Raw genomic sequence first — 144,179 nt, 5'->3', positions numbered from 1 at the left:
TTTAAGGTAGTCTGAATATGTGTATAGAAGGGAACGACATGGTAAATACATACTAGTGTACAGAAATCGCAGATATCTGACACTAAGGACGTTTTACTATTTCTGTCAAACCTCTGGCTAAATGTTTTAGTTGAAGTATTTTTGGAGAATATATATTTTAAGTTTATTTGGTTATGTCCTTGTAAGAATCATTTCGTAATGATAGTAACATTTTCTTGTACACAAAAATCTCAGATATCTGGTACTGAAGTGTTTTGTTGTTTCAGTAAGACCTCTCGGGCCAACGGTCGATGAGAAATAATATTTTGATTGAATTTAAAGATAATATTTACTAGTACAGAGAAATCTCAGATATCTGGTACTAAGGATGCTATATTTATAAGACAAATGATTAATGAGGAACTACTTGTTATCAATGTTTCAAGTATTGTATCTTTAGAAATGAGTGAAGGATAAGAGATGGTTGAAAGGATGAAGGATAGGTAACAAGCTTAAGAATGATATTAGGTTGAGAATAGTTTTTTTTGATAAATAAATTATTTCTTGGAATATATATTTTTGATAGATTTTAGAAATAGATTAAAATTGTTATTTTGAAATGAATGGTGTTTTATTGAGTTATTTTCCGATCATAAGGATAAGTATCCCGAGAAAAATTACATGTATTTGCATTTAAGGATAATTAGATTTTATTTTGTAGCAACTAGAAAAATAATCAACAGCTTGGTACACGCTACAAAACATTGTCTGGTTGACCTGTATCAAGATTGTTTGAATTAAAGTCATTGGGTCAAATTTTGACTTTTGTTCCTACACTACTACTTTGGGATGTATCAATGCGGTGGCATAGCATTGTTCACAAATGCAGTCTTGTTCACAGAATAATTATTTTGGAAAAACACTTTGAGTCAAAATCTATAATTTTGCAAACAGGTTATTGGTATAGACCTACATCAGATGCTACTAAAATCTCAACAAATTATTTCCAAACCCATCATGTCAACAAAGATGTTCTAAATATAGCACATGACTACACTAATTGGTTCATGTGAATTACATCGTAGGAGGTCTCAAGTGTAAAATTTTCTAAATATCATGGCCCACTCAAGTGTAATTGGTGTTTCGCAATTAAATAGGCAATTTTATTGACAGCATTAATATTTGAATACTTTAAATGGTACTGAATAATATTAAAATAACTGTTTTGTTACACAAATATTACTTGTTCTTGAACTTATTTTAGACTTTGTATATTTTGTAGTTCATGATTAACTGAGACTGATTACATAATACAGATATGCCAATTAAACAGCAAAAATCAGTGTGCACAGACAATCTTGCAAAATGGTCTATAAGAAAATTAGTATAAAGTCAAAATATAAATGATAAGGTGTTAAGATATCAGAAAGCAATACTATAATATTTGAAGGACTTACTTATATCTTTAGGATAAACACTAAATTAAAAACTTTCGTCTTGAAATTATCAAACCTCCGTGTTCCTATGACATATTGTCAATCTTTATCTGCTGAATTCCCTTAAATCTTTAATGGACTTGTCCCAGCTTCCACTTTTAGCATATTCAATTATCACTTTCAGGTATATCAAGAATTAGTCTGCCAAAATTATATAGTCTAGCCAGATTGTATGCATGCCAAGACTGTTCAAATAATTTTGAAATATCAAAAGAAAAACAAAACAAAAAACAACACAAAGCAAGGCCTATTGGCATCAGGTGGAGAAGGCTTTGCAAATCTTCTTGTGAACTCTAGTGAGCATTATATTTATAGAGGGCCATCATTGCTGACTTGTTTTTGAGATCTTGTCTGTTAATTGTACAAAGTTATGCTATTGAGAAGTACTGTAAAAGTATTGGTTGATTTTGAATTAGAGTCCCTTTAAAATGTGCATTAAAAATTGTGTTAAACTTTTGCTTGAAATCTGAGAGAATTTGAAATTGTGATTTATTTTTCATTTCAGATCATCAAGAATTTTGAGATCAATAACATGATGATTAAGACAGTATGCATTTATCTTCCAACATAAAACAGTCAAGGTATGTAACTATATAAATCTATTTGATTGTAGGAAGTCTTCACATTGTTGTTGTTAAATACAGTCGACTCCACTTATAACGAACTTGCTTATAACAAATTATCGTTAATAGCGAACTAAATCTGACATCCCCGGCCGATTCCTTCTTTATTTTATATTAAATCACATCGCTTAATACGTACTCGCTTTTAGCGAATTTTCGGCTAAAACGTACTATTTTTCAAGGCCCCAAATGACGGAAAACATTTAAATTGCCTCGGTTATAACAAACTGTTATAATTGAAATATCGGGATGCGCTCATTAAGGATCAGTACACAAATAACACTATCCGATAATTAAACAATCGAATGATTGCACAGGTTAGTTATGGCTTCAGTGAATAAAGATTTTGAAAAATGTTCTCACGACATCATTTCCTACTTGTTACGGAAAATTTGTATTTCACACCCTCAGTTGATTGATGTAAATGCCCGATAATTGCCAAGTAACTGACTGTTTGTGTTTGCAATATTAACCCAAAGATAATAAACATATAGCAGAAGAAAACAAATGGTAAGAACTTCATAGACAAAACATGAATAAATTTATGTACCATGTACATAATATATTGCTCAATAAAATGCCCTGCATTAAATAACCATTAAATAACTGCTGCAGTAAAATACCGGTTACATGGGTAACCAGTGAAGAGTATGGCTTTTTCACGGCAAATTTCCCCATCCAAACAAGTCATACAGTTGTTGCTATTTCGCTTTTAGCGAACTTCGGATATAACGAACGATATTTTAATGTCCAATTGAGTTCGTTATAACCGGAGTCGACTGTAACATGTTTTTATAGGCCTTACTGTGCTTAATTCAAAAGTGCATGGCTATTTCCACCAGGATAGAGCCAGGCTAACCTGCAAATCCGTGTAGTCTAAGTCCATACTGGTGGCTGACTGGCTTTAATGCTACATGCATCCAAATTAATCAAAACATTTCAAGAAAATCAACTAAGAGTAAAATGTACTAAAAATTTAAGCAAAATAAGAATATTCACAACTCAAGTAATTACATGAATGACTGATTTTGCAGTATTTATCACTATATTTCTAATGCGTGACTAATGCAGTAAGGGCTATTTTTTTGCATATTTTGACATTTTTTTGGTAACTTACATGGAATGAAATTGCTGTTTACAATGACAACATTTTACATTTGAATACATTTTGAAAATTTCCTTGAAAATAAGCATTAATCTGGGAGTATGCTGCTTTAAATTTTCACCTCTATATCCCTAAAATTGATAATAAACTGTTCCAAGAATTGTAACTGGACATGTCCATTTTATAAATTTAGCAGATTTAGGGGTAAGAAACACTCAGTATTATAAAATCAAGTTCACCACTCTAATGTTTAATTAATTTTTATCACGTCTGGTTATAAACTACAGTGTTTAATTATTCATTAGTTCATTGCTGTCTACACTATTACACTATTAAATTTTTGCTGTTTTGTTTTACTCCCCACTATTTTTTTGGCTGTTTTAGGTATTTCCACTTTTAAATTTGCCTGCTGTCCATACCATAATAAGCAGATAAATGTAATATATAATCATACATGTATACATTTGTAGTCTAGGAAATTTTGACAATACTGTATGATTATGAACATTATAAAACCCCCACAAACAAAGTTTAGGGAGTACATAGGAGTCAGCTTGTCAGACAGTCCGTCAGTCAGTCCATGTCATTGTTTCAGGAGGAGAACTAGAGATTGGAATGAGGTATTGTAATCAAGCTTGGAATATACCAACCTTATGTGGAAACCCTGGTTGATATTGCATTTGGATCCCTGGAGTCAAGGTCACCATAACTAAAAATAGAAAAATGAGACCCCGGTTGGTAATGCATTGGGATATCCTGGGGTCAAGGTCACCATTACTAAAAATAGACAAATGGTTTCCGGACAATAGAAAGTATAGTTAGGAATGAGATATTGTAATCAAACTTGGTGTATAGCAAGCTTATATGAAGACCCCGGTTGGTATTGCAATTAATTGAAATAATTCTTTGTACACAGTTGATACTTCATTTATTATAGGTTGAGTTCAAATTTTTCTTCAGACCACTTATTTTTTAAAAAGTCAAAGTTGCTGGTGGGGGTATTGATCACCTTCAGTGATAGCTGCAGTTATTTGTTTTATATTATTTCTTGTCTATGTCTGCCATTAGAAGAGATGTCTCAAATTTCTATAAAGAATTTAGAAAGGTGGTCTGAAAAGTGACATTTCTAAAAGAGAAACATTATCAAATAAAAAAATATTTTTTCTTCAAGTGGATTATATCTGAACAATACCCTTTGTGATTTATTCAGTGTTGTCATACTGGTGTTATTATGCCCCCATTTCGAAGAAAAGGGGGTATATTGCTTTGCACTTGTCGGTCCGTCGGTCCGTAGACCAAATGGTTTCCGAGTGATAACTAAAGAACCCTTAGGCCTAGGAACTTCAAACTTGGTATGGTGATTGGTCATGACCAGCAGATGACCCCTATTGATTTTGGGGTCAAGGGGTCAAAGGTCAAGGTCACATTGACCTTGTAAGCAAAAACGGTTTCCGATCAATAACTAAAGAACCTTAAGGCCTAGGAACTTCAAACTTGATATGGTGATTGGTCATGATCAGTAGATGATCCCTATTGATTTTGGGGTCGAGGGGTCAAAGGTCAAGGTCACATTGACCTTGTAAGCAAAAACGGTTTCCGATCAATAACTAAAGAACCTTAAGGCCTAGGAACTTCAAACTTGATATGGTGATTGGTCATGATCAGTAGATGATCCCTATTGATTTTGGGGTCGAGGGGTCAAAGGTCAAGGTCACATTGACCTTGTAAGCAAAAACGGTTTGCGATCAATAACTAAAGAACCTTAAGGCCTAGGAACTTCAAACTTGATAGGGTGATTGGTCATGATCAGAAGATGATCCCTATTGATTTTGGGGTCAAGGGGTCAAAGGTCAAGGTCACATTGACCTTGTCAGCAAAAACGGTTTCCAATCAATAACTAAAGAACTTTAAGGCCTAGGAACTTCAAACTTGGTATGGTGATTGGTCATGATCAGTAGATGACCCCTATTGATTTTGGGGTCAAGGGTCAAAGGTCAAGGTCACATTGACCTTGTAAGCAATAACGGTTTGCGATCAATAACTAAAGAACTTTAAGGCCTAGGAACTTCAAACTTGGTATGGTGATTGGTCATGATCAGAAGATGACCCCTATTGATTTTAGGGTCAAGGGGTCAAAGGTCAAGGTCACATTGACCTCTTGGGTAAAAACGGTTTCTGATCAATAACAAAAGAACCCTTAGGCCTAGGAACTTCAAACTTGGTATGGTGATTGGTCATGACCAGCAGATGACCCCTATTGATTTTGGGGTTAAGGGGTCAAAGGTCAAGGTCACATTGACCTCTTAGGTAAAAACGGTTTCCGATCAATAACTAAAGAACCCTTAGGCCTAGGAACTTCAAACTTGATATGGTGATTAATCATGATCAGTAGATGATCCCTATTGATTTTGGGGTCGAGGGGTCAAAGGTCAAGGTCACATTGACCTTGTAAGCAAAAACGGTTTCCGATCAATAACTAAAGAACCTTAAGGCCTAGGATCTTCAAACTTGATATGGTGATTGGTCATGATCAGAAGATGATCCCTATTGATTTTGGGGTCAAGGGGTCAAAGGTCAAGGTCACATTGACCTTGTAAGCAAAAACGGTTTCCGATCAATAACTAAAGAACTTTAAGGCCTAGGAACTTCAAACTTGGTATGGTGATTGGTCATGATCAGTAGATGACCCCTATTGATTTTGGGGTCAAGGGGTCAAAGGTCAAGGTCACATTGACCTTGTAAGCAATAACGGTTTCCGATCAATAACTAAAGAACTTTAAGGCCTAGGAACTTCAAACTTGGTATGGTGATTGGTCATGATCAGTAGATGACCCCTATTGATTTTAGGGTCAAGGGGTCAAAGGTCAAGGTCACATTGACCTCTTGGGTAAAAACGGTTTCTGATCAATAACAAAAGAACCCTTAGGCCTAGGAACTTCAAACTTGGTATAATGATTGGTCATGACCAGCAGATGACCCCTATTGATTTTGGGGTTAAGGGGTCAAAGGTCAAAGTCACATTGACCTCTTAGGTAAAAACGGTTTCCGATCAATAACTAAAGAACCCTTAGGCCTAGGAACTTCAAACTTGGTATGATTATTGGTCATGACCAGTAGATGACCCCTATTGATATTGGGGTTAAGGGGTCAAAGGTCAAGGTCACATTGGCCTTGTAGGTAAAAATGCTTTCAAATCAATAACTTAAGAACCCTTTGGCCTAGGAACTTCAAACATGGTATGGTGATTGGTCATGACCAGCAGATGACCTATTGATTTTGGGGTCAAGGGGTCAAAGGTCAAGGTCACATTGACCTCTTAGGTAAAAACGGTTTCCGATCAATAACTAAAGAACCCTTAGGCCTAGGAACTTCAAACTTTGTATGATGATTGGTCGTGACCAGCAGATGACCCCTATTGAGTTTTGGGTCAAGGGGTCAAAGGTTAAGGTCATGACCAGTAGATACTTGATAACCCTTATTAATTGTTTGATCACTGGGTCAGAAGTCATAATAACCTTATCACATGACTAATTGTCTGCTGATAGGGGGCATACATGTTTTACAAACATATCTTGTTTGAAATGAAGACCCACTTTAATCATACCAAGGAGGTATATAAGGAAGTGGAACTATATTTAGGATATATCTGGTTTTTATTATTATTATTATATATATATATATATATATATATATATATATATATATATATATATATATATATATATATATATATATATATATATATATATATGAGCCATGCCACAACAAAACCAACATAATGGGTTCGCAACCAGCATGGATCCAGACCAGCCTGCGCATCCGCACAGTCTGATCAGGATCCATGCTGTTCGATTACAAACCGTATTACAAGTAGAGAAACTGATAGCGAACAGCATGGATCCTAATCAGACTGCGCGGATGCGCAGGCTGGTATGGATCCATGCTGGTCGCAAACCCATTATGTTGGTTTTGTCATGACATGGCTCAATTATATTTGTTATAGTTTTGAGAAAAGGAATGTAATAAACAGTTTACTCATACCTGAAGTATCACCTTGAAGTCCCTGAAGTGAAGCAAAATTGATATCAGCATGACATAATATTGATTCCTGGAGAGAAAAAATTTGTTTTTAACAAAACTAGAACGATTGAGGAAGTGGAAAGACAAAAACACGATGTTTTGTTTATTCATAAAATGTGCTTGCACTCAGTTACTACAGGGAAATTAATATTTACTGTATTTGTTTATTGTTATTTTTATACAGCTCACTGAACAATTTCTGCACTTAGTCACCGTGGCTCAGAGTATCGATGTGATAGTGTGATATTACTATTTAGTTGGATTTTAACTTTGTGATTGTTCACTTATGTGTTCTGCTGAACAGTTTTAGTAATAATACATTTTATTATGATATGAAACATTTTTTTGGTGCTTTTTTTGTCAATTTTCGTTACTTGCAGAATATAAAGCAGCGTTTTTTTCTCTACTTTGGGAATGGTGCCGGTACCAGACTGATTGGGAAAAATGCATTTTTTTGACTAAAATTGGGAATTTTTTTAATGCATTTTTTCAGCTACAAATGAGATTAGACATCATGAATAAAGATAGCTAACAGCTTCTACTGTCCAGATAGAACTATTGAGTGGTGATTTATATGAATATGTTGGATTTAAATGATTTTAGAAAAATCACTTGGCCTTGTGGGCATTTTAAACAGCCATTTTGGGAATTTAACATTTGAAATTGGGAATTTTAATGTCTATTTTCTATTGGGGCTGGTACCGTTTTAGGGTAGTAGTTGTATAAAGAAAAAAAAAACACTGTACAGAATATGAAAATTAAATAAGGGAACTCTAGACATTGGTGGATAATTTCATCACCTTTATGTTGAAATTTCTCCTTGTCATCATTTTTTATAATGATTTTATTTTCAATGCTACAAAGTTTGATGAAAATTTATATCAGGATTAAATTAGGATGAGGTAGCTGTTTTTTCTACTTCTATATGGATAAGATTGTTTAAACTTTACTATTGGAAATTCTCAGAGAGTGTTATGGCATTGCATTGACTATTTTTTCTTACCAACCTTTATCAAAGTGGTCAATTTAATTAGGATACATTAAGAAGAATTTAATAACACAGCAAGGACCTTTTAGCAAGGTTGATTCCTTTGCCGTGCTAAATTTATTTCAAATACCTTCATTGCAGGTACTTAGATAATTCCTGCTTCAAACAATGACCCAGCTTCTTTCAGACATTATGAAACCACATTATAGAATAGTTATTCTTAATTTTGAATTTGATATACATGTACTTTAATATTGACTTGTGTTTTCTTTTCTCATTTCAGATATTGTAACTATGGGCTGCTACCTAGCAAAGAACCTGCCTCGTGATCAAAATGGTAGGATTTTCAGAGTGTACAATGTAAACGATCTTGGTGCGGAGATAAGTCCAGGAAAAATAGAGGTCACAGAAAATGATCTGATATTTTATCAGAAAGGTAAAGAGCCAATCAGATGGCCTTTAAGATGTTTAAGAAGATATGGGTTTGACGAGGAGCTGTTTTCATTTGAGAGCGGGCGTCGTTGTCCTACTGGGTCGGGTATATATGCTTTTAAATGTCACAGAGCAGAAGAATTATTTAATCTAGTCCAGGAGGCAATACAGAATGTTGGTCAGAACGCACATCAAAATTCTCATCTCAGGGCTAGTCAGACAATGGTTAATGGTACATCAGTCATCAATCCTCGTCCTGCTAGCCGTCCTACGTCACTAGTCGATCCTCATGAACCTGGCGGTATTAGACTATCAGGAGCAGGGCGTGTTAATGTTGTTCCATATGATCAACATTTATACATGAATCAAAATGGCAGTGCAATACAGCAAGAAGATTCTTCGCCAAATTACATTAACACAGGCCCAAATCAGAATGGATCAAGAATTGAGCCAATTGATGAGGTTAGTGCTTTGATAGACTTTTTACATGATCCACCGATGGCTCCTGCTCCTCCTAAACCAGACACTGTTAATTATGCTGACCTTGACCTTCCAAGGTCAACAGAGAATATATTTGATGCGTGTGATGGAGCATGTGCTATGGAGCCGTTAAGTAATGGTAGTGTTGTAAATGCAGATAACAGAGACAGCTACACTGGTTCAGACAGTCAGAATGGTATAGATATGGATGATGTGCAATTGAATTATGCGGACCTTGATGTATTTACAGAAACAGCAGAGGAGAGCGCCCATCCGAACTATATTAACCTTGATGCTGAAGGTAGAATCAAGGATAAAGTGCTTGCAAATGGGAGACCGGAATCTATTTCTGTGAATGGTGCTATGCAAAATGAGACAATAAGGAAAAGTTTGTTGGTTCGTAAGCTCAGTATTGAACAGAATTACGCAAACGTGGGTGCTGCAAGTTTTACAAATATCCCTGACCCAAGCCCTGTAAGTATGAATCCAGCCGGTGGATTTGGTTCAAATAATGGCAATAATTCCAGTCAGCGGTTGTCAAACCCTGGAGAACTGAACTATATTGAGATTGATGTGAACAAAACAGACGGGGATGTTGTGACAGGAGCAACATCTTCAGCTATGTCTGTTTCATTTACTGTACCTGACTCGCCAAGTAAGCGTACAGAAAGTTATGCCATGATTGACTTTAATCGTACTGTGGCTTTGTCTAATTCAGCAAAGCCTGTCGGTGAAAATGAGGAGGGGTTGAGGAAGACACGTCACAACAGTACGATCAACTGAGGTTGTGTAACAGATATAGGCGTCTTTCTAGAAATGAAGTATTATATTTTACTGTATATTTGTTCACTTGTTTTTAGTTCTTGTATATACTCTTGCTTCTTAATAAGGGGTAATTTCTTTTTATTATTAAGGTGGTCAGTCATGCATGAAATATGATACTGAAAAATGGTAGATTTAAGTGACCGATATTTCCTGTTTTATTGTTTAAAGCTTGAGATAAGTACCTCCCATCTTTATTGATTTTACATGTCCTGACTTCTAGGCCTAAAATAATAAAATATTCACTTCCCCTTCTGCTACCTCTCTACAAAAATCACTGCTGCCTGGAATATTTTCTTGCCAAACAAAAGAAATGTTTTCACTTAACATGGGATTGAAGTCTGTCAATGAGAATTATATCTTTTTATATTTGTTTGATTCCCATATTTTGATTAACTTTATTTGTCAGTTATATCATATATATGTGCTAAAGCTGAATACACTGATGCAGTAATAATATAAATACCGTATAAGTGTTTTTTTTCTGCGGGCTCCAAATTCTGCGCTTTTTCCAAATTTTGGCATGTTGTTATTTCTGCGGACCTTATTTCTGCGGCACAGTCTTTAGACAAAATGTGATTTAAATTCTGCGGCTTTTCTTATAAAAGTCTAAGTCACATTACTCTACCTATTTTATTTCCATATACACATTTGTATGAAAATTTTGTTTATGGTCGTCACCACTAAACTATATAGTAAATACAAACATTTATATTGTTTGCTTGCAAACAAATAGAATGTGCAACAATAGACAGCATGCATCTTTTGATTGGCGTGAAATGACGTGTGAAAAATATACCCCGGTAGTATCTTTAATTTAATAAAATTGATAGAAGTTTTATCGTAAATCAGACAACAATAAATGTATACGATGATAATTTGGCAGTATAGGGGTTAAAATAGTTTTAATGATTAACAAACCTTTTTAGCGTACAGGCAAACACTATAATGTTTAGATATCTTTATTCAAAAACTGACATTAGTCATTATTAACAACAAGCACATATTACATACTTAGCCGAAAGCAATTTAATATAACTCGATGACCTGCTAACCGTTATAATAAAAAATAGAGATGATAAAATTTATGCTGACTTACATCAAGCTAAGAAGTAAATTTAATGATGTATGTTTATTTGGCATGACAATGATCTTGCACCTTGTGATGTGTAAGCCTTCTTTTCTTATTTTGTGTATATATTGCATTATTATGCACCTTGACCACCCTATTTGAATATTTTTAATAGGGGAAGTAATGTTAAGTGTTTTTAAGAATTTACATAAAATACTCGCAGCAATAAGGCAAGACACGGGAGACCTACCTCCATATACTCTAAGCAATATATATACATATACTCAGTGAGCTATGACTGTTGTAGCAAATTATCAGTGTCCATTGTATAAAAAAAAGATACATTATGCCAAAAATAATATCTTGTTTTTGTTTGTCTGCTTTCAATTTTGTCAACTTTTATTTTGTAACATTATATATAAGACAAAAAAATTAGCAGCTTGCAATAGAGTTAGATGTGTAGGGTGGTCTCCCTTCATATTGTATAGACTAGCTGATATCTCAAACTGTTCATGTGCTTAAATAATGAAAAGTTCTGGTAAATAAATCAGCACATTTTATTTTGTTACATTATCAAATAGATTTATTTAAAGCTGTTCAATCAACATAAAAATTTTGTTGTGCTCATATTATTGAAAAGTAATACATGTATATAAATAATGTGTAATAAATTTACTGAACGGAATTAAATTTTACATTCATTTAAATGATATATATTTTCTTTGACTACAATACAAAAAGCATTTTGTTCAAGTAATGTTTATATTAAAATTTTCAGGGGAAATGTGTTCTAGATTGTTATGGCAGAATATTTTACCTTTTTACAATATTTTGTTGGCAAAAAATTTAATGGCATATGCAGTCTGTAAATTTACATGCTAGCCCATGGCTAGTTGAATTTTAGTAAGGCTTGTAAACATTACCAAGTCACTAGCTAGACTGTTTTGAGAAAAAATAGCAGGCAATCAACTTATTTTCTAATAATGACATACAATAATTTAAAATGGAACAACTTACTTATCATTGATCAAGGTAATAAAATTACAGAATAACTGTGTTAAAGGGAATCAACTTAGATTTTTTGACATGATTGGATTGTAAACATTTTTACAAGATTAATGTTCTGCTTGATGTAGGTTTCAAGCAATAATTATTGTGTGCAAAATTTCAAATCATTCACTTGCTTTGTTAATCCATGATAATATTTTAATTGTGAAAAATGATTCAAAATTGAAAAATGTTGCAACACTTGTCACTCAAATTGGGCTATGAATTGCACAAAAATAAGATTTTCAATTTATTTCTGAATATTTTACTTAATTATCTTTCGCTTATTTTTCTGTTTTTAGTGACCTAGTTGATCTATGTTAGAATTCAAATTTTTTGTTTAGGCTTTAAATCTCAGTGGAGTTCCTTGAATAATATATTCTTGCCTTAACATTCCATTTCAATAAACAGTTTTCGGATCATATGAACTTTTTTGGGGTTAGTAGATATTGCCATTCAACACTATCGGGAATAGCTTGTGGTTTTCTGGTCCTACCAGTTAATTCTTGGACTGCTTTGTCTGTATTTAAGGGAAAGTTTTGCATGTTATTTAACCATCATATATGGTTATAGAAAAATCAAGGTTATTGATATTGATATGTGAGTATTGAAATAGAATTTTTAAGGAAATTACGACAATTTGTTTCTTTACATTTATTATTTGTGTAGTTGAATAATGACTGATTATCTATGTTTTGTGTATTTTAGTGGGATAGCAATAGTGTTGGATAATGTCCTAATTGTAATTTTAAATTTTCATTGTAAATTTGATTCTTGGATTTTCATAGGCTTAAAAGAAAAGGAGTGTCTAAGAGTTAATTGTTATTTTTGTGCTATTTAGTTATAATTTAGTACATTTTGGATGATGTATTTTTATCTGGTGTAAATATATGAATCAAGGTAATGATGGCAAGTGAAAATGGCATTTAATTTTTGATATTACAAGATCTCATGTCCATGGAAACAAAAATATCTTGGTGTTAAAAAAACATAAAGGAAAATGCTCACAATTTTTGTGAATTACTGCTGTGAAACAGTTATAATTATATGGTACTGATAGAATATTAGATATGTATTAATTGTCTGCCTTTAAGTGTATAGATTAATAACAAATTTGTGTATTATTGTGATTAAATATTAATGAACAACTTCATTGGAAACACAAATATTTATCATTTATAATATTGTAGACCTGCATTTTATTGCTCAAGTGAATTTTGGGATAGATTTTTACATGACCATCAAACAACATTAAAATATACATGTACCTGCAATTTGCCTTTATCTTATTAGACTAAGATCTATCTCAAATTTTTGGAAGATTTTCAGACAAGAAATAAAGTATTTGTAGTACTGGAATGTTGCTTGTAGATTGAGCTATATGAAAGTGTACTCATGCTTGACAATTGTAGGAAAATGCAGTGACTTTTCTACAAAATTTCCGCATTTTTAAGAAAAAATCTTTCATGGATTCCAATGAAATGATTGATTTTTATTGAAAAATCATGCATTATACACAACAAATGATAAACAAGCAAGTATATATAACCTGCTTACATTTACCTATTTGTTAATCAATAGTTATGATTTAGCTGTTTTTGATTTTTGGAAGAGCACCTAGTGGAGTAACTTCCCAAATGTAATTTACTGTAAGATAATGGCCCCTATTAGAATAATTTGGAGGAAAAGTTCAACTTCCATAAATTTTTAATATAATGTAAATATAGGTACAAATAAAATTGTATTTTATGCTAGATTTAATTTACTCACATCTTTAATTATGTTTACTAATTTTGTCTGTATTCATACTGTGCAATAAATGATGTTTTACAGTGCTGGGCAGTTTTTTAAATCGTGTACAAATACTGTGTTCATATTTCTATTTTACTTACAGACAATATACTTGATTGACTAGTTGTGGTTATATTTCTGTAACTTTAATATTTTGTTGCAAGTTATGTTTAGCTTAATGAATGTACATTACTGGTTTATGTCAAAAGTGATGTTTGAAAATTGTTACCTTTATGGTCATTCATTTATAGTGTGTATCTTGGAAAAGTGTGAACTCTGAAATAGTTTGAAAACTGGACTTTTGAATGAGAAAAGCATGCTTAAACATGAAATGTTGAGAAAAAAGCATGGGATAGTGAGTATCCAACTGTATATCAGTGTGTATGGTGAGTATCTCAGTGTGAACAGTTAGTTTCTCATTATGGGCAGTAAGTACTTGTATCTCAATGTAGGCAATGAGTATCTCAGTGTGAATAGTGAGTATTTTGGTGTGTTTTCTGAGATTTTGCAGTGTGTTTACTGATTGTCTCAATGTGAACAGTGAGTATCTCAGTGTGAATAGTGAGTATCTCAGTGTGAACAGTGAGCATCTCAGTGTGAACAGTGAGTATCTCAGTGTGAACAGTGAGTATCTCAGTATGAACAGTGAGTATCTCAGTGTGAACAGTGAGTATCTCAGTGTGAACAGTGAGTATCTCAGTGTGAATAGTGAGTATCTCAGTGTGAACAGTGAGTATCTCAGTGTGAATAGTGAGCATCTCAGTGTGAACAGTGAGCAACTCATTGTGAACAGTGAGCATCTCAGTGTGAACAATGAGTATCTCATTGTGAACTGTGAGTATGTCAGTGTGAACGGTGAGTATCTCATTGTAAACAGTGAGTTTATCAGTGTGAAAAGTAGATATCTCAGTGTGAACAGTGAGTATTTCAGTGTGAAAAGTAAATATCTCAGTGTGAACAGTGAGTATCTCATTGTGAACAGTGAGTATATCAGTGTGAACAGTGAGTATTTCAGTGTGAACAGTGAGTATCTCAGTATAAGCAGTGATTATCTATGTGTGAACAGTGAGAATCTGATTGTGAACAGTGAGTATATCAGTATAAGCAGTGAGTATCTCTGTGTGAACAGTGAGAATCTTATTGTGAACAGTGAGTATATCAGTATATGCAGTGAGTATTTCAGTGTGAACAGTGAGAATCTCATTGTGAACAGTGAGTATCTCAGTGGGAAGTATGTAGCTCAGTGGACTGACTGTATCACACAAGCATGTGACCTAAGGTTTAAATGAAATTAATTTTTATGTGAACAGTCATTACATAAAGGGTTTGAATGATGTGTTTATTGTTCTATATTAAGAAAGAGAGATAAATATAATTATAGTGTGATTATTTTTGTGTAAGTTTTCTTATGTATATAATCATGAATAAAGTCTACAAATTTTATTGAAATAGTTTATAACTTGTGGAAACAGATGAATTATGTCATGAATATTTACTATATTTGTTTTTGTTTCTTTAGCCAGTAGTGTTATATAAGTTGTGTAAATTTTGTATGTATAAAGTGCAGCTCTTTAAAAACAGAAAAATATTCATATTTTATGTACATTGTTTTTAATTTATGTTCACCCAGTTCATTGGCATTCATCTTGGAAACCTTTAAAGCTGGAAAGCTGTAATTGAATAGATTTTCCATTTGTTTTCTAATGTATTCTTTTAGCAACTTCTGGACTGTCATGCAATTTATTATGAATGTATTCATTGTTTGTCAATGTTGAATTATTGCCACCAGTATGATTATTAAGTCAGTATTATATATCATTACATTATAATCGCATACTGGAACTAATGTATAGATACTGATCATATTTCTGACACATATGAACCAGTAACTGTTCACTTGTTACATTATACTGCCTTGAATAAGTTCGGTGTATAGAGAGAATTATTTAAGTATGATAAGAAACTTCAAATGTTGTAACAATTTGACATTTGTTTCATGTGAATGATTGAAGCATGTGAATTATTGAAGTGCTTGAATAAATTATCCTTGGTGCCCTGTTATCATTACCACCCTTGATATATTGCAATATTTGTTTGATTCTTTAAGTCTCGTGAGAATTTTTTTGTATGCACTAACAGTAACATTCCAGCAATGTCCCTAAAGTTACATGGTTATATACAACAATGTTAGGTTATAAACAACAATGTTGAGACTGAAATTGCCAAAAATCGAAGTAACTGATTTAAGACAGGAACCTTTTATTATGCCTTAAGTACCTTTAGACTTACATAAGAAATTCTATATGGGTGATTGGAAAGGAAAATAATAAGTAATGACCATTAGTTTTATTAACAATTTTTTTTTTTCAACTTCAAAGGCTTATGGTTATGATACATGATGCTTCAAAAATAACCTCAACTATATTTCAAACTTTATTTTAAAACCCGATTCTCTTACTCACCCTTCCTACCAGCTTATGGGAAGTCAGGGGTTCTACTTTGGTGCCTGGTTATGCCCGAAATGAGGCATGAATGGAGCATCTAAGGGATTCCTACAATATAAGTGCTGGAATTCACTACAATATAAATGCTGGAATTCACTACACTATTAGTGCTGGAATTCACTACACTATTAGTGCTGGAATTCACTACACTATTAGTGCTGTAATTCACTACACTATTAGTGCTGTAATTCACTACACTATTAGTGCTGCAATTCACTACACTACATGTCTCTTTACTTAAAACCCAACCCCACAAAAATTATAATCTTGTTTGCTTAGATTGATATTTTGAGGTATGAAAATAATTAATTTATAATATATTATATGTATATTTGACAAACTGTTTTTTTCTTTAGAGTGTTTCTTATCGAAGGTGGTCTACATTTTTAGTGTTCTTAAGTGACCAAATACAGATTCAGAGTTGTGTCCATTTTAAGTAAGTTTAAAGTGCATACATTTAAATTTAGAGACAAGTTTTGTTGAATGTTTAGTAATGGATTGAAATAATAGACTGACATAAAGTAATGACTTAGGGGTGTTTTTTAGTCCCCTACTGGTTGTCCCCTACCGGTTTACCGGAGGGGACTTTAGGTTTACCCTCCGTCCGTCTGTCCGTCCGTCCATCAGTCCGTCCGTCCACAAAACTGGATCCCGCGATAACGCAAAAAGTACTGAAAATATTTTAATGAAACTTGATATATGGATAGATGGCAGTATGGAGATTATGCACGTCTTTTTCTTTTCTTCCTATGTTGAAAATTCTGGTTGCTATGGCAACAAATAGACTGAAAATATGGCAAATTTTACACATAACCTGGATCCCGCGATAACGCAAAAAGTACTGAAAATATTTTTATGAAACTTGATATATGGATAGATGGCAGTATGGAGATTATGCACGTCTTTTTCTTTTCTTCCTATGTTGAAAATTCTGGTTGCTATGGCAACAAATAGACTGAAAATATGGCAAATTTTACACATAATCTGGATCCAGTGATAACACAAAAAGTACTGAAAAATATTTTTATGAAACTTGACATATGGGTAGATGGCAGTATGGAAATTATGCACATCCTTTTTTATCTTCCTATGTTGAAAATTCTGGTTGCTATGGCAACAAATAGACTGAATTTCAAGATTTCTGATTCTAGTTTTTAAGTTTTTTCACTATAAGTTCTTTATTTCTTAAGGTATTTTCTTCAAACTTTAAATATAAGTTGCTTGTCATCAACCACATCATATGTGACAAGGTTTACAACTCTAGCACAAAATTTATCAGAATTACCTCCCTTGAACTTAAAATTTTCATGAAAAAAACATTGTTTTTTTTAATAACTTCTTTTTCTGAATGTATCTACTTCATATAAATGTTTCTTATTGTCACTCAACATTTGTGAGTGTTCAATACTCTAGCAAAACTATTTCCAGAATTATGCCCCTTTTGAACTTAGACTTTTTTTTGAGAAATTGGTAATTTTTACTCCAACTTCTTCAATCATGATAGGATTTTAAAAATGTTATATTTTGATAACAGGGATGTTTAAAAAATAACTTCAGAGTGTCCTTCAGTATGTCTGTCTGTACATAAAAACTGTTTCCTGTGATCACTTTTAAAGAACTTTTTCAACAAATTTACTTAAAATAGGAACCTAAGTGAATGGCCAATGGCCCTTCATAATGTTGCTTGGGCTCTTACCGGTAGGGGACTTATGGATTGCTTGCAATACTATGATAATTGCTTGTTTTTCCATTAGAATGGGTGTTGGAGACCTGATGATAATCTTGAAAGAATAAGTTGTTATTTAAGGTTGTGTTAATGAAAGGGCAATTCTTTTATTAGATATAGGAGTCTTTGTTATTTATGTTACCTAAATTTCAGGTTAACTTTCTTAAAAAATTGATTTTTGTTTTTATTTGAATCTAAAAATGTTGTGAAAAGATTGGTTGTGTACAATAAATTTTGTTACATATTCATTTTATTTTATTGATTTTAGACTTTGTTATATTTTAGTATAAGATATGATAAGCTGCTTGTCATTTTATTGAGAAAATGTTTAATATATAATTTGGTTATATAATTTCATTGTATAATACATAATTGCTTTCCTCTGATTGTCATGTATTATAGGTTTGATGCAAGATGAATGTATTTTACCTATGTGAAATACTAAAGTTACAGTCATGTTGCATGAAACCCTTTGGTATTGTTTAGTTAAGTATTAATTTCTAATGTGATTGTACATGTATATAATTATATAGGACTGTATAAAATGTGCTAACAAAAGGGATCTCCATTTTTACATATAAATGAGAAACAAAACATAACATGTAGAAAAATTGTATATATCCAGGGCTGGAATCTAACAGTTGCAGAAGGCAAGATAAAAAGGAAAAATTCCAGTAGTTTCTCCTATGTAAAGAAGAAATATCAATATACATAAATTGATGTTTATATCATAAATAGTAAAAAAGACAATGGTGATGCATATTAGATTTCAAAAACAAATATATAAACTTTGTATACAAGTTCATTAACCATATATTTATGATTTGTTGTGGAAAAAAGTGCCAGTTTATTTTGTCTTTTGCGAGTCAAAATCTGAACTTCATTGCTGTAACACGGGTATTTTTTTGTAATGCACATCTAGTTTATTTTCCAACAAATAATGCACAAGGAGCACTAGAGGGTTCATGTATCAGTAAAGCTAGAAAATCACCATATGACCATTATACAGTATTGGTGTAACATAAAACCCATCTGAAATAAAATAAGTAAAAATAAACAGTGTATAAAACTTATCAACTGATGAAACAATTTTTTGTTTTAAATTGTATATGCACGTAAAGTTAAATTCTAGCCCTGGTTCCCAATAATATAGAAATAGGTTTATTACATATTAATTCTTGAACTTGATATTAACTGTAAAAGCTAAATTTGTTTATTTCATGCTTTCCAGTGTTTTATTGTAATATATCAGATGATTATATTCTGATAAACCACTAGTGAAATTTATAAAATATAATTTTCACTGTAGCCGGACTATATCTGAATGCGGATGAAAAGAAAATCAAAACTGAATGGAATAACAGGCAAAAATAAATGCCGTCATGCGTAAATTTTGCTTCTTTCGGAAAAGAAAGTCGATGTCACCATACATTATGCTAAAAATGTAACAAAATTAGAGAAATTTAACAGAACTATATTTCAAATTTGTTGATGTGACGTCATGATGTGATGACGTCACGAAGGAGAATGCGCGACGTTACGCGGCAAAATCAGTACAAAATACTTAAAATCACTTAAAAAGTATGAAATAAAAAGAAAATTTATTTGTTTTACATATAAGATAGAAATATATTTCATTCATGAACACCAGCTATGCTATGCCACTCGTGAAAATATTGCATCTGGTGTTCACTCAGTGAAATTATATTTCAATCTTACATGCAAAACAAACAAATATCCTCTATTTAGTATATATTTTTTGTTTATTATACATTTATAATTTATGTCAGTGGTTTGGTCAGATGTATTCCTACACACTACATGTTCTAAAATTTTATAAGTGACATATATTGCATTTTGTTCATAATTTTAGACATCAAGTGTAAAAAAATCAGATATTTTGTTCAGAATTTTGTGATAGATTTGAAGGACATTTTTGACATCACTAAATGTATATACAGAGATTCTTGTCAAAGTTTGAAATAATGAATTATACATGTATTTACTTTTCTTGAGGCAATATTAAGCATGTAATAATTCCCAATACTCTACCTAGTAAAGCAATCTTATTTGCTTTTCACTGGATTCGTAATAAAAATGTTCTGATTTTAAATTAATTGTCTAAAAGTTCCTGCTTGTGTGACAAAATAATGAATATGAATGTCCAACTGAACAATCTAATAGTTAATATAATCTTGTATATGTTCTGAATTGGTGTACATTTTGTAAAAATAATAAATATTGTACAAACATAGGCATATTAACTTCTATTTATAGATGATTGGTTACTTATACACAACTTTACTAAAGGCCACAAGCCTGAAACTGTATGAAATACTGTTGGAATTGTGTGCCTTTTTTAATGTCAAACAAGGCAGATTCTTTTAATATTAATCTTTAGTCATCTGTTACAACAAAAACTTTATTCCTTGTAAGTAACTTGGGTTACAATAGTTTTTATTTTGTAAGTTTATGCTGTTACCACACATTTTAGACTTATGTTGGTTTTACACAAATAGCTTTTAGCTTTTTAGGCAGTGTATATTTTATTTCCATGATTTCAGGCATTTTATTTTTGTTCAATATTTTTGAATAACTTTTGAATAACGTGCAATATGACCCTGGTCATCTATAACTGGTGAACAAAATGTATAAAACATGTATAATGTCGGCTCTACAAATCACCTGTATCTCTCGTGAAGGATATCAGTGTAATAAATGTAAAATGTGTGCAGTGTTCTTGTTTATTTATTGTACCTTGATTGTTAATAAAGCTGGTAACATTTTTGAACGACTCTCCAGACAGCTCACTGGAACTTTCTTGAACTAATCAGTACTGCTGTCATATGAAACATGGTCATGACCCCACTAGGGCTCAAACCAATTATCCGTGTATTAAGAGGAAGAAACCTTAACCTTTCAGCCACTGCTGCCTTGGTGTTCTTTAAAGTTTCCATGGTTATAGGTTGCTGATAAGCTTCATTATACTCTATGTTGATGCAGTGTTGCATGTAGTACTTGGTACCTCTACGTATTACTCTGTATACATTATAGTCCACTAATATTGATGCATTGCTAAGTGCAGGACCAGGTACCTCTACATTTTACTTAAGTACCTGGTACCTCTACATTCTACTTAATACCTGGTACCTCTACATTTAACTCAAGGAACTGGTACCTCTACTCAAGTACCAGGTACCTATATATTTTACTCAGTATACATAATAGTAAATTAATGTTGACGCATTACTAAGTGCAGTACCTGGTACCTCTGCATTTTACTTCAGTCCCTGGTACCTCTACATTTCACTTCAGTACCTGGTACCTGTGCATTTTACTTCAGTACCTGGTACCTCTGCATTTTACTTCAGTCCCTGGTACCTCTACATTTCACTTCAGTACCTGGTACCTGTGCATTTTACTTCAGTACCTGGTACCTCTACATTTTACTCAAGTACCTGGTACCTCTACCTTTTACTCCGGAGAAGGGTGGAGACTATCATCCCGGCATGTGGCGGTTACAAACGTTATTACAAGGTTTTCTTAATGTCAATTTAGGTTACGTAATCGTCAAAATTTAACAAAAAATATCCACCAGTAAACGTTCCAACATCATACTTATAAACACTTACATTTTGGTAAAAAAAACACATTTGCTTATGGTTAAGAATAAACTTAACTCATAAATTTACTGGTTTATGAATGCTAAATTGGTTATTTACAAGTTACTATTACAATTGCTATTTCTTAGCTCAATTAAGACGTCATCTCATGACAGTGCTTTCAATCACAACCAATTTTAAATTTTCCGGGGTGTGCTTAACTTATTTCCAGGGGAAAGATTAGAACCGAAAAAACATCTTGTTTCCGCTATTAAAAATATGAAAAAATATTTAAACCCTAAGCATTTGGGTATTAGTGACATATAATATTCATGAACCCTTGGAGGTTCCTATTTTATTAACTTTTCTACGACATACTTACAGATTAAGATATATTCACTGATATTTCTGCTTAACAATGGTCAGGGCACTGGCAGGTAGATCTGAAATGAAGGGTGGGGGAGGAGTTGTATTGTTTGTCAATTGTACAGAAAAACAATGTGTTATGTTATTCCGCCTCATGTTCTTATGTTATCAATGGCCGAGTAATAAAAGTGGTGGCTTCGCGACGAGCACGTGCCGAGTGGCCATACGATCTGTATAGTCTATGTAAAATGAGGGTACATCCGCCTATTAAGAGGGTACATCCAACTTTTAAGTCACAAAAATGGCTTTTATTAAAGAGCACAATCGTGCCAGTCATGCTCTTTCAGGTTTAATTTTGAAGCACAAAGTGGTGATACATGTAATTTAATTCCGTGCACATTGCCAAATGAATAAATTTTGAGCCGAAAAGGTTCATTGTACAGCGGTCAGTGCGAACCAAACTGTACAGTAACCTGGGACAATAATGATAAGGTGCGGTAGCCCTGATAAGAGCTATTGTTGCCAGGCACAGAGCCTGCCTTTCAAGCCGTGCTTGACTTCTCTGTATGGCTGCTACCAGGCAGAAGTTTTCGTCGTCCAAAATTCTTCAAATTTTCTTCCGCTGTTGTGTACGATGTGCGTGTACAGAGGAGAAGAGAGGGGGCAGACAGGGCTGCATGCCGTGTTTAATGTACCACTCCTGATGAACATTGATCCGATTATATATTATTGTGCATATAGGTTATAAAAATGGAGTGATACAACAACTTCTCTCTTCCCCTCGGTATCATTGTATCATCAAAAAATCGACTTGCATACATATTTAGTATTATTCAGTGAATTACTTAATTCAAAATTTATAGGTCACCTTTTGGTTGATAGTAAAATTTAAGGACATGAATGGTGGCATGTGCCTGAAAGGGCGGATGGACTCCTCATTAAGTCTGCATGCATGCATTCTTGCCTGCCTGCCTACCTACCTACCTACCTACGAGTACATACATCCCCTCAGTACGTGCACGTCGCTGAAAAGGCACAGGGCACCGGCAGAAGCTTTGAAGATTTTGCGATGGCGGACCCGCTGCGGTTGTCCTAACTAAAGCCGAGAGAAGTGGCCCTGGACGACGAAGAAATTGTGCTAGTGTATGCGTTGCTTGGCACCGAAAGCCCTTTTCAACGTCTCTATCATATTGTCTCAAGTTGCTGTACATTTCTCATTGGCATACTTTTGGCTCAAAATTTCTCTATTTGGTTGATACTCTATATGGAAATTGCACAGAGGTAAATTATTAACACTTTGTGCTTCAAATTTAGCCCTTTAAGGACAGGACTGGTGACATGTACGGGGTCCGTACTCGGCAGCGATGTACACGTGATTTAACAACTGGTCAACATTGAGACCTACAACTGGCACATTTTACATAAGTACTAGTATTTAAGATGTTGATAAAAACAACAGAAATGTATCATTCGGATGTTCTTCTGAAATATTATTTTAAAAAAAATGTTTACAAGGTATCTGTGATTTGAAATGAACATTTATAATTATGTATCATATTTTGTTCTAGAACAATTTTTTATCTACTATATAAATATATATGTCATATCGGATCAGGAATCTCAACTCGGTCCTCTTGGTCCACTCGTCACTCTTTTTTTGGTCAACTCGTCCCTTGGACAACTCGTCCCCTGGTCAACTCGTCCCCAACTCGTCCCTATATTTTATTATTATTTGTTTTTCATTACATTTCATACATTATTATAGACTGTTAAAATAATATATTATAAAATTACTGAATTGGACATATTTTGACGCTTTTTGTATGCGAATATTTGGAGTTTTTTTTATCTAATAATAAGTATATATATGCATAATTCTGATTAAATTACATACAGAAAAAAAAAACCGACACGAAGACAATCAATAGCAATAAGATATAATGTATAATGTATTATATTTATCAGGGCAACTTTTATATTGACAATTTCACAAGAAACAATTATCATATTTTTAATTGACACGATCCTTCTTTAATGAGATAATGAGATATACGCACCAACATAATGTTTTTAGTACTTCTAAATTCTGTTAATCTGTCGTCAGTCTTTAATCCATTCAGGGAGGCGGTAAAAATCAAAGAGTTGGATTAATTATCATTAAAACTCCAATTAATTTAACACTAATTGAATGTTTGCAAACTTACCTGTCTTTGTAGTTTTCATCAAAGCTATGCATGTGCGCTTAGATAAAGATCATTAAAATTTAACGTAAAAAAAAACGCTATTTTATTAATATTTCGATATCAATCAAATTTTACATGAAAGAATTATTTAAAGACATTGATTTACAACATAATAGTGACGAATAGATAGAAAGTAGGAAACGAGTTGACCATAATAGGGACGAGTTGACTCTTTCAGGACGAGTTGACCAAAAGTAGGGGACGAGTTGACCAAAAAGGTGACGAGTTGACCAGGGGACGAGTTGACCAGGGGACGAGTTGACCGGATTGCATAAATATATATGTCATATCGGATCAGGAATCTCACACTTTCCAACAACATCCTGTGGTTTATCATTGAAGGTTCCGTGATAATCGCCGTATGAACACATCTGGGGGATATGTTTCTAACTTTAAAATTACACAATTTTCCCGTTTAAATTATAAAGCTACGGGCACTTCCCAGCACTTTCCATAAACAGACTCACTCTAATATGCAATATTTTCAATTCTGTCGTGTTTTCTCTTTCTATATCTCTATTGTATTGCTATGTCTGCAGACAAATAAATAATTATGAAAAATGACAAAAGAATTATGACTATGGTCATTTGAAGAGTACCGTTTCGGGACACCAAAATTAAAAACTATCTTTGTAAAATGTTAAATACTTAAAAATACATTAAAGAACCAAGTTACATGCGGTATTTAATTTTAAATACCAACACGTGGACGCAGTATGAAACGCACAAATTTCAATTATGCAGGTGTTAATAAAACTATAAATTCCACACGTGACACCTTGATAATCCCATAATAAACCTGGTGACATGTTGAAATAATTAACACGAACAAAGTGACACTTATATTCTATAGCTAGGAATTTTGTCCATCAATTTACACCTACATTTAAAAATCTTCTTGTTTATTTAACAAAACTTACACTCTCAGTTGATGAAATCCGTTTATTTTTGTATTCTTTAAAAAAGCAATAATTGAAATAATGATAACTTTTAAGTTAATCATTGCCCATCAACCATAAAACTGTTTTATTGTAAAATGCTTGGACTCACGGATTTATATTACAATATAAATCCGTGTTGGACTTAAGTAGTAATGAAGTTTTTTCTTCTTTCTTTTCTTGAAAGCTGGCAAAATCATTTGAATTTTATGCGCACCTAATATTAAAACGATAAAAGTTCATTAATTTTTAATATTGTACATGCAAATTCACCAACAGATACATGCATACTCTTTAACATACATAGAACAAACTTAAGTTGATTTAAAATTTAAAAGCATCTAGGCGTTCCTAAAAATATTTCCAATTTTGAAATGGAAACAATGACAATTTGAATATAACAAAATACATTCTGAATTATTTGTGTGGCTGTTAAGTTTGACGGAAATGTCTGAAAAGTTGCGACTGATATAATATGGTATCATCATATAAGTACAAAACTGGAGTGTCATGATTGTACTTTTTTCTAATGAACATAAAACCCAGACAATTAGTATTGGCCTCTTGAACTTCTTGTCTTCCGGACAATATTTGATTTTTTTTTTCAGTTTTATTTCTCTTATCATTTTCATCACCACATATATCCCTTTCATCTTTTAGCTTGTAAATCAAGTGTCATTTAGTTAGGTTGTCCCGAACAAACTTGTAAAATACTTCTTAATTATTTATGACGATTTTTTTTTTGTTAAAAACCTTTGTTATTGAAGACAAGTATGATTTTCTCTAGATAAAGTTTAATTATTCTATATTTTGTGAGATTGTATGTCATAATGTGTTATATAATTTATTGCACTTTGTGAATGCATGGAATATGGACAGTCATTTACCTATATCTTAATAGCACGTATATAAATTGTTACAACATCAAAGCATATTATGATTTTTAATGTTTATTTAATAATTGTACATGTTTGTTGTCAACTGTTTTATGATAGATATTTCATATCTTATACAAAGTTCCGCCGATTATCACACCGCCAGATTCCCGGCATTTTTCTTCACACGTGGAATAAAGGACAGTGACGGGGTGTTAGGTGCGTCATGCGGCTCCCTTTAATATCTATCACATGTTTTTCCACGACAAATAATCTTGTCCATATACTATCTGATTCCCAAGGTGTTGTAACTGTGCTTTGTCATAACAATTAAACATTATACAAAAGTGGCTTCACAATTGCTTAAGGACAAGGATTTGTGTAGGGAATAAATCCTTATATCAAATACGTGCGTTCAAATACAAATATTACATAGTTTGTACAACTCAACATCACTTATCTCTTATTACTATTTCATTGTGTGTAAATATTTGAAATGTTAAGTAATGTTTGTCAAAATCAACAGAGTTAAATGACGAAGTAGATGCACCGTTTTAAGTTCTGAAGATAAATAAAAAAAAGTCAACATTAACAGATGATGAAAAATTGTTACATGCTTTCATTCTAGGGTAACAGTCAGACATTTAATTTCAGTTGTTCTGCTTGAATGTTCTTGGAAATATTTGGCTATGACAGAAAAATATCTCTTAAACACGCAATAAGAACACATTCATTTATTTTCATTTCAACTAAATACATAAATTTAGTCACAAAAATATTGAACTATACAAACTACAGACTGTGTCCGGGTATATTAAGAATAGAGAAATAGACATTATTCATAATTTCTATATTATTTTCTTCCTTTATAGCAATAATGGTTACGTCAATTCAAAAATGATAATGTAAAAAAACAAAAAGCAAAAAACAACAACAAAAACAACAACAAACGGCATAATTATTTAAAGATATATTGACCAGCACATTTAGAGAATATAGCCACACATTTCTATATATATGTCTCTTATTCTCTGCTGAAGAGCTGTTGGCTCACACAGAAGAATTGCTGCGAGATTGAATTTTAAAATTCGGCATTTTATATATCAATCTTACATGACTATTGCGCAGACAAATAATTCAGAGAAGGCCTACAGATTTACTATTGAATTATAATGATGTGATCAAATCAAATGATCTGTTAATATATCTCATTGATTCTTAAAAAAACGTTCTAAGGAAGAAAATAAAGTTGGGACCAAAAAAATATATTTTTGGTCCCAGAATATGCAAGATTACACTGTCTGCCAGGTTGTGAAAATCGATAGATTAAAATTCTTTAAAGTTAAAATATGGAATGGAAAAGTCTTGGTTGAATATTGATAACAATAAAATCATTTATTTTTTAAAAAATATGTGTGAACGACAATTGACTTTTAAAAGGTAAGAAGTGACAATAGCCGATGGCCAATAACAGTTTAGTGTTAAACATTAACTGATAAATGTTTTCTATCATTTATCATTTTATCACCCATTTGTTGACACAGTTGTAGTGACCCTGCTTTAAAGGTTGCCCCCAGCAATGATACAGGATGGTCATCGCATGTGATCAACTAATGATAAAATCTTGTACATTAAATGTTAGACAACAGATCTGCAACACAACGGACCATTGTCCCAGGTTGATTTTGAACATTACAAGCCCCGAAGCCATTTTGATATCGTATTCAACACGAGTCGACTTTATCTTGTCTTTTTAACAATAAGAGTACGTGTATTATTAGAACGAATTGGAATGGATATGTTTTAAAAACACAATTCTTTTTCAACTAGAATCGAAGTTGTGGTTTTCTGCTATATATATTAAATTAGAAAATGTTTTATAGAACAAGTTACATAGTATTCAAAATATATTACAAATTTATTACAAGTTTGTAATGTAAATATATTGAACTGATTAGCATTTTGCATCATTTTGTATGATAATGTACTCTGTCAAAATAAATTTATGTTCTGTTCTTTTGATTCATTATATTTTGGGTCTACCCAAATTACTTAATTAAGTTGATGTGATTCTCTATGTCTCGACATCATATTTAGTATGGAGCTTTATTGTCTCAGGTCTAATTAGATTACCGAGTTTTAAGCTGTAACAATATCTGAAAGTATTGAAAAGATAATCATCTGATTTTTTTTTTTTAAAATATATTGGTCCCTAAAACATACTGTACGCCGTTTCACGTACAATACAGATTGGCCAATTAAACTTTGAAAATCTAGGCCTAACTAATGTACTCAATATTTTGGCAGCCAAGTACTTAATTTATATAGATATATTCTCAATTTAAATAACAGACATGTTGTGTACTGATAAACTTTTTTCTCCGCTTTTTGAATATACCGCTTGATATCGTAAATTTTGACTATTCAAAATATCTTGAAAACCGGCCTAACAAATCTATTTTTAGACATTTCTGATTGCGTTAACCAAACTTTAATCTTTGCAACAAAACTGCATTATAATGGAGAAGAATATGTACACTAAATGCAATTTAAAGATAAAATCTTCATTATCAAACACTCTTATGACAACCAGACCGATCCGGTTTCAACCAGAACTTATTTTACACGCATCATTGCCGAAATTATCGCCTGTGGCGACGCAATTTTGAAACAGACTTTAACCAAATGAAGCGTGAGAAATATTACTCAGTACAAACGAATTTGATTGGTTAAACCGACCACGTGAATAACGGACCCGCCAAATCTGAAAGGCGTGATGGGATTTATTTACGTTTGATCACAGGTGAAATTGTTGGTTATTTTCAAATATTGTGAAGGATTTTAATTACTTTTATGTTGGATTCATTAAGTGTGTGTTGCCAAAATGGCTCTTTGTAAACCTAAGAGTGGATTAAAGCGTAAACCTTTTATGAAAAGGAGAGAGGAGAACTTGATTCGGACTTTAAATTTTCAAGATTCTGATGACGGAAGTGGCCATGATGAAGATTCCGTGTTAGGATCTAGCCCTATGTGTTCACCAGTGCGGAAACATTTGTCAAATAATTATGACGATCAGTCACCAGAATTTCTTGAACTTGATATTCCAGAATGTGCTATGATTTCAAGCCCAAAGGCGTCTAGAAGATTCACAAGGCGGAGGCGATTTTCGCCGACCCCTTTTGGTTTGGACGAAGTTGAGGAGGAAGCACAACAAGTTCCTGGATCGGAGGTTTTGAGTCCAGATGGCGGAGATATGTCGCCACCACACAGAAAATTACGTGCTCTAAGACTATTTGACACACCGCATACACCTAAGTCATTGCTGGAGAAAGCAAGAAAACGAAGACCTACTGGTGATAAACCAAGAATTGCTGTAGATAGACCTCAAGCTAATGTAAACCCTTTTACCCCTAGTCCACAGGGTAACCAGAATGATTCTGGTTACTGTGGGAGTGGGAAGAGAAGTCGTACAGAGTTAGAAAGGTATATTTCACTTAGCATAACATGAAATCAAATCTGGGTCAGGTTGTTAATTGAAAAAGAAATTCATAAAAGGTCCTTCATAAAAAGTGCATAATAAATTTGGCCAATTGTAGTAAGTCATGTAACCCTTTAAATATTTTAAGCATACATATTATCAAACCAGATAGAAAATATGGTTAATTTAAATGTCATAGAGGAGGAATGGTTAGCGCGAAGTTATTATATTATCTAGTTGTCTCGAGGCAATAGAATGTGAGGATTCTAGTACTTTTGCCCCTATTTTTGCGTAGACGGGCATTTGCCCCCTTGTAGCAAGGGTTAAATATTATCAAAATGTTATTACACTGGTGTAGCTGGTATGGTAACACAGTTGAATAGAGGTGTAACGGTTCCTTCTGATACATTGGAAGCTGGTTTTGTGAGCAACTATTTTATTCTGTTGTCAAATACAACAACTTTATTCCGGTCGGTCTATTTACCCCAAGACACCCATGGGGTAGTCTTGGGGTGTCTTTGGGTTGTCTTGGGTGTCTAAGGGTGTCTTGGGGTAGTCTTAGGGTGTCTTGGGGTAAATAGAGCGACCCACTTTATTCACGCCAAAAAATAAACATAAAGAAATGTGAGTTTTAGTCCATCTTTGAAAAGTCTATTGCTTCATTATGTTACACGCGATTAGTTTATTTAACTCGATCATCCAATCAGTGAGTGCACAGTGTTTTTCACTTAAGCAAATCAGAAAGTCAAAAAACTAAAAGGGCCACTCATTTTTAAGAGCAAATAAACAGAATTGTCAAAGACAAACAAATCATATCGAAAAATAATCAAATTGGGGTGCCGGATCAAATCAAACATTCGGTGAATAATTGCAGCCCTATAGTTAAATTGTGCTAACCCATTGCAAAGATAAAATGAAATCTTTACCACAAGTCATTTGAGACCTTGTAAAGAGGGATGAGTCATGTTCCTTAAAACAGGAATTAAATGACTCATTATTCACATCTATGACAAATACGCTTGATATCAAACACTCATGATAACAATTGTTGCTTTAGACAGGACTAGCATTTTGTTGTTTAGTTAAATTTTTAAGTTATTAATTATCATAGAAAAGAAATTTGTTTTATTGTTATATTAACTAATATATCCAATTATCCATTACATTTATTAAAATCATTTATAACTATACTTTTACTATACCACTTAACAGATTAACATTTTGAGGAGCTTTTTATGGACTTTATACGATATGTTTCATTGGTCATATTTGTTTTACAGGAGTATCCTTGATGAATCTATGGAAGATGAGGTGGATGGTGATATGCCAGCAGCTAAAGTAAGACATGTGTTCAGTGTTTCACATATTATTTCACATATTATTTCAGTGACATTACAGATCTTGTCAGGACAAACTTAAAGCAATTTTTTTTTATAATATAGAGTTTATATTTGTATTTTTCTTCTCGGATAGGCTCTGAAAAAATAGATCTGTTCTCAAGAGGCAGTAATAAACCCCTGTATTACAATAAAATGATATTTAACTGAAAAGAGGAATACTGTAAAAATTGTGCTGTCTTTCATTTTTCACACTATATAATATGATTCTGTTTTTAGTTTGGCACTATTAAATGGTCAAAATTTTAAAATGATATTGAAATATCTGGTTTTTTATTATATTATTAACATCATTTTCAGAAACTTGCATTACACGAGATCAACACATCTCGATACAATGAAGAATTCCATGAAGTATGTAAACTAGGTGATGGAGCTTTTGGAAGTGTGTATAAATGTGTTCATAGATTAGATGGATGTACTTATGCTATTAAGAAGTCAAAAACTCCAGTAGCTGGAAGTGTATATGAGTAAGTTTTTTAATACCCTAGTTAGCTAGCTTTAATAGTATTACAAGCATTACACATTTATAATAGGACAACTATCATCTGAGTATCAGATTCACTTTTAACATTCTACCTGGAATTCAAGTTTTGCAAACTAAGATATATTTACCTGGAATTCTAGTTTTGCAGACTAAGAAATATGTCTTAATTTAAATTTAATTTTGTATATTTTCTAATAGTTTTAAGGAGTCTGTAAACTAATGTTGATGCTACGAACCTGTGAGAACACTGTGATTCAATTTGCACCTTGTATTTTCCCCATCTCTTTATTTATGAACACATGATTAAATATTTATGTTTTTGTTATAGACGTAATGCCCTGAATGAAGTATATGCCCACGCTGTGCTAGGGAAACACCCCCATGTGGTACGATACTATTCTGCCTGGGCCGAGGAAGATCACATGTTTATACAGAATGAATATTGTAATGGTATGTAGATATTATTAAGTCTATAATTGTTACAGTTGAAGTTTAGATATTTACAAATCAGGACATTTTTCACATTGGTCCTTAATCCTTAACTGGCTTTTAAACTATTCCATAAGTAAGATGAAGACATTCCATAAAAACATACAAAATTTTACATTAATCTTTAATGAAGGTCTATAATAGGAACACTTTCTTGATAATAATGGTATTAGTATGTTTGATTTTTATGAATATAAGGAAAAAAATGTTCAAATTTGACTTTCAGGTGGTAGTTTAGCCGAGTATGTAGAGGAACACAGACGGACAGGTGGACATTTCTCGGAACCGGAACTTGTACAAATTTTATATCAAGTGGCACAAGGTCTTCGTTATATACATTCACAGAATCTTGTACACTTGGATATAAAACCTGGTAAGTTATAATTACACATTGTTTGAAAAATAACAAAGAAAAAATCAATTTACCCCTTTAATTAAATAAACCAATAATATGTAGCATCATCATGCAGTCGCAAAGAAACATTTCAGATACATTCTATTTAATGCGCTCACCTGCCGCTGGTTTTAATGATAGATTTTAGTTAATACTTTAAGCAAATATAAGGGCGGAAAATATTAAGTTTTTTTCAATGAATGAAAAGATAACTGTTGAAATTTTAATTTCCAGGTAACATATTCATACATCGGAATCCGAAACTGTTACAATCTCCAGAAAGTGGCCTCGAGTCATGCGAGGAAGAGGATGAATTTGAGGAAGCTGTTATATATAAAATAGGTGAGTTCTTGTGCTTAATGTAAGTGAATTGAATTGATAAAAGATTTGTTGAAGATAAAGTATTAGGTATGACACATCTCTTTGGGAATTTTTAAACAAGGTATTTCATATTATGTAACATAGCTTTGTCAGAGCTGTGTAAGCTTCTTTTCCAAAAAGATCATAACATTTTACTGTAATACTTAATATTGACAAGATGAATCTGGGTTGAGAAGAAGGTTGAAATAAAATAAATGTTCTGTTTATCTATTTCTAAGAAAAACTTTATTCTCTTATCCCACACTTGGTGATATTTTGCCAAGATTTTTTATACCATTGTTAACACTTGCCACACGTAATATTTTAAATGAACTGGTCTATCTTTTTTATTCTGGACAAGACCATTTTTTATTTATTTTTTTTTTGGAAAATTACAAAAAAATCTACTCAGTGCTGACTAAAAAGCAAAAAGTGCAGACCATGTTCAGATGGCATAGACTAGTCTACTGATCGTGGTCTGCCTTGGTTGCATGGGTACATTTTAAAGCAACCAGCAGGTCTTGAGACTTAAGATATCACATAGATATGACTTAAATGGACTAGAAAAAAGGCTTATATTAATTCAAGTATAATTTATTTCCATGTTTGATTTTCCCTAATATAACAAGAAATATAAAATAATTTTTATTTTATAGGTGATCTTGGTTTAGTAACATCAGTAACAAACCCGTGTGTAGAAGATGGTGACTGTAGATATCTGGCCAGTGAAATCCTCGCAGAAAACTACGATCATTTAACGAAAGCCGACATTTTCTCACTTGGACTTACTATGTTTGAACTGGTGAGTAGAGTGTTTTAATAATTATTTTATATATGAATGTATGTTCAGCAAACTAATGCATGTATTTTAAAATAACCATGATATTTGAATGCTTTAATTAGTTTTGCTTTAAGATAAACAAGCAAGCAATATTTTTCTTATATGTTAAAGTTAATTGATTAAATTAGATTTTCATTTTAAAATGTTGTTATTAAATGCAGAAGTTGATTGCGTTATTTAGTTATTTGTTATTTTTTGAAATATGATGTTTTGCACAATGCTGCTTGACAAGAAGTTAACATTTGGTAATGTATTGTTTCAGGGTGGAGGTGGTGAGTTACCTAAGAACGGAGATGAGTGGCATGCCATAAGAAGAGGGGAGCTACCAGACCTACCCCACTACTCTCAACAACTTAATGAATTACTGAAGGTATAATATTTCTAACTTTTTGTGTTAAATGTAGAGCTGTCATTGATAAAGTGCAAAGCATATCAACGATATATTGATATCGGATGACAAATATCAACAATACACCGATATATTGTTTACTACCTATAATTACTTGTCTCTCATTCACTTTCATACAATTTACATGTTTAAATGATTTCATTTGAAAATATTGTTTCTATCGATGACAGCTCTAGTCAAATGAATAAAGAGTATATAGCAGTCGATATAGTATGTGTACATGTAAGCTGGACAAATATAGTATGATTTCGGTTTGAGCTTATGAATAAGTTGCTATGGACATCTGTACGAGTATTGAATATTGATGTACCAAGTTCTTGATTGTTATTTTATGAAACTTTTTATAATTATTTCAGAGTATGGTACATGCTGACCCAAAACAACGTCCGACTTCCCATGCTGTATCGCAACATCCTGCACTTTCCCTCCAGGGGAAAAAATCGAGAGCTCAGTTGAAAAAAGAATTGAATGAAGAGAGATTCAAGAACCAACTTCTATCACAGTAAGTCAGTTTACTTGTTACCATGATTATGTAATGAACTTACCCAGCTCTATTTGGTCTGCTTGGATTTTGGCAGTCCATAATTAGTTCAAGGGATTTTAAATATCTTAGATGGTTATCTTGAGAAAACATAGAAAAAGTGTCAAGTTGGACAATATTTATGTACAGGATAGCCTGTCTAGACCAAGCCTGGCCTAGACTGTTGTTATAGGTGTGTAACTATTGCTGATCAAATTGATAAAAATCAGTAAACATTAAGGGATTAATATACATGTATTATGTAGAAACTATTAGTATTACAAAAAATAGTTTTGTTTACATTGGGTCTTTGGCATTGTGATGAACTGTTAGGGAAAAGTTTTTTCATCAACTATTTTGCAAAAAAGTCCATTTCTGAGTCTCTTATTTTCAATTTTTCTTTTCTATTTTATAACATTGTTTTGTTTTATTTTCTTTCAGAAAACTTGTAGAAGCAACCAAATGTTTGACCCAGAATGTGCCAAGTTCTAAATTTACATTACCACGACTAACAGTAGGTAACCCACGGTTGCTAGGCAACAAGATGAAGAGGAGTATGAGTCTGTCAGCTTTCTGAGAACATCCACAAATAAAATATTTGAATGAATTATAAAGACAACAGTATTTTATACAGCTAGTTAATTTAAATCTTGACAAAAGTGATAGTTGAATCAAATATAGGGCATCAAATGACTTTGCAATCAAGTATAATAAATTGATTATCTGTTTCTTTAAAATCTTTATATGAAATATATTTCTTTGGGAATTGAACAAACTTTAAAGTGATTATAAAAATAATGAGTATAAAAAAAAATAGAAAAACAATTCTATTGTGTTGCATCATTATTTTTGAATAAATCTAAATCTGGCGGTTGGATTTGTTTTTAAATATATTTGAGTGTGTACTATGGAATTGACAAAAAATATGAAACAAAAAAGGGGCAAAAAGTTGACAGAAAGTGAGAAGTTGTGATAAAGAAGGGAGATGAGAAGTTGGGTGATAACTGTGATTTTGTGCTGCATTAAAAATTCTTACATTGTATATAGACAATTATTTTGTATATATAGATGTCCTGTAATATCTCGTGTTTTAAGTTGGTACTTAAGTGAATTAAAGAATAAATTGATTGATCCCCACTTTAAAAACTTTGAACTTGGAAAGAGGTTATTCCTTTCGTTTTTAACATAGGATTTTACAAACTTCAGATGTTTTTATTTTAGATGTATTTTCATGCTTTAAAGTTTTACGAATTTGCAAAATATAGGTGATTTTGATAAAAACTCAAATATATAAATAAGGTAATGTAGCTTAACAACAAAATAGTCAAAAACAACTTGGAAATATAGCTTTAAATAGTTGATAGATAGGTTAGGAGGGTAATCGAGGGTAAAGTTTCAAATAACTACATATCCCGTAGAATAATCTGTTTTCTTAATGACATAATTCAATGCATTGATTGCTGTAACTTGTCATTCCGTCCTAGATCACTCTGAATATATTTTCTACTAAAAATAATGTGATTTGTTAAATGTAAGTAAGGAATAATAATATATAGGCTAACAACATAATTCCTTAAGTACTGACTTGAAATGTTGAGATAGATTTGGACAATGGTGCTTATCAAAATGTGTTCACTAAACTGTGTGCTACAATGATAGACTAAATATATTTGTCTCTAGATGAAATGCAATACATCTGTTAAAAATTTGTTTTCAATTCAGATAATTTCATCAATTTCTGTGTTTATGTTACGAAGATTTTTCAAGCTGTTATGTCGGCACCAGTCGTCATGATGGCAGTATTTGTGAAATTCTTGTAAATTCCATTTCTTAATACAGAAAATGATGAAAGTTTACTGAATTAGAACAAATTATTAATGGAGTAATTCCTAAAAATGTGTGGTGTGATGAATAGCTTACACAAGAATAACACAGTGGTGTAGGGCTTCACTGCATTTTTGAATTTGATTATTTTCACATTGCCTTGATGCTATTGGACCTGATTGTACTTTGCTTGTTATGGAATTTTAAATGCTATTTTTGATCTGAAGTTATTTTACTATTAATAAGGAACACAATTATTTTCAAAATTTTTGAAGTTTTTTCTTTTTTCATATTTTCTTTTATATTTTAGATTTGAATGATGTATGTGTAAGGTATATTAGAGTATTGATGAAACAATGTGTTTGAAGCTGGACTTGTGTTTATTCTTTTTTCTATAGTCACCTTTTTTCAAATTAAGTGGGGTTTTGTGTTGTTAATTTTTTAAAACAAAATATTGATGAACTTTATGATGAAATAGAAAAGTAACCAAGAAATAAAAATCTGATCAAATTTAACTATATGATTGATTCGAATATAGATATTACTAATAAATGATTATTTAATACCATGCATTTTTTTTTTGTTCTGAATAAATTTTTAGGATGATAAAAAGAATTATAAAAATTATTGTCAAAAAGAGGTATATTTTCAATAAAACTGTTGATAGTGTGCAAATAATTTAATATTTCATTTTCAATGTCTTTTTTTGCACAAGAATGGGGAATAAAGTCAATACAGAGGCAGATAATAGTTATCTTTGAAGACAGCTTGTATAATACTATTTGCGAGAGAGAATGAATTACATAAGACTATAGACTGTAGGCAGTATTTATTGATGAATGTCTGTGTAATGAAAGGAGCGGCGAGAGTGATTTATTTCATGTATGTTGTATTGTGATCTTATTATGAAAGTTACACTTATTTTAGTCCTTATGATAATCTTTTATTCTATTAAAGTGAAAGGAAAAGAAATTCCAACATTTTAAAACAATTTTATTTTTCATTTTAATCTCATTTACTCCATTATTAGATCATGTTTACATAGAATGTAGAAATGTTTGAAAATAAGGCAGAATTTCATAAGTTTTTACAAAACAAAATTTTTATTTCATTCAACATTTTTTTCATGTTGCTTGAAATAATTTTTGTAAATATTTTATGATTTGTTTTTTTTACTGCACATTTTCAAGCATTGTTGTTTGTTATACACCATTCCAAGTAACGATTTAGTTTCAATATTTGCACAATTTTTACTGAGAAAATCATGTGTATTAGTTTATATTTGTGTCTAAATTAGAAGATAATCATGGTGGAATGTTGCTATAAAGTTCAATTTTCTTTACAGGATGATTTCTTGTCTAATAATTTCTTTCATGTAAATGTCATTTACCATTAAACAATATTCAGGAATCAAATTCAAATTGATCAAAACATTTAGGATCAATGTCGGATAATTGGTTAGTTAATTTTTTACATTTTTTTTTTTTGCTGTATAAGAGATACAAAAGTAAGCTTTTACTCATGAATTCTCACTGTATTGATGCATTTGTTTGTATGATTTATCTGATGTTTTATGTTTTCTATATGTCATGTCTTCTACGTGTTTATGCAGTTTTAATATTTGATATTTTTATCTCCTGTTATCAGTGCTTTTAAATGATTTTATATGCTTGTACAAATGGAGAAATTACATTGTGTAAAGTGATAATTTCCAGTGTGCATGGAATTTATGCCAAATCTTAGATAGAAAATATTGTAAATAAAGGTATTCTAATAAATAAGCATGTGTTTGTAAAAATATTACTCCAGGGTATAGTGTGATTCTAGAATGGTAATTCCGTAACCCTTGTGGACAGCAATAGATTCTACCCACATTTCCAAATTGAACCAATGCAAACCTATATGAATCTTACACCGGTTGCAGGTACAGACAGGAATATCTAGACAAGGGTGACTGTTTACGGCGGTAATGAGGCTTTGCAGAGTTTCCGCTAAACAGTAACCCCGAGAGCTACATATTCCTGTCTGCACCGACAGACGGTGTTTGATTCTTTTTCTTGCATATTACGTATCTATTATTGTTTGTACCATCCAACACTGCACGAAGTGTAGCACAACTTGGGATAACTCTCTCAATATGACCTATTATCATGACCTATACACCAGTCTCGTCTTGTGTGTAACATTCACATCAGAGCTACTATCAGGAGTGTTGCACAGCAATTTTAAAACCTATCGGAGGGGGGTGGGGGGTAGGATTTATAATATCCAGAAAACAAAGTATCTCCCCCGGAATATTTGACTGTTAGTCATCAGTTAGTCACTAAGTTTTACAGAGTTAAATCACTAAAAGTCCATACCAGAGTTAAGGCTCTTGGTCAGTGGTCTATAATGACGCTGTAGAAATGTTGAGATTTATATGAATATTATTCATGGTTCAGAAATTCAAACTGGCATACTAAACTTCAATTTCCAATACTAAAGGGAATAATATAATTAAAAGACGATATAAAGGTTATTTTTCTTGTCACAGACCTACCTACAGCACAACTCAATCAATTAAAGCGAAAGATTTGTGATCTTGACAAAATTACTAATCGGTCTTACGGATGATACTTTAAATTGAGGTCCTGTGTTTGAGTACTTAAACCTTTGGCATGTTGAAGAACAAGAAGATTCTAGAATTAGGGCATCTTTCTGTATCTTGCACTATCCTCCAAAATCTAAAATGACTAATACTCTCTCTGGAGGACTCGACCATATGGGCAACCAGTGGCGAGTATAAATAAACTCGAATACAAAATGGCCTTATACACACTCACTCGGTCACAAGTTGTATTTGACAAAAAGATAAGAAAGAACTTTGATAAAATGAACAGTTTATTAACAACAATGGACTTATAACACTATATACAAATTATGGTAACAACAGGTATCAGTGTAATAATATATTATATCACATACATCTTGGATTTCCATAAAATTGAAAAAAAAAATAAACAAGGAGGAACAAAGATGATGAAATAAATAACTTACAGGTAGGTAAATATTGTCTCATGGAATATGATATACAATGTTATATTGCCTTGTATAAACTGTCCAAACAAAACTTGCATCAGTACGGTTGTTAAAATCCAATATTCATCATTAAAGAATTGGGATTATTTTGAAATAATGACGAATTTCCCTTTCGTCCTTTTTCTAGGAAGTTTTTGGGAAGATATCATTTCATGAGAAAGATTTAGTTCTTTTAAGAGACATTTCAAAATTATAACAACATTTTAGTCCCAAATACTCTTATACAGGGCAAACCATACAGCTAATAAGATATAATCATTAAGTTCTTATAAATTCTGGAAAATGATACATGTTTTATGTTCAAAAAGTTTATATTGCACAAAATTTAACCAACTTATTTTTATAGATAGGTTATGAGACATGTTTGTATAGGAGGATGAATGCATAGTTAAATTGCTATAGTAACATTAAAGCCTTCTAGCTGTAAATGAAACATCTGAGTAGAATTCAAGCTTTCTATATAGAAATGTTTAGATATTCTGAGTAGAAGCTGTATATATCATCGAGTGCCCGTAATATGTCCTTGTCAAAGAGTTAAAACTGTTTATGTTACAAAGTCTTTTGTCATCTAACTGTTTACAGAACATGTTAACATTCTGTGTAGAACACCTGCTTATAGAATACATGTAATTATTATTCTAGTTAACAAATTTATGTATAAATTTCAAAATAAAAGTCATTTTAGCACTATCTCATATCAAAGTATACAGCACTATCACAATAATAAGATTCAATTTGTAGAAACTGGATGTAGGGATAAACAATTTGTACAATGTGCAGTTGTGTTGTACTGTTAACCAACAGATTATAATTTGATTATCATACTAGTCAACAAAAGACCAAAATCCCTCAATAAAAAGCAATCAATGAAAAAAATGCAAACTGCAAATCGGTAGGATTTTAAAAATATTTTGATTGTTTGATTGAGAAAAGTAGATTTAAGAATAGAACATTGTCAAACATGAAGCCATTCTATATTACAATAATTGATATGTTTTTTTTTACTGAATATTGTGTAAACAAAACCCTTTTTACTGAATATTGTGTGAACAAAACCCTTTTTACTGAATATTGTGAGAACAAAACCCTTTTTACTGAATATTGTGAGAACAAAACCCTTTTTACTGAATATTGTGAGAACAAAACCCTTTTTACTGAATATTATGTAAACAAAACCCTTTTTACTGAATATTGTGTGAACAAAACCCTTACTGAATATTGTGTGAACAAAACCCTTTTTACTGAATTTACGTTATTGCTTTCATGACATTGCATTTTTTTAGTAAGATATTTATCCCCTGTAACAAGGCTTTTGGTTCGTGGTTTATATACTTTTTAAGTAACCTTTTATAATTTTAACAAAAGTTAACAGAGGCAGGTTTACCAATATTAAGTTTTGTTCTATAACCATATCAAACATTATGTGTAAAACATGAGTTCTTGAATAACATACAATGTTATAGCACCATTCTTTTAACATCAACAGTCCTATATTTATCATTCTGCATCACAACATTTCACAATCTGTTCTTACATTCGAAAAATACATGTACTTATCTTAACATTAAACAAAAAGGTTTCGAAAAAAAAACAAAAACAAAAAACATGAAAAGAAAAGCATTTTATTTTGTATAAGAAAGTGTTGCAATGTAATTTACATTCTTGGATCTTTATCTTTACTTAGAAAAGCATAAGGCAAAATTATGACTTATTTTTTTTTCCTTTAAATTTTGCCAAGTATGTGCCAATAATCAACAAATAAAGTTTAAAAATTTAACAACAGCTTTTATAAGTTAAAACATTAGTACAATTATTTTACCTATAGACAATCTAAAAGATCTGATTTGAAATAACATTCATGTAAAAATAATATATTCAATATTACATGTCACAAATGATACAAGTTTAGTATACTAAACAAGTTGAAATAACTTATTTTTTACTTCTAGATATTTTGTAAATACAACTTGAATGTTATGTAGTTAAACAGAAAGTTTGTAAGAACAATAGAAACTTATGTCCAGGATAAAATTCTGGATGACTAAAGATTACACCGCATACAACTCACTTCTACAATTATACTAATTTATTGTTAATCAATATTGCAAATGTTTATAATTGGATTGCTAAATTGTTTGCCATCACTGAATGCCTGGCAAATAACCTCAGTATTAACACTGAATTCTCCTTCGACCATGTTTCCTTTTTATATATGTCACATCATTGTTTAAAACATTTTCAACAGCTGAAAAACATCTAACTTAAGATGTTTCGAAAACAAAATTTCAAAAATTAAAAATCTTGTCTGAAAGACAATCGAAAAAAATAAAGCTTGTCCCGAAATTTGTAAAATGTAATAAAACTAAACAATGTGTAACATTAAAGTGGTGGTCTGCCATAATGTCTATAGTCTATGAGAGATGCCGAGCTGGCGGGGAAAAGGGAGATAATCACTGATAGTACTGCCATCACTATGAAGAAACAGCCCATTGTCATTCTTATTCTCCAACCAGATATTTTAATCTTTGGTACCGCTTCATGAAAACGCTCTGTCAGCAATTCTTTTAGACTTCTGAAAAAGTAAAACAAAATGCCTCTGCAGTAAAGCAAGGAACAGCGGAAACAGTATCTGTAATCAAATACTGAGTTAAATATAATTATGGGTGGCAACATATTCAGGCACATCTGTGCCAGCTGATCATGGTCTGCACTGTTTGTTGTTCAGTCAGTCCATATTTTGAAATTTTCTTAAAAAATAATGAATGGTTTTTATCCAGACTGTAGGACACACAGGTCAATTCAAGATATTTAGCTTGGTAAGAATTAATTTGATGTCTTTAATTCAAGTTTTAAAAGAAGTGCAAAAATAAAAGATTATTACAGTTTGTTGAAATGTGTAATACAGAAATCAATAAGAAATGCAGGACAAATGTATTTACACATACAGAGAAACTTACTTTGGTTCTTCGATCTGGTTATCAATAGAGTCCATAATTTCTCCCAAACTTTCATTGATGTTATTCTGTTGTTCTCGTAGACTGGACAAATCTTGACCGAGACTTGCACGCATACCTTGCTCATATCTGGTGTAAATATAATAAATATATGCACATAAAATCTTACAATATTGGCGGTACTTGTGACATTTGAAGTATATTGTATGCAACTTGAGTAGGGCTTGAACCCACAATACCAGACAATTCAAATAATATTAACAGTGCATTATAATATAAATCAAATAAGCTTGTTCATTCTAAAGTGGTCTTACTGTATAAATATTATATAACCTGTTGTAAATACATTTTTATGTCTTAACAAGATTTATGCTTGCATCAGCACAAATCGTACCACTTATTATCAATCATCTCACAAACACTGAATATAAAAATAACTGTTTTCAAGTAAGTAATAGTGATATAATAAGAAACTATTATAGCATATATATTACCCCTTTTTAAAAGCTTCTTCTTCTAAATTCTTTTGTTTTTCTTTATCTTGAACATCAATGTGTTTGTTTGGGCTGAAAAAGAAAACAAATAGGTTATATTTTTTTACAGATATCCTCCAGTGAGATGTTATAATTTGCCACCCTTTGTTGTTCAAGTGGCAATTTGCTGTACAAGCTATACACATTCTTGAAGAACATTAAAATATACATCAACCATACATAACAATCAACTTGAAGTGTACATTACATCTAAATCCATATAATACAAGCATATGCCACTGTGATCAAGGGCAGTAACTACACTGTAAATTATCCTTGTAAATATCACTAATTGTTAAGTCTTCTAACAATGTTTTGTAAATAAAAACACAATAATATTTTCATAGTACAACTAATCATGAATATTTGAAAAATGCTCACTTGAGTGTTTCAAAATGATACTATTTTCAAGGCAGGTTTAATGCAATATATGCACATGAAAAATATCATGTAACTCACAGCTGCATCATGTGAGAATTTTGATATTTCAACAAAATTTTAATAGTAAACATCCTTATAATGAAAGAATTTTAAATTACTATGGAAACATTTTACCTTTCCATAGAATAGTATTTACAACTTTTATATAAAAGATATATTATATAAGTATGTAAGAATAATACACAGAGCAAGATGAAAGGAGTTGCGTCACAACAAAACCATCATAGTGCGTCAGCGACCAGCATGGATCCAGACCAGCCTGTGCATCCGCGCAGTCTGATCAGGGTACATGCTGTTTGCTTACAAACCCTATTACAATTAGAGAAACTGATAGCGAACAGCATGGATCCTGATCAGACTGCGCGGATGCGCAGGCTGGTCTGGATCCATGCTGGTCGCAAACACACTATATTGGTTTTGCCATGGCTAGGCTCACAGTATTTACCTATCTGATGAATTATCGCGGGAAACTTGGGGTGTGTTTGCCGGAGTTACATGCTGCACATGGTTCTGTTTCTCTAGTGATGCTCGCCGTAATGTGTTAGCTACTGCAGTTTTTACTGTCGTAGATGCAATCACTGCCTGGAATCTGCTACGTGCATCCTGCAAAAACAACATCTACAGGCTTAAATACATAAACTTTAAAATCAAAATTGAAATATTTAATGAATTAATGAAAAGATTCTGTCCATTCGTCATGCATTGGGAAAAAGTAATGTGATTGAATTTTGGTTATAAAACTTAAAGGAAGAGACTAGTCTAAACTCTAGGCTGTGATTGGCTGATTCAAGGTTGAAAATGGACCAATGAAATTGTCTTGATTTATAATCAATCTCTATGTTAAGCTTTATAACCAAAGAAACTACCGGTTGTAAAATATGCAGATATATATATATATATGAACCTTTTCATTAATTCAGCTAGAGCTTACATTAAATCATGAGATAAATAATTATCTAATATATGAAAACTACATTTTCATTTATTTTTTATTGAAATATTCTATAGAGTAAAAGCTTTAGTTGAATGCAAATAAAAGAAGTTTTTACATTTGAATAAGTAGCAAGCAATATAATTGTTATTATCAATGCTGAATCAATTTTAAAGTAACTTATTTCTATAAATGATCCGCGTCACGACAAAACCAACATAGTGCGTTTGCGACCAGCATGGATCCAGACCAGCCTTCACATCCGCGCAGTCTGATCAGGATCCATGCTTTTCGATTTCAGTTTCTTTACTTGTAATAGGGTTGGTAAGCGAACAACATGGATCCTGATCAGACTGCGCAGGCTGGTCTGGATCCATGCTGGTTGCAAACACACAATGTTGGTTTTATTGTGACGCGGCTCAAATGATCTGAAATATATATGTGGTTATTTATTTGTAAATCAGAATAGATAAGGCAGCAAGCTTGATAGAGGTAATATTTCACATGTTTAAAGGTCCTGGGATATAACTGGTGGCATTCTAGTCAGCACACAACAGTTGATATTGTATCACATTCTGATATAATTATATCTAATCTACATGTCAAACACACAACTGTCATCATATTCTAAAAATCTTAAATTGTAATGTTTTGATAAGTAAAAGTATATAAAAGGCTAAAACATGTAATAAAAGAGCTGTCCATAGACAGAACGCTCCATTTATCTCAGTGCTGAATAGTAAAGTTGAAACCAAGTCTAAAAGGGAAATAACTGTGTGAAAATGGCTTTGAAGGTTACCTGTCCAAAAGAGGACCATAACATTGTAAAATTAGATTTGGAAAAAAAATAACAAGAGGGCCATGATGGCCCTGAGGTCGCTCACCTGTATATAGGCCCCCCCCCCACCCCGGGCCAATTTTTACCCAAGGGCTTTTATTTGTTTATTTGAACAGACTTGGTAGACACCCATAAGAAGATGTTTCATGCTAAACATCTAATTTCTAGCTCATTGGGTTTTTTAAAAGAAGATTTTAAAAGTTTTTACTATACACATATAGTTAAAAACAATGACACCCCTGGGGCAGGGCCAGTTTTGACCCCCGGGCTTTTATTTGAACAAACTTTGTAGATATTTACTAAAAGATGTTTCATGCTCAATATCTAAACTCTAGCTATTTGGGTTTTTTCAAAGAAGTTTTTTAAGTTTTTGCTATACACATATAAGGAAAATCAATGACCCCCCCCACCCGGGCGGGGCCAGTTTTGACCCCAGGGCTTTTATTTGAACATACTTGGCAGACACCCATTAGAACATGTTTCATGCTAAATATCTTAGCTCTAGCTCTTTGAGTTCTTTAAGAGAAGATTTTTTAAGTTTTTACTATATGCATATAGGGAAAATCAATGACCACCTGGGGCGGGGCCAATTTTGACCCAAGGGCTTTTATTTGAACAAACTTGGTAGACACTTATTAGAAGATGTTTCATGCTAAATATCTTAGCTCTAGCTCTTTGGGTTCTTTAAAAGAAGATTTTTAAAGTTTTTACTATATGCATATAGGGAAAATCTATGACCCCCTGGGGCGGGGTCAATTTTGACCCCAGGGCTTTTATTTGAACAAACTTGGTAGACATTCACTAGAAGATGTTTCATGCCAAATATCTAAGCTCTAGCTCTTATGGTTCTTTAAAAGAAGATTTTTTAAGTTTTTACTATATGCATATACTGGGAAAATCAATGACCCCCCCGGGGTGGGGCCAATTTTGACCACAGGGCTTTTATTTGAACAAACTTGGTAGACACTCACTAGAAGATGTTTCATGCTTAATATCTTAGCTCTAGCTCTTTGGGTTCTTTAAAAGAAGATTTTTTAAGTTTTTACTATATGCATATAGGGAAAATCAATGACCCCCTGGGGCGGGGCCAATTTTGACCCCAGGGCTTTTATTTGAACAAACTTGGTAGACACTCACTAGAAGATGTTTCATGCTTAATACCTTAGCTCTAGCTCTTACGGTTCTTTAAAAGAAGATTTTTTAAGTTTTTACTATATGCATATAGGGAAAATCAATGACCCCCCGGGGCGGGGCCAATTTTGACCCCAGGGCTTTTATTTGAACAAACTTGGTAGACACTCACTAGAAGATGTTTCATGCCAAATATCTTAGCTCTAGCTCTTTGGGTTCTTTAAAAGAAGATTTTTTAAGTTTTTACTATATGCATATAGGGAAAATCAATGACCCCCTGGGACGGGGCCAATTTTGACCCCAGGGCTTTTATTTGAACAAACTTGGTAGACACTCACTAGAAGATGTTTCATGCCAAATATCTAAGCTCTAGCTCTTGGGGTTGTTTAAAAGAAGATATTTAAAGATTTTTCTTTCGCTTGCCATGGCAACCAGAGTTCTGCATGGAATTAAATTCTTTGAACAATTTTTAAAGGTGACCACCAAAGGAACATTCCTGTGAAGTTTGGATGAAATTGGCTCAGTGGTTTATGAGGAGATGTCATTTAAAGCAAAAGTTTACGGACGACGGACGGACGCCGGACGCCGGACGAAAAGCGATCACAAAAGCTCACCCTGTCACTTTGTGACAGGTGAGCTAAAAATATAAAATTCAGTTGAAAAATTGGCACAACCTTTGCAAAAAATAAATTTTCTGCTCTTTTGAAAATGTGTACCATTTTGACACTGTGAACATATAGTCAAAATTTGAAGTGCGAATACCTTTGGTAGTTTCTAAGAAATGGACCTTAATAAAACGGTAAACCATACCAATGTCAACAAGAGGCTCATGACAATAGCTCCTTTATTTTTTTTAAAAAGGTTGAGCTAAGAAATAATTTACTTTTAATGTATCTACAATCAATTATTACAACTGCTATCTTGTTTTATGAAATCTGTACCACAGAACTAGCATGAAGAGACATCCATGTGATGTGATAGACAAAAATATACCATTTATGTATCTTACATGAATTTAAAATATGTCCCCTGCCGACATATGAGATTTCTTTAATTTTAAAATAGTAAATTTAAGCATATTCAACAATCATGCATTTTAGGATTAAAAAGGTTATGAACTTAAGATTTCTGTAAAGTAAACATGCATGTGATTTCAAAGGAAAATACATTTTTTTCTTCCAAAATATTTATCTACCTGTAAGAAAATACCATATGCATGTATAATAATTGAGTGAGGAAAATTTTGTAAAATACCAAGTATAATTAAGTCTTGCATGCATCAGGAGTATTTGGACATGGAATTAGGTAAAATATGAATAATATGGTACAGCAGTAATATGTATATACTAAGGTGTTATTATTAACGTTTTCATATACATATTTATTAAATTCAGCAGGTATAAATAGTCATTACATTATTTTCTATGTTAAATTAGCACATACAGCAAAAAATACTGGCATTTCATTGTAAAAACATGCTGTTAGTTTATTCATATATACACATATATATAAACAGTGAGTAGACCACAATGCATTAGGATGTCACATGACTCCAGTACAAGCCAAATAGAATCTTACTGCTTCAAAGTTAGGATTCAGAGAGTTTGACTCAGAGGTGATATGAGCTGTATGCATGTTTCCCTGTACGAAGAGAAAAAGACATAGAAAATACATGTGAATTATAAAAGAAACAGATACACTCCAATATATCACTATATATACAACATCACAGAACCTTTGTATCCTCACAAACCCTTATATGGAGATTTGCATGTCAATTATCTTATTTTACCTTTAAAGTGCAGTCAAAAGCACAGAAATCTGCTGTATTTTTGTTTGTAATTTAAATATCTACTCATAGACATTCGTGATATTGTAATGAAGGCAATAAAAGCTAAAAACAAATGATGAGCAAGTAATTTTTTTTGCAATGTGAAAATAAACAATTTGTACATATTTTTCAACAATGCAAGTTATGCAAGAAACTCCATATAGGTGTCATCTGTATAGAAAGGTTCTGCGAACACTAAACAATTATACCAACGTAACATGTCATGCAAATAAAGCAATGTCAACTACAAATACATACAAATGAAACATACAAGAACATCATGATGCATGAAAAGCTTATAAGATCACTAAGTTAAACAAAACGCTGGAACTCTGGCAAACAACTGGCAAACAATTGACAACATATACCTCAATACACAGACAAAATATTGCCACAATGCTCTCAGCTAAACATTTCTATAAATAATAAAGAGTTGAAGTGGAGGATTATATAATATCTAACTAGCAACACAAATGTTTAAACCATTGACAAAACTGCAAAATACACATCAATTCCTGGACGGACTGGCAAGAAACATTGAAAAGAAGAAACTACTTAGTTTGTAAGGAAAACCAATTTCAGACCTGTTTCTGACAAGCATTCATTAAATATCTAAGAGATTTACTTAATTAAACAGCCTTTTCTCCACGCTGAACTTGTTTAAAGGTAGAATATATTTGTGTTCAGAAAAGATACAGTTACTGTAACAAGACCAGTGCATCACTGAATCATACATGTGAACTTTTTTTGATGATCAAGTGGGAGATTTTTCTTCAAAAAGAGAGAGATTTTAGAATTTGCAATAAACAAAGAAGGATGTTCTGACATCAAAAAGAGGGAGATTTCTTTAATTTGTGAAAATACCCCTTATTTTAAGAAAAAATCTTTGAAAATATGACTGCAGAAAGTGGGAGTCTCCCGCTAAAAGTGGGAGAGTTCACATTTATGCTGAATTCTAAAGCCATTATAACAGAGAGAAATGTTTCCTGTATTTGGAATCTCTGGCAAACCCTTATCCTTTAAATTTGTTTTATTTACATTATTGCTTCATATTATTACCTGACTTCAATTTTTCATATGTATTTTTTTTTCATTTGAATTTACATAGTATTGTTTGAGTTTTTAAGGTTATAGTATTGAGATGTCACGATGAAACAATGTCTGAAGTAAGATTGTTACATAGTTAGAAAACTAGTCTGCAGTAAGGAATAAACCAACTGTTATAAATTGATCTTATTGTTGTGTGTACTAGACATGGCCGGCATTTTCTTATCCCATTTGATCACCATTAAAGACTTTGTTAACTGCTATATTATGTCAATGTACAAGTAAAGTCTGACAACCAGTTTAGGAAGATTCTTACTACAGGTGCCTCCATCATCATCTAACTTTTTTCTATATCTAATTATAACAAGCATGGTAAAAAATATACATAGGCAAGGTACAGAATGATTCTCACTAGCTATATACAGGGTATATATATATTTCCATAACCAAAACTTGCACTATGTCTAAAGAAATCAGTTTTAAACTACAAGCATTGTTTAAAAACTGAATCTTAGAACATTGGTGCATATATATCCCATAACACTTTTTTTCATATTCACTGTGAAAGTAAGATGTGAAATCATTAATATTTTTATTCAGTCAATAACATACATTTAATAATAATTAAAACAATTTATGAAAGAAAAGAAATACATCACAGTGAAATGAACAGGTAAACTAATATGCCATTAACCATAACAGGGTTGTATACAAAAGGCTATGGTACAGAAATGTGGGGATTTGAATGATGTGTTAGGCTTACCTCATCCTCCTCTATTGAGCTGTCAGTTCCAGCCCTAAACAGACCGGGAACCCGCGGAGAACGGATCTCCGTGTAAAATGAATCCTATATAAACATGCAGTACTACAGTATTATTGATATAATTAAAAATTAATATACACAAACACATGCTACCTGAAATCAAACTAAAAAATAGGTAAAATTGTTCTAATTCTAACAATATCAACAACAGTGATAGATGAAGAAAAAACCCAGGCCGCCAAAGCTTATAAAACTTGTGTTTAACTAATGTAAAGAGATTCCTGTCTGATTGGTTGTTTTAAATTTTCAAATTCAAAAATAGACCAATCAAATCATGGTTTAGATATTTGGGTGTAAATCTCCATCACAAACCAAGGACGGTGTATAATCTATGACATATAAACAAACTATAGCAGTCTCTAAAACAGTGAACAATTCTAAAACAATCAAATATTGCAAATATTATTGGGATGCATAAATTGTGACCTTACTTACCAATTTAGACAGCTAAGTAAATTAAATGTATCACAGATTAGTCATTTGACTAATATACTTGATTCACTTTAAAAGTTATTATTTTATTCATACTATGAAAATGCCATAGAATATTTTTCTATATAGAAGGTTCCCCTCATCTATTTTTCATAAATATTACAGATATTGTAAATGCATTTCCTGTACAAGTTATTCTTGTTATTGCAGTATCAATCAATTATATTGATTAATTTCTGTGAAAACATCTTGTTTGGATAATTGACACTAATCTTAACTGTGAATTAACCTTTAAAACCTACAACTTAAATGCTTTTCTTGGTGATATATTTTATATCTGGATATTTTGTCCAATATAATTGTGGACTACATATCAAAACATTTGACCATAACTTTTTTTCTGTAGAATACTACGTGTTTAACCTTTTTAAAAATTCTGAAGTATGATTGTATGAGAGATAATACATGCAACGTAACTGAATAATTTATATCTAATAGCAAAAACATGCTAAAAGGAAAACCTTGAATGTACACTAATATAATAATATCAATCATTTCTTCACATGATGCATTGATTTATTTATTTACTGGCATTAAATGCAATGGGAAATTACTGGAATAAAAATATGTGACCTTAACATGTCTTACATGTTGTAATAAAGTTCTATGCTGAATTTCCATTCATAAAATACGGATGTTCTATTTATACTGAATATGTATTTCTTAATTGTCATATAAAACTCACTGGAAAAAAGTCAATGTCATAATCTAATGGTAGAATGATAATGTTCCTTCAGTAGCATATTGTGAATATTTTAATGTGTTAGAAAAATTATGTTCTTTATAACTGACTTTCAATTTAAGATAAAACTTGCTAGTTGACAGTAGGGTGACTATTTGGTATTTGTTTTTCACTATTCTATTGCCACAGTCTAGTAGAGAATTTCTTGCCAACACTTCACACCCCACTCTGTAGCTATGGTAACCATTAAGCTTTATCATATGAAGCACATGCATTGTGGTATATATTATATTTTAATGTATAGTTACCATGATGTAATTATGACATATATAAATACCTACCATAGAAGCTGATGGGTGTAATGTTGCAGCTCCAGTGCCTCCTAGGACTTTAGGAAGGGCTATCTCACTCACACGTCTTCTGGAAGCCTGAAATAGTTCACCAATTAATATCATTACTTAAATGATAATAATAATAATAAAAAAAAAGCAATTTGGAATGAAAACATGTTCACATTCAAAATTCAAGCTCTTACTTTATCAATTTTCATTAAGGTTAACATTGCTAGCAATTTATCAATTTAAAAAAAAAAATTCCCAAACTGCTCTGACACGGAGACATTTTGATGAAAATCAATTCAAGGTAACAGAAAATGTGATTAAATATTGATCTTGTTTTCTTGATATTTCAAGATATGGCCTGTGTCAAGAACGATTAAAATCAAAATTGAGAAAATTCTAAGCATGTTTTGTTTTCTTTCATCAAAAGTGAATGTTTCAATGGCAAATGAAACTCCTTAGTTTATTATATAATCTAGTAACCTATTTCAGCTTTATAATGTTTTGTATAAAAAAAGAAATAACAATATATTTTCTACAGAATATAAGTACAAATATACTGTCATGCTACATACCAATTTAAGAAATTAAATAAATAGAATAAAAATTGATATAAAAAAATAATTTACTGAATCAAATGTTTAATGGATATATAAAAGATTCAAAATAGTATTTAAAAGTTATTGTAAAACTAACTACACTATATTTTGTACAGAGGAACATCCCTGTTGCTGTTAGAGAGGTTAAATTTAATGTTGTGAAGTCTTACTTTGGGAGGAATTGATACAGTAACATACTGATATTGTTAACAGGTTATTTTTCTATAGAGGGCTACTCTACAGGGGTTACCCTGTATGCTTTATTAGTCCCCTACCGGTTTACCGGAGGGGACTTTAGGTTTACCCTCCGTCCGTATGTCCGTCAGTCTACAAAACTGGATCCCGCGATAACGCAAAAAGTACTGAAAATATTTTAATGAAACTTGATATATGGATTTATTATATACCTATAAATTTTCTCGCTAAAATACACGCAAATATTGAAGCGCAAATACGCTTCAGCGGATAGAAATTTCCGTATTATGTTAGTGACAAATACGGTACCATATATGGAAGTGCCGGACTATTTTTGACGTTGGTTCCGATCTTAGCCTTGTATAACGTTGCATTTGGAAACGGGAACCAAAATTATTAAAGGCGTGGCCAGTTTGCAAGAATTACGTATTCATCCGTCAGTCATGAATTTATTTCTTGACAAATGCATTTCATTTTCTGAATAAAACGAAAAGGTATATAATAAAAGGAAAATTATGTTATAGTAGCTTTCTGAGACTATGTATTTTTCTACTCGCAACATTGGAAAATTGATATCTCGCTCGACCTTCGGTCTCGCGAGATATCAATTTTCCACCGCTGCTCGTAGAAAAATACAAAGCATCAGAAAGCTACTACAACATAATATTCCGTATAGATGGCAGTATGTAGATTATGCACGTCTTTTTCTTTTCTTCCTATGTTGAAAATTTTGGTTGCTATGGCAATAAATAGACTGAAAATATGGCAAATTTTACACATAACCTGGATCCCGCGATAACGCAAAAAGTACTGAAAATATTTTTATGAAACTTGATATATGGATAGATGGCAGTATGGAGATTATGCACGCCTTTTTCTTTTCTTCCTATGTTGAAAATTCTGGTTGCTATGGCAACAAATAGACTGAAAATATGGCAAATTTCACACATAACCTGGATCCAGTGATAACACAAAAAGTACTGAAAATATGTTTATGAAACTTGACATATGGGTAGATGGCAGTATGGAAATTATGCACATCCTTTTTTATCTTCCTATGTTGAAAATTCTGGTTGCTATGGCAACAAATAGACTGAATTTCAAGATTTCTGATTCTAGTTTTTAAGTTTTTTCACTATAAGTTCTTTATTTCTTAAGGTATTTTCTTCAAACTTTGAATATAAGTTGGTTGTCATCAACCACATCATATGTGACAAGGTTTACAACTCTAGCACAAAATTTATCAAAATTACCTCCCTTGAACTTAAAATTTTCATGAAAAAAACATTGTTTTTTTTTAATAACTTCTTTTTCTGAATGTATCTACTTCAATATTCATATAAATGTTTCTTATTGTCACTCAACATTTGTGAGTGTTCAATACTCTAGCAAGACTATTTCCAGAATTATGCCCCTTTTGAACTTAGACTTTCTTTTAAGAAATTGGTAATTTTTACTCCAACTTCTTCAATCATGATAGGATTTTAAAAATGTTATATTTTGATAACAGGGATGTTTAAAAAATAACTTTAGAGTGTCCTTCAGTCCGTCTGTCTGTACATAAAAACTGTTTCCTGTGATCACTTTTAAAGAACTTTTTCAACAAATTTACTTAAAATAGGAACCTAAGTGAATGGCCAATGGCCCTTCAGAATGTTGCTTGGGCTCTTACCGGTAGGGGACTTATGGATTGCTTGCAATACTATGATAATTGCTTGTTTACCAAGAGTCGTGGGCATTTCTAAAAATGGACCAGTGACGTGTGATGACGTCACAGGAACAAGCATGGAAATTACCTGGAAATGTTTAACCATTTGTATTCTGCACTGTCATGATCTTTTATGCATCTCTAAAGACTTATTTCCGATTATCTAACTCATTTTATACAGGTACCATTTTGCATTCACATGCATTTTGCTTTTCCTTGAGTTGTGGCTAAAATGTATGTCAACAGTATTGCAAGAATACATTGGTGAAATCTCACTGAACTATCTCAAGTTACCTTACCAATTTATTAAACATCATTATATGACTAGAGCCTCCTATCTTTAGCGATTTAGAGCAAGATTTGATTTATTTATTTGATACTTAAAAGTCCTCAATAAGATCTATAAAGTTTTGTAATCAAACTAAAATTAAACATCAGGGCAACTTTCATTCTGCCTTCAAAATCTTTTATACATTAACAATATTGTAGCAGTAACAATATTGTAGCAGCAATTGCATATGATATATTAATTAAGCAATGTGGTTTTCAAATGTATCCCTATTCCCTTAATTTTGCTTTATAAACCATCATTACTAATTGCAAAAAGACGTAGATAAAACAAATGAATTCAAAATTACATTCAAGTTTGATAATGGATTGATAATAGATATGATGACGCCGGCGACCCAGTGTTAGTTTATATTTCAATTAATAGATCAGTGAGACTTTCAGTGGGCCCAATTTTGGCGCGAAATTAAGTCAACCTGTTCCAAACACCGGAAACCAGTAGGTTGTTGTTGTTGTCTAAAAATGTGAACAAACCCTACAAATGGCCAAATGATTTGATAATTACAATATTTACAACTTTTTAACAACAAATTATGATAAATACTGTATTAACTTCCCAAATACATTTTTAACCATCATGATTTTAACCCACCCCAACTCAAGGAAAACCCACGACTTAAGGGAAAGCAGCCATACTGTATCTTGTTATAACAGACTCTATTTTATAAATAAATTGTCAATATCATTTAATAACAGATATTTGTTGATATATAAAATGATGTAATTTGTCACTCTCTCAATTGGTACTACATTAACTGTAACAATTGTAAAATGAGTTAACATTTTATTTATAAAAAGCAGTACTTGAGGTAAATCTAGATAATCTTGTAAAAAACCTGAAAATCTGCTTTAAAGATCATTAAAACTTGTTGAATTCATTATAGATTATAAGAAAAAAGAAATTAGTACCTTTCATATAAATTCATTAATTAAAATAATCTACATATTCTTAGATAGGCAAAATATTTAAGCATTAGAGCATAATAAAAGCAAATTTAACTCTATATAATGCATTATTTGGAAGCATTAAAAGTAATTAAGCATCATAGCAATAAGACAGATTTAACCCCTGTATCAACTGAACATATATACAGTTAAACTTTGTTTGCTCGAAAGCAGTGCTCGAATACCTCCCCAGTCCCGGCAAATTTCCTATTTAATATATATATTGTTCTACCTCAATCTCTCGAACAAATTTGCACAGGCCCTTCGAGTTTGAACAAAGTTTGACTGTAATAGGTTCCCTATATTTAGAATTAGACCCGTCCACATTTTCAATTCAAATAGGGGTTTCAATACTGAAAACCCTAAAACTGGATAACCAATACTAAACAAGTCTGATCTGACTTCACAGGTATGTACACTGGATTTTCTGTGTACTGGTGTCACAGAATCTATTAAACTGTGTCTGTATAAAAGATCTATTATGACAATGGACATGATATGTATAAACATATCTTATCAACAAAATTATTATGTTTAATTGAACATGATCACACATTTTTGGGACACATAACAAGAAACGAAAATCTGTGCAAGAGACTGGCACTAATGCACAAAATTGAGAATCCCAGAAAGTAACCCATTAGAGTGCTATAGTGAATCTCACTAACATTTAACACAGAATGACACTATTTTCCAGTGAGTCAACAATCAGTGCGCCACATATCTAACACTTTACACAAGTCACAGACCACAATCTGCTCATGCACATCAACAAACCTAGACCCAACAAGTAAAACATGAACTTCAGGTGTGTGAGAAGCCTGTAGGACACACTCATCTAGCATTTTACACAATGTCAACTAACAGTGACTATTTAAAACATAATTGTTTAAATGGACCACAGTCTGTATCAACCATAAGAGATATACACAATTTCAATCACCACTAAATGTATAGCTCTGACACAAAAGATTAGCTTTACAATAAAATATCTTACTGAATCTACCCTTTGCAAGCTATGTTTGCTTAAAATTATGTGAATCAAAATGCCCTTACAGAAATTGTTAAAGGGTAAAAGCAAGGAAAATGCAATTATAAATTTGTATAAGAGAACAAGATTGCATTTGAGAAAAATGCTATGCCACCGCATTAATACAACTCTAAATAGTAGTGTAGGAACATATTTTTTTTGTTTCTATACAATTGAAGATTGTCATAATGCATATCTAATTCTTATTATCAGATTAGTGGTTAAATCTATTGTTAACTCAATAAAAGATCAGAGTAGGAATATATCAATGCACTTGAGTCTAGTGAATTTGGTGGTGAAGGTCATATTTCACACAGCCTAAAATTTCATGACTGCATCAAAGGACAACATGTAATACACTTTGTCAAAATCTAGGTCAGCTGATATCAAAGTTCACTTTTAATTTTGACACTAGAGGCAAAATTTGAACAACTTTGGTAGAGTACCTATAGATGATATCATTTAACAAATACTAAAGCTCTAAGCCTTGTACCTTCACACAATAAATTTTTTTTTATTTTTTACTATATGTATATTATTGAAAATCAATGACCCCGGGGCGGGGGCAATTTTGACCCCAGGGCTATTATTTGAACATTCTTGCTAGAGGTTCACTTCACAATGTTTCATGCAAAGTATCTAACCTCTAGCATTTGTCAATTGCTAGAAGAAATTTTTTTAAAGTTTTTACTATAAGTTTTTACTATGTAAATATGAGGAAAATCAATGACCCCCGGGGTCGGGCCGATTTTGACCCCAGGGCTTTAATTTGAACAATCTGGGTAGAGGTCTATCAGAAAATGCCTTATGCAAAATATCTAAGCTCTAGGCCTTTTGGGTCTTTACAAGAAGGTATTTTAAATTTTTACTATATGTACATATAGTGAAAATCCATGACCCCTGGGGCAGGGCTGATTTTGACCCCAGGGTTATAATTTGAACAATATTGGTATAGGTCTACCAGACAATGCCTTATGCAAAATATCTAAGCTCTAGGCCTATGGGTCTTTACAAAAAGGTATTTTAAGTTTTTACTACATGTACATATAGTGAAAATCAATGACCCCGGGGCGGGGCAGATTTTGACCCCAGGGCTATAATTTGAACAATCTTGGTAGAGGTCTACCAGACAATGCCTTATGCAAAATATCTAAGCTCTAGGCCTTTTGGGTCTTTACAAGAAGATTTTTAAATTTATTCTTATAATTCCTTTTGGTTGCCATGGCAACCAGATTTCTGCATGGAATTAAATTCTTTGAACAACTTTGGAAGCCCTTCACCCAAGGATCAATCCTGCCAAGTTTGGTTGAAATTGGACTAATGGTTTTTCACAAGAAGATTTTTTAAGTTCACTATATAATCTATATAACACACACACACACAAACAAACGAACAAACAAACACACACACACACACACACACAGGTGAATCGCTATATGCCACCGCATCGCAGATGCTGCGGTGGCATAAAAAAACAAATTATGTTACCTTATATGTATGCTTGCATGCGTCAGAATTTAGAAAAGCTCTATGATAATCTTGTAATGTGATGTTAAAAAGTTATGACTAGAAATGTGTCATCATGCCACGGATGCCCCCGCATGCAGCCAAAATTTCAGATGTTATAATATTTAGTTCCAAATTTGTTTGCACAAATTATTTTTTTCATTTGCAGTTCAAAGCCTTTAAAACTTTTCAATGTTAACACAAACCATTTTCATACAATGTTCAAAGCACTGAAATTATTCAGTCTTAACCTTTTGAAAATAGCATATTTCATATTTGTAGCCAAAATAATGGCTACATACATTTCCACAAAAGTATGATTGCTGAAACTGAAAGTTCAAAATTTTTCCAACATTCAAGAAAGATAAGTTTGTCCAAAATCATTGAACCACGACCAAATTCAAACTTAAACTGCTTATTCTTAAGATGTATCTATATTATTTTCAAAGTGAAAGGGACATAACTCTGCCAAAAAATCATCAAACCATGACCAAATTCCAACTTGACCTGCCCATTCCTTTGACATATCCATATGTCAAATTTGAGTTGAATATGTAACACAATTGGGTAGATAATGAACAGAAACTGTAAATTTCATATTATTTTCAAAGTGAAAGGGGCTTTACTCCCCCAAAAATCATTGAACCATGACCAAATTCGAATTTGGCCTGGGCATTCCAAAAACATATCCATATGACAAATTTGAGTTGAATGTGTTGTACCGGTGGGGAGATAATAAACAGAAACTGAAAATTTCATATTATTTTCAAAGTGAAAGGTGCATAACTCTGCCAAAAATCATTAAACCATTACCAAATTTGAACTTGACCTGCGCATTCCTTTGACATATCCATATGTCAAGTTTGAGTTGAATGTGTTGTACCCTTGGGGAAACTGAAAATTTCATATTATTTTCAAAGTGAAAGGGGCATAACTCTGCCAAAAATCATCGAACCATGACCAAATTCGAACTTGACCTGTATTTTATCATGACATATCCATATGTCAAATTTTAGTTGAATGTGTAGTCCCGTTGGGGAAATAATGAACGGAAACTGAAAATTTCATATTATTTTAAAGTAAAAGGGGCATAACACTGCCAAAAATCATCGAACCATGACCAAATTCGAACTTGACCTGTATTTTCTCATGACATATCCATATGTCAAATTTGAGTTGAATTTGTACAACCATTACTAAGATAAGGAACGAAAACTAATGATGACGGAATGACGGAAGGACGGAACAGGGTAACACTATATGCCCCGGCCATTACATGGCGGGGGCATAATAAAATAAAGAAGGACTATCACAGGTAAAGCAAAGCTTGACTACTCTCAGCACAAGAGTCATATTGAGTCTTGCAAAGGGGAGTAAGGACTCAATTTTTTACATCTACAAATGAAAACTTATTTCAGAGTTATGGGTCTTGTTCAGCATTTGAAAATAGTGACCTTACAGGTGTAAACATTTCAAATAAACATCTTTTATAATTCATGCACAAATTTCTGCAAAAACTTAACCAAATGTTATGTTATATGTTGGTAAGCATGACAGCTTCTTTGAATATTTGAGCTAGAAATAGATGTAAAAGCTACATGTACTATAATGTGTATACAACAAAGATCACAATGTTAACAAATAGACCTAAGGAAGAAAAAAAAATGATGTTAATTGTTTATAAAGTAAGTGACTACAATTAGACACATTCAGACTACACTTCCATACAGTGTACCTTCAGTAGCTTAATTGCTTTAGCTGTTGATGGGGTCATAGGATTCAAAGTTGGGGCCCCTTGTGGGGATAACTGGAGTAAAATATATACAATGATCAGTTCATTATGAAATATGTGCAAACAATAGTAATACTGCTATAATATATTCAAACAATATGGGAATCAAGTACAAGTAATGTTCCTTTGTCAACATGTAGCATGTAGTAAATGTTGATGGTGCAGCATTTATAAGACATTTAAACAATATTGCTGTGTTCATGCAACTGAAGCACTTCCATAAAAGCCGACAAGTTCTGGCGCTTAAATTATCACTGTTCAATAATTGCTATCAATCTTGTCAAATTCATGAATCTGATGAAATTTTTGTTTGTTTGATTGGGTTTTATGTCACACCAACACAGAAAAGGTCATACGGCGACGTTCCAGCTTTACTGCAGGAGGAAGACCTCAGATGCCCTTCCGTGCATTATTTCAGGCACAAACGGGTACCTGAGTAGAACCACTGATGTTCTGTAAGCTAGCTGGATAGCTTCCTCACATGAAAGAATCCAAAGTCCCTGTCAGGATATCTGATGAAATGACAAGTAGATCAAGTTCCTTACACCTTTCTTAAGCAAGTCTGCCTATATAAATAAATGTTTATCAATCACATTTCTAGCACAAGTTCATAATTGCCAATACACATCAAACGGTATACAAAAGGTAAATAATGATTTTATTATTTATCAAACAAGGGGGACAACTTACTTTTCCTCCAAACATACTGTTTTGGCAAACAGAGGCAGATCTCCTTGACAACATCTCACCACCTGTAAAATAGAAATAAATACAAGTTTCTTGAAATTTAACTTGTGCAGGACCACCTATGACTACAGTAAAATTCATACTTTTAAACAAATCTTTTTTTTTTTAAACTATTAAAGAGCTAGGCTTAATTGTCTGTTTTGGAACTAGGAAGTCACTACAATTCATCTTTAGCTGTGACCACAACTGTCCATGCTTCAATCACTCAATTTTTTAAGACAAGGTTTGATTGTACTGACATAAAACATACTGTTTCAAATATTTCATCCCATTATAGCAAGTTATGTCTAAAGTCTAATTTCGGTCCCAGCAATTTCTCACATTTCAGACATGAATATTCATTATCATTTTAAACATTAATATCTGTCAAAATATTTCTATTGAAAAGTGTACTATCTCTTGGTATACAAAAAACTGATAACATCTATTCATACAAAAAAGAGATAAGATCTATTCAAATAGCAATTTTTTGTAGTTATTACCATATTTGTGAGAATGAGGTATATATATGTTATATGTTACGTGTTCTATATATCTTATATATAGAAAGAGAGAGAGACATGACTTGTACAAACCTGGCAAATCAATGGTTGACGGTGCCAGAGATCTACTGTCTTGTAATAATTTCCTGAAATAAATAACAAAATTACATAAACTATTTTAAATGCTATCTTTGAAATCAAAAGCATAAATAATCATGTTTCTATCTTAACCATTAAAACATTTCTAGTTATCAATGCCTTTCAATTTCTGCCCTAGACAGAGATAATTCAATATAAGATTTTCAATAGACAGTCAATATATAGAATACAAAACATGACCAGAAAGTATAAGAAAAATGTTTTTTTTAAAAATATGGAAACCTATTTTCTCTCATATTTATATAATCATAAAAGTTTTAAAGTTTTCATGTTAAAGGACACATCCTCCTATGGTTTTGAATACTGTCTATGATCAATTGATGGAATTTTGGTATAAAAAATAATGTAAGAACAAAGTTGTCAACAGCTACATGTCAGATACATGGAAGTCATTATTGCTGTTAGATTCAGGGATTATTCAGAGTGTTATTAGCTGGACAAATATTCTCCCATTTCATGACAGTAAGGTCAAGGCATTTAATTTGTTCTTTAATGGTAATGACCAGCTAGTTCAAATATTAGACACGTAAAGTTGACAATGGTATCTAATGGGAGAGAAGGGAACTAGTAAATCTAATCTAGGTAATTGGTTATATCAGTAGGATGACGTCTATAAGGATTACAAGTTGCTACATTGTCACATTCATCAGCCGGCAATTCATGCCAGATAATTAATGCCTTCCTTGGTAAATATCTGTGTACTGTATAGAAAATGTGCTAAATATGGAATAAATGTGACAAGTCAGAATATGTAGAGTTCATATCCACTCAAAAAAGCTTTCAATGCAGGAAAAAAAAATATTTCTTGCCACTTTGGAAGCTACCATTATTGTCATTTGGTATATTGCAGTAACATATTTCAAAGAATCTACAATAACAGTCCAAAGCTTCAAAGGGCCAACTTTTTCTTTTGATAAAATCAAGTTAGACAATAATTTTTTTTGAAGTTTACAGGGTCTTTAAAATTAATTCAGCTAAACTATTTAAGCCTCAAATTGCTGGCAGGAAACTGAATATTCCCTTGCAAACCAATGCTGACCATGATAATGATCTGTACTGTCCACTAGTAAGTTGGTTACTTTGAAATTTTCCTTAAAAACAATGTATGTCTAGATTGAATAATGCCATGTCCATTTAATATATTAAGTCCAGTAAGGATTAATAAAGTTATGCTTAAATACATGTAGTGCCATTCAGTCAAACTGCAGACATCAGTAACATGAGCCTCATCAATATTTTTGCTTTTTTAAAAATTAATTTTCATTACACTTAAAGTTTAGTTTTTCTTTTCAAAACAACTTTCCATTATTCATTCAATATATGAAGTTACAACAATGTTGACATACCTAGCTTCCTCTAGCTCTGCATGTTCTCGTTCATGTACCCTTCTAATATTCTCAACATGGTGTACCATTATATCTACAGCTTTACTCATTCTCTTCTCCTATAACATAAATCATTATCACAAATATTCAAGTAAACTCTAAGAACGTTTCAAATTTCCCTTACTGTCAGCTTAAGTTTTAAAATCTATATTATATAACCCATGTAAAATGGTGCAAGGATCATCATATTCAGGAGTTCAGCTAATTCAATCATTTCTTTTCAACATTTAATGAAAATTTCTTCAAACAATCTTCATTATTGATTTGATAAACACTGGTTGAAGCATAAAACATTAGTATGGCATCATATTGTCTTGTGAAAGTCATCAATATTCATTGAGGTTGACAGGAAAGACTATGATGATGATAAAATGCAGACCTGTTGTATAGCACCAAATACTTCTGCTCGACTAGAGACTCGCGCTGTAGACTTCTCTAGTATATCAATATGGTTCTGGATCTTTGTAAGAACTTCTCGTACTTGAGGGTCCGTACAGATCTGGTTGAGAGTCTGTAATACCAAAAATAAACGTTAAAATTTCTTCAAATTTTTCTTGACTAATAATGTAGTCAAACATAATTATATCAAAGGAACACTTTAAAATAAACTGAACATGTAGTCAACAAGTCAACAAAGGTCTCCCTGTTATCCCCATAAAAAGGATTTTTTGTCAATAAGAATTATATTATTCATTGTAAGCTCTTTTTCAATTCTAAAGACTTGAATTTCCTTCTGTTATGCTATGTTCATGTTGTTTTACATTAATAACTTTATAAAGAACAGACAAATTTTTTAGATTCTTCTCAATTTCTGGTTTGGCAGACTCTTAAACAAATGAATTGCTCACAGATAGCAGTTCTGTAATTTCACTTTTTTTGCAATAAAAAATGACTTGGAATATCAAAGAAAGTCATTTGTTAACCATGTTCTTAACAAATGTTATGTCTAAAATTGAACCCAAGATAACATTCACTTGATTTAAAAGAAAATTTCAATTTTGAACGGAAAGTTTGAAACTTTAAGCAATTTAGAGACAGTAAAATGAAGAAATTACTTTACCATAATGGGACATTACCTCTGACAACAATGATAGAAAATCAATCTTAATCTTTCCCAAGTTATGTTTATTACATTTTCTCAAGATTAATAGACACAAGTCTTGCTGCAAATAGTTATACATTAACAATGAAATAAATTCTCCCATTCAAATCTAATAATACTGAATACCATGTGCATAACGTTTTAATCAAAATTGACTATTAAGTATGTCTTAATAGTAAGTTTCATGTGCATATCATTTTAATTAAGCCTGTCCATGGAGAGAAAATATTAAAAACAGGTGGTATAGTTTATATAAACATAGACAAAAACAAGAAGTCTTTCAAAATAAAAATTATAGTGTAAGGGGACATAGGTCTCTGTTTAAATGATAGCCTGTATCACTGATTTGCCTATATGTACATTATTTCTACAAGCCAAAGATTAAGGAAGAAATATGTACATGGGTGTAAGTTAAAAATATTTAACAAGAATTTTTAACAAATACAAAGACAGTTCTAGCAATTTGAATGTTAGTACATCAATGCGTTGTGCTGTCACTAGAACTTACTATTAATAAATGTCTCATATAAGAAACATAAAACAAACTTAAACAATTAAAGAAAGCTACAGCAATTTAAATGTTTGCAGTATAATTGAAGCCAAAATATGTCTTAGTTGCATTCAATAGACGTTTCAATTTTCAGAAAATTTAACATTTTTTTAAAACTTTGACATTAAAGATTTTGTTTTACCTCAAGACCAATACGTAGACCCTGTAATTCTTTGTCCACATTTTGTTCAGCAATATCCCGAGATCGTTCTTGAATTTCAAGACGTTTCTCAAGTGTCTGGGAATCTGTTTTGAAGGCTAGTGAAAGACTGGTGAACTTACTCTGAAACAAAATACAAACAATACTAATATATCATGTTATAAGGTCAGCAAATATTCTTTTCATAAATACCAGTTATTCATTAAAATTGTATCTCAAAATAATATAAATGATGGTTATAGAGGTTGAAAGATTAACAGAAATTTATTTGAAGATGTGTGCCACATGAACATCTGTCCTATTCAACACTCCAGAATGCATCTTATGCCTGGAAATTGGTATCATATGATCTTAGTATGATTGGCAGTTGCTGTGCCGGTTTGTCGGTTTATTCCCTATGATTGTCTTGGAGTGGGACTTTGATCATGGAGGTAATTTTTATTTTGGTGCAGGTTATTCATGAACTTCTTCAATTCACGCACTCTCAGCAACATGTATATTTGTATCATTTGTTTCTGTACTTATTTCCATATTCTCTTCTGTGTCACTATCTATAACTGCCTAGTATATATCAACAGCTGTATCATCTGAATCCCCATGTACCTCATGATGACCTGAATCTGTATGATCTATTTCTGCCATCTCTCTATCATCTACATTTCCTACAATCTATCTTAAAATTAATTCTCTCTTCATTTCCTGTCAAGAGTCTTGGGATTGTGGGTGGGTGTTCCCATATCCAAATGTATGATCTACAACTTTATATCTGATATCCCAGTCTGAATCATCATCATCATCATGATCATCATCATCTTCACATACCAGTTAATGTAATTGTTCTTCTTTCTTCATTTTTTTTCTATAATTATCTTCTCATCTGATTCCTCTTTTCCTGACTTTGGATGGGAAATAAATTGTTTCTGTGTAGTATTTTCCTCTACTCCTGATACTTGAGAAATCCAGGAAAACAAATGGTTTTTCTACTCCTAGATACTTCTGTTCTTACTTTAAAACAGAGGTGTATGATATCACTTCTAGCTTTTTCAATAATCTTGTAAAGTTTTTCTCCAAATTTGTAGGCTATTTAATGTTTTCTTTTAAATTCTCTTACTTTGCATTTAGTATATATTGTTAATTATTTATGATACTTTATGAGATTAACTTTTTGATGTCATTTAGTTGATAGCATCTAGCCATTTAACATGTTAATGTTTCTTTTCAGTAAGCTGTTTAATGAGTTGTAACTTTTCAAAAATGAGATTGTTTTTACAAATGATTATTTATACATTTCATAAACAGGATACATATGTAACTCTATTTTCACCTTTAGTGAATTTAACCTTATTACAACTGAACGATAGTATGATTCAACCTAAGAGATATTTGTACTTAATATGCAAAAGATGATAGTTTTCAAATGAACATTTTTGTTAGTATAGAAGGAAAATTGATATACATCTACATTTACTGTACATCTGTATGCTATGAATAATATAAGTGAAAAGAGAACCAAGATTTCACCAATTCCATTTAAACACTATTCCAACCAAGTTACATTTAAATATACATGTAAGAAATGCAGTACATTGTGAATATTTCATGTAAAATTCAATGAGTTGATGTAAAGACAAGACAATGGGCAAGACAAGACAATGGGCAAGACAAGACAATGGACAAGACAAGACAATGGGCAATACAAAACAATGGGCAAGGCAAGACAATGGGCAAGACAAAACATTGGGCAAGACCAGTTAATGGGCAAGACAAAACAATGGACAAGACAAGACATTTGGCAAGACAAGACAATGGGCAAGACAAGACATTGGGCAAGACAAAACATTGGGCAAGACAAGACATTGGGCAAGACCAGTTAATGGGCAAGACAAGACAATGGGAAAGACAATGAGCAAGACAAGGCAATGGTCAAGACAAGACAATGGGCAAGACAAGACAATGGACAAGACACACATTATTCTTGAAGCTTATTTCTTTCCAGACACAACACTCTATACCCCTATACTAATGTTACGTTCCAAGTTAAATGAACAACAGAACTAAATAAAGCACAAAGCAGGGCATGTAATAAAAACATTACCAGCTTTTACAATCAATCAATACTCAAATTTATTTAAAAAATAAAATCAAATCCACCTAATTTAATTATAAGAAGACCTAAATTCCAATAAGTTTGAATTCAATCAATGAAAGACAAATGGAAACAAAAATTTTATTGAGCCCAGAGTAACTTTTGGAAAAGAAAATATCAATTTATCTATACAATTAATGAAAATACAGAAACTTTCAGCAAAAAAACTCCAAATCAAAAAGCAAGAGAAATCTTCATTTTGTTGACTTCTTGGCATCTAGTAGTCTTACTCGCAAATCATCATGTTTTTGTATTCAGCAATACAACATGAGGAGACTTGGTGTTAAGTTGTTTGCTTCAAGTAATAAAACACTGAAATCCCCCACACCACATATATATTGTTTGAACTACATAATTTACAATAAAGGCATCATAAATTTTCATGAGAGGGAAATAAATATGATAGAGAGTAATTGAAAGACCTAGTTGTGTATATATATTACAGTAACGGGCTATATATATCTTAATACTCCCAATATTGTACAATATCAAACAATCATTCAGAGCTCACTTGAATTCTAAGAATATAATTATATACATTTGTAAGCAGGAGTTTCATTATGATCTGTAAGCTGGTGAAAACATCTTCCGACTGGTAAATTCTTTTTACTTTCTTTTTTTGGCCGATACTTAAATATCCTCGTAATTTAATCTTAAATCAAACTTAATGATACTCCTGACTTTATGTTCAAAAGAATAATTTTTAAGGGTCAGTCAAACAAATTTAAGATTATTGGATAAGCATTTGGATAATTGCATAGTTACCTGAACAATGCTTTTGAGAAGATAATGAAGCAGATAAATGTCAAGGTCACTAAACCATACTAAAAAGTATTCATTAGTGACAAAACAGATCATTTAGTGACAAAACAGATCTTTTTATAAAAGGGAATGTGAATAAATCTTCATCAGATGACAGAAATATTTCCTATTAAGTGAAGTGAGGAAATAATTTGAGACCTTTTTCATCAGCCTCTATCTAATACAATGTAAAAACCATACAAGTTGCTATAGCCTGACACGATCTCATAAATATCAGTGTCTGCCATTATACGGTGACGGGAAATAATAGATCAATGCGTGTTTTAATGAAGTTGCTGCCATTTCTGTGAGGAATCTGATATTCTAAATTTGGCAAATAATTACCTAACAAATGACATAACAGAGATCCAGTCTGTGCTGAAAAAATTATCACTTCATACTTGATCAAATACCAGTCCATGTACTCCTTACAGGAGACAGTTACTAACTGAACTAATTATGTCCCTGGTAATTGTTATTTACTAGGTAGATTAACTTAACTAAGCATGAGACTATCATGAGTCTTTGGCATAAAAACTCTAATGATGTCCATGCAGCATGTATCAAATATTGATCATGATGTAAAGAAATTTAGGATTATATTCTAAACAAATATACTTAATCATTGTACAATACTTTTTTCTATGTGAAAAATGATATATATTCCTTACATACCTCTATTTCCTGGTCAGAGAGTTCTTCAGAACTGAAAAAGATAAATAAAATAAAATTTTAACATAATTAAAGCAATCATAGTTAGCTATTATTCAGGTAAATAGGTTGATGATATCTTTCTGCAAATTGTTTTTATATACCCATATATATTTTATATCTTATATATTTGTATGACACCTGTTATGGCAACACCTCCAGAAACAACCACTACAAACATTATCCAAAGATAAGCCAATCTTCATGATGAAAGTGGTAACAAACAACTTCATTCAAACAAGTGAATTATTGAATTGATATATCCTGCTGTATTACGTTTGGCTTCTTTATACTTAAATAAAATCACACAAAGGCCACAGAAGAGCAGTCAAGCAAAGAAGCTCCTATTGTAAGTAACATCCTTTAAATATAATGGCATTTAAATTTTATTATGACATTGTGTCCTTTGGTAATTCATTAAATACTTTATAAAATTACAAGTACTCAGAATTACAATGGTAGGACTCGAGTGTCGTGAAGCATGCAAATTTATGCTTAAATTAGTCAATTATTTGAACTCAATTAAAAAAGGAAAGATAATTTAAATATCAGCTCTTATTTGACAAGTCATCACATTACTTGTAGTCATTTGATAAACCGGTCACATGACTTGGATATTAGACAAATCAGTCATGTGACTGGTAAATTAAGTTGAATCAGTCATGTGACATGCAGTCATTAAACAAGTCACATGACATGAATATTAGCTGAAAATACCCTGGCAAGTCACATGACTGGTGTATTAGTCAGTCAAATGACATGCACATCAGAAAAGATAAAGACTTGTACATAACACAAATCAGTAAAATGACTATGCACAATAGAGAAATCAGTGTAATTACTATGTACATAGCACGACTCAGTGAAATGACTATGTACATAGGATGATTCAGTCAAATGACTATGTACATTAAGGACGACTCAGTCAAATGACTATGTACATTAAGGACGACTCAGTCAAATGACTATGTACATTAAGGACGACTCAGTCAAATGACTATGTACATTAAGGACGACTCAGTCAAATGACTATGTACATTAAGGACGACTCAGTCAAATGACTATGTACATTAAGGACGACTCGGTCAAATGACTATGTACATTAAGGACGACTCAGTCAAATGTACATTAGATGACTCAAATGACAATGTACATAAGAGAAATCAGTAAAATGACTATGGGCATAAGACAATTTAGTGAAATGACTTCTGTGCATTAGACAATTCAGTCAAATGACATGACAAATAATCATATGTCATGTATATTAGATAAACCAATCACAAAATTTGAAGTTTTTATACAAATCAATTATTGTATGTTATACAACTCAGTCAAAATAACTTGTAGTCGTTAAACAAAACAGTAACGTGAAATACATCAGGTACAACATGCATATTAAAGTGTGAGACAATTATTGTATAAAAATAGACAATTTTGATATTTAATGTATAAGAAAACTAAAGCTACAGGTTATAAAAAATTCTAATTTATCATAAAAACAGTACAGAATATATATCTACTTGTGTATAATGAATGCTAAAACAAGAAACAAATGGAACACATATAGTGTAAGCACTGGTCAGTATATGATAACATCTAGACACAACAATCATCATTGGTTCTCATATAAATAAAATCTGACACTAAAGTGGATTTGTTGCATTATCTTGACAGAAAATCAAAGCTTATCAAGTCAGTACTATCAGACACATGTTATTGTGGTGAATGGGTACAGACACTGTTCATATTAGTAGATGAATATAAGTACCATCAAAACATCTATCAAATTTAGTATAGACCTTTATTATAGGTAGGTAAGATTAATATAAAATAATTTGCAAGATGGGTTTGATGACAGAAATAAAATGCAAGTGCTACAACATGTCATAATAATGAAGTAAACGAAGGAAATAATATGATATGTAACAGTTATTTATATTACAGAATCAACTACAACAGGATCCTTAAGATTTTCCAGAATAATGTGTAGTATTTACTTATTAAATCAGTTACAGAAACTTATTAAAGTCTTCTATTGACAAAAATGTTCCACTTATAATACAAGCACACCATTTCCACAATTTTCTGACACCTTTTTTTCAGAGCCAAAAAATTAATTAAATAATCATTACAAAAGGACACATTATCTGAAAAATGTCTTTTTTGTTTCTTTCTTTTTTTTCAAATGATAATTATATTATATTAAAAAGAATAAAAGAATTAAGTAAGAAATTTTTTCGCTATTATTATTCACCTTATTTCAAAGAAAAACTTAAACATAACAGACATCGAGACTAAAGTTTTGCCACACAAACATTAAGATTTAAGTGTTGACAGACAAACGGACAGACATACAGACTAACACAGACAAGATTTGACCTTACCCTTTGCGAGCCCTAACTGCTTCCATCACAACCTGAGCAAATGCCATTTTTGTCATCTTGTATCACTTTCCTACTTAACTGTTCATACATACGATTTCTTACTTTTATTTTATTATCTCTTAATCCAGTAAATAGGCAGTTTGAAACATAGTAAATCCAAGCTGAATGTCTAAAAAGCATGTAAACTTATACAGTTTGTTGCGGAGATATCAATTTGAATTTATCTTTAATACAAAATGTCCCAGCCTCAAGTTGCACCCATTTTTCCTCCTTTATAAATATTTATTTTACATCTAAATTACCTAATTAAATCTTTTTCCTTATTGTCCGTGTTAAAGTCCCTAATCATACAATCAGGAAATTAGTGAATTAATATGCTTATAAAAGAAACCATCACACTGTATCAGTTATATTTTTCTACAGCAATATCTTGTACAACAGAACTGCCAAGAAGTGTAAATGTTCTGATACTGCGAGAGAGGCCACTGATCAACATTCATAAACCAAATTTTCTATTGCCATTCTGAAATCATTATCGATCTGTTCTCATAAAATAAAACATTTGCCCTATTCATAAACATGGCTATATCATGTTTGAATAGCTGTACATGATAATACTGTACAGGCATTTAACCTTAATTCCATCTTGTTACAGAGCAAATGAATGAGGCAGAAATGTTACAGAAACTCGCTAAGATCAATCATTTATTCAAGAATAAAGGCTAGAGCCTTAATTGACTAAAATGCTGAGCAAGAGTGAAAAAAAAACAAAAAAAACCCAAAAACAATAATAACTGAACAAATTTTTCCACAGAGCCGAGCCTTGAATATGGCACATATTCCTACTTAAAGGATAAAGTTAGCGTAAAATCCCCAAGATGTAAAATGTCACATAAAACACATTTTTCAAAGCTTCCATTATGAACAAATATCAAAATCATCCAAGTTGTAATCAAAGTTTGTAATGAATAATTCCTTGTTTGAAAAAAATCAATACTGTATTTTCCATTCTCTATATTAACTACTTAATGTGATTTTAATCCTAATCATTGTGTATTAAATTCAAGTTGACACATAAAGCATTAAACAAAAATCTTAACAAAAATCAGCTGTCCTTCCAATACCGAGGCATCACTAACACTATTTTAAAACTGAATAAAATTTACAACCGGTAATGTGAACAAGGTAAAAATTTTAGTGTTCAAAATTAGCCTGATTTATTACCATGTAATAAATTTTTGTTGTGTGTATTTTATCCACCCACGATAGGAAACTCAACAACTTGTTAACTATGACATTGGTTTAGAGGTACGATAAATACAACATATTAAGAGGCTGTTTTACCAATTAAAACAACTGAAGGCTTTAAAACATTCACTTGACAACTTTATAACATTTCATTTCACAACTTAAACACTTATAATAATAATCTCAAATTGCTTTCATCTAAAATATCACTCATTCAAACAAACTTATAAGAAAAGATACATCCATTTATTGGCACAACTCAGACACTGCAGATTATTTATTAAGATTTGATAATCCGAGTTTTAAAGAAATTGAGAAACTTTGAGATCCGGTTATCACATGGGAATAAATTCAATGTTGTATGAAAGTGAATGGAGAGAGAAAATAATTAATACAAAAAACAGCATCCTGTAGAAACAATATCACACACATATCTAACTTATAAATTGCCTTAATTTACTTTGAGAGAAGAAACAGAAAATTGACAGTACTGATCCAAATCCATCCTCGCAAATTCTTGTTAACAACGTCACAGTACGATTCCTAGATAGGTAATTACAGTACAATCTGGATCAATAACAGAACTTCTCTAATAATAAAGTTTCATCAAGATCAGCCTATATCTGTACACATACAAAACTTGTCATACAACTGCATACAACTGTTCCTTGGCACAACATTGATACAGCAAACATTTAACAATTTTAAACTCACAATCTTATCTGTTTCATTTAACAACTAATCCTATAAAGTCATTATGTAATCCCTTTAAAATGTTTTAATTAAAACAGGTAAATGAAATCTTGACTTTAAAAAGAATTCTCCAAATGTCACATGACTGTTATTGAATATATTAAGGTATAGTCTAAGTATGTACCAAGGATGAACTTACTGTAGAAGTTGTTAAAATTGGTTAGTGCCTTTCATATCGCATAACAACTTGATGTCAACACAACAATTTACACTTTTCTTTTTAAAAATCATCTCTACATGAATTTTTATAGATGAAAAAAGGTTATTTATTTTGCAAGAACACAGAGTGCCGATGTACAAGTAATAACATTTTACTGTGCAAGGTATTGCAAAACAACAATCCAGTTACTATTACACAATGTGGACATGCAGAATATTATGTGGAAATTGGCTGCACAGTGGGTACCTTGTATTCCCACTGAAGGAAATAGACACTATACATTTTAGTAATATATTTATATCGGAATGCCTTAACTACTGTTATTCAATGTTTCATTTTGTATAATGTATCTTAATGATATTTGAACTCTGTGTGCCAATTGTTTGAGTAAACTTATCTTGTGATGTATTTTTTATTCAAGGTTTCAGTAATAAAGCAATTCAAAGAGCCTTTCAACCACCGTTTATAAAAGCAGCTTATTGTCAGAATAAGACAATCAATCTTGTTTGTGTCAGAATCATTGTTCCCTGCCAACATCTCAAATAAATCTCTGTAAATTACTATAGAAATTGGTCAATTAAGTCTATACAAGATAAATTTAAGATTAGCATGGTAATAAGACTTAATTTCCCATTATTTCTTCTTCTTAAATTCACCTAAGCAATTCTTTTATCTCAATGAACCAAGATAACAAAAACTGCTTAAATTAAATGTGAATCTTACCATGCAAGTTTCATGTAGTGAATTGAAGACAATGCTCAGTCAATTATCACATTATTGGGAATACAATGTTATCATACAGTTTGAGACTAACCTGAAGATCAACCTTAAAACTGCAATTTAAGCCATGAAATAAAGACCTATATTATACATGTATATCATTAGTGTTCTAGTGCAGGCTAGACTATTATCTGTTATAAGCTTTTAATTGATTGTAAAATTATTTCACATTGACAATATTGGGTCAAATTCTATAAATAAATTTGTAAATTGGGTAGCAAAACATGAATTATCAATTGTTCCATTTGACTGAACATGATTGGTGATTGTACAGGTCATTAAATTTTTGGATGCTGGCTGCTTTAATGACAGTTACAGTAGTTTGATTAAATTAACATTAAATTAATGCTTAATAAATTTCCTTTCACAGATTATTTAGGACCCAATGCATTTTCATAAAATACATGAAAATATTTATAATTATAATTCATACTGCAATAAAACTGAGGGAGTCTGGCACGGTTATGAAGCATGAACCTCAATACATTAGCTCTCATGTTGTACTAATTTAGGCACAACTGGCAGGCAGAATTTGAATACTGAAAGGCCGAACAAACTAGCACTTGTTAAAAACTTTTTTGTTTATGACTAGGCATAAAAGCTATGATGCCCAATCTTAGTATTTCAGTGTTTTGGTTCCCTTTAATAACTAAAAAAAAATTAACAGTTAATACTTCAGCAAGGTTAAGGAGAATATATCATGAAGTCTTTCGGACAAAGATGATGATAAATACTGAAAGAAATAACCTAAAATACCTATGAAACGGACAAGTGAAATAAACATCAGTTCAATTAAACCTGGGTGTCTGGTAATTAATAAAGGTATATGTCAGGGACAAGTCAAAAACTGACAGGTAACTTTATAAGCAAGAGATAAAAACTGTTTATGTACGATAAATACAGATCAGTCTGATAACACATGGAAACTTTCTCTGCCTATCATTAAGGAAGATTATATAAGTTAAGTCTTGATTAAATATCATATAATCACTCCCAACTTGTTCAACCCAGACACAAATAAAAGCAGTATTCATCTAAATCTTATACCAATCTTATCTCCTAACTGCAGACATGACAATATATGACATATTATTTAAGATTATTTCAAGGGAAAGTACTCTTAGATGACTCTCTAGAAAATAAACTATGGATTATCCCTCTTTGTTTTTTTTCTACATTATTTTTACTTCCCACCAAAATGTTTGGAACCTAAATATCCTATGGGTAGGAGTGAATTTTAAATTTGCACAAATTCAACTGGTTTGAAAATAAATTAGTTGCTGACCAAATTATAGGACTGGTCAGAAATTTCTTAACCTTGATTTTCTCTTTATGTAAATTCTTCTTCCTTTTACAATATTTACCTCAGCAGGTTTTGGAAAAATTTAATTCCCATCAGTGACAGCAAATGGCAAATTATATACAAAACAGATTATACCATTTAAACTGATTGGTATAGGACACATATTATAGCCAATCTTCTGATTATTTAGTTAAGCAATGCCTGAGAAAGGGCTTGGTATATTGCAAAGCAATACTATTTTGTTGGAAACATAGTCGTATTACAACTCACGGCCTTTTAAATCACTCCCGCAGTTACCATGCTAAAATGTGCAATAAATACAAGCTAACATATTTGCACTGAAAATTAAATAAAAATAAATACTAACCTTGGTACAGCCTTAAACCTGAGCACTAAACTTTTAAGATCTAATTTTGTTGCCATCTTTACATCAGTAACACCCATTTCAAGCATTTACACCTACACCTAAACCCTTTGTTAAAGCAGTGAAGATTTATGAACTCTGTCATAATGAAATCAGATTTCATGCATCTTTGTATAGCACAATAATATACCTAGCTCGCAACTTTTATTAATACCTTATACAAAGACCTGAATTTTTACTATCTAATTTAATACAGGCAAGCGTTACTATCAGTAACATATTTGAATGAAAGCAATAAAAGCTTTATAGTGTCATTAAGTTGAAGATATTAGGGATTATAGTTAAGAACTGAAATACAGATTTATTACAATTTACTGTTGGAATAAGGGAGACAAATCATTTACATTCATACTAAATTTATCCATGAGTTATCTTTACCTTTTTTTTTTTAAATCATGATAGATATTATTTCAATTGTACTACTATCTAACTATGTGATATGCAATGAATTGAATTTCAATAATCTTTGACATAAACAGGGTGGTCTACATTCTACATTCCTTAATTGTATAAAAGATGATCACAATTTGTGGGTGGCAATTATACAATTTCAGTGGTTGCAGCTTTAAAATAACATGATTTAAACTACAATCATTCATTTTAATTCTCCAGGGACTCCATATCGAGATAAACTTCTAAATAAATAATAAAACACTCTGATTTAAAAAAGAAATCAGAAAACAATATACCTTATTTAAAGGCCCTTAATATCAAATAAAACAACTATGAAAGACTTTCAAGGTGAGACAGTTTGATATGCAGGGGTGAATATTGCTATCTCTAGCACTAGGAAGTCTGATAACATTTTGATTGATCCAATTTGATGTTATCACCCAGCTTATCAAAATCCAATCTAGCCAGTCAATCAATACCTTTAATCTTAACAGTCAATTTCTACACTCTTTACCTTTGTCAACTTTTTTCAAAACAAAGCTACAAATTAAGTTGTTCATAATCATTTGGAAGTATAAAAGTTAATCATTGTTTTTATAATTTTTTCACTATTATTTTACTATTATCTTATTCGTTAACTGACAAGTAAATTTACCAAGTTTTTTTTTAATGAACTTATAATCAACTGTTTTAATCTATTAAAATGTACTTGACTTGCAGTGGTGTCTTTTGTTATTATAGAAGATTTTCTATATCAAAATACACTACAATGAGTGTGATCCCTTTTTTAACTTGTCAATGAAAACAATACTGGTAAATACAATCTAGAAGACTGTTCATGTTTATTAGTGTAACTGATAAAGTTATTCCATTTTAGGAGAAACAACAGGTTCTTTAACTACAAGGTAGGGGACCTGAGATTTTTAATGTCTCACCCTCAAAGACTTATTTGTATTAAGTAAGGGTATCAAACTAAGGTCCCCTGGATTTGTAGTCAGTTATAGTTTTTCAACTGTGACAAATCTATTGAAGCAATATACAGATTGATCTTTGAACCAACATTCCAGCAATCATTCTGTCATTAAGATGATAACGCCCACATGATCAAAACTACATGACAAAACCTAAGTAAATACATGCCTGCAGACCAGCAAAAAAAACCACAAGAACTGTCGGAGGACAGTAACGCTCGACTATTCGAAAAGTTGTAACAAGGGTGTTTTACCGAGTATAATAATGCTTAACTATACAAATACATAAAATTGTCAAAAAGGTACAAAGGCTTGTTATGAAGATGTTTTATCAAGTAAATCACTGCTTTATTATTATGAATGCATAAAATTGTCCCAAAAAAGGCACAAACCCTTCAGTAGTTATGGAGATACCAGCTTATAAGCAAAACCTTTACCAAGAATTTCTAAGCCGAAAAAGGGGCATAATTATGAAAAAAAAGCAAATCAAGAGTAAAGAGACTTGTGTCAATCATGTAAGATAATCACAGAGAACAAGTGTGTGAAGTTTCAATCCATTCCCTTCAGTTGTTATGGAGATACCAGCTTACAAAGCATTTCTAAGTCGAACTAGAAATGTGTCCATAGGACACGGATGCCCCCACACACCACTGTTCTGTCAATCTTATGACTCTAGGTCAAATATTTTTTGGACTACATGTGCCACAAGTTGAAAACTAAAAATCAACAAAGGGCCATAATTCTGTTAAATTTGGTCGCAGCAAAAATTCCTACCTTTACTACCATCTACACATTAAGGTTGTTAATCCCTCGAAGTTTAAGCAAAATCTGCCATCTGGTTTAAGAGGAGTTGCGTTCACAAAATTTCTACATAGTATATAATGAAAAAAACAACAAAGGGCCATAATTCTGTTAAATTTGGCCGCAGCGAAAATTCCTTCCTTTACTACCATCTACACATTAAGGTTGTTAATCCCTGGAAGTTTAAGCAAAATCTGCCATCCGGTTTAAGAGGAGTTGCGTTCACAAAATTTCTACATAGTATATAATGAAAAAAACAACAAAGGGCCATAATTCTGTTAAATTTGGTTGCAGCGAAAATTCCTTCCTTTACTGCCATCTACACATAAAGGTTGTTCATCCTTGGAAGTTTAAGCAAAATCTGCCATCCGGTTTAAGAGGAGTTGCATTCACAAAATTTCTATATAGTATATAGTGAAAAAATCAACAAAGGGCCATAATTCTGTAAAGTTTGGTCGCAGCGAAAATTCCTTCCTTAACTACCATCTACACATTAAGGTTGTTCATCCCTGTAAGTTTGAGCAAAATCTGCCATGCGGTTTAAGAGGAGTTGCGTTCACAAAATTTCTTCATAGTATCTAGTGAAAAAATCAACAAAGGGCCATAATTCTGTTAAATTTGGTCGCAGCGAAAATTCCTTCCTTTACTACCATCTACACATTAAGGTTGTTCATCCCTGTAAGTTTAAGCAAAATCTGCCATCCGGTTTAAGAGGAGTTGCGTTCACAAGATTTCGGGACGTACGGACGGACTGACGGACGGACTGACGGACTGACACTCGGACGGACAAGTGCAACGCTATATGCTCCCACTCTGTGGGGGCATAAAAAGGGGCATTATTATGCAAAAAAGCAAATTAGAGTTATGGGACTTGTGCTTATCATGTTAGATAATCATAGAGAACAAGTGTGTGAAGTTTCAAACAATTCCCTTCAGTAGTTATGGAGATACCAGCTTACATGCAAAAACTTAACACAGGGACTCCGACGCCGACAAATGGGTAACTGCATAACCTTTATTATTCTGCGAATAGTCAAGCTGAAAAATGTGCAAATACTTAAGAAGTTCTCAAGTGATTCTTCTAATATATCCCTGGTTTTCTTATAGTGATGTAGTTATGTAATTGACAGTAAATTTTTTCGTCACTGATTGGTCTTAGGACTCTGGTCCACCCACATTTTGCACAGACACTGTATTATGTTATTATACCCAGCTGAAGAGCAAGAATTAATTTAGTTAATAAGTTAAGGTTATCTAGTTTCCATTATAAACAATAACCTAATCTTCAACAATCTGACACATTAATATTATTACAAGGCCCTTATGTATAGATTCGAAACTTTCAGAATTTGTCTAGAAAAGATTATGATAGGAAACTAACAAACACAATGCCTTAGCCTTAAAATTTCAATACTATCTTGTCTTCCAGGTAATTTTGCAGGTGTGAAGTCCAAATCATGAACACAGCACTTTATCACAAGATACACAAATATGTCAATTACAATTTGTATTATCAGATAAATATTTTAAAATTGAAAATACATTTGATAGAAAAAACTTAATTTCTACCTGGCAACATGAGTAACATTAAAACTACAAGTGTTACACAGATAAAGAACTGAAGAAGTCAGACAAGGTGTAGCATACAAGGCCTTATCATTCAAAAGATTATTTTTTTTTATCTGTTTAAGTCATTGCCAGTAGTTAACATAAATAATGCCATGCAGTTTTGAGTAATTATTTTTAGGTTAAATTTTACACTTTTTGGGGGCATATTTTACCCCAAACATGGCCTGACAGTACCCCCAGGTTTTAGGGGTTCTGTAATATATTCTAGCAGAAAAAAGTATCTTCAGTGGTATATGAGAAATTGCCAAAAAAAAGTTCAACAGGGTTATATCTGGCTTTTATCTCACATTAGCTTAATTAATATAGTTATTGTATTAAGAAGTGTATTGGTTAGAGATCAGTTTTCAAAGACATTGAATTTTTTTATAGAAGCTTCAGTTCATCAATACCATGCATTAACAATACCTGAACATAATTATTATACATGCACAGTTCTTTTTTACCACAAGTATACATTTGAGAAGGTAATTTACTAAATATTTAAGCCTACAATCATGTATTCCATCATTAATAATCTCTTCAAGTAAACTGAAACTTTTACTGAATTTTTTTTTGGTGAGAACTTCAAATTTAACTTAATAAGGTATCATTTTAACCAACCTTGTATAGCATTTAAGAGTATCACCTTAAAGTAAATCATCTGGTTTATAAATAAATAAATACATTCAAGGCCTAGATAATGGTTTAAATCACATTGTTACAAAATTTATAAATATATCTTTATACAATTCTTTTATAAACCATGTATTTGCGTACACTGTATTTGATTGATAAATGTCAAATTTCCAATTAAATTAAACTTGAATCAATAACAAATAAACAAAAAATAAGATTAAAATATAAACACTAGTAATACCTTTTAATATTATTATTAAATTCCAAATTAATCTGATCACAAAGTGAACGAAACTCTTCCATATTTCAAGCCAATATGACTTATGTCAGCACAAAATGTCAAGTGTTTTCAAATCATGATGATAATGTTCATTACATAGAATCAACACTATTTGTATGTGCTTTTTCCCCCCTCCTTCACTATATGGTGTCCTTACATATAAATGAACTAAGTCCACACCTTCTACCAATGATGATACATGTCTATATTATTGTCCTCTATTTTAATCTATAAAATAATCAGCACACGTTGTATAATATATACTGTACTGTAATATACTAGTTTGTCGTTCATATCTCATAATATTAGTCTTACTGTAAAAACTATGCTCATTTATATCAAATGGCACAGGTTTTTATCAATAAAAATAGTCTATCACATCACTGTTATATCTCACAAGTTATGTCATGTACTTTATTAAAGCTATATATATATATATATTAGCAGACTATATTGACAGAAAATGAAGAAATAATCTATGTTGCCATAGAATCCATATCATAGTGATTTCTGATAGTCTCTTTTTTAACAAAGTCATGATTGTTAACAATTATCAACTATAATTTATGAAGACATTTCTTTGTATTACAAAAATCGGGGAATCAGTGTCTTATTGTGCCATATTATTAACAAGATAAAGCTTAAAGTGACATTATGCTCATATTTTCATAGTCAAGTTGAGCTGAATTGACTTTATATTTCAAAAGATTGACTGTTTAAATGGTGTTTGGCCAACAGGTGATATTTGAAAATGTAAAGGATAAAATTATAGATCTGTTTTTAATATAAAAAGACTGCCCCCTATCTTTTTATAAACTGAACGACGGTACACGTAAATTCTGAATGTCAGACATAATCCCCTTCGGACAAAATCCCCTTCGCCTAACCGGACAAAATCCCCTTCATGGGTGGACATAATCCCCTTCATTTTTTTGCAAGGCCGGACAAAATCCCCTTCACTACCCGGACAAAATCTCCTTGTTTCAAAGGTTTCTAATGTATTATTATGCTCCATAAAAATTGATGAATTATGTTTTATTATACTCCCTAAAAATTGATAAATAATGAACTTTTGTTTTTTTATTTATCATTATGTATCAATAGTTAACCTTTATTTAGTTTAGATGTTTTCATTAAAATTATGGTAAATTATCAACTGCATAACACATTTTTGATTAGGCAATTTCTTTAATTGTTTTAAATTGATTAATATGAAAAACATTTTTATTAGCCAATAATTGTTTCATTGATTGTATAAGTTGATAATTCTAATTGATATATATACTATCCATTGTTACAATTTCTATTGATGAAAGAGTAATAATTTAATCAAACCAAGATCACTGCACTACTTGCTTGATTGTTATGAATGCTTTAATAAAGCAATTTTAATGTGATTAAAATGTGCTAATTGAATGTGCTTTTCTGCTGAAATATTTTCTACTTTTTTATACATTAAGATATTTACCACAAAGCATAATGCAGTATGTGGCTCTCATATCCACTTTATAAACTGAAAATTCCTTCGAGGGGATTTTGTCCTAGGTAGCAATTTGATGAAGGGGATTTTGTCCACTTCAAAATTTCACACTTGAAGGGGATTATGTCCACCCATGGAGGGGATTATGTCCAGATATACAAAAATATATGAAGGGGATTTTGTCCGAAGGGGATTATGTCAGTACACCGTAAATTCTAATGGGTATTTACAGAAAATTCCTTAGAATCCGTGCGTTATTGATTGTTTTTGCAAAGTCAATTATTAAATCACAAGAAGTTATTGCAAAATGAAAACTTATTTATATATTCACATGTCCACTTACTATATACCCTTGGATGGGCATAATGTCACTTTAACAGCACCTTTTGTGTGAAATGTCTGCTTGCATGGATGTTTAATATGTGACACATTTACACAAGTTTTTTAAGTGATATTCATAAGTAAGAATAATGCATGTTTTGTATGAAATAAACATGACTGAGTTAGAATGCACAGACTGACAATGACAAACATATTGTTTGTTTGTTGTACAGGGATCATTCTAGGGGGCGATTTCCGCGATTTCTCGCAAAAATATCACCAAAATCTCAGAGAAATTTGTGAAATGAGAGAAAATCTCGCACGGCAATTTGAGCCCGAAAATGTCTAAACACAATCTAAGGAATACTAAAATTACACAAAAATATGATGAAAAATTCACGATTCCCATCAAGAATTTAATTTCAAATTGTTTATTTATGAAATCGGTGTAAAAAACTCCAAAAAGTAGTCCAACACTTTGAATTATTGAGCCTAAAATAATTGCCGATGGTAGACCGCAAATTCACTGTACAGAAATACGGTATGATGGCTAACCTTTATATATCTGTAAGTCGAGAATTTCCACTAAACACTTTTAATTGATTTTAATAAAAATTTTAGACACAGACTAACATAACAAGATATGTTTGTAAAACATGTATGCCCCCTATCAGCAGCCAATTAGTCATGTGATAAGGTTATTATGCATGACTTCTGACCCAGTGATCAAACAATTAATAAGGGTTATAAAGTATCTACTGGTCATGACTTTGACCCCTTGACCCAAAACTCAATAGGGGTCATCTGCTGGTCACGACCAATCATCATACAAAGTTTGAAGTTCCTAGGCCTAGGCGTTTATACTAAATTGATCAGAAACCGTTTTTATCTACAAGGTCAATGTGACCTTGACCCCTTGACCCCAAAATCAATAGGGGTCATCTGCTGGTCATGACCAATCACCATGCCTAGGTTGAAGTTCCTAGGCCTAAGGGTTCTCTTATTATTGATCGGAAACCGTTTTAACATACAAGGTCAATGTGACCTTGACCTTTGACCCCAAAATCAATAGGGGTCATCTGCTGGTCATGACCAATCACCATGCCAAGTTTGAAGTTCCTAGGCCGAAGCGTTCTTTAGTTATTGATCAGAAACCGTTTTTACTTACAAGGTCATTGTGACCTTGACCTTTGACCCCTTAATCCCAAAATCAATAGGAGTAATCTGCTGGTCATGACAAATCACCATACGAAGTTTGAAGTTCCTAGGCCTAAGAGTTCTTGAGTTATTGATCAGAAACCGTTTTTACTTACAAGGTCAATGTGACCTTGACCTTTGACCCCTTCACCTAAAACTCAATAGGGGTCATCTGCTGGTCATGACCAATCATCACACAAAGGTTGAAGTTCCTAGGCCTAAGCGTTTTTAGTAAATTGATCGGAAACCGTTTTTACCTACAAGGTCAATGTGACCTTGACCTTTGACCCCTTGACCCCAAAATCAATAGGTCATCTGCTGGTCATGACCAATCACCATACCAAGTTTGAAGTTCCTAGGCATAAGGGTTCTTAAGTTATTGATCGGAAAGCATTTTTACCTACAAGGTCAATGTGACCTTGCCCTTTAACCCCTTAACCCCAAAATCAATAGGGGTCATCTGCTGGTCATGACCAATCACCATACCAAGTTTGAAGTTCCTAGGCCTAAGGGTTCTTTAGTTATTGATTGGAAACCGTTTTTACCTAAGACGTCAATGTGACCTTGACCTTTGACCCCTTGACCCCAAAATCAATAGGGGTCATCTACTGATCATGACCAATCACCATCTCAAGTTTGAAGTCCCTAGGCCTAAGGGTTCTTTCATTATTGATCGGAAACCGTTTTTACCTACAAGGTCAATGTGACCTTGGCCTTTGACCCCTTAACCCCAAAATCAATTGGGGTCATCTGATTGGTCATAACCAATCACCATACCAAGTTTGAAGTTCCTAGGCCTTAAGGTTCTTTAGTTATTGATTGGAAACCGTTTTTACCTACAAGGTCAATGTGACCTTGACCTTTGACCCCTTGACCCCAAAATCAATAGGGGTCATCTACTGGTCATGACCAATCACCATACCAAGTTTGAAGTTCCTAGGCCTTAACGTTCTTTAGTTATTGATCGGAAACCGTTTTTGCTTAAAAGGTCAATGTGACCTTGACCTTTGACCCCTTGACCCCAAAATCAATAGGGGCCATCTACTGATCATGACCAATCACCATACCAAGTTTGAAGTTCCTACACCTTAAGGTTCTTTAGTTATTGATCGGAAACCGTTTTTGCTTTCAAGGTCAATGTGACCTTGAACTTTGGCCCCTTGACCCCAAAATCAATAGGGGTCATCTACTGGTCATGACCAATCACCATACCAAGTTTGAAGTTCCTAGGCCTTAACGTTCTTTAGTTATTGATCGGAAACCGTTTTTGCTTTCAAGGTCAATGTGACCTTGACCTTTGACCCCTTGACCCCAAAATCAATAGGGGTCATCTACTGGTCATGACCAATCACCATACCAAGTTTGAAGTTCCTAGGCCTAAGGGTTCTTTAGTTATCACTCGGAAACCATTTGGTCTACGGACCGACGGACCGACGGACCGACAGACCGACGGACCGACAAGTGCAAAGCAATATACCCCCTTTTCTTCGAAATGGGGGCATAAAAATGGACATGTCAAAAATAAATCTAGCGGTAAAATTTGTCTTCTAAATGTCACATCAACCACGGTAAATTTTGCCGTAAAGAACAAATTAAAAAATTTTGTTTTACGATTCCTGATGAAATAGCCGATAGAAATTGTTCTTTTATTGAACAAAAATATTTAATTTTATATAATTGCAATCAGCAACAGCTAGAATTGTGAATGTTTCAGCAAAAACAGACAAATATTCATTTGTCACATATTTTCGCGATGTCGTGATTAAAAAAAAATTCTAAAAGGAAGCCAAGTGTTATTTAAAGGGGTTTTATAACACTAAAAATGATGTTTATGAATAAAAATTACTTTAGATATTGTTTATATTTGTGGATATGGAGATATTTGTCATTATGTGTTCAGGTATATTTTTTAATGGAGGGAGGTGTGTGAAGAGAATCATAAAGAAAACAAAATGAAAGGTTATAAAAATATTCTTCAAATCTCAACAATCACTTCTGCACAGTACAGTGTTGTCCATTAGGAACATTGACTGCAAATAATAGTTGTAGTAGATATCCATGTATAATTCTTTTATATTTCAGAATAAAGGTGTATATTTATTTTTCACAATTAGAATTTTATTATGTTTAAAAAATCACAAAAGAAAAGGCATAGGATGTGTTAAAAAAGTGAAAAAAAAAATCACTGTAATAAACAGAGCTACATCTTCTTTTTTCTTATTAGATAAACAATGTTTATATGTACAGTGATTTTTAAAAAGTTAGAAATTTCCGTATTTTTAACCTCACCCATCATGAAAATTAAATCTCTCAAGAAAATCTAATTTCTCTCATCAAAATTTCTCAAATGAGAGAAAATCTCTCACTAAAAATCCTGACCAGGATGATCCCTGTTTGTAACATACATTAGTGTGCACAATGCATGTTTGGTGTGACACATTTAGATCAGTATGAGTAGAATCTGTTGTTACCTGCATACTATGATTTAACACTTTTACAAGAAAAGGCACAATTCATGTTTCTTGTGACATAGTTACAGAAGTGAGCATAATGCATACTTGATGTGACACATACATCCAGTGTGCTCTAAAGAATTTTTTGTGAAAGACACTTTCTTTGTGTGCTTCAATGCATATTTTGTGTGATAACGAATAATAGCGAATTAACAAAATTGTGCTCAAATGCACGTTTGATGTGACATATTTATGCATGTGTACAGTATTTAACAATGAGTAAATAAATGTTTGATGTAATTGCAAAAATGCATTTTAAAAAATTGCATTAGAATTTATGCAGAAAAGGTAATGCATTAGTGTTATGACTGTTTAAGAGAAATACTCTGTTCTCAACTTGTATCTTTCAACTTCTTTGCAAATGTATCACTATTAAGAGAACTTTTCTTTGTTTGAAAATTTAAAATTAACTTTTAACTACCTTCATAGGTAATAAAGTTCACTTAGAGCTGTGTTAATAACTGAAGAATGTAGTTCTACATACTATTGCAATTATATTAACATGGTTACATACAATATAAAGTATCATAACTTTATGTCTCCAAATGTTAAACAAATAAAAACTTTTTCAACACCATTTAATGAGATTATTGCAACACTACCATATCTATTTTTGTAACTTCATAGTATTACAACACTATTGCTATAAACTTTTATTCTGCCCTTCAGACAGGAGGATATGGTGTATTAAACAAAATTTAACAAAAGTTTTTAATAGCCTTTCACTCTAGCTGCTATCCTTTAGGGTATTTACAAGGTTATAAAAGTTTGGTATCAAATTAACGTTACCTCTCTTAAATACATATAATAAACTGGTCTGGTTTCAAATTTGGAATAATACATTGTAAGTTTAAGGGAGTAAAACATTCTAAATTAAAGCAGACAACAACATAGCCATGTGTGGGTGTATTTGAATTTACCTATACTTGCCACTGGTTACCCATATTATTCCTCCACACTTTAGAACATGCAGGATATAGTGCAAAATACAGAAAGATGCCCCAATGCCAATTCTTTAGCATGCCAAGTGTTAAAGCACTAATACACATTCAAAAGACTGATGGCTAGCCAGGGAATCAAACCCACAATGTCAAGATTACAGCAAGTCTCAGGCACTAACAGATTTAGCTATGCAGGCTGGCTTGATAGCCATGTGTGTTGGCAGACCTAGCTCTGATGGTGCATGCCAGCAATTGTCAGCACCAGCCTTGAAATTACTATAATAATGACACCATGTCTAAGTAATCATGCTTATCAGGTATGGTTAACTTCTATGACAACAATTAGAGACAATTTATATTCATAATATTCAGGAGCCTCTAATGCTGCTTTTGTTTAATTACTGCTCTCACTTTAGTGCATTACTCTGCATGTTGTACATCAATATTGCTGGCACATTTCTAGTGTGTTTAACTTTTAGGAAATAGCTTTTTGGCAAATCATGGATTAGTGTTTACCACTCAGAATTGTCTGAATATCAGCCAAGTGTTTTCAATATTTCATAAACTGTTTATTTACAGTTAACTATCATAACATGGCATTATTTCAGCATACTTATTAGGTTTTGTAATAATAAGATTTATGAACATAGTAATAGAGTTGTAATCATCTGACAATGTTTTTTTATTCTTGGCATTATCAAATGACATTTTTGAAATATACCACTGTTCTGCAACATTAATTTACTGGTCATTTTGAGACATCTTAGATAAATATGATATAAAACAAGAGCTGTCAGTATGCCAGCACACTTGACTATTCCCAGTGAACACTTGTTCAATCCCTGTGATATTTGCTACAGACAAACTCAGACTACTTAGTTGTCCAATACACATATTCTCATCAAAACGAAAAGTCAACATCACATTTTTTTTGTTGTTGAAAAAATTTAGATATTTATACCCATTACATTTTTTGGCACATGCTTAAAACTGAAGATGAAGCCTGTCATAATCTGTATACCAAACAGATACTTATCATAGTTAGGCACTTGAACTAATAAAATCTTAGAACATTCTACAAGACTTTAAACATTAAACTATGATGACCATAAAGACAATAATTTTTCACTTAATAACCTAATTATCATTGTCAATAACAAATCAAGCACATGAAGATGTTTAATGAATTGATCAAAGGGAAACTATTTCTTTAAGCACAATAAAGTACTCTTTTAGTCAGCTTGACTATCCTATAGCTTAAAGATATGATAACACACAAGAGCTGTTGCAGGCCAGCAACGCTCTACAATTCAAAAGAGTTGTCACAAGAGTGTTTCAAATACATAAAATTGTCCAAAAAAGGTACAAAAGTTTGTTATTAAGATGTTTTATTGCGTAAATCACTGCTTGATTATTATGAATGCATGAAATTGTCACAAAAAAAGACACAAACCCTTCAAAAGTTATGGAGATATCAGCTTACACCCAAAAACTTAAGCGAGAATTTGTAAGTTGAAAAAGGGGCATAGATATGCAAATCAGCAAATCAGAGTTATGGGACTTGTGCCAATCATGTTAGATAATAAACTTAACCACAGGGACGCCGGCAAATGGGAGACTGCATTAGCTCCAGTATTCTGCGATTGTCAAGCTGAAAATCCTACATTATAGAATAGTTTATAGTAGATAGTAGAATAAACTGGAAGATTTCTGAGACAGGTGACATCCTTATTATAATAAAACTTTCTACTTCTATTAACATTACTGTTTACACCATCAATTCTTTTCCACTGCCAATAATGTTCCAGATATAACTTTTTTAAGATGAATGACTGGAAATAACTGTATAAAACACACCTGTGAACAATATTTCATTTTAAATTAGAATTAATATAAAATGATGTTCATTCTTCACGAGACAATGTTGTCCAATATAGAAATATATTAAGTAAGATTTAGACAGCTCTGTCTCTATATCAATGTTAAATATAATATCAGGAAATTCTAAGGTAGTGCCTGAAATAGCTGGTTATTTCTGGAGTTGCCGATGAATGATAAATTACAACTGTTGTATCTAAGTCTTAAATTAGATATTCTTTTAAAATCTCAAAATGATATTAATTTTCCAAACATGTCAGTTTTTATTATTTCTGTTTCTTATTGAATTGCACAAAGTTATCATTTTATTAATTCCTTTGCATGGATTTCCAGTTTATCATACCAGAAGTGGTATTAGAAAACCACAAAAGAACTAGAACTTTCGCTGAATGCGATTCATACCCCCACCAATGTCCTTGACAGAAAACCACTTGAAAAGGTGGTTAAGGGAATAACTTATGTGGCACAAATACATAAAAAGAAATTATCTCTTATGAAAAAAAGACTAATTGTACAGGTGATAGTATAAATATATATTATCAAATCATGTTCGAAACAGTTACAAATAACCTTTCATTTTCCCAATGTATTAAACATTTTATTTATAAGTCAATTTTTGACCTTCAAGTGTGGCCTTGACCTTAATCTAGCACAAGGGTAAGATGGGTTTTGCACATCACCCAATTTGGTTGAACATTTGAGAAGAAAATCCTTCCATTAGTATAGAATTTAGAGTAGACACAATATATTGTCTAGTATTGGTTGTATGTAAATTTGAAGACTTAAAAAGGGGCATAACTTTGTCAAAATGCAATACAGAGTAATGAAACTTGACCTGCATATCTTATTTGCCAAACCTCATATATCTTTTAAGTTTCAAGCAAATGCCTGCGCTAGTTTCAGAATTATTCAAGTACATGTTAAAATTTAAGAACATTTTCTAAGTCAATTTTTGACTTTAAGTGTGACCTTGACCTTTAGCCAGCACAAAGGTGACATGGATTCTGCACATAACCTTGTTGAGGTGAAAATTTGAGTAAAGTTTGAAGAAAATTCTTCCATTAGTATAGGATTTATAGAGGGACACAACATATTGTCTAATATTTGATTGTATGTAAATTTGAAGACTTAAAAAGGGGCATAACTTTGGTAAAATGCAATACAGAGATATGAAACTTGAATGAACAGCATATCAGAATTGTGACCCTTCAAAAATATTTTAAGTTTCAGGCAAATACCTTTTCTTGATTTAGAATTATTCAATTAAATGTTAAAATTTAAGAATATTTTCTAAGTCAATGTTTGACCTTAAAGTGTGACCTTGACCTTAAGCCAGCAAAAGAGTGACATAAGTTCTGCACATCCCCTGGTTGAGATGAACATTTGAGCCAAGATTGAAGAAAATCTTTCAATTAGTGTAGGACTTACAGAGCGGACACAACATACTGTGTAATATTTGATAGTGTTTGATATTTGACCTTCAATTGTGACCTTGACCTGACACATGGGCAACATGGATTCTGCACATCCCCTTGTTGAGGTGAATATTTGAGCCAAGTTTGAAGAAAATCTTTCAATTAGTGTAGGACTTACAAAGCAGACACAACATACTGTGTAATATTTGATTGTTTGATAACTGACCTTCAATTGTGACCTTGACCTTGAGCTGACACATGGGTGACATGGGTTCTGCACATCCCCTGGTTGAGGTGAACATTTGAGCCAAGTTTGAAGAAAATCTTTCAATTAGTGTAGGACTAACAGAGCGGACATGACATACTGAGTAATATTTGATAGTGTTTGATATTTGACCTTCAATTGTGACCTTGACCTTGAACTGACACATGGGCAATATGGGTTCTGCACATCCCCTTGTTGAGGTGAACATTTGAGCCAAGTTCGAAGAAAATCCTTCAATTGGTATAGGAGTTATAGAGCGGACACAAAAATGGAGACGGACCAACCGACGGACGGACCAACCGACGCGACAAAGCGAATCGAATAAAGCCCCCCCCCCCCACATTTTGTGGTGGTGGTATAATTATTTTGGTAGTTTAAGAAATCAATTGAATTTTTGATAATGTTTGGCCATGACTTCAACCTCCGAGTTGGTAACGTGCACCAATCCTGAAATTTTAGATTATCTAGTTATAATGGTGGCTTGCATGAGCAAATTCCTTGTATGCATTCAAACCATGAAGCATTCAAACCATGAAGAACAGATATTCCTCCTTATGCACTTCCAACATTATAATGAAAGGTACAAACCTTTTGCCATCTTGAGTAAGACCAAGTTTCTGAAGGAATTCATTTGGAATACTGGGCATTATGACATCACCATTTATCTCACATGATGGAGTGTCATCCTGAAAAAAAGAAACACAACACAAGAGTTTAAATAACTATGGAAGCCTTGGAGGGTCTGATGCTACTTTAACAAAGCTTAAAAAACATGTCCTTACAATATAGGAAAATATTTTTAAGCCTCAGTAAACTTGCCCAGATAATCACCATAATTGTGACACATATTTTCATCAGAATATTGCTGCATAGAAAAATTTCTACAATCATAACAGGAAAATAAAAGAGCTACAATGTTACCTTACATAAACATCGCATGACTTTCCACCCTGATTATATCAACAATGACCTAAGAGGTTAATGACTGTTGTTTTATAACTGTAACTCTAACCTGAACAATTGACACATACTTACTATAGTTATACACAACAACATAGCTAGAAACTAAAAAAACAATACAAACATCCAATCAAAAGGTGTTCATACAACGAACTTTACAAATCCCCATAAACCTTTATATAAATAAATCAATCAATCAATCAATATATCAATCAATCATTTTTGTAAGAGTGTAAATGCAACATTATGATGCGGATATGTTCACAAAGAATATGACATGGTGTGAAAGAAAACTATTAAGAGATCTGGGAGATTTTTTTTCTGTGTCTGTACAAAATTAACCACTTAGACATAGTTGCCAACATGCTGAAAGTTCATTATAAATTTTTCACCTGCCATCAACAAAGATATAATGAAATAATATGGAATATTATTAAGTGGTAAAGAAACAAAACATACATCTTGCTGATGATTTTACAAGACAGTGTAGCTTTCTGTATAAAAACTGTCTGTATTGTGACAGTGATGTTCTTCCTTTCCGCCTGAGCAATACAAACTTCCATACAGCCTTATTAAAGACAATATACCAGCCATTATTATATCCATCGATGCAATTAAAAAATGATTACAATTTACAATCTAGATTAAGTCTTTTTCATACAGGTAACAAGGTAGAGATTAAAAAAAACATTTCTTTTGAAACAAGAGGGCCATGATGGCCCTGAGGTCGCTCACCTGTATATATTTGAACAAAATTGGTAGACACTCACTAGAAGATGCTTCATGCCAAATATCTTAGCTCTAGCTCTTACGGTTCTTTAAAAGAAGATTTTTTTATCTTTTACAATATGCATATAGGGAAAATCAATGACCCCCCGGGACGGGGCCAATTTTGACCAAAGGGCTTTTATTTAAACACTCTTGGTAGACACTCACTAGAAGATGTTTCATGCCAAATATCTTAGCTCTAGCTCTTTGGGTTCTTTAAAAGAAGATTTTTTAAGTTTTTACTATATGCATATAGGGAAAATCTATGACCCCTGGGGCAGGGCCAATTTTGACCCCAGGGCCTTTATTTGAACTAACTTGGTAGACAATTATTAGAAGATGTTTCATGCCAAATATCTAAGCTCTAGCTCTTAGGGTTGTTTAAAAGAAGATATTTAAAGATTTTTCTTTCGGTTGCCATGGCAACCAGAGTTCTGCATGGAATTAAATTCTTTGAACAATTTTTAAAGGTGGCCACCAAAGGAACATTCCTGTGAAGTTTGGATGAAATTGGCACAGTGGTTTATGAGGGGATGTCATTTAAAGCAAAAGTTTACGGGCGGACTGAGGCCGGACGAAAAGCGATCACAAAAGCTCACCATGTCACTTTGTGACAGGTGAGCTAAAAATAATGTTCTTTTATGATTTTGAATATGCCAAAAAAAGTTAACCTTAGTTTTTATCACAGTTTCAGCTTTTTCCTCGTTATTGTTGTCTGGTGAATCTTTCTCTGAGAGTTCTGAAAGCTCTGGCATCTTATTCTGTCTTATATAATCTCTCCTCTTGGCCAGATGATTCTGAAATATCAAATATAATGCATAAAATAACCATGTACAAGAGGGTCATGATGGCCCCAGTATCGCCCACACTGTTAATGACCAACATAAATAACAGATATAAGGTTTAAATCTTAAAATGATATCACAAAATTCATATTTGCACCTGTAAAACTGAAAATCAAAGAAAGTTACTGGTTGCTTTTGTTAAGGAGAATCATAAGTAACTACAGAAGCCATTAGTAGATATGGACAGTCATTGATTGCTATGGTTGGTAAAGAAGTCACTGGTTGCTATGTAAAGTAATTCTTTGCTATATAAGTCACTGGTTGCTATTTAAAGGCAATGGTTGTTATGGAAGTCACTTGTAGCTATGGTTGCTAAGGAAGCTACTGGTTGCTAAGGAAGTCACTAGCTGTTAAGGCAAATCAATGGTTGCAATGGAAGGTAATGGTTGAGATTGATGTCACTGGTTGCAAAGAAAGTCATTGCTATGGAGGTCACTGGTTTTTACAAAATGTCAATAGTTGCTATTACAGTCACTGGTTGCTAAGGAAAGTGAATGGTTGCTATGAAATGTGAATGATTACTATGGAAGTCATAGGTTGCTAAGGTAAGTCAATGGCTATAGAAATGTTTACTTTATGCCTGACACCCAGGGAGACAAATTTAGCCATAATTTGAAAAAAACTTGCCAAATGTCCAACTATGGTTCATGCCAAATATCTAAGCTTTAGCCATCATGGTTTTAGAAGATGATATTAAGATATTACTATATAAATATAAGTAAATCTATCTTCTGGTATAGATGCAAGATTTACAAAAAGCTTGCCTACTTGGTGTGATTAAAGCAAATAAATTTTCCTTACTAAGGTGATTTATTTCTTTTAATAAGGCACAAAAATTGTTATTCAAGATACTTAAAAAGAGACTGGCACTAACTGGCCACATCTGTTCATTTATTAAGGTAAATAAAAAGCAAAATATTGATTTAAATAAATAAAAAACTTTTCAAATATATGAAGTTAAGATATAACCTTATATGTCTACTCAATCTATGACAGAAATGTTTTAATAAACACTACTATATGTTAGTATTTACCTAAGTTACTGAATAATTAAAATATTGTATCCCTTTAATCCAACAAAGATAATTACACCAGTATCCTAGAACCTACAACTAAATGAAATTGCATATCTCTATGCAAGTTTTTAGAATGCCACACTAATTAAACAAACAACTGTATTTTACATTTCTGAGATGCATTTATAAACAATGGACTGTAATATTGGCATGTGGTGTCAATAAACAAAGCAATAAATTAAACAACTCATTTAAATGACATAAATTTTCTACTTACAAGTCTTGACATTGTTACTTTTTCCTTGTCTTAACAACCAATGTCTCATTTGATAAGAATTAGAGAAAAAGTATGATAAATTCAACATTTATTTAAATCTGTATATGTATAATAATTGACCATTAATAAGTGCTGGAAACATGATATCTTAGATCACATCCAAGATTTCAGTCAGATGTGAAATCAATTCTACAGCAAATATATGACAATATATGTATATCTAGTTCTCATATTTCTGTTGTACAGTTTTTCACACAAACCTTCAATTGTTTTGTTTGCGTATTTCATCTAAATACACTAGAAAAGTGTTTGTTTAAAGTACATTGACCCCCTCCCTCCTTCCCCCCACCCCACCCCAGTTGTCTACACTGATCAACTTTAATATAACAATTATATAACCTAAACAAACATTATAAAATACTGGAAAACAGCTGTAATCAATGATATTTTTTTAAAATGAATCACATCTTTTGACATTGACCATTATATACCACACTAGAATGTTACAGACAGATATGTCAGAAAGTCAGAATTTCATAGACAATCAGAATGTCACAAACAGTTATGTCATGTTACAGACAATTTTGTCAGATATTCATCAAAATTTATGTCAGAATGTCTGTTATGTCACAAAGTCTAAATGTCACTGACAGTTATATCACGAAGGAAGAATATCTCTGACAGTTATGTCACAAAGGAAGAATGTCACTGACAGTAATGTCACAAAGGAAGAATATAACTGACAGTTATGTCACAGAGGAAGAATGTCACTGACAGTTATGTCACTAAGTCTAAATGTCACTGACAGTTATGTCACAGAGGAAGAATGTCACTGACAGTTATGTCACAAAGGAAGAATGTCACTGACAGTTATGTCACAAAGGAAGAATACTCTTGACAGTTATGTCACAAAGGAAGAATGTCATTGACAGTTATGTCACAAAGGAAGAATATCACAGACAGTTATGTCACAGAGGAAGAATGTCAATGACAGTTATGTCACAAAGTCTAAATGTCACTGACAGTTATGTCACAGAGGAAGAATGTCACTGACAATTATGTCACAAAGTCTAAATGTCACTGACAGTTATGTCACAGAGGAAGAATGTCAATGACAGTTATGTCACAAAGTCTAAATGTCACTGACAATTATGTCACAGATGAAGAATGTCACTGACAGTTATGTCAGAAAGGATGAATGTCATTATCAGTTATGTCACAAAGGAAGAATATCACAGACAGTTATGTCACAGAGGAAGAATGTCACTGACAGTTATGTCACAAAGGAAGAATGTCACTGACAGTTATGTCACAAAGAAGAATGTCACTGACAGTTATGTCACAAAGAAGAATGTCACTGACAGTTATGTCACAAAGGAAGAATATCACTGACAGTTATGTCACAAAGGAAGAATGTCACTGACAGTTTTGTCACAAAGGAAGAATATCACTGACAGTTTATGTCACAAAGGAAGAATATCACTGACAGTTATGTCACAAAGGAAGAATATCACTGACAGTTATGTCACAAAGGAAGAATGTCACTGACAGTACTGTCAGAAAGGATGAATGTCATTATCAGTTATGTCACAAAGGAAGAATGTCACTGACAGTTATGTCACAAAGGAAGAATATCACTGACAGTTATGTCACAGAGGAAGAATGTCAGTCTTGTCAGAAAATTACAATGTAAAGATCAAATTGTTATGAGAGAAAGTTGAGACTGTTTTGGGTGGCAGATGGTAAAAAATGTCCATATCAGTTATGTGAGAGAATAAGTAAGTTAATTACTACTATTTCTAAAGCTGTGGTCTCACATCCTGGCAAAGTCCTGGTAGATGTCCGGGAACAACCGAGGTACATCTGTAACTGCTGGCAATGTCGGGATGATCTAAGCATTCGATGAATAAATATTTAATATCACCGGGGTGGACAAGGATAATCCCGGGAAGATATAGCTTTTTGCTCGACTTCCATCCTAAGCTTTGCCGGGAACGACCAAGGTTACACCTGGGTAGCACCGTAGCTCTGCCAGCACAAACGGGGGATGATCCGGGGTATGATATAGCTGGTAGAGCTACGAAAGAGCCCCGGTGAATGCCGGCAGAGCTCTGATGAATGACCGAGCAGGGCCCTGGAGGATGACGATGGATCTAAGGTTGATCCAAGGTATAGCCCTGACAAAGCCAGGTTCATTTCAAAAGAATCACGGCAATTTGCGATGTTTGCACTTGTTTGTATTAATACCCTTCCCCATTTCCCTTAATTATGTCCAATCCCCCATAAGGATTATTCAGAAAATCATCATGAATTACTTATGAAATAGGAGAAAATATATTATTATGTTTCCACATCATCACTTTCATGCTTTTTCAATCCACCAAGGTTTTACCAGGGCTCTGCTGGGATCTTCCTGGGTTCTGCCTGGATCAACCAGGGCTCTGCCAGCGTCATCGGGGAACAACTGGGTAAGCACCAGCTTGAACCTTAGCTTCACCAGTGGGCTTTGCCTAGATGATCCGGGGCGCATAGTGGGTGATAGTTTGGAATTACTGTAGGGCTGCCTGGGTAAGTGAGACTGCGACAGTAATTTCATCCTGGATCATCCCAGTAACTTACCGGGGTGGTCATGGGCTCCGCTGGGAGTAAGTGAGACAGTAGCTTTAGAATTAGAATGTCAAAAACAGTAATGTCAGAAAGTTAGAAGGATACAGAATTTGTGTCAGAAAGCAAGAATGTCAATCATAGTCATGTTAGAGACTTTAATTTTCAAAAAGAAATTTTAACTTCTGTGGTAACAACAATACACATGTATTGTTGAAGTTGTATCACATATAAACCAAAAATGACACTAAGATTTCTCTTTCATTAGATATATCTCTCATGTTTACAAGATCATTATTCTGTGAACAATAAGTTCATAAAGGTAAATACAGTAGACTTCGACTCATGAATCGCTCTCAATTCCATGACAAAATTCGACCCGTGACTAGTGCTAATCATAAGATCTATAACGAAACCTTTTTCATGTTTTTCAATCATTAATCAGATTATTTTACATTTAACTATGATAAATATAGCATGTTAGATAACGTTTTTCACAGCTTGTTATTTTGACTACCTCGTTGACGTATACAATATAGTTACAAAAGCGTAACAGTTAGAAAGGGCGATAACTAAACCGGCTTATAGTAAATATTTCGCGTGTTATTCTCACAACAACACCGGGTCATGGATGTTTTCAAATGAAAGTAGTTCTTACTGTTTACTTTCAAGTACCACTACGGCCATTAAAATAGCAACGATTAAAGCATTTTATCACACATTTTAATCGCAAACAAAGGGCTGTTTGAACACACGGATGTGTAATTAAAACACCTATCACACAAGTTGATTGGAAATCGTCCTTCGCATCCAGATAAGGTTGTGAAAAAATGTCTCGAGATCGAAGGTGTCAAAAAATCGAAAGACTTCGACTTATTTGTGGTAAATTGCACTAGATTTACTTTATACGGACCACGAAAAAACTTCGACACATCGAAAAATTTGACACATAAAATCTCGACTCATAAATAGGTTTTTATAAGGAATATATAGGGGAAAAAATCGGGACTTTCATTTTTCTTCGACACATCGAGAAAATCGAATAATCGAAGTTCTACTCATAGAAGTTCTACTGTAGTACATATAATGAACTCTGTATGACTTTTTTTTTTATAAAACACAAAATATCTTATTAAAAAAGAAATATTTTTTTTATGTCGTGAGCATTTGTAAATAAAGACAAACTAAACCAAATATCTGTTTAAAGGACTAGTGACTGTCCATCTTTCAATCAAAACAATTCATGATTTATTACAATATGTACTGACTGAATAGAGCAAACAGTACAGACCATTATCAGATAACATGGCAGTGTTGACTTATCTTGGTCTGCACTGGTTGCATGGGTAAATTATGCTCTGCCAGCAGGCTAAATGTTAGAGGAACAATAAACAAAATGCTGCAAATATGAGCAATTAATATACAACTATATAAAATCTCTGTACAAATTTGTTCAATTCTTTCCAAATGAGTTATCAGTGATACAATATTAAAACTGTTTATTATAGTAAATCAAGTACAGTGCAGGAAGTTTCCAAGTTAAATATGGGGTATAGTTCAGTGGAATGCCGTACTAAGACTTAAGGAGACTTGGACACTTATTGCTTGTATAATGACGGGAAAGATATTTAGTGGATGGATACCCCCAGCCTTGTATCAGTTTTAACAGGTTAGACCCCACTATTGATTGGCCAATAGTTGTCCTCCTAAAAGCTCGATTTACTGAGTATTGATAGAATTCATAAAGAACTTAATTTCCTCAATTACTAGCTCTTTGCCAGAATTGACAATCATAATTATTTGTCACCTGACTACAAATTGTCATTTTAGACAAAATTAACCCTCATTATTAACAATGTTTGACCAGTCCCTGCAATATCTCCAAAACAAGATATGTTTGTAAAACATGTATGCCCCCTATCAGCAGCCAATTAGTCATGTGATAATGTTATTATGCATGACTTCTGACCCTGAGTGATCAAATGATTAATAAGGGTTATCAAGTATCTACTGGTAATGACCTTAACCTTTGACCCCTTGACCCAAAACTCAATAGGGGTCATCTGCTGGTCACGACCAATCATCATACAAAGTTTGAAGTTCCTAGGCCAAACCGTTTTTACCTACAAGGTCAATGTGACCTTGACCTTTGACCCCAAAATCAATAGGTCATCTGCTGGTCATGACCAATCACCATACCAAATTTGAAGTTCCTAGGCCTAAGGGTTCTTTAGTCATTGATCGGAAACCGTTTTAACATACAAGGTAAATGTGAACTTGACCTTTGACCCCAAAATCAATAGGGGTCATCTGCTGCTCATGACCAATCACCATGCCAAGTTTGAAGTTCCTAGGCCTAAGCGTTCTTTAGTTATTGATCAGAAACCGTTTTTACTTACAATGTCAATGTGACCTTGACCTTTGACCCCTTGATCCCAAAATCAATAGGGGTAATCTGCTGGTCATGACAAATCACCATACCAAGTTTAAAGTTCCTAAGCCTAAGCATTCTTAAGTTATTGATCAGAAACCGTTTTTACTTACAAGGTCAATGTGACCTTAACCTTTGACCCCTTGACCCAAAACTCAATAGGGGTCATTTGCTGGTCACAACCAATCATCATACAAAGTTTGCAGTTCCTAGGCCTAAGCGTTTTTAGTTAATTGATCAGAAACCGTTTTTACCTACAAGGTCAATGTGACCTTGACCTTTGACCCCTTGACCCCAAAATCAATAGGGGTCATTTACTGATCATGACCAATCACCATACCAAGTTTGAAGTTCCTAGGCCTAAGGGTTCTTTAGTTATTGATCGGAAACCGTTTTTGCTTACAAGGTCAATGTGACCTTGACCTTTGACCCCAAAATCAATAGGGGTCATCTACTGATCATGACCAATCACCATACCAAGTTTGAGGTTCCTAGGCCTTAAGGTTCTTTAGTTATTGATCGGAAACCGTTTTTGCTTACAAGGTCAATGTGACCTTGACCTTTGACCCCTTGACCCCAAAATCAATAGGGGTCATCTACTGATCATGACCAATCACCATACCAAGTTTGAAGTTCCTAGGCCTAAGGGTTCTTTAGTTATCACTCGGAAACCATTAATTTTGGTCTACGGACCGACAAGTGCAAAGCAATATACCCCCTTTTCTTCGAAATGGGGGCATAATAATTACAGTATTTGTATAGCGCCTGGACTTCTTCATTCTGAAATGGTTATTGGAAAGAACAGTTTGTTTCTAAGGAATAGTATTTTAAACATATCTCCATGAGCATAAGCAACAGATTCTACAGTGATAGATCAGATCATTGGTATACTTATCACCACCCCCACTTGTAATTATGTCTCATTATTTAAGTGCACAACATTCACACATCATATTTTATGTTCACTTCTAAGCAACAATAACAACAGTGAATAGCAAACTCCAGATAAATAGAGCAAATACTAGAAAAAGCAAATATTGAAAACTGACCGGATGGATGTAATGGTTACGACTATGTAATATATAGACTTTGCCCTTTCACTGTCAACAAGACCGGTATACCCTCTCACACACTTTACACCAGTAACTCTTATTAGTACACAAAATGATTTACCACTTCTTTATGGTTACATATCATATTTCAGGTTTGAAATCAAATTATTTTATCTAACTTTGTTTTGTTTTTTTGTTTTTTTCATTGAAAGTACATTGAATAGGTTTTATATATTTCTTTTTTTAAGGAAACAAAAATAAGCACCCATCTATTAAAGTCTTTCCTGAAATTTCTTAGAAAATTTCACAGGCCAATATTACATCATTTCAGGTCATGAGCAGGCTCCTGAGAAGAACCATAAGCTAGCTAAAATGCTTCCTGCGAAGACTTGGACCTGAAGAAAAGGGGCAATTTAACTGATTCAAAGTCATTCCACAACTCAAGCACTGAGGTCCAAAACCATTCTTGAGTTAGACACCAATCAAGGGGTATCATAAACTGGATATCATTTCTTTTATTACTAAATCTTTGAAAATGATAGTAGAAACAAAAGTATGGGGAAGAAATATTATATCATCATAGAAAACATAATTTGTAAGCTATATTTCATAATCATAGCCAATAAAATTTGAATCACTTGAAGTCTTGGGGCAAAGTTTAAATAATTGAAGATCAATCATAAAATGTCTGAAAAAAATGGTGCTTCCTTATGTTTGTTTGTTTGGATATTATGTTGATTTTATCACATATCATTGGTCCTTAGGGTTTATCATTTAATTCAAGTAATATTATGAAGTATGCCACATGACATAGCATACAGTAAGCAAGCATATTATCTGATATAAAAATATGAAACATATGGCTATAAAGGTATGTATAAGACTGCACCCAGTCAAACTGCAAATAAAGAAACCCTGGTGCAATAATGTGGTACTTTCTACCTCATTTCAAACAACTTACAACAGTTCTTCATTAATATCTTCAATATCTTGTGATAAGTGATAAAAGCAGCAAATTACAGATTGCAACAAAAATTGCATTTTCTGAAGGAGAATTTAGCACCAAAAATGAGTGCAGAAATAGATGTTATATTTGTTTCCTTGGCGCTTTCATTAACATTTCTAAGTAATAAATGAAGATGACCGTATCTGACAGATGTAATCTTTGATCACAACAAACAACTATCTTAAACAACTATCTTATAGTGTAAGTACCTGTAAGAAACAGAAGCCAAATTACCTGACAACAACAGGATAAACAATATGTCTTCATGCTGCCAAACTGTAAAAGTTTCCTTTGTTATTACATCATGAGGTATAATAATAGTAAAGGTTACAATTCTAAACTGTTGTAAGTCAGGTGTATTTTAAGAACAAGTTTGGACAATTTTGTATTGAATTTCAAGCTTTGGAGTTCTAACATTATTAACGTCAGTATGTGAAAATAACAACAGAAAATATCCTGGAAGAAGTCTAAGTCTAGATCTAGGAAACATAGTTAGCACTAACAATGAAACCACTCTGAATCACAAACTGAAATTTACATTAATTAAAAAATAGCAACAAACCACATTTATATTATAATCCCTTAATATATTAACTTATTCCTTATTCAAGATTAATCTCTTTTATTACATCAATTGTTGCAAAAATTATGACATTGCTATTAAAATTATTTTTGCTTTTCTAATATCAATTTAGTGCTTAAAATAGTAAAATGCTGCAGTAAAATTAGATATTTTCAGTTTACTGAGAGAGATATTATAATTTTTTTTCATCATAATGTATGCTGCATTAGGATTTATCTGTATCATCAGTGCATTAAAGCTAATTTCATGTGTTTAAATGAGAAGTTAATATGAGAAATATAAAGCTTGAATACTTGATTTTGATTATGATGCTATAAACCAATACTAATATAGGTCTTTATCAATCTAAAAGTAAAAATTTATGAGAAAATACAAAATGCAAAAATATACTCACAGGATACCTGTGAATGTGTTGAAATATTTATCCTTATTTACTCACAAACAAAAGCTTTCAAACATAAGGTACTATATCCAATATATCCAGCATGAATCCCTCACATCACTGGATACCTCATATAGATCACCTATCTTTACCATGTAACATGCTCACTTCTAATTTCCAAAGCTCTTATTATTTTTCTCTGCCTGAATGTAATTAACAACAATTAAGTTCTCATTTTCCAAGAATTATCTCCCTTGAAAGCAACTAAGGAATGTAAGCAAGAGGCTGCACTGTCAAAATTACCATTAATCTTAGGTATATACATCTGCCCCTAATCTACATAAACCACAGTGTCTCAATATAATAATGAATCTCACAAAATGAGTGAATAATTTGCTGTAAAATGAATGAATAAATAAATGAATGAGTTAATGAATGAATATATGAATGAAGAGTTATTGAATGAATATATGAATGAATGAGGTAATGAATGAATGAATATATGAATGAATGAGTTAATGAATGAATGAATATATGAATGAATGCGTTAATAAATGAATATATAAATGAATGAGGTATGAATAAATGAATGTGTTATTAAATGAATATATGGATGAATGAGATAATGAATGAATGAATATATGAATGAATGAGGTAATGAATGAATATATGAATGAATGAGTTAATGAATGAATATATGAATGAATGAATGGGTTAATAAATGAATATATAAATGAATGAGGTAATGAATTAATAAATAAATGTGTTATTAAAAGAATATATGGATGAATGAGGTAATGAATGAGTTGGGTAATGAATGAATATATGAATGAATGAGTTTAAGAATAAATGAATGAATGAACAAACAAAGTAAAAAATGTACAAAAAGAATGATCACATACTAAAATGTTACTACTGGCTAGCATACTTTAATCAATTAGTAATGAAAAGTAAAGAAACCAGTAGAAATGCATGCTGGCATAATGTAGTGTTTTTATTTCATATTTGTATGATGTAGTGTTAATATTTTATATTTGTATAACATAGTTTTTTAAATTTTATATATGTATCTTGGTATTATTGCAGTGAAAGTTTAAATTTTATTGCATCTTATCTATCATTTTTATATGGCTGCTCAAGTGTCAAAAACTATATATTTGCTGCAAAATAGTTAGTTTGAATTTTAGAAAAGAAAACTCTCAAAAGAAATATGGTTGTGTTTTGCCTTAAATGAGAATGTCACATGCATGAAATCATTGATAAATGGGTAACACCCTACTTAAAACATCAGCATTGCATTTTGTTCATGAACATTTTGTTCTTTTTATAAACAATATTCATTTGTGTTAAATAACAGAGACATTCGTTCTGTTATGTTACAACTTTTTTGATATGTATTGATAATGAAATGGAAACAATATAATATTAATGGTGAAAATTTTAGAAAACTATTTAAGATATAGCTTTATTCCCTTTAAGATAGATACAGCAATGCAATATGCTTTGCTATTTTCCATATATTTTTAACATAGAAAGTTTAAAATTGTTGACATAATCTTAAAAATAATGTAAAACTTACCTTGCCAGTTAAGAAGCTATTTTATGTTTTGTATCTCTTAATTTACACAAAATAAAATTCATTTTGTCTTAGAAATTTCTCCCTTTATTCAAATCATTTACTTAAACATGTACATTTAGTTCTTTAAGTTATATGTTATTTATTATAAAACTAAATTTATATTTATAACAAATCTAACACTTTTTCCCAGGAGATTAAAGGTATATACAATATCATTCACACCTGCATCCTGAATGGGGGAGGTTTAACCATGATATTCAATTGTGCATGAACAACCTTTTCTTACACTGTAACATATACCAATGATTTATATAACACTAGTATCATTTTACAATAAAATATTGATATAACATCATAGAAACATCATCATATGAGCCGCGTCACGACAAAACCAACATACTGCGTTTGCGACCAGCATGGATCCAGACCAGCCTGCGCATCCGCGCAGTCTGATCAGGATCCATGCTGTTCGCTATCAGTTTCTCTTCTTGTAAAAAGGTTGGTAAGTGAACAGCATGGATCCTGATCAGACTGCGCAGATGCGCAGGCTGGTCTGGATCCATGCTGGTCGCAAACGCAGTACGTTGGTTTTGTCATGGCGCGGCTCATATATTTTGTGTAATATTGTGAACATTGTAATATAAATTATTAGTCTTCATACAAGAGATTAAAACATTTTTGTATAGAAACACCACTACTATAAATCACAGACAAAGACTAGATTTTGCCACAACTGTGTGAACATTATGTTTCATATGTTTCACTATTTTTTGTCATGACAGACTGATTGACTAATGCCTGTAAGCTTTTAGAGGAGTTGCAGTCTCAATGGATTTAGCCTAAAAATCCTTTGTAAATTTCTTTTTCTTCAGATATAATCATAGCATTTTTTTCTGTCAACTATATACATTATGAGCCTGTATAGTTTACTGTATTAGAAATGAACATTCTTCCATTTATACGCTCTGCTAAATAAAATCTTATGTTTAGTAGAAACATAATTTATAATCATATTTCATAAATCACTTGATTCAGTTTTGGTTGCACCAATTCTACCTCAGTTCCTCTTTTAGCATATTGTTTAAGATGCAAGCTCGCTTCTGTACAGTAACAGCAACAATCAACCTCTTTCTTAAAGCTTGCTTAATTTTGAAAATAATTCAATATCCCTTGGGGATAATTGGGGTATAAGTCACTCTAAAGTTAGCAACTAGGCCATGAAGGTTTATCAAACTGTGTTCATAGTGAAATTGACACATATTTATTAAAATACATAAAATGAGCCATGTCACGACAAAACCAACAAAATGGGTTTGCGACCAGTATGGATCCAGACCAGCCTGCGCATCCGTGCAGTCTGATCAGGATCCAGGCTGTCTGCTTACTAACCCTATTACAAGTAGAGAAACTGATAGTGAACAGCATGGATCCTGATCAGACTGCGCGGATGTGCAGACTGGTCTGGATCCAGGCTGGTTCCAAACGCTATTTGTTGGTTTTGTTGTGACGCCGCCCAAATATATTTAACATCAAATCTAAGGAATGTGAATGTGTATATATATATATATTTTTTTCTTCTTTTGGATGCTCGTATGAATTTAAATGAAGTAAATTAATAAAAGTTATGGAAGCTGAACATGGCGTTAAATTGGATAGATCAGCAGTTGATATCACACTGTGACATGATTCTCAGTGGCAATTTTATAATAACACTCAAATACTTGACTCTTTACATACCAAACAATACATATGAAAACATTATCACAAAGCTTTAATATGCATATAGACATTTACTGAATTATAAAGTTAAAACATGAATTAATAATTAAAACAAGTGTTCCTAAAAATTTGGCTGATAATTGACAGGCTGTTTGCCATAAAAGCATGACAATAATGGAACATCTTGTTAAAAATGAATAAAGTGCCTAAAATAATGTTAGGAGCTGCTGTTGAGGTAAAAGTTACATCACCAATTAAGTTTGAATATAACTTATACAATGTCTAAACAGTTTTAGAATCCCATAAACCTACAGTTAAAGAAGATTCAAGTCTAAGAACTAAGAAATAATGAGAATTTTGCCTCAGTAAAATTGGACAATAAATACAGCACTCAATACAGTTAACAAAGAAAACTGACAAGCAAAGAAAACACTTACATAAAACATGAAAACTTAATTAAATCCACAAGAATAAATCATTATGTACTACCAGAAAACAACATTTTTATGAGATTTTATCAAGTAATATAGCATGATTTATATATTACAATAATTGATGTATGTGGCTAAATTAATCAACCAATCTTTTATTGTAATTTTCTTTTTTTCTATGGAAACTAAAATAGCTGTCTCAAATGTGGTTTATATCTTCAGATTTTATCAAGACTTTAATACAGATATATAAATGACTTATAGTCACATAACATATTTATTTGACCTAACAACACAGACTATAGTCATATGACTTACCAACACAGAACTTTCACTCTTCTGTCTACACTAAATTATATTCTAAACTACGGTACAAAAAAGATGTTTTATAATATGAACAGAGATCTCCCTCTTTCAGAACTGGACCTCAAAAATGCCACTTCAACCTTTTTCACAGAAAGTTTACCTTTTCTCTTTTAGCAGCAGATAACAGTTTTGACTTTATCACTATGACAATTCATCATGCAGCCAAGATTATATGGACAGAAAACAGAGACGTTCATGACCTTGGCAATCAGTATTACTTGTTTGACCTCCTAGCATGACCTTGACATTCAGTATTACCTGTTCATGTTTGACCTCCTAGCATGACCTTGACATTCAGTATTACCTGTTCATGTTTGACCTCCTAGTATGACCTTGACATTCAGTATTACCTGTTCATGTTCGACCTCCTAGCATGACCTTGACATTCAGTATTACCTGTTCATGTTTGACCTCCTAGCATGACCTTGACATTCAGTATTACCTGTTCATGTTTGACCTCCTAGCATGACCTTGACATTCAGTATTACCTGTTCATGTTTGACCTCCTAGCACGACCTAGATAATCTGTATTAAATGTTGTCTGACCTCCTAGCAAGACATAGGGTTTCAGTATTATACAATGAACATTTTTTTATCTGCAATACTTAAAATGATATAAATGCCCTGGAATTTTCTCATCACCTAACCTTCTGCTTATAGACCTTCCCCAATATTCACTTTTTTGCTAGATAATTGAACACAGCTGATAATGACTTGAAGGCATATCAAGATATCAAATTATGACAGTTTTCAAATAAATACTAATTGAAATGGTGATTTCTACAAAATGTAATTATTTTCCCTTTAATACTACAAAAACTGTATCATATACCAATTACATTAAGAAACTGCCCTTTAGCAACTTAATTAATTATTTTTTCTTATAATATAAGAAAGGTTTAATTCATGATAATTTATGGTGAATGAGATTTAAACACCAATACTGTTTGGCATATAATACACTGAAATTAAGTGTCAACATATCCAAGAGTGGGGTTCACATGTCCCAGAGTAGAGGTTATGATCCTTGAATAGGGAAATGTATAGCGAGTTAGAAAAAATTATATGACCTTTGATTAGAACAGCTGTCAAGTTTAATTCTATGTTTTGGTTGAAAATTATTTGCTAACTGAATGCCAATTTAAACTGAATTGAAATGGAATGTCTTAAATGACCATAGATAAAACATCACCAACTTTTAACAAACTATTAAAACTTTGACCCTTACCATACTAAATATCTTAAAGAGACTTGTGCTTTCAAATTGACAAAACAATTCATAACTTTTAGGGACAAATCAAAATAGCAATGAAGACCTAGGGCTGCACTGGTTGCACGGGTAGAATCTGTTGATGCCAGCCAGCTATGAGTTAAACTTATGCCTCCACTTCATTTGCAGTCACAGTGAAATGTGTACATTCTTATGCATATTTTATAAAATTCAACTGTATGCCAGTGCTTTCTCTAGGTAATGGTTAGACAAACATCTTAGTGATCAAAGCTATGGTGACCTTGACCTCAAAGTCACAAGTGTCATCTACTAGCTGGTTAGGCTGTTGGTGGTCAAGGCCATGGTGATCTTGACCTTTGACCTAAATTTGAATAGGGGTCATCTATTAGTCATGAACAATCTCAACACTTGATGTAAGGGCTAATTCAGAGCCAAAATGCTCTATAATTATTGGTCAGACAAGCAAGTGGCCAATGTCATGGTGAACTTGACCTTGACCTTCACCATAGGACTGTGATACAAATCATTCCCTAGATATTGATGGACAAGGAAGAGGTGACTATGTACATATTACTGACCAACCTCATCACACAACTCTGAACATGCGTCTGCAGAACAATGCCAGTATTTCAACAGCGATTTGTTTTTTTACCAGTCATTAATAAATTTCGTCTGAAGAAATGTGCATTGTAACAGCTTTATTATATTATATCACTCTATTTTACAATTACATTACATAGGCAGTTGCCACAAAGGGATCAATGTGTTAAGTTGAACCTCCACATCTTGAAGTCTAGGAAACTAAGTACAAATTTAATACATCAACATAATCAAAGTTTGCTCCTTTATTCAAGTAATGATTTCAGACACTATAGTTTAAATTTTCTAGAGCATTAAAAAGTCAAGAATAAGAATAAATGTTAGATCCATTCAGTAAAAATCTGTTATTGGCAAGTGTAATTCAGCCAAGTGTAAAGGGAAATAAATGAGAAAGCATTTATTTTTTTAAATCTGCTGTTTACCTCCCTTTGCAGAACTTCAGTACACATATATCTTTTTAGCTTTATAGCTCAACAAAATGATGAATCTAGAATGTTCAGGACAAACAAAAGCTCTCAAATATTATACAATTTCAAATAGGGAGATTTATTGTCATATAGTAATTCTGGGTTGATGTTATTTCAGTACAGGAAATAATGGCCAGGAATAATTATATAAATAATCTGGATATAAAATATACATCTAAGAATAATTATTATTGTCTTTGTATATTCGTAAATCATGATCAAATAATAACAAGCTCATATAAATTTACATAAAATACAGAAAAAAGTTTGCAATTTTAGAGTTTTGCTATTTTAGTCTAGAAAAATGTTATTCTCCCAAAACATATAAAACCTGTTAAAAGTAATTCTAAATCATTTTGTAAAGAGGAAAAATCTAGGGAAACTATTTTATGAATCGTTTTAAGATCAAACATATTGCAGTTTATTATCCTGGAACATATTATTATTAATGTCTTGCTTTTAATGGGATTCAGTAATTCAAGCAATTCAGTAGTTTTTGTTTATTTTACCTGTAGTTGTTAAATACATGACCCAGTAATTATACAAATGAACAAAATGTTTTGCTTTGAAGAAATATATTTTAGTTAATCTGATATTTCCCATTAATCTATAAAAGTATTTTAATGTAGATTATTTCTATTTTGCTAACAGCAGTTGATAATTGCACAAAGTCTCTCTCAATCACAGTTCACAGCAGAACAAACACAAAATACAGAAGAAACAAGTTATATTTTTTTGTTGATTTTTTTTTTGTGTATGCATAGACAAATATTCTTCTGTAAAAACATTATTACAGTAAGATTTTATCAAGTACCAAAAAATGATGCAACAGGGTATCAATTTACGTATTACACCAATTTTCTCTAAAAAATGTTAACTTTAAAAATATTCATTACAAGGATATGCTAAACTTTATGCTATCAACTTTATATAATATTATATCTTAAACCATTTTGTTTATAAATTCATTTTAACATCAACAGTAGAATATAACTCAATATACCTTACATAACGTATGCTTAACATTTTCCATTGAGAAACACTTTCATTTAGAAATAAAGAAAAAAAATCCTTCAAAGAATTTATCATGAAGTTATCTCTAGAGAAAGTACCTGCTTTAAGCCATCCATTCTTGACCCTGTGACCCTGATTATTTATCTTATTGTTTTTTTACCTCCTACAACATTTTACTTCCGAAATTTAAACTATCCCACCTGCCAACATAGGCTCTTCCTTAAACACATTTTAATCAGTTTAAATGTGCATTTATTTTAAAATGATAGTTATCTTAGATCAGGGATTTATAATCTTGTATATCAAGCATCAACTGATATGCACTGTCATAATTAATAATGGTTAAAAAATATTTTAAACAAACAATTTGTTGGATCAATATCCCCCACCATATGATACAAAACACTCAATCAGTACAATGTATTATGTACTATAAGTGAATAAAAGTAAAAATTGAATTTGATTTTTTTTTCACTGAACAATAATGAAACAGTTAAAGCCTATAACATTAAAGAAGAGTGCCATGCAATATAGTCTCAAAAGAAAATGACCTTTTTTTTTAAATATATTATGATGACATTGTGTAAAGATGGACAGTGTCATCTCATTGAAACAAATTCTGATTTCATTGGTTGGATATAAAGAATATCTTTCAGTACAAATACTGGTATTTCAAAAAGAAGCAAGCTAGTTAAACCACCCTGGTATTCTGCATTCAAAATCAAATCGCTGAACATTTAATTGATAGATATTTCTGTAAATATTAACTAACTGAACAAGCAATGCAGAAATGGCAGCAATATATGATTCTTTCAGATGCATCAGACAAGCTGTGGATCAGACACACTAGATGCAGTATTACAGTTGAAATTTTCTTCACAATTTCTTTGTGCAAGTAGATTTTCAAGTCATTCAGTCACAAATTTCTCTCATAAGGCAAGTTTAGGAGAGAGTGGATGAATTTTATGTAGATTTTATAGTCTATTCAATGCCAAACTGCCCCATAAAGTTAACAAACACCACATTATAGCCTGATTTACATATTCACAGTGCCGGGGTGTTTGTATAATGCAGACAGATCCAATAGCAGCTGATATTGTTCCCTATTGAACATATGCAATATTATTTATATTCTAGAAATCCCATCATATTAAGAGTTATAACAGGTTGTTCAAATAACCTTACTTTGTGTCTTTTCAATTGTAAAGGAACCCTTAAAATGCTAGAGCAATGAAACAAAAGACCTATCTTATAAGTATAGAGCCTTGTCAACTTGCAGATCATTTTTTTTACTGTTCACTGTATGGTTTAATTAATCAAACTTGCAGTTCCAAATTCTAAGCAGAACATTACTAACATTCCAGCAGTCAGAGTTAAGGACAGGAAAATACTGTGTCATCACAAGTACTCTGTAGTGCATGAAGTACATTAGTATTATTCTGAGTAAATCATATTATATACAAGTAAATATTTACCTCTCGAATCTTGGACAAATTGGAGCTGTATTTATGATGTTCCCCACCACTACCATCTTGACCTTCCCCTGGCACAAGTACCTGGTAATATAAGCAATAATGAAATTATATAACCAATAATGAAATAATTATATTCATGGTCACTCACATTAACACAATGTGCAACTTTAACTGAAAGGCCTATGCCACCAGTATAAAGGAAGACCAGCCCACATGTCTGTACAGTCACACCAGCCTTTCTTCTATCACCTGCTCAATATTGCAGTACATCTATTCTGTAATTATTTAGTGGCCTCAGCTGTGTTCCAACTTTCTTAATTTTTATGTTTAATTACCTGAACTTATGATATTAAAATGCAAATTATTTACCATACACAATATGAGACCAGCTTTAGGACTATAACTTATTTCCTTAAAAAAAACACATGTCTTTTAATAAGACATAATTATAAGCTCTGTGTTGTAACTTAGAGAAAATTATGTGATATTCAGGGCAATAACAGAGCCATAACTCTGTGTTAAATAGTAATATCTGGAAATGCCAATGAGATGTATGCATACTGCATAACTAATCAAGGGCCATAAATCTGAGTTATAAGTGTCTGACCGGAACAAGGCAACTATATGCACATCTCCTCTTCGTATCCCATAAAGTTTCATTGAATTCCAGCCAGTAGTTACAGAGAAGTAGCATGGAAACTATTATTGCTCTGGTTGTATACTGCATAAGTTATCAAGGGCCATAACTCCAAGATAAAATGTCTGACCCATACAAGGCGACGAATTATGCCCATCTCCTCTTGGTATTGAAGGTTCCAATAAAGTTGCAGAGAAGTAGCGCAGAAACGAATATTTTTCTATATGCATTCTGCATAACTAATCAAGGGCCATAACTCTGAGTTAAAATGTCTGATCCCAACAAGGCAATGATATGCACATCTTCTCTTGGTATTGAAGGTTCCCATAAAGTTTTGTTGAATTCCAGCCAGTAGTTGCAGAGAATTTGCACGAAAACGATTTTTGCTCTATATGCATACTGCATAACTAATCAAGAGCCATAACTCTGAGTTAAAGTGTTAGACCGGAACAAGCCGACGTTATGCGCATCCCCTCTTGGTATTGAAGGTTCCCATAAAGTTTTGTTGAATTCCAGCCAGTAGTTGCAGAGAAGTAGTGCGGAAACGATTTTTACTCTATATGCATACTGCATAACTAATCAAGGGCCATAACTATCAGTTAAAGTGTCGCACCGGAACAAGCCGACGATATGCGCATCTCCTCTTGATATTGATGATTCCCATAAAGTTTCGTTGAATTCCAGCCAGTAGTTGCAGAGAACTTGTCCGGAAACGAAATTCGGATGGACGGACGGACGTTCCAACATTTTGGCTTTAGGGGCTATTTTCTTTGTTATTTTCTTTGTTTTCTTAAGGGCTACTAGCCCCTAAACCCTTTGATCACGGAATGAACCTATTGTTCTCTTTTGTTCTCTTTACTGTTATATAGCACCTAAACCCAAAATGTTTGCTCGGACGGACAACGCCAAAACTATATCCCCCTCCCAATTCTATTGACGGGGTATAACAAATCAGTTATTTCATATTTGATTACTTTCCAACCAACTAAATGGATTTTATTTATAAACCGTGGTAAAATGTAAGTTCTAACATGAGAAATAGCCTAATAGGGACAAAATTTAGGAGCAAATTTAATTCATTGTAAAACACACAGAGTAATCAAAATACAAATTAATTAATTTGATAAAATTGCTTCATGTTCATTGCTACAATAAAAACCTGTATATTTATACCAATATCGAAAGTCTTTTCTAAAAAAAATGTCCGTGCAGATATATAATAAATCAGTTTATAGTTAGTCAAACTAATTTAAAAATGTCTTTACTGCATAGTCATGTTACAGCTGATTCATTTAACGATGCTATATAATCTATTCTCAGCAATACATAAATTTTCATGTTAGACTAATGAATGTCACATCAAACTCACTATTATCACAGGAGATTCTGTGATCAAGAATGAAGAATCATGGGATTTTTTACAATCAAGAATGAGTTCTTGGTCAATGTTATGAAACCTACAATCAAGAATGAGTTCTTGGTCAATGTTATGAAACCTATTGTTAGAGACCTCCACCTCAAAATGTAGTCACCACTAAATGGGTACATCTCTACCACACGCAAATATGATTTAGTAGTATGTAACTCAGGAAATTACATAGGTAATTGTATGTTAAATAAATTTTAATAAAAACACACAACAAAACAAAGTAGTGATCCTGTGTTGGTGTGTCCTGCAATTTTGTCTATGTTCAATATCTTGATTATTTAAATTTACATTTTGGTAGGAAACGTCATGTGACACATACCGGGCTCTCTGTAGAGCTCAAATTTTCAATTTTGTCAACATGTACAGACAAATATTTTTGATGTCAAATTCCTGTCTTGACCTCAATCACAAGACATCCTGTATTGTGCCATGTATATGTTTCAATACTGCGGTCATCTGGGATATAAGTATGAAATCTATGGCAGCCACAACCTAAGCCATTACATTCATTATGCTTTGTCTGTTGAAAGGACATAATGACACATCACAGCTGGCATATCATTACTATTTTGTTTGCTAGCAATCCCATGAATTATATTATAATTCATGGGATTTGGGATTGCTAGCAAACAAAATAGTAATGATATGCCAGCTGTGCTGTGTCTACCAACATCTTGTTTATGTCATTCTTCATCATTGTTGGTCATTTGATCAATGATTATTATCTGATGCATTTATAACTGGACATAATAATTGTTTTTGTCAGTGCCAGGTATCTACAGACAAATATAGAGAAAAGGAGCCAACTTCACAAGTCATAATTAAATGGTGTGCAACTGTGAAAAGACACTTAAGATCAGCAGTCAAACCTTAATATAGCAGTATGCAAAATTGTGAGAAAAGAGCCCGGTTTGAGCCGGGTGATGCTCCCCGAATAGGTTTTGGACACAGGAAAGTACACCCTTTGTAGTCGTGGAAAAAGTTCAAAGTGCAAAAATCCAAAATTAGGCAAGGAAGAGTTACTGTTCTTTGCACTGCACTTCTAATCAAAGTTTCATGTTGATATCTCTTATAGTTTTACAGCTATGTCCTGGACAAGATTTTTCTATCAGGGGAGATAATTCAAAAATGAGGCTTAACAGAGTTATGGTTCTTTTGCACTGCACTTCTACTCAATGAGATCTATCTACCTACAATGTTTCATTTTGATATCTCTTATAGTTTTAGAGTTATGTTCTGGACAAAGTTTAAAGTGTTAAAATTAACAAAGGGCAATAACTCCAAAATTAGGACAAAAAGAGTTATTGTTCTTTTGCACTGCACTTCTACTCAATGAGATCTATCTACCTACAATGTTTCATTTTAATATCTCTTATAGTTTTAGAGTTATGTTCTGGACAAAGTTCAAAGTGTTAAAATTAACAAAGGGCAATAACTCCAAAATTAGGACAAAAAGAGTTATTGTTCTTATGCACTGCACATCTACCCATTGAGATCTATTCACCTACAAAGTTTCATGTTCTCTTATAGTTTAAGAGTTATGTCCCGGACAAGATTTTTCTATCAGGGGAGATAATTCAAAAATGAAGCTTAACAGAGTTATGGTTCTTTTGCACTGCACTTCTACTCAATGAGATCTATCTACCAACAATGTTTCATCTAGATATCTCTTATAGTTTTAGAGTTATGTTCCGGACAAAGTTCAAAGTGTTAAATTTAATAAAGGGCAATAACTCCAAAATTGGGACATAAAGAGTTATTGTTCTTATGCACTGCACATCTACTCATTGAGATCTATTCACCTACAAAGTTTCATGTTGATATCTCTTATAGTTTTAGAGTTATGTCCCGGACAAGATTTTTCTATCAGGGGAGATAATTAAAAAAACGGGCAAAATAGAGTTATGGTTCTTTGACACTGCACTCCCCCTCAATGCCCTCTACCACTGTATGAAGTTTAAACAAATTATCTCCAAGGGTTTTCAAGTTATACTCTGGACAAGATAACAGACGGACGGACGGACAGACGGACAAGGCGCCGACTATATGCTCCCCCGAAATTTTTCAGGGAGCATAAAAAAACCCCCCAAAAACAAATATGATCAAACAAAAGCCACGATAATGAAATCACTGAAGGGACTTTGAAAATCTGGTCTTAATAGCAGGTTGGTCTCATAAATTGCTGATTACAACTTCCAAAACTTTATCACAACTATCTATGCTTGTTAAAAATATTTTGTCATTCTAACCAAACAATTATGAAATTGAAGGTGTGAAATTAAGAATTATATTAGCAAATATCAATAATTTTAGTGTTTGATACAAACTAAACAAGATATGTTTGTAAAACATGTATGCCCCCTATCAGCAGCCAATTAGTCATGTGATAAGGTTATTATGACTTCTGACCCAGTGATCAAACAATTAATAAGGGTTATCAAGTATCTACTGGTCATGACCTTAACCTTTGACCCCTTGACCCAAAACTCAATAGGGGTCATCTGCTGGTCACGACCAATCATCATACAAAGTTTGAAGTTCCTAGGCCTCAGCGTTTTTAGTTAATTGATCGGAAACCGTTTTAACATACAAGGTCAATGTGACCTTGACCTTTGACCCCTTGACCCCTAAATCAATAGGTCATCTGCTGGTCATGACCAATCACCATACCATGTTTGAAGTTCCTAGGCCAAAGGGTTCTTAAGTTATTGATTTGAAAGCATTTTTACCTACAAGGTCAAAGTGACCTTGCCCTTTGATCCCTTAACCCCAATATCAATAGGGGTCATCTACTGGTCATGACCAATAATCATACCAAGTTTGAAGTTCCTAGGCCTAAGGGTTCTTTAGTTATTGATCGGAAACCGTTTTTACCTAAGAGGTCAATGTGACCTTGACCTTTGACCCCTTGACCCCAAAATCAATAGGGGTCATCTACTGATCATGACCAATCACCATATCAAGTTTGAAGTCCCTAGGCCTAAGGGTTCTTTCATTATTGATCGGAAATGGTTTTTACCTACAAAGTCAATTTGACCTGGACCTTTGACCCCTTAACCCTAAAATCAATAGGGGTCATCTGCTGGTCATGACCAATCACCATACCAAGTTTGAAGTTCCTAGGCCTAAGGGTTCTTTCGTTATTGATCGGAAACCGTATTTACCTACAAGGTCAATGTGACCTTGACCTTTGACCCCTTAACCCCAAAATCAATAGGGGTCATCTGCTGGTCATGACCAATCACCATACCAAGTTTGAAGTTCCTAGGCCTAAGGGTTCTTTTGTTATTGATCGGAAACCAATTTTACCCAAGAGGTCAATGTGACCTTGACCTTTGACCCCTTGACCCTAAAATCAATAGGGGTCATCTACTGATCATGACCAATCACCATACCAAGTTTGAAGTTCCTAGGCCTTAAAGTTCTTTAGTTATTGATCGGAAACTATTTTTGCTAACAAGGTCAATGTGACCTTGACCTTTGACCCCTTGACCCCAAAATCAATAGGGGTCATCTACTGATCATGACCAATCACCATACCAAGTTTGAAGTTCCTAGGCCTTAAAGTTCTTTAGTTATTGATCGGAAACCGTTTTTGCTAAAAAGGTCAATGTGACCTTGACCTTTGACCCCTTGACCCCAAAATCAATAGGGATCATCTACTGATCATGACCAATCACCATATCAAGTTTGAAGTTCCTAGGCCTTAAGGTTCTTTAGTTATTGATCGGAAACCGTTTTTACCTAAGAGGTCAATGTGACCTTGACCTTTGACCCCTTGACCCCAAAATCAATAGGGATCATCTACTGATCATGACCAATCACCATATCAAGTTTGAAGTCCCTAGGCCTAAGGGTTCTTTCATTATTGATCGGAAACCGTTTTTACCTACAAGGTCAATGTGACCTTGACCTTTGACCCCTTAACCCCAAAATCAATAGGGGTCATCTGCTGGTCATGACCAGTCACCATACCAAGTTTGAAGTTCTTAGGCCTAAGGGTTCTTTCGTTATTGATCGGAAACCGTTTTTACCTACAAGGTCAATGTGACCTTGACCTTTGATCCCTTAACCCCAAAATCAATAGGGGTCATCTGCTGGTCATGACTAATCACCATACCAAGTTTGAAGTTCCTAGGCCTAAGGGTTCTATTGTTATTGATCAGAAACCGTTTTTACCAAAGAGGTCAATGTGACCTTGACCTTTGACCCCTTGACCCCAAAATCAATAGGGGTCATCTACTGATCATGACCAATCACCATACCAAGTTTGAAGTTCCTAGGCCTTAAAGTTATTTAGTTATTGATCGGAAACCGTTTTTGCTTACAAGGTCAATGTGACCTTGACCTTTGACCCCTTGACCCCAAAATCAATAGGGATCATCTTCTGATCATGACCAATCACCATACCAAGTTTGAAGTTCCTAGGCCTTAAGGTTCTTTAGTTATTGATCGGAAACCATTTTTGCTTACAAGGTCAATGTGACCTTGACCTTTGACCCCTTGACCCCAAAATCAATAGGGGTCATCTACTGGTCATGACCAATCACCATACCAAGTTTGAAGTTCCTAGGCCTAAGGGTTCTTTAGTTATCACTCGGAAACCATTTGGTCTACGGACCGACGGACCGACGGACCGACAAGTGCAAAGCAATATACCCCCTTTTCTTCGAAATGGGGGCATAATAAAGTGGATGTTGTATAATGTCTTAAAACTAGGAGAGCTGTTGTATACATCAAGTCAATATGACAAAATGTGCATGACTTACAGAACAGGACTGAATCTACAGATTATGTTACAGAATAATAAGGTGCTATGTGTCATAATATAGCCGTTCAGGCAACAATTGAAATATTGTTCTTATTGGTGGGTTGTTCTTGAACATACCAACTGTAAGGACAGCATTTTTTCTTAAAGCCTATCCCAATAACTTAAGTCATGAAATTAGGTAATTCAGGGGAACAATACATTTTTTTTTTGCAAATAATTATTGAAATTTGTAAAAAAAATTTAGTAATGAAACACTAATTGGGAAAAATTCAATAATCATTGTAATTTTGTGATTCTATTTTTTAATAATTGTTGTCATTTTTGGAAAATTAACATACAAAGATTTCCAGCCAACAGAAAAGGGTATATGGCCTTAAAACCCTGCGGGGATTTGGACCAAAAGAGGCGTATTAAGCACATGTAAGCCATCTTTGAAATATTGCATAAAACCATAATTGTTTTAAACAAATTAAGCATTTCTACAAATTTATATAACATTTCAATGTTTTAAACTATAATAAACAACAAGTGAAACACATTTCAGATATGTGGTATATCTGAAAACACAATATATGTATCATTTTGAAATTGATGTTGTTTTCTTTCAGCATTGCAATAGTTATTAAAGTCAGTAGTTAATTGTTTTAATGATATATCATACACACAAATTCAAGGGAATAATGCAAAACATAAGTAAACTAGAACTGCCACTGTCATGGCGTGAATACCCCTGCATACCACTTTGTCAGACTCAACAGTGGTCACTTAGAGCTCAAGGACAACCTCCCAGCCAAATCTGAGGGAAGTAAGCCAGCGTATTGTTAAGTTATGTATTCTACATGTTTTAGTGGCAAAGATCAAAGTGACCTTTACCTTTGACCTACTGACCTAAAACTGCCACTGAATGACTTCAATACCCCCCCCCCCCCAATTCATGCAGCTTTGCCTGGAGGTGTTTTATGATGAATATATGACAACATAATTATAGCCTTCAAATGTAAAAATGAAAAACTCAATACACTGTGGACAGGCATTCTTAAGCATTTCAGCAGAAAAGCTTATTGTAATAAAAGCCCCTGGGACCTTGACCTTTGACACAGTCACCTTAAAATCAAAATGGGTCATCTAATAGTCATAACCAACCTCAATACTAAATATGAAGACTGTTGACTAAAGCATTTTTATGCAATTGAGCAGAAAAGCTTTTTGAACTAGAGGCCCCTGTGACCTTGACCTTTGACCCAGTGACCTCAAAATCAATAGGGGTCATCTACTAATCATGACTAACCTCCATGCCAAATATTAAGACTGTTGGTCAATGGATTCTTAGGTAATTGGATGGACAAGCCTTTATTAGTCAAGGCCCCTTTGACCTTTACCTTTGACCTTAAAATAAATAAGGGTCATCTACTAATCATGACTAACCTCCATGCCAAATATGTAGACTGTAGGTCAAAGGATTCTTAAGTTATTGGGCGGACAATATCTTTTCTGTCAATGCCCCTGTGACCTGGTGACCTCAAAATCAATACAGGTCATCTATTTATCATGACTAACCTCCATGCCAAATATGAAGACTGTGGGTCAAGAAATTCTTAAGTTATTGGGCGGACAAGCATTTTGAAGTCAAGGCCCCTGTGACCTTGACCTTTGACCTCAAAATCAAAAAGCGGTCATCTACTAATCATGACTAACCTCCATGCCAAATATGAAGACTGTGGGTCAAAGGAATCTTAAGTTATTTGGCAGACAAGCTTTTTGAAGTCAAGGCCCCTGTGACCTTGACCTGGTGACCTCAAAATCAATAGGGGTCATCTACTAATCATGGCTAAGCTCCATGCCAAATATGAAGACTGTGGGTCAAAGGAATTTGAAGTTATTGGGCGGACAAGCTTTTTGAAGTTTGTGACCTTGACCTTTGATGTGGTGACCTCAAAATCAATAGAAGTCATCTACTAATCATGACTAACCTGCATGCCATATATGAAGACTGTGGGTCAAGGGAATCTTAAGTTATTGGGCGGACAAGAATAAACCGTTGTTTTTTTACTTAAAAAAAAACCTTGCCAATTTTTGGCGACCAAAGGAAACAGCTAATAAGTGATTCATTGAGTATTTATGAATATTTGTGAACTTGCCTGACCATTTTATCCTATTTCAATCAACTTTAATGACAAAACACCCACACCAAACTCAAGATGGGGTTACAAAGCCCCTGGGTATATCATGCATTAAATTTCGTTAAGTGCCTGTCTTCCGGTACTGACATTGACTGACATGTACATGTATATTGAGCGAGAGCCTGTGTCATGTTTCCATATTTTAATTGACATTTAAAGTATGTCATCAGGAAAATTAACAATGTAATTACACTCAAAGCTTGGCTAGAACCCTGCTGTTTCTATGGTTACATCATTTCAGGTGATTTATAGCTTTAAATACATGTACACTTATAAATCTACATGTATTGTATGTTAACCATTTGTTTGGTGAAATTGACATTGGATTTTTGAAATTCAGTGGAAATCAATGACATGGCAGAAGAAAGGGAGATAAGGGAGAAAATGGCCTGATGGGATATGACATGTAAGACTTTTGAAATTGTATAGATAGAAAAGTAGCAGAAACTACTGCAAGTATTTCATTCATTATTTACCTGACTCTTATCAAGTCCATTTGTGACAGGTTGTTTGGTTTGGACTACATCTGTGTTCTTTTTCATACCATTGCTTCCAATCTAGAAAATAAAACAACAAAACATTATACAAATTGTGCAAAGTTAAATGATCAATGGCAATACTGAAACAAGAGGGCCATGATGGCCCTGAGGTCGCTCACCTGTATATAGCCCCCCCCCCCCCCCCCGGTCAATTTTTTATTTGAACAGACTTGGTAGACACCCATAAGAAGATGTTTTATGCTAAACATCCAAGTTCTAGCTCATTGGGTTTTTTAAAAGAAGATTTTTAAGTTTTTACTATACACATATAGTTAAAAACAATGACACCCCTGGGGCAGGGCCAGTTTTGACCCCCGGGCTTTTATTTGAACAAACTTTGTAGATATTTACTTAAAGATGTTTCATGTATAATATCTAAACTCAAGCTATTTGGGTTTTTTCAAAGAAGATTTTTAAGTTTTTGCTATACACATATAAGGAAAATCAATGACCCCCCGGGGCAGGGCCAGTTTTGACCCCAGGGCTTTTATTTGAACATACTTGGTAGACACCCATTAGAACATGTTTCATGCTAAATATCTTAGCTCTAGCTCTTTGAGTTCTTTAAAAGAAGATTTTTTAATTTTTTACTATATGCATATAGGGAAAATCAATGACCCCCTGGGGCGGGGCCAATTTTGACCCCAGGGCTTTTATTTGAACAAACTTGGTAGACACTCATTAGAAGATGTTTCATGCTAAATATCTTAGCTCTAGCTCTTTGGGTTCTTTAAAAGAAGATTTTTTAAGTTTTTACTATATGCATATAGGGAAAATCAATGACCCCTGGGGCGGGACCAATTTTGACCCCAGGGCTTTTATTTGAACAAACTTGGTAGACATTCACTAGAAGATGTTTCATGCCAAATATCTAAGCTCTAGCTTTTACAGTTCTTTAAAAGAAGATTTTTTAAGTTTTTACTATATGCATATAGGGAAAATCAATGACCCCCCGGGCCGGGGCCAATTTTGACCCCAGGGCTTTTATTTGAACAAACTTGGTAGACACTCACTAGAAGATGTTTTATGCCAAATATCTTAGCTCTAGCTCTTTGGGTTCTTTAAAAGAAGATTTTTAAGTTTTTACTATATGCATATAGGGAAAATCAATGACCCCCTGGGGCGGGGCCAATTTTGACCCTAGGGCTTTTATTTGAACAAAACTTGGTAGACACTCATTAGAAGATGTTTCATGCCAAATATCTAAGCTCTAGCTCTTTACGGTTCTTTAAAAGAAGATATTTAAAGATTTTTCTTTCGGTTGCCATGGCAACCAGAGTTCTGCATGAAATGGAATTCTTTGAACAATCTTGATAGAGCTTCATACAAAGAGTATTCCTGCCAAGTTTCATTAACATTGGCCTTGCGGTATCATAGAAGATGTCCTTAGAATATTTAAAATGTGGACGGACGACAGACGACGGACGCCATTTGGTTGGCCATCCTAAAAGCTCACCTGCACTTTGTGCAAGGTGAGCTAATAAACAGACTGACATCATCTGAAACATGTAACACTTACTTCGTTCTCCAAAGTTAAAGAACAAAATGGCTGACAAGATCTTTAGGGGTGTCCTGGCCAAAATTGTACAATTATTTATCAAACTCTCTCATGATTCCCAGATTAAGGCCACACTTAAACTGAGTTCCAGAATGGCTATCCCCAATGCCTCGATTGGTGGTTAAAAAAAAACTGGGTATAAAATATGTAGTCTAAAATATTTTATATGGCCATGGCCATTTAGAGGTGGTTAATATATAATGATGGTGTTTTACATACTGTAACATGCTGTTATATCCATATATTAATCAAATATGCATAAAATACAAAATCTTATCTATCTTGAGGGTCAATGTCATTTATAGGCCAAGATCATATTTGAATAACTTTATATTTATGCTTTAATTTCTTAAAAAAATGATTTAATGCAAAGTATTGTTTTCTCCATGTTTTAATTAAATCTGCCCATAAATAACAAAGTTCATTTTAATTCAATTTTAGCAACCATAGTATCATGGTGATATAGTGGTCAATGTCAATTTCAGCCTCAACTACTAAATGTTTTGTATTAATTTGTTTATTTTTTGTATTCAATCATTCTTTTTTTTATTCTGACGTAGACATAATTATAAGATACCTTGAAATACTCTAGCACTAATGATTATCAAACTTATTTTCCTTTGATTTTCTGCAATAATAAGGGAGGGTTATATAAGGGCATACATTATTAATGAGAAATTATGGTACAATGTGTTTTTGTCAAGAAGCCTCATGCATCTTAATGTCTAAAATATCATGAACATACAATACAGAATGTAAAAAAAAAAATCAATATAGTTATATCACGAAGATTACAAACCAAATTTTCCCTATCTGATAATTATATCATTATATATAATCATGAAGAAAACCAGAATGCAGAGAAGACATTGACAGAAGTGTGAATAAAATAGAGAACATATCTTTGCAATAATAACTCACACAAGGTGGAACAACTGTTTAAATACAAGCTTAACAAAAACTGTGATTTATCATTATATGAATTTTTCAGGGTATAAATAACGAAAATGAGAAAATAATTTGACACTGCAGATTCAGTTACAGAACCACTTGCAAAATGAAAACTCATTAATGTAAACAAATGCAACATCCGTCGCTGCTAGACTTCTCTTCTGACAATTATTTATATAATAACAAATTAAGATGTATCCTTAAGATTAGATTATAACTTGCTTTTTCTTGAAAAAATTATTCTTGATTTTATACGATATTATAATGACAGTTATTACTTGAGCAAATTCAAAGTTGTAATTACATAAAGTTATGCAGGACTCCAAATAGGTTTAGTCCAACAAACTGTTGTACTCTGTTTGCTTGGTTTGTATCAGCGCGCCAACACAATTTAGTCATATGGCGCCAAAACAGTAAAGATGATTTTGGCTAACCTTGGGTGTTACAAACTTAAACCAACACCAGATAATCTGCTGGAGCTAAAAGATGCATAGACTCCAGCAGTCGCCTCTTTTGATCATGCCGTCATAAACTGTGGCTGCAATTCTGATGCCTCATCCATCAAAGGCAACCCCTCAGCCACAAGGGGAAACTATTCTATAAAATGATGTTGTGCTATCTTATTTTTGGGCAATATCTCTCCTCTATAAAAAATTTAGAAGTGATTTTTAGACCAAAAACAATAAGTATCCAGAATCTAGCTTTGGATAATAAAATATTTTGACTATCAGAAGGTACTGAATCTCACAAGACAATTACTCTTTTACCAAAGTTTTCAGGAGTCAAATCAAATTTTTCTTGGATGCATGGATCTCAATGATCAACATTTTTTTTGTTTTTTTATTTAACTTTTAAATTGGTGGTCTCATTTAACATTTAAAAGTGATAGATTATATAATTGTAGAGAATGATATTTATTAAAAATATAATTAATTGGGTTTTTTTAGTCCATATTGACATATCAAAAATAAGGTCATACAATACCACTATCAAATCTATTAGCAAAGATAGAAGACCCTACCACATACAAAACATACACTGATTCTCATAAGTTTATTTGTACTTTAAATTTTCACTTCAATTCACTTTAACCCTCTTGTATATCGTTTTAAAGTTGTTGTTTATTTTTGCAACTTCCCAGCATTACAAGTGACAGGGAGACCTCATGTGCACTCCAGCCTCCGGGCAGAACTGCCAATGTTCAGAAAGCAAGCTGGATAGCTTCATCACAGGGAAAAACCTAAAGTCCCCCACAGAGATAAAGGGTAATGAGCCTGAAGTCAATGACCTTCACCACTATTTCAACATATGGAATAATGAATGTTTTGTATAAAAATAACCATATAAATACCTTTAAAATAGGAGAAGTATACTTGGGTATGATCACACCATGCTTGTATAACCAAAAATGTCTCCTCTCTCTTTGTGACATTGTAACAAAAATTCACACAGCAATAAAATATAAAACTATATTATTTCCTTGATAACATTAATATCATTTATTGCCTTTCATTAAAACATGCTGCCAGTGTCAGTGAGTATCACAGAGTAATGGCTGGAGTATGAAACATGATTATTGGACTGTTCATGATGATCGGAAACAACTAGTATATAAACTAGCTTCCTCAATATTATTAAATATGTCCAGGTATGACATTATATTGACATTCAAATGCGAAGGAAATTAACTTTTTTTATTTTAATGTATAAAAATACATTTTAGAATGCTGTATTGAAGTGTATTTTAGTTTTATAACTCTAGTTATCTTCCAGAAACAATTTTTCTATTTTTAGTTGCAGTGACCTTGACCTGAAAATCTAGGGAGTCCAACAACAATCCAAAGCAAGGTCTCTTCATAAGCTTGCTATACACCAAGTTTTATTACAATATCACATTCCTAACTCAAGTTATCGCCCGGAAACCATTTTAAGTAACAGTGACCTTGACCTCAAGGGGTCCAAAAGCAATCCCAGTCTGGGTCTTCAGATAAGGTTGCTATATTCTAAGTTTGATTACAATACCTCATTTCTAACTCTATATCTAGTTTTTATCTAATTTTTATCCAGACACCATTTTGCTATTTTTATTGACAGTGACCTTGACCCCTTGGGGTACAAAAGCAATCAAAACCTGGGTCTTCATATAAATTAGATATATACCTAGTTTGGTTAAAATATCTCATTCCTAACTCTAGTTATTGTCCGGAAACCATTCTTCTATATTTAGTAATAGTGACCTTGACCCCAGGGGTCTAAAAGCAATCCAAACCTTGGTTTTGACCAACGGTTGCTATATACCAAGTTGAATACAATAACTCATTCCAAACTCTAGTTATCATCTGGAAACAAGAAGGGATGTACAGACAAGCTGACTCGGTCCTATATACCCTCTAAACTTCGTGCGGGTGAAATAAAGTTTCACAATTTGGGGGTATAATTGGGGGTATAATAAAGTTTCACAGTTTATTTATGTTGGTCATTAACTTATTATAGTGTATATAAATAAAAGCTCATTTGATACCAATATATACCCGAATCACAATGATATGTATGTAATAAGATAATTACAAAAGACATTGACCTGATAAAGGATGCTAATGTTGAAAAGAAACATCATCCATTTAATCTTCTACAAGATAACTCAATCATGACTGCCCCTGTACATCAGAAAAACAAACAAAACAACACTTCCTTAGTTACATGTCTTTTTAGGTCATTTTACCATAACCACATTCCTGTGTAACATTTAGGAACTGTAAAATATTACAAACATTCAACAAGGTCAAACTCTCCACTGATGCTGAAAGAATATTATTCAGTTTAATACTGATCATCCTCAAACTAGAGACAGCTACAAAATACACTTTTACCTTTAAGTTTTAAAAGCAACTTATGAGCTAACTTTCACACCAACTATACTTTAATGTCTGCCAATTAAATCTAGGAGCTTTATTATAAATCACATGAAGTAAATGACAAATTGATCATGTATTAACAATCTAGATGTAATCTATTTTTTATCAATTAATAATGTCTCCTGTATCAGGAAAATAGAGCTATTGATTCAAGAGCATGCCTTCCCTATGGATATTACTGGAAGATGCATTAACTGACAACACACTGGAGATAATGTGTCAAAGATCAAAACCGCCGGGCGGGGGCAACGCTCAACTTTTTACTTTTTCTAAACGCAAACATAGAAAGGTTTGAACATATATTGATGTTTCCTTTTTACAAATTTACTTGGTCTGTCTTGTCACATTAGTTTTGTTTATATATTTTGTATATATATGAATAGAAACATTAAGCATATTTCTAAAAATAGCAACAGTTCGCAATTTCTAAAAATAGCAACAATGACGCAATTTCTAAAAATAGCAACAATGACACAATTTCTAAAAATAGAAAAAATGACGCAATTTCTAAAAATAGAAAAAAATGATGCAATTTCTAAAAATAGAAACAATGACGCAATTTCTAAAAATAGAAGAAAAAAATGACGCAATTTCTAAAAATAGAAACAATGACGCAATTTCTAAAAATAGAAAAAAAATGACTCAATTACTAAAAATAGCAACAATGACGCAATTTCTATAAATAGAAAAAGATGACGCAATTTCTAAAAATAGAAGAAAAAAATGACGCAATTACTAAAAATAGCAACAATGACGCAATTTCTAAAAATAGAAAAAATGACGCAATTTCTAAAAATAGAACAAAAATGACGCAATTTCTAAAAATAGCAACAATGACACAATTTCTAAAAATAGAAAAAATGACGCAATTTCTAAAAATAGGAAAAAATGACGCTAATTCTAAAAATAGCAACAATGACGCAATTTCTAACAATAGAAAAACATGACGCAATTTCTAAAAATAGAAAAAATGACGCAATTTCTAAAAATAGAAAAACATGACGCAATTTCTAAAAATAGAAAAACATGACGCAATTTCTAAAAATAGAAAAAAAATGACGCAATTTCCAAAAATAGAAAAACATGACGCAATTTCTAAAAATAGAAACAATGACGCAATTTCTTAAAATAGAAACAATGACGCAATTTCTAAAAATAGAACAAAAATGACGAAATTTCTAAAAATAGAAAAAAAATGATGCAATTTCTAAAAATAGCAACAATGACGCAATTTCTAAAAATAGAAAAAAATGACGCAAATTCTAAAAATAGCAACAATGACGCAATTTCTAAAAATAGAAAAAATGACGCAGTTTCTAAAAATAGAAAAACATGACGCAATCATATACATGTATATATATGTATATATATATATATATTTGATATATATATATATATTTGATATATATATATATATCTATATATGTATATATATATATACATGCATATATATATATATATATATATATATATTTATATATATATATATATATATATATATATACCTGCATATATGTATATATATATACACACACACATTTATATATATATATTTATATATAATACATATACTATACATACACACACACCAATAAATGCACAATCTGAGAAAATTCAGTAATATAACCTTCAAGGTCAAGGTCATTAAAGAGCCCAAGCAAATTTGGGTTTGATAAACAACAAGGTCTGGTCCTTAAGAATGTTCTGTTATAATATGAAGTTTATCCCTTCAAAAATAGCAAAGTTACAGTCAGTTACTGCCAAAACAATGAAAATTTCAATAATTTGACCTTCAAAGGCAATGTCCATTAATGAGTGAAGGTCAAGGTCTTTTGGTATATTTTTTAACAGTTATCTTTGAAGATTATTATGTTCAAGTTTGAAGACAATCCATTCAAAAATAACAAAGTTACAGCCAATAATAGCCAAAAAAATGGAAATTTCAATAATTTGACCTTCAAAGTCAAGGTCTTTGATGAGTGAATGTCAAGGTCTGACTGGTTATTTTTAAGGGATATCCTTGAAGATTATTATGTTCAAGTTTGAAGACAATCCATTCAAAAATAACAAAGTAAAGCCAATAACAGCATGAACAAGCAAAAATTGGACTTTTAACCTTGAAGGTCAAGGTCATTTATGGATGAAGGTCAAGGTTAGTGTGGTCTACTGAAAGGTCTTGTCCCAAGGGTTGTTGTGGCCAAGTATGAAGACAATACACCAAGAAATAAAAAAGTTATGATCCAGGTACAAGTTTTCGGACGGCAACGGCAACGGCAACGGAGACGGCAACGGCAACGCCGACCTGACTATAACAATACCTCTACTTTTTTTTTTCAAAAAAAAAAAAGTCGAGCTAAAAATGTCAGTTTATTTAAATTTGTAGGCATGTAACACAGCATGTTAAAACAAATTTGGAAGAAAAAGACCTAAACCTCTAATCATGGCTGTCTCCCAAATGGTTACCCAACAGTTATATAAACCATCTCAGTATTTGACTTTTGCAATGAGGGATGTAAAACAGGTATGTGAACAGTATGTGAACTTATGAACCAGGTAGTATTTAACAATTCACCAGCTGTTATTTATCATTGCAAGCATTATTTTTATGTTGAAACATAAAAGATATATATCCGTTAGTGTTAACAGTATAGCTGACATATGAAAGCTATAAAACAACTGTATCAACAGGATATGTGAACAAATTTTCAGTGAACCAGTAACTATCAATATGTACATCCTGACAGATCAATTTCACAAATAGAAATACTAACTTCCTCTATTGCTTTTACATCTGTAGAATTACTTATAATATTAATATTACTATCTTCTCAAATGGAATAGGATCCTAGCTGTGTTTTTGTTTACATTGTATTAAGTTTTTAACTAAGACAATTACACAATATCGTAAAGCTGAGATGTCTTACAAATAGAGAATACATTCATATGGCAGAACTCTTGAAAAGGATAGACAACATATATGCAAAATGTTCTACTGCTTTTTTTCTTTATCTAAAAAAGAGGATAAAATAGCTTCCCTCTCAAGTAGATAAAGCTATGTTGGAATTCATGTTATAAATTTCTTAATTAGGACTATAATCAAAGGAACATATTTTTATTAGCTACCTGTAGAAGGCAGTATCAATTTATCTATTATGTTGATAACTTTCAGGGTTTTTTTTGCAATCATTACAACCAAGGTCAAGAAAATGAAAGTTGAGACATCCTTCATTTTGAAATTTTCAATTTTACAACTAAAAGGATATAATTTCATGTGTCTGGTGTATAGAACTTAACACTGATGTATCATTTGTCTCGAAGTTTTATTCAAGAATGAATAGTAAAATCGAACAAAAACGTATATGCCTAATGGCAAAATATAAATGCAATATATTCTAATTGTGTCAACTTTACATACTTTAAATTAATAGTTGTTATCCGGAACTCTGCAAATGTGGATTTTTGCAAGCCCTTGGTAAAGTCAAAAATTATACAGTTATAACTTCATGGTGCACTTCCATTCAAAAAAATTAGTCAGCTTGTTGCCCTTTTGAAAGTTTGTAACGGAAAACCTAAAATATTCTTAATTCCAAAGTAAGTCTATTAACTGCCAATGAAAGACCAAAATTTACTTAGCTATTCCCTTCAAAAAATTACTTTACGGCTCTTGTGTTTAAAAAAAAAATCCCTGATAAATTGTATATTTTATATTCCAAGATAATTAATGACTTGAGGTGAGACATGATTATGTAAAATAAATTTTCCCTGCCAATAAACAGACACTATCATTGATAAAACTTCAGCCAAAAATTTATAAATGCTTAAATGGTGAAAGATTAATCTTACTGTAGGTTGGGAAGCCAGTGTTGCTTTGGCAACAGACAAATCACAATATTTTTTGTTCAACTAACTCACCAAATTATTTAATGCAATATCTTTTAAGTTTTCAAATATATGCAATATTTTTTCTAAAATACAGCATTGTCAAAATGATTTCAGCAATCCTGTTAACAAAGTTCATCTTTATGTTGCTTCAAATCATTTGTATTTGAATTTTTTTTTATCAATGAAAAAATTAAAGTAATTTTCTTAAATATTCAATTGATTCTTAATTCAAGAGCAATCATGACTTACTTCACAATGACCTTATTTATTTGACCTTAATACTTATTCAAACATCTTTACATATACTTCATACATATACTATACAATAACTTGGTATGTTTTGGACCAGGCACTGCAACTGCCACTAATTTTTTCCCCTATTGTATTAAATTCAATTAACATAAAAACTATCTAAAGTTGTTTTGTTTTAATAAAGATAATTATATCAATAATAAAGATATATGTCAAACCTGTACTATCATAGAAAGAAGGAATCACATGAAGAGAGTATACCAGTTTATTTTTCAAGTTCACAGTCCCTGCAGTGAAAGCACACTTGTAACAATCAAGAGTAGCAATATAACAGTTGATTTATAGTCCAAATTACCCATGCTTAGAATCTATGTGCTTATTATAATGAGAGCAATAAAAACTACTGAAGAATTCCCATACCACTGATAATGCTGTATCAACTTTTTCAGGTCATAGTTCAATATCTTCATAAATTTATAACGGAGAATTTAAGTTTTAATTCCGTACTCTGGATAGTTGCTTCATATCAACTTACTGTTGAATAGTAGCTAAGATATGTTTGGGGTTTGTTTACAAGCAATGACACAACCCTAATGTCAAGGTCCTAAAGCAACTTTTCAGCTTAATTACCTATTTTATCCTTGCTTTGCATTATATCAGCCTAGGTAGAATAAATTACTACAAAGCTTCATGAAGTGAAGGCATTCCATGTGAAAAGCAAAGGTTTTAGGAATATACACAAAATTGCCTTAAATGCAGGTCAAAAAAACTTCATTTATCTTTTAGGCAATACATCTTGAATAAATTTGATGCAAGCAATCTTAATGATGTTATTTCTGATGATGAATACCCAACAACAGCATTTTATCTTTCTTTTGAAAACAGCATTTTATGATAAGCCATTGTGATTCAAAGGTTACAAGCCTCACAAAAATTGCCAAAATAACCATCAATTACCAACATGATATCAATTAACTTTAAATTTAACAGGGCTCCAGATAAGATGCGTATACGCGTAAATTACGCATGGAAATAACACGTTTACGCATTCAAAACAAAATTTAAGCGTATGAAAACGCACACAAAATTCAGGTTACGCATTGAGCAACATTTTTTTAGCGTAAACGTAACCGAAAATAAACTCGGTGATTATTTCGTCTGAACGCTTTGCAAGCGTCTACCGGTAACTTCCTGTAGTTCCGACCATCATCGGTTGTTATCGTATGTATAGTATGGTGGTGAAATTTACTTCGTAACTATGAATGTTTGCAACGTCTTAAGGTAACTTCCTGTAGTTCCGACTATCATCGGTTATTATCGTATGTATAGTAAGGTGGTGGAATTAACACAATTTCATAAACATCCGGTACAATGTCGCTGTCTAATTGACTCGTATTTTAAGCCGAAAAAAAAATCGACCGGAAAGTAATTGTGAAGGTTATAATTAATGAAATAATTAGCGCTGCCACGTATGAGCAACAAAACATTCCTCAGGTTCAGATAAAACGTATGCTGTTTGGAAATGCAAGATTACAAGAAATGACTTTGACATATCTTGTGTTACAAGTATAATAATACAATAAACATGGAAGCATATTAAATGTTTTACTCTTTTACAAACATTTTAAGGAGTAAAAATACTCCTGCCAAATTTCAGATTTCAAGTTTTACTCATTCACAAAAAAATCAATGAGTAAATACTCAATGCCCTAAAAAATTATCTGGAGCCCTGATTTAAGCAATATATTCAATGCCTTTATCATTAATCAATGTAGAACTTTATTATCACTGGGTTACTATGCAACAGAAGACACAATAGTTGTAAAGCAAGAAAAAAGTTCATCTATTAGCTGCTGTAATTGCATGCAATTTCTTTCACAATATTGAAGGGAAAAATCCTTATTGGAAACATCTAACATATTACTTTAGAGAGGATATTTTCATAAGAAACTATAAACCTTAAGACTTTTTGCCAAGTTCAATCAATTACAGTAAAACATGTTTAGTGAGAAACTTGCATCCAGGTATATAAACATTGTTTTCATACAAACACAGGAAGGTAAATGCACCAATTAGCCAAACAATTAGACACTGTATGTAAATATTACTGAAAGATATCTGAAACATTTATTTTCATAAGCATAGACTAGTGAGAGAAGTAAAACATTTCCAACTTCTTGTAAATCTTTCCTTTATGATAAGGTAACACTTGTAGAGATATTTGAGCCGTGTCACGACAAAACCAACGTAATGCGTTTGCGACCAGCATGGATCCAGAGCAGCCTGCACATCTGCGCAGACTGATCAGGATCCTTGCTGTTCGCTTACCAACTCTATTACAAGTAGAGAAACTGATAGCGAACAGCATGGATCCTGATCAGACTGCCCGGATGTGCAGGCTCATCTGGATCCATGCTGGATGCAAACACACTATGTTGGTTTTGTCATGACATGGCTCATTTAAAGTAATTACAAGTTATCATGGACAATAATGTCAGCAGTTAGTAACCCTTGTAGTGACATTTCAGAGAAAAGATGTGGTAATAAATTCTCTGAATGTTCATAGAGATGTTGTTTATCTGTGTTTGATAATTCTATCTTACATTTATAATCAAGATATTAATACTAGATGAAGTTTCTAAATCTGTTATTACTTATAGAAATGTCTCTAAACTTGTTGGAAAGAAAAATTAGTTGATAAGAAAGTATGGAAAATCAGAATATTTGGCAGATTGATCATCAATTTATTAATAAATTAGCAAAATAATTTTTTTATTGTCTAAAAAATTACAAAGAAGAGTTTCCTAATAAAAAATAAAATATTAAATGCATTTTCCATTATCAAAGTTCAAAGCTGGAAGTAAAGTTGAGCTCTTCAATAAAACAAGTAAGTAGCATCAACACATTCAAAGCATTATATAAACCTTTCTAGAATAGACCAACTAAAAACACATGAACATAATTACAGTTCCATATACACTGGACTCAAAATAGATTATTTTTTTACTTTTCAAAGAATGGGAGAAAAAGAAATCTTCATTATGATAACATATCAAAACATCAAAGAATATATTCTTTAGACATAATCCTGTAATAATGTTTGGTAATATAAAACACTTCAGACTAACACAGCACTAGCTCTGCACTACAATTATACCTCAACAAGGCAGTCTGAAGACAAGCTGTATCCCCTACTCCAGTGTATAAGAATTATTAACCTTTGACATGAAAATTTAATGACTTTTCCCAGTTGTTAGAATGCTAAGGATCTTTTCAATCCCTTTTAAGGACATTTCACTGGCTTAAAGGTGCCAAATTATTTTTTTTAAAAAATCAGTTGTTTAAAAATTCTAAAGTGAACATGAGTAGTGTCATTCGGAGAGCGAGAGGGAGTTGGGGGCAAGGGCAGTTTCGGTTTAGGGATTATGACGTAATGTTAATCTTTTGAAGTGGTCTTCGAGTGTACTTGAGAGGTAGAATATCCTTTTGAAGTGGTCTGCCAATGTACTTAAAAGGTAGAATATCCTTTTGAAGTGGTTTTCAATGGCACTTGAAAGGCAAAGTGTCCTTTTAAAAGATGTTTAATTAAAAATAAAGATGGCGGATATTTGCATAATTAAAAATAAAGATGGCGGCTAGTTCCGTAGTGAAAAACAAAGATGGCGGATAGTTTACCTGGCAACCAATGGGGAGAGTGATGCATGAATGAGTGATTATAGGCAGTATGTGTGTGTATTGAAATGTTTTCTCAATAAACATTATTGATTAATCTCAATTTAAGCTTGGTTTATTACTTTAAACACAGAAATTCGTGCAGGATTGATTATTATTATTATTATTATCATCATCATATTTTGTGATTATCATTATTACTATTAATATTACAATTATTCTCTTCTTCTACCATCATCATTATTATTAAATCATGGGAGAAAACGTGGCAGAGAAGAACGGCTCAAATGTAGCCCATTGCAGATTAATGTGCATGTTTGAGTTTTCATTACAAACATATTACGCTAAGGCAGTGGTGAACAAACTGGAAAAGGTCGCGCGCTTACTTTGTGACGGCTGCAAACACGAATACCTGTCTCAGTTAAACCACTCGTGCATGATGCTGGACCGGGAAAGCAAGCTCGAGCACTATTTCTGGGACGTGACTGAAACATTGGACGACGAGAAAATAATCGAACAATGGTACAGATCACAGACATACACGGATCACGACCGTGCCGTCCTGGACTTATTCGTGCTGAAATACAGATGTAAGGACTACAGAGAGACAAGAATGAAAAACAACAACTGGCAGGGAAGCGTTTCTAAAATAGCCCAGACAATGCTGTCTATAGAAAAACTATAACGATGTGATAGGTAAGTTAAAGGAATTTGCTGTTTTGGCAAGTTGTATGTTTTCTCGTTACTTTTTTTGTGTTTATGAGAATCAAATGATAAATTGACTTTGTAAAATGAGTTTCTTTCGTAAATAATTATCCTCATTAAAAAATCGCTAGCGCGCATGCGCAGTCAGTCAATAGTACGTATATGATGCGATTTCTTTTATACGGACAGTCTAGCAATGGAGAACGGTGACATTAGTCAGTTTAAAAGCAGGGACTGTGAACACTTCACGGATGAAAATGATTCCCTTATTAAATTTATCGCTCCTGCAACTATGTTACTCGTGAGTTTACATAATATGTTTTACAGGATTATTTCATATGCTAAACGGTATAATAACGAGCAATTATATGTCAGCTCATTTTTCATGCTCACATGCTATCAGATACATAACTACATGAACAGATAGATAGATTGATAGTAGGACAAATAAAAGGATAGACAGATAAATAAATGAATAGATATGATTTGTATCACACGGGTATGTTCTGTTTGAATTATTTCAGGTTGGTCAAAGCAACTCTGGTAAAACATCGTATATGCGAAAGTTAGTGGAAATGGGTGACAGGTTGTTTACAATTCCCCCATCTAAATACATCTGGCTTTACAATATCTACCAAGACCTATATGATCAGATCAGCGGCACGGTACCGAACGTCCAGTTTGTGCACGGTCTGCCTTCAAGATCCGACATAGAGCAATGGGCCGAAAAAGAACGACATCTCGTGCTAGTAGTGGACGATTTGTATCACTTGCTGATAAATTCGAGGGACATACTTGACTTATTCGTGTTACTTTGCCATCATCTTACCGTGACGGTCATTATTAGTTGTCACAATATATTCATGAATTCAAAGTACGCAAAAACAATGACTACGAATTTGCATTACATTCTCTTGTTTAGACTACAAAATCGCCTTCAGCTATCTACCCTCGGCACGCAATTATTTGTTCACAATAAGAAATCCAAACATTTCCTTGCCGTCTATGACGACGTCATGGCAACGGATCAATACAGCCCCTTGATCATTGATCTGAGTCCACAGACAACGCATTCTGATTATAAACTCAGGTCAAACATTTTACCTGGACAGTTACCGGTTGTTTACGAACTGGAATAATCACTGAACGGACGGATAAATAATAATAAATACAACTTAAATCATTGTGATGGACAAAATAGCTCGCCAGATTGACTTTTTGCGCTATTTGGTAGTTGCGGTTCCCAGTCAAAGGAAGCAGCTTTTTCGCTATCTTTCAAGGGAACAGATTAACGTTATATCGGAAATCTGCCTGAATCTGTTACACGGTATTATAGAAATCACGGACCAGGACTTTTGTGAACTGAATAGACATAAAAACACTTTCAGAAAACTGGCCGTTAAGTCAGTGGATAACAATACAAAACGAGAATTGATGTACAAAGACGCTACTGGCATAAGAACTCTTGTGTCCGTATTTCTGAAACAATTCGATAAAGATTCTGAGAGTGATTCGTCTGCTAGCGACGACTATCAATCACCACAGAAACCAGCAACATACGACAGAAATGCAGACGAGAGGGGAGAAGGGATTTCGCAAACTGATACTTATTCCAGCGTGTCGATATCAGCAGTTGATTCAGAAACAACAACAACAACAACAACAACAGCATCAGCATCAACAACAGACAATAAAAGACCCCCAGCCATCCAGTCGGCCGTCGGCGACAAGTCGCCAGGAAATAGAAGCTTTCTCGACTGTTTCGCCGACGGTGTCGGAGAAACAGCATGGAAATCAAATGAATAGCTTATCCAAAGCCAGCCCCACTTCCGGTACAAAACAAAATGGCGAACAATTTTCAAAGAGCGTTTCAGAAGAGGGCGAGCGGTCAATTACTAAACGACTCACAGGAATTATAACTCACTCTTTTCCTAAACATTTGAGAAAAGAAGCTATATCTCTGTTACTATTTCTACTTAAGTACGGAAAGGGCGTGTTTCACGTGCAAGGGTGGGGCAGTTTTCTCATTAATGGACGAAAAATGGATTCCAGCATCATAGATTATATATTCTCTTCTCTGGCGAATGAGAGGACTCATCACCGGCCTGGAGACTTTAATTACTTTCAGATCGCTATGGACCAAATAAATGTGCCCGCTCACTTAATGTCAAAGACAACTAGCAAAAGAACAGACTTGTCAGTGAAAAGCAAAAGTAGAAAATGGCTTCCTTATTGACGATTTTTAACAACATTTTTTTCTGTTGTTCATTTTGACTTTTTTTTTTGCTATGCTTTTCAATATGTCATTGCCGTAGTATTGCCTTAGTCATTTATTTGTAAATAAATTAGTAATTTTATCTCATTTGTTCTTCCTTTCATTTGTGATAATAAGATAAAAATCGCATTATAGCTTTACTATCCCACAGATTGTTGTTGTTGTTGTTGTTGCTGTTGTAATTGCAACAGATATGGGACTGAACTAAACTTTGTTGAGTTCTACACGCTCTCTAAGGTGCTATAACAACACAATTGCAGTATTCCTTTAATAATATTTAATATGAAAACAAGAGATTAAACATCAGTATAGTGAGAAGCAGATTTCATGTCAATTGTTAAAGTATGTACATCTTATGTATTAACTAGTCTTTTCAACAAAGAGTAAACATATCAAACAGAACAGAACAGAACAGAAGATTTATTTAGTCGTATGCATGGTACAGCATATAGACATATACAAAAATATATACATTCATGTACATGGCAATAATATTCTTATATAAATACACATTTCATCATATCATATTTACGAGAGTGTTGTATTTTAAACACGGTTAAGTAACTCTTGCCGTTTGTTAAATGCCTTTAACAAATATATAATGCAATGTTTCGAAGTAAAAGTTTGTTCTCTGTTTTCATAAGTTTATCAAATTTCATCTTTCTTACTAGATCTCTGCTTATAATATCTTGGAATATATTTCATACGTAGATCATTAAAAATGTAACATTCCAGTTTAAAATGAAATTCATCCTCAATGGTTAGCTTATCACACATGTTCTGTTCACATTCTATTAGTCTATTTTGCCTTTCAACATTCCTGTGTCTTCCCTATTCGATATTAAGACAATGCGACGACATTCTTATTTTAAATATTTGTCTAAGTTTGAAATTATTTGTTTTCATAACATACACAGATAACTCTAGACCCTCTTTCAATCCTATAAAAAGAAGTCAAACTTTGGCTATCATCCATTCGAATTCTACATTCTGTAATAAAATTGTCAATCAGTCTAGTTTTCAGTACGTGTAAAAATACATTCATATTAACAGATGTTGGAAATAGCCAAACTTCAGCTAACCCTAATTGAGTCAGTAACATTTTAACATTATATAACCAATTTTTTTCACCATTTTCACAATCAAACAACAGTTTCTTATATATGTTCTCTAAAATACAATTTTCACTTTTTACTATTTTCAACCAGTATTTTACAATACGCATTTTCCAGTTTACATGCAATGGAAATCGGCCTGTTTCAACATAAACAGCAGCATTACAAGTTGACATTTTAACATTTAACAGTCTCTTTAGGAATTTTCTATGAAGTCTCTCAAGACATTCTGCATTATTTAATCCCCATATCTCACATGAATAACATAATATAGATGTCACATATGCGTCAAATAAATTGAGTTTAATCAAAGAGTAAACATATTATGATTACAATGCAAACGTTGAATCACTTAGAGTTAAGTAAATATACGCGTTATGGGGATTATTTACAGTATTTTTCACTTTCTTTCTAGAAACGCAGTAAGGACAATTTTTTCATATTCTGACTTCTTTACGGGTATTTATTATGGTATGTAAGTACCGTGTGCAGTTTGAAAGCTATATTCTTTTTATTTTGAAATAATTTACTTTTTAATACATTTGCAAATTTTCATAAATATGTTTATTAATGACTAACATTTTTCAAAGACAAAAAACACTAGTAATAGTTTTTTTCATAAAGACATATTTTTTAAAGACAAAAAACACAAGTAATAGTTTTTTTTTCAAAAAGACATTTTTTCAAAGACAAAAAACATAAGTAATAGTTTTTTTTCATAATATGGTTGAAGTACCGGGGAGGGGGATAGGAGGTAGTATTGTTAAAAGCCGTAAGAGGCAATAATGACCGTCCAAGCAAACATGTTTTGGTAATATTGTTAAAAGCCCTAAGAAGAAAAATAAAGACCGTCCAAGCAAACATGTATTGAAAAGCGATATGTGACAACGGTGGACGCCCAAGCAAAGGAGATTTACTCTGAACAGAGTTTAGAGTGGCTTGCCTTGCCTTTGTTTGTTGTTAATCTCACTTCTTCTACTGATAAAATGAGTGACCTAAGGAAGCCATGTCTTTCATCGTTGTCGTAATTAATCCTCATTGAAAACAAGTAATGCTCGCACCTTTCACCCACCTTTCACTACAAACTGAGCAATATAGATGATTGAGTAAAATCACTTATTCCGATTACGGTAAAAAACTAGAAAGTGATTGGTTAGGTCAGTTTCTAGAGAGTGATCACGTGGTTTCTGAGTTTGTCCTTTTAGTACAGTCACTGTACCGGGGGTTGTATTTCACATTTTCAAAACGCAAGTTGTCGCCAAAGGATATATTTTTACTTTAAAAAAAAACAAACAACAAATTTCATCATGGATGCAGCAAATTTCATCATGGATGCAGACATCGTTAGACTTGATGAAAACACCACACTGAGGTTTGTTTTGTCTTTTGCACATGCATTGTTAATTCAACAAGTGTTATTCCTCTAGCTTTTAAAGCAGCATGCCTTCATATTCATGTAAATGTATATGGAATTTTAATAACGAACAAAGAACTACATTTTTTAAAAGTAAGACGTTGTTATAAGAACATACAAAGTATTTAAACATTAATGACGTTAATGGCAAAAGAAATTATTAATATAGGAATAAATAGCCTTAACTCCGTTAGTCACGCAAAATGCATATGATTATAAAGATAGTATAATTGTACATGATACATTAGGTGTACTTCTCGTTAAGTCGCTGTACATTTTTTATTTTTATTTTCTTTAAATCATTTGGTTCATCTGCAGGCATGTAGCTTTAAAGAGATAATTTCAGCGCTATATCCATATATATATATCATTTTCTTCTTTGAAACGCATAAATGACTAACTTATTTTTCGATCTTTTTCTGTGTTTTTTTTATATATATATATTTATTTTTTCATTGCCATGTCAAGTAAGTCGAATGTATAAACGACCAGATTCGTAGATGTTAATGAAAACTAAAAAAAAAAGACATTGTTATATGAACATGCAAAGCAATTTACATATTAATGACGTTAAAGATTAAAAAAATATTAATATAAATAGCATTTACTCCGTTAGCAGCGTAAAATACATCATATGGTGATAAAAAATACGAAACCAAAAAACGAACATGAATGGTAAATTATGGGTAATTTATTTCTCTGTTGTAAATATATCAACTTCTCTTAAAATCATCGTACATTTTTTCACAAGATTCATTAATATTTAATCATTTGGTTCATCTGCAGGCATGTAGCTTTAAAAATAAAACTTCAGCGCTATATCCATATATATATATATGAGCCGCGTCACGAGAAAACCAACATAGTGCGTTTGCCACTAGCATGGATCCAGACCAGCCTGCGCATCCGCGCAGTCTGATCAGGATCCATACTGTTCGCTTACAAACCCAATAGCAAATAGAGAAACTGATAGCGAACGGCATGCTGGTCGCAAATCCATTACGTTGGTTTTGTCGTGACACGGCTCATATATAATTTTCTTCTTTTCAACGCATAAATGACTAACTTATTTTACGATCTTTTTTTTTTTTTTTTTTTTTTTTTTTTTGTGTATTTTCTATTTTATTTTGGTTTGTTTTTATTCATTCATTTTTTTCTGCGATGTCACTTAAGTAAAATGTAATAACGACGACACTTTATCTTGATGACACAATAGTTAACATTATTGCCATCAATATCATCTTTGCTAGCAACGTATTTGTTTTATATCATATTGTTTGTTTCACTTAATGCTGTTTATCGTATTAGCTTTTTAGATTTTTATCACAGTCATCATTTTTCACAAATGTTTTGTACTAATCAAATTTTAATACTACTTTTCATATCACTAAATTTTAATGAAGTCTATATTCATTGTAATTGCAGAATTGACAATGTTGAAGGCAAAATCGTAGGAACGATCAAAAACACAGAGACAGGTGCGGAGATCGTTCTGAGAAGACCCGGACTGATGACTTTTTATAAGTCTTTCGACCTGGTCATAACCAAATTCGAAGAGATGGTCGCGACTAGCCACAGTCCCCCTGTTGAGATAACCACCCCCTCGGACGACGAGGCCACCACCCCAAGAAGGCCGGGGCTAGGTCATTCTTTGAGGAGAATTCTCGAAGATTCTCCATCAGATCACAGCGACAGTGATAACGATGAATCTGACGAGGGGATATTCTTTAGCCAAACGAAATACCAGTCTGGATCGGAAGATTCGGTCCAGTACGAGGACGACTGTGAGATCCAGATGATTTTAAATGATGAGAGTGCGGAGGTGGTCGACCTGACGAATGACGACGACGACGACGACGAAATACAATCCGAATTCGAGGAGGAGGATGAGGAGGAAGATGTGTCGAGTGTCGTTGAGCTATGGGAGACGGACTATGATAGTGATTGGTCCACCAGTGTAGACATGGAGGAGGAAATGTTATGATGTCTAAATGTGTATGAGTGTTATGTGAACGAAACTTTTGTAATTTAATTATTAATTGAAATTAATTGAAATTGTACTTTTGCATGTATATATTTAATATACCTTTTCTTGTTTATTAAAAAATGATCTAAGACATGCGTTATTCTATATATTCATATACAAATCCTGGGATATTTAAGTATACTTATAATTCTACTTGTAATTTCGATGATGATGAGGACAGTTATAAACAACGATGGCACCCCCCTCCCCCGCCCCCCCCCAAAAAAAAAAAAAAAAAAAAAACAATACAAAAACAAACAAAAAACATCCTTTTTCAATACGACAAGCCATGCCCCCTCGTCCACACCGTCCGCCCCCATAGATTAGAAAAATATACATAAAATCGTTGTTACAATTGTTGTCATTATCACCTTGATTACTTTTGTTATCATTTTTTTGTGGTTATTGTCGTTACAAAAGCAACTGTGTCAAATAGGAGGCAAATTTCATGGTGTTCATTACTATTTAGGTGTTTTCTCTTCTTGCGAAAAGCTAGAGAAATCGAGCTGGAAATAGATAGTTACCGATTTTTTCAATATTTACCTCCCTTGCCGAAGTGGCAGCCATTTTTTGGGGGTACAGTCGATAATATAATATAAATCTAGTTGAAAAAGTTCATCATTCCGCCAGTCGATATGTGGTTCTACTTGTGTGACCGATTGTGTGATTAGTCACAGGAGCTTGAAATTCTATCAATAATCGCTAAAAAGTCCGATTTAAAACAAAATCCATACCTATATATAAAAAACATTTTATTTTATATATAGGTATGGATTTTTTTTAAAAAAATCGGACTTTTGATCGATTGTTGATAGAATTTCAAGCTCCTGTGGTTTAGTATAGAAAATGCACGAATAGTGGAAGTTAAGCTTGAAAGTCATCAGATGACATTGCATGTAAACAAAATTTATAATAAACAGGAAAAACAAATCAACAACAACAGCTACAACGATATATATATATATACTTTAATGATAATAACGATCTAGGCGTTTTGTTTACATACAAACAAGGTATAAAGAAGCACTTCGATAGCCAAAGAAACAATACAATACATAGTCTTTCTGATGTGTTCATAATGTATGTTTTTCTAAAAAAAGATTCAAGATAAGGAAAAACTTGGCGCTCAGTTTTATGTTATCTTGATTATTTTGATTGTTTTGAAAGAGACAAAATACACCAACAAATTTACCTCTGCACTCTTTTATCTTTATATTTTAACCAAAGCGCACGTATAAACAATTCATCCAGCGCAGTAAGCATGACGGTAGTCTCAAATGGAAAAGACAACGGAACATGTTTGAGGATAGTTTGATTTAGTGTATTTCATGTACATGGTAGTTGATCTACACGCTCTTTAAGTTAAAAGGAGAAAATAAGAATTCCTACAGCGAACGGAAGTCAATAATACTTTATATAATGATACATAATCTGTAAAAGATGCCTTTATTAAAGATATTCAAATATGTTACATATGCTAGCATGTCTATTTTTCTTTGAAAGTAAGACACTTGATGAGATTTGCATTTCTCTTTCTCCTATAAGAATGTTAGACGTAATAATACTTTATGAAATGTCTATTTATCGAGATAAATGAGAAAAATACTGATTCTGAAAATGACACATTTATTCATATGACACATGCAAAGAATGTATCATCTTTCCTTGTAAAGAAGATGGAGTTACAAATTATATTTGCATGACCATTAGAGAGGTACGATTAAAAATCTGATGTTAAATAAACAACAATACTTCACAGTCTGGCTTAAACCTTTTGTTTGTGACTATGACATTCCATTGGCATAAGGCTATCCATCACTGATTTAATGTAAAGTTGTAAAATATAGATCTTGGTTTATAGATCGGATACTTAACTAGCTGAAACTATTTCATGGTCTTAAACCGTATGCACAATATAGTAGTACAACTTTAGAAATTGTAGAACTTTCAAGTCGCTATGATTTCCACTATGATAATGGGCACAGAAACGACTAGACGAAATCCGATTGAAATGCGATTGAAATAATTTACTATTCTTTTACCGTTAACAAAACGTAAGTCCGCGTATTTAAATCGTTTGTTCGTAACGGTGATATAAAGCATTGTATTGCATTGTATTGTGCGGTGTTGTCACGGGCTCCTTGTAGACCGCTATTAACGCACGCGTTTTAACTGACTGGCTACACTACATTTATTACATGTTAACATCGTATCTGACCGGTTATCATTCTATTCTATATCTTGAAAAGACAAAATTGGTAAAAGCTTTGTATAACTATTTAATGTAACTGTTAAGCTTCCACTACGGTACATGTGAAACTCTGTTATATCACAATGTTAAAACTGTATCGTTTGAACTTCTTTTGGGTCTGTTAATACTTTCACCACATGTAACGAGTTATTTTGCTCAATCGTATTGGATCGGTGTTAAACTGCTGATATATGTCGCTTTAACAATTCTTCTTTTTGTCATTCGTCTCCGTATTTAGACAGGGAATTAACAACACGTGCACATATTTGTATGAATTTAAAAGCAATTTAGTTTTGCATTGCAGCGATAATACTTTTTTGTTTGTGTATTCAAGAATGAAAGTAACAGGAAAAATTCAACTTATATAACTGTTTATGAATTATGCAGCATATTTTCTAGATACCTGTTCAGAATTCGGCTGAATATATCAACCTTTCATTCAATTCGTATTTGTTACTCTTTAGATCATGTAATCGTTTATACTTGAAATAATACGTTATCGTTATCTATATCGAACTAATCTGTATACGTTCACCCGAAACATATTTTTGAAGCGTATACTTAAACTGTAAATAATCCCCATAACGCGTATATTTACTTAACTCTAAGTGATTCAAAAGTCCCCCATCGTTTTATCGTTTAAGCTTTCGTTGTATCTTGCTTTATTAGCAATACAGTGTCTCAGATGCAGTATTGTAAATGGTATAGTTATGTATTATTTTGCATTGTATTGTGTTGTAGTGAATTGTCGTTTACTGTCATTGTCTGCTCCCTGTAGGCCACTTTGACGCATAGTCGTCAAAAAAAAAAAAAAAAAAAGCAACAACAACAACAAAAAGGTGTACGTTCTACTATAACTTTAATAACAGTATAATAATAAAATGCTATGTCATCAGAACATACTAAGAAAGAAAAAACAAACAAAGAGCACTTCACAGTGTTTATAAACAAAGTTATATGAAAACGTAGATAAGCAGATGATCATATTAACACAGTCCCGATATACGCATCTTTATTGTCAGTTTTAAACGTTAATCCTTCTTGTAAAGAAAGCCTTATAAATGTCTTAAGGGGACATTCCTTAATTGTGTCTTGAAAAGAGTGATAAAAAAGATTATGTTACTGAGTCTAGAACAATGCGTGAAAATCTCCTTTTAATGTCGTATGCGAAAAATTAATGCGCATGTTAGATCAATT

At 32.5% G+C, this 144,179-nt stretch overlaps 4 protein-coding genes across 21 annotated transcripts; 3 read left to right on the top strand and 1 right to left on the bottom strand.

Moving 5' to 3' along the window:
• The first annotated feature begins 1,964 nt into the window (after positions 1 to 1,964).
• On the top strand, positions 1,965 to 19,516 carry LOC132750700 (fibroblast growth factor receptor substrate 3-like). Its single transcript, XM_060740728.1, has 2 exons — positions 1,965 to 2,056; positions 8,555 to 19,516. The coding sequence occupies exon 2, from the start codon at positions 8,566 to 8,568 to the stop codon at positions 9,964 to 9,966; it is 1,401 nt and encodes a 466-aa protein (XP_060596711.1). The 5' UTR covers positions 1,965 to 2,056; positions 8,555 to 8,565; the 3' UTR covers positions 9,967 to 19,516.
• Positions 19,517 to 28,918: 9,402 nt separating this feature from the next.
• LOC132750699 (wee1-like protein kinase 1-A) lies at positions 28,919 to 38,149 on the top strand. The gene is made up of 10 exons (XM_060740727.1): positions 28,919 to 29,652; positions 30,928 to 30,985; positions 31,345 to 31,514; positions 31,860 to 31,981; positions 32,247 to 32,393; positions 32,649 to 32,756; positions 33,431 to 33,576; positions 33,878 to 33,985; positions 34,381 to 34,526; positions 34,986 to 38,149. The coding sequence occupies exons 1-10, from the start codon at positions 29,054 to 29,056 to the stop codon at positions 35,119 to 35,121; spliced, it is 1,740 nt and encodes a 579-aa protein (XP_060596710.1). The 5' UTR covers positions 28,919 to 29,053; the 3' UTR covers positions 35,122 to 38,149.
• A 1,081-nt stretch (positions 38,150 to 39,230) lies between these two features.
• Positions 39,231 to 129,769, bottom strand: LOC132750697 (inositol 1,4,5-triphosphate receptor associated 1-like). Of its 16 annotated transcripts, none has more exons than XM_060740713.1 (19): positions 129,743 to 129,769; positions 119,904 to 119,984; positions 110,411 to 110,491; positions 92,004 to 92,129; positions 90,193 to 90,290; positions 67,818 to 67,848; positions 64,178 to 64,318; positions 62,763 to 62,894; positions 62,345 to 62,442; positions 60,933 to 60,985; positions 60,301 to 60,362; positions 59,554 to 59,625; positions 51,491 to 51,577; positions 50,411 to 50,422; positions 47,853 to 47,915; positions 43,820 to 43,977; positions 42,895 to 42,966; positions 42,404 to 42,529; positions 39,231 to 42,018 (listed from the first exon to the last, which is right to left on the bottom strand). In XM_060740713.1, the coding sequence occupies exons 1-19, from the start codon at positions 129,752 to 129,754 to the stop codon at positions 41,826 to 41,828; spliced, it is 1,698 nt and encodes a 565-aa protein (XP_060596696.1). In that variant the 5' UTR covers positions 129,755 to 129,769; the 3' UTR covers positions 39,231 to 41,825. The 16 variants fall into 16 exon arrangements, with proteins under 16 accessions (XP_060596696.1, XP_060596693.1, XP_060596694.1 ...); XM_060740710.1 differs by lacking the exon at positions 50,411 to 50,422 and adding an exon at positions 49,916 to 49,999; XM_060740711.1 differs by lacking the exons at positions 47,853 to 47,915; positions 50,411 to 50,422 and adding an exon at positions 49,916 to 49,999.
• A 3,116-nt stretch (positions 129,770 to 132,885) lies between these two features.
• LOC132750696 (uncharacterized) lies at positions 132,886 to 136,514 on the top strand. Of its 3 annotated transcripts, XR_009628587.1 has the most exons (3): positions 132,886 to 132,997; positions 133,040 to 133,892; positions 134,426 to 136,513. XR_009628587.1 is itself a non-coding variant. In XM_060740709.1 (2 exons), the coding sequence occupies exon 2, from the start codon at positions 135,090 to 135,092 to the stop codon at positions 135,705 to 135,707; it is 618 nt and encodes a 205-aa protein (XP_060596692.1). In that variant the 5' UTR covers positions 132,893 to 133,892; positions 134,426 to 135,089; the 3' UTR covers positions 135,708 to 136,513. The 3 variants fall into 3 exon arrangements, 2 of the variants coding, with proteins under 2 accessions (XP_060596692.1, XP_060596691.1); XM_060740709.1 differs by having other exon boundaries at positions 132,893 to 133,892; XM_060740708.1 differs by lacking the exons at positions 132,886 to 132,997; positions 133,040 to 133,892 and adding an exon at positions 133,902 to 134,202 and having other exon boundaries at positions 134,426 to 136,514.
• The last annotated feature ends 7,665 nt before the right edge of the window (positions 136,515 to 144,179 follow it).

The sequence above is a fragment of the Ruditapes philippinarum genome, unplaced genomic scaffold (assembly GCF_026571515.1).
Source record: "Ruditapes philippinarum isolate M1 unplaced genomic scaffold, ASM2657151v2 ctg1423_1_1_1_1, whole genome shotgun sequence".
Taxonomy (NCBI): Eukaryota; Metazoa; Mollusca; class Bivalvia; order Venerida; family Veneridae; genus Ruditapes; species Ruditapes philippinarum.
The sequence above is the reverse complement of the archived record's forward strand: the minus strand, read 5'-3'. Positions and strand labels throughout refer to the sequence as shown.

Coding starts and splice junctions, on each gene's coding strand:
- LOC132750696 (XM_060740708.1), top strand. CDS start 134,098: ATGGAGAACGGTGACATTAGTCAGTTTAAAAGCAGGGACTGTGAACAC. Junction 134,203..134,425: donor CTCCTGCAACTATGTTACTC/GTGAGTTTACAT, acceptor GAATTATTTCAG/GTTGGTCAAAGCAACTCTGG.
- LOC132750700 (XM_060740728.1), top strand. CDS start 8,566: ATGGGCTGCTACCTAGCAAAGAACCTGCCTCGTGATCAAAATGGTAGG.
- LOC132750697 (XM_060740710.1), bottom strand. Junction 60,363..60,932: donor GTCAACCATTGATTTGCCAG/GTTTGTACAAGT, acceptor TCTATTTTACAG/GTGGTGAGATGTTGTCAAGG. Junction 42,530..42,894: donor GAAGAAGCTTTTAAAAAGGG/GTAATATATATG, acceptor TATTTACACCAG/ATATGAGCAAGGTATGCGTG.
- LOC132750699 (XM_060740727.1), top strand. CDS start 29,054: ATGGCTCTTTGTAAACCTAAGAGTGGATTAAAGCGTAAACCTTTTATG. Junction 30,986..31,344: donor GTGATATGCCAGCAGCTAAA/GTAAGACATGTG, acceptor CATCATTTTCAG/AAACTTGCATTACACGAGAT. Junction 33,986..34,380: donor AACTTAATGAATTACTGAAG/GTATAATATTTC, acceptor TAATTATTTCAG/AGTATGGTACATGCTGACCC.